The sequence below is a fragment of the Ylistrum balloti genome, unplaced genomic scaffold (assembly GCF_031769215.1).
Source record: "Ylistrum balloti isolate Yb309-2 unplaced genomic scaffold, AGI_CSIRO_Ybal_v1 Utg370738, whole genome shotgun sequence".
Taxonomy (NCBI): Eukaryota; Metazoa; Mollusca; class Bivalvia; order Pectinida; family Pectinidae; genus Ylistrum; species Ylistrum balloti.
Genome location: NW_026782435.1, coordinates 308,789 through 436,869, shown reverse-complemented (window position 1 = coordinate 436,869; position 128,081 = coordinate 308,789). Strand labels below are relative to the sequence as shown.

The following is a 128,081-nucleotide window of genomic DNA, read 5'->3' as shown; positions in this document are numbered from 1 at the left end:
TTGGTTTGGAGTGGAAGCACATGGTCTCACCACAGAAGAATATTGACATCGGGGATTGGCTGGATACCATTTTCCGCTAGAGAATTTCAAATACCTATTCGTAGATTTACAAATGCCGGACAAGTACAAAAATAATGATACGCGTCCTCATTATTATAATCACAATGGCATGTAGGCGATGGACATATACCCACACGGAATAAATCACTCTACAGACTGCTACACCTGTCTATAATTCGTGCTAACAATACTGATAGATACCGTTATCAATATTCATGTAATTTGGTAGGACGGGTGGTTTTTATACGAAATGCTGATGAAGAAATTATGTTTTTGCAGAATTATCAAATCTATTTCACAAGATAATTGTTGAGGGGATAAATGATTTTTAAATGCATTTAATCAACATCTTGGAAGTTGGTATTTTTCAGGGTTACGGGTATCACGATAAAGATCACCTCTATTACATTGAAACAAACAAGATTTCAGGGTACGTGTCTATTATGGATCTTATGGAAAGTAGAGAGCCTGAATTTCTCACGTCTAGATTTTAAGTATAGCCATCCAGTTTCAAGATATAATGCCTCACAGGAGACTACAGATGGTAGTCCAGGCACAAGGCTGGCGGCTTCTAATTGGTTTCTTTTCAAGGCATTGGACAGTTCATCAGAACAACCATCTCAGACGCAGGAGGCATATTCAAGAGTCTAATAAAAGACGTGTTTATTGTATCAATAGTCTCCTTACTAACTTTATATTTCAATGGTTTTAAAGCAGTTATCTTATATGGGTCTGTTGTGATAATATTTTGAACGTGGTCATGCCAATTACGATTACTACTGAGGAACACACCAAGATAGCAATGTGAGTCAGTGAAAGTAAGCCGTTCTTTATTACGGGTAAGATTTGGTTTTACGTCACAGGGTCTGGAAGAAAACAGCATAGGCTTGAATTAGCCACTGATTAGACCAATCTAATTAGACGTTGGATGTCGTGACTTAAGTTCTGTTCAATAACATTTAAGTCTGCTAAAGACTCTTGAAGAGACGAGTCATATGCAGGGAGTCTAATAACAGTTTTCATAGGGTCAACAAGGTCATTAATATATAATAAAAAACAAAAGGGGACCGAGAATTGATTCTTGAGACACAACCACAGTATTCCAGAAGTAACAGGTTGTTGACTGTTAGTGAGATAACTAGATTACCAGAATGGTAAGTTTACCTCAATAACAAACTGATACCATATTTACGGAATTTGAATACTAATCCTTTATGCCAAACTTTATCAAATGCCTTGGAATGGTCACAAAACAACACACGAATACTATTTCCTGTCAAAATCCAGAAACAGTGTTATGGAAATGCTCGATCAGCTGGAACAGTGTCGAACGACCTCGAAGAAATCCAGATTGATATTTATAAAAATCATCATTGTCACTTACATAATTTTATATATGTTTAAAAAAACACATTTCCATTATTTTGGAAACACAATTTAATAATGATATTGGTAATTAATTTAACAGAAGATGAGGACCACCTTTCTTAAATTAAGGTAAAACGCGAGCTTCCTTCAATGCAGCATGAAAAGAACATGCATGGAATGAACGATTGACTAGCAGTGATAAAGGTCAAGATTGTGTTCTTGCTGTAGTATTTGGCATCCAACGAGTAGTTTTATCTGGTCGATCTGTTTCCCAATATCAAAAACTGACAAAAACATCACTGTCGTTAATAACAATATGGCAGATTTCATAAAAGCAATAGGTAAATGCTAGAAATTGTAGAAAAATGTACTTCAGCTTTTTCGTGGTCACTATAAGCTACTTTCGGAACATAACTGGATAGGACAATTGGAAACGCCATCCTTAAACGTGTTGCAGGTGTTTGATGTAGGTTGGGACATGTACGGTAACATTAATTGCTTGAATATCTTCTGCCATTTGTAGGATTAGGAAATCCACAGTGAAGCAAACCTCCCTCGATTTACAAATGTTGATTTCATAAATCATCCCGGGACTATCATCTAAAGCGTACCACAAAGGAGGATGAAGGGTACACTTCAAGCTTGGAGCTGATCTAGATTATTATGTAGTTTATCCGTTTGTTATGTGTGTCAATGAGTAAGGTTTTGTTTGTTTATGGCAATGTCCAATGTCACTATTCACGTGACCGCTCATTACATAATAAACTGACAAGTGAATGATCCAATATACATGTATACACCCACGCAGCGTGTTGGTTTTAAAACACAAACAACAAGACAACTTTATGCGTACTTGCTCTTAAGTGTCCTTTTCACTATACTTACGTTACACCAATAATACTGCAGCACGAATATTCTAGTGCTTTCGCTCTCCACAACCTTTGACATTTAACTTTCCACAGCCCAACATTTGTTATATAAGAGTTCTAAGGACAACAGTAGGACACAAATCCGAAGAGAGAATCCCTCTCTCTATCAACTCCTGAATCAATCATCCCTGGCCCCCTCTATCATACCTTTCTCCCTTTCGTTATCAGCCCATGACTTCCCCTCTATATCACCTCCAGACTCTACAGCCTCCCGAATCTACCATCCCTGGCCCCCTTTATCACACCTTTCTCCATCTCGTTATCAGCCCCTGACCTCTCCTTCTCTACCACCTCCTGACTACTGTTATCCCTGGCCCCCTCTATCACACCTATCTCCCTCTCGTTATCAGTCCCTGACCCCCCCCCCTCCCCTCTCTACCACCTCTTGACTCTATCACCTCCTGACTACTATTATCCCTGGCCCCCTCTATCACACCATTCTCCTTCTCGTTATCAGCCCCTGACTTTCACTTTCTATCACCTCCTGACTCTATTATTCTCGGCCCCCTCTATCACACCTTTCTGCCTCTCGTCATCAGCCCCTGACTTTCACTTTCTATCACCTCCTGACTCTATTATTCTCGGCCCCCTCTATCACACCTTTCTGCCTCTCGTTATCAGCCCCTGACTCCCCCTCTCTACCACCTCCTGCCTCTATTATTCTCGGCCCCCTCTATCACACCTTTCTCCCTCTCGTTCTCAGCCCCTGACTTCCCCTCTCTATCACCTCCTGACTCTATCATCCCCGGCCCCCTCTATCACACCTTTCTGCCTCTCGTTATCAGCCCCTGACTTTCACTTTCTATCACCTCCTGACTCTATTATTCTCGGCCCCCTCTATCACACCTTTCTGCCTCTCGTTATCAGCCCCTGACTCCCCCTCTCTACCACCTCCTGCCTCTATTATTCTCGGCCCCCTTACTATCACACCTTTCTGCCTCTCGTTATCAGCCCCTGACTCCCCCTCTCTACCACCTCCTGCCTCTATTATTCTCGGCCCCCTCTATCACACCTTTCTCCCTCTCGTTATCAGCCCCTGACTCACCCTCTCTATCATTTCCAGACTCTATAATTTCTAGCTCATTCTATCAAGCCATTCTCCCTCTCTATCTCCCCTGCCCTCCCTCTGTGTATTACCCACTGACTTCCTCTATCATTTAGTTTACAGTTATAATATTAAGTATAATTTGTATGCCAATGATTACATGAAGAACGATCCATATGAATACATCGCTACTTATCGTCGCAGTAGTTTATGAGTACTGATGTTTCGTCTTCCCTGATGTAAAATGCAATATTGGTATAGGCACTGTTTACCAGTAGTTACAATCAGATCACCCAACATACTTTCAAATCCGAAAACATAAACCTGTAATCATGGAACTTCCTTATAATGCCCAGCCAATTACATTTCAAGTCATGCATAATTTATAACACAACTCATGGCCAGTCAGATACCTGTCTACAGTCCACGACCACGTCTCTTTAAACATATACTGATACAAGCTGTAAACAGTTACATATCTGTCAATAGTCCACGACCACGTCTCTTTAACATATACTGATACAAGCTGTAAACAGTTACATATCTGTCAACAGTCCACGACCGCGTCTCTTTAACATATACTGATACAAGCTGTAAACAGTTACATATCTGTCAACAGTCCACGACCACGTCTCTTTAACATATACTGATACAAGCTGTAATCAGTCAGATATCTGTCAACAGTCCACGACCACGTCTCTTTAACATATACTGATACAAGCTGTAATCAGTCAGATATCTGTCAACAGTCCACGACCACGTCTCCTTAAACAACTGATATAAGCTGTAATCAGTCAGATATCTGTCAATAGTCCACGACCGCGTCTCTTTAACATATACTGATACAAGCTGTAATCAGTCAGATATTTGTCAACAGTCCACGACCACGTCTCTTTAACATATACTGATACAAGCTGTAACCAGTCAGATATCTGTCAACAGTCCACGACCACGTCTCTTTAACATATACTGATACAAGCTGTAACCAGTCAGATATCTGTCAACAGTCCACGACCGCGTCTCTTTAACATATACTGATACAAGCTGTAATCAGTCAGATATCTGTCAACAGTCCACGACCGCGTCTCCTTAAACAACTGATATAAGCTGTAATCAGTCAGATATCTGTCAACAGTCCACGACCACGTCTCTTTAAACAACTGATATAAGCTGTAATCAGTCAGATATTTGTCAACAGTCCACGACCACGTCTCTTTAACATATACTGATACAAGCTGTAACCAGTCAGATATCTGTCAACAGTCCACGACCACGTCTCTTTAACATATACTGATACAAGCTGTAATCAGTCAGATATCTGTCAACAGTCCACGACCACGTCTCTTTAAATATACTGATATAAGCTGTAATCAGTGATCTGTCAGATATCTGTCAACAGTCCACGACCACGTCTCTTTAACATATACTGATACAAGCTGTAATCAGTCAGATATCTGTCAACAGTCCACGACCACGTCTCTTTAACATATACTGATACAAGCTGTAATCAGTCAGATATCTGTCAATAGTCCACGACCACGTCTCCTTAAACAACTGATATAAGCTGTAATCAGTCAGATATCTGTCAACAGTCCACGACCACGTCTCCTTAAACAACTGATATAAGCTGTAATCAGTCAGATATTTGTCAACAGTCCACGACCACGTCTCTTTAACATATACTGATACAAGCTGTAATCAGTCAGATATCTGTCAACAGTCCACGACCACGTCTCTTTAACATATACTGATACAAGCTGTAACCAGTCAGATATCTGTCAACAGTCCACGACCGCGTCTCTTTAACATATACTGATACAAGCTGTAACCAGTCAGATATCTGTCAATAGTCCACGACCACGTCTCTTTAACATATACTGATACAAGCTGTAACCAGTCAGATATCTGTCAACAGTCCACGACCACGTCTCCTTAAACAACTGATATAAGCTGTAACCAGTCAGATATCTGTCAATAGTCCACGACCGCGTCTCCTTAAACAACTGATACAAGCTGTAACCAGTCAGATATCTGTCAACAGTCCACGACCACGTCTCTTTAACATATACTGATACAAGCTGTAACCAGTCAGATATCTGTCAACAGTCCACGACCGCGTCTCTTTAACATATACTGATACAAGCTGTAATCAGTCAGATATCTGTCAACAGTCCACGACCGCGTCTCTTTAACATATACTGATACAAGCTGTAACCAGTCAGATATCTGTCAACAGTCCACGACCACGTCTCTTTAACATATACTGATACAAGCTGTAAACAGTCAGATATCTGTCAACAGTCCACGACCACGTCTCTTTAACATATACTGATACAAGCTGTAACCAGTCAGATATCTGTCAACAGTCCACGACCACGTCTCTTTAACATTTACTGATACAAGCTGTAATCAGTCAGATATTTGTCAACAATCCACGACCACGTCTCTTTAACATTTACTGATACAAGCTGTAACCAGTCAGATATCTGTCAATAGTCCACGACCACGTCTCTTTAACATATACTGATACAAGCTGTAACCAGTCAGATATCTGTCAACAGTCCACGACCACGTCTCTTTAAACAACTGATGTAAGCTGTAACCAGTCAGATATCTGTCAACAGTCCACGACCACGTCTCTTTAAACAACTGATATAAGCTGTAACCAGTCAGATATCTGTCAACAGTCCACGACCACGTCTCTTTAAACATATACTGATACAAGCTGTAAACAGTTACATATCTGTCAACAGTCCACGACCACGTCTCTTTAACATATACTGATACAAGCTGTAATCAGTCAGATATCTGTCAATAGTCCACGACCACGTCTCTTTAACATATACTGATACAAGCTGTAAACAGTTACATATCTGTCAACAGTCCACGACCACGTCTCTTTAACATATACTGATACAAGCTGTAAACAGTTACATATCTGTCAACAGTCCACGACCACGTCTCCTTAAACAACTGATATAAGCTGTAATCAGTCAGATATCTGTCAACAGTCCACGACCACGTCTCTTTAACATATACTGATACAAGCTGTAAACAGTTACATATCTGTCAACAGTCCACGACCACGTCTCCTTAAACAACTGATATAAGCTGTAATCAGTATGTGAAAAAAAGCTTCATGTGACAATCTATAAGACTTTGAAGATACATTGTCAATATTTATATAAATAAATGGTCAAAATCAAATAACTCGTTGATATCCCATCATGTGGCCAAATTCATTTCTTAAATCATCAAGAAAGTGCTTGTGAATCACATTTTCGAAAACAAATACGCCTAACTATTTTCAAATGACTGTTTTTGCTTACATCTGTGGTGTTTCTAGCTGCTAACTCCAGACAGTATTTTACTTTTTCGGGAATTTCCGTGCAAGCATTTCATTTGTTCATATTTTCCATCTTTTTATCCAATTTGAGTTTGGATTATGATTCTGTTTACATGTCAATATTTCCGGTAGTGTTTTTGCGATGTGTAATGTGCCTTTCTATCAGTATGGTCCCTTTGGGACAGGGATAAAAACATTTCGTGCAGGACGAAGTTTCCTGATGTGAATCCCTTGAGGGGTCCTTGTAGTGACTGCCAATGCTATTGAATGTAGTGTCATAAACAAACATGCATATTTTATCGATATGACTGGCATACATGTGGTAGTGTGGACGGTTGATTCGCTTGGAAAGATAGAGACGTTACAACATATTGTATCTGTTGTCTAAAGATGGATCTGGTCTCGTTGAACCTCAGAGGAACACCTTTTGTATTCGATAGAACCTGTCTTAACGATAGGCTCGCTGAGAACTCGCCACTGTTACACCTCAGTGAGACGTCCGAATATTTCATTCCTTCACGAAACGAGTTCTACTTCAACAGAAATGCTGATGTTTTTAACTGTGTGCTGGAGTATTTGTCCAGAGGAATGGTCCATGTGCCAAAAAATGTGTGCACGGTCTTAATCAAGGCTGATCTGTCATTCTGGGGTGTCCCCGAGGGAAGGATAGATCTTTGTTGTTGGAAAGCATTCTACCAAACAGACGAAGATGTTGCTGGTATCAAGGCCTTATTAAACCACATACCTTGTGATATAACCCAGGACGACATACAGGATAGACTCATAGAAAAGGAAGAGATCAACAGCCAGGCAGGTTTTCCAAAGAAAATGTCGATCAGTACATTGTACAACCGAACTACATGTCCAGGAAAGGTATGATAATTTTGAGGTAGCTATGATCACAGTCCAAAGTTAGCACTGAATATCATTCTACAAAGGCAAACACGCAACAGTGCCAAAGATTAGAGAGCATACTCGCAAAAACTGACTATACCATGGGTATCACTATCTCTAAAGTATTAAAAGGTGCTAATCACTTTTGTACAATCTTCGAGATAGCAGTTGGTAGCCACGGCAGGGAAGATCCTCGAGAATTACCGTAACCTGCATGCCACGTTTTAATTCATTTGAACTGTGGCACGGTTCAGAATATACACATGTACTTGACGCTGTCCTAAAATTATCTGAAAAATGAAAATTACGGAATTCATTTAATTATGAGGCGAGTAAGTCTCCTCTTCGTTTTATGACAAGAGTAAAACTTCTGTATGCACTTGTAACCAATATCTGACTGAGAATTGTAGCAAGACTTCTGTACACGAGTGTAACCGATATCTGACTGAGAATTGTAGCAAGACTTCTGTACACGAGTGTAACCAATATCTGACTGAGAATTGTAGCAAGACTTCTGTACACAAGTGTAACCAATATCTGACTGAGAATTATAGCAAGACTTCTGTACACAAGTGTAACAAATATCTGGCTGAGAATTGTAGCAAGACTTCTGTACACAAGTGTAACCAATATCTGACTGAGAATTATAGCAAGACTTCTGTACACAAGTGTAACCAATATCTGACTGAGAATTATAACAAGACTTCTGTAAACTAGTGTAACCGATATCTGACTGAGAATTGTAGCGAGACTTCTGTACACGAGTGTAACCAATATCTGAGTGAGAATTATAGCAAGACTTCTGTACACGAGTGTAACCAATATCTGACTGAGGATTATAGCAAGACTTCTGTACACGAGTGTAACTAATATCTGAGTGAGAATTATAGCAAGACTTCTGTACACCAGTGTAACCGATATCTGACTGAGAATTGTAGCAAGACTTCTGTACACGATTCTGTCCGATATTTGAAATTATATGAAATTTGAATGCTAGTAAGAAAAAGAACAAGGAAAACAGTGCGACTGTAACCAGAACATCAGCCGGTAATCTGAAAGTGGTAGTACCCAAATGTAAAATATTATATTTGTACTGTGTGATTTTTATACTGTATAATCGACTATTTCCAGGTGTTTAAGTTTCTTGGTTTTCAGAACCGATAAAAAAAAAAAAATTGCATTTGGTTTACAATATTTACCAGGACTAGTATAATCGTGTAACTAACTAGTTAGTCATAGTTTTGTGGACTTATCAACCCGCAAACGTAAAAGTCCAGTGATATGATTTTTATGATTTAACCATAATTTGGATGTTTTGAAATATTGTCTCTTCTGCGTATACAGTATATTCGCTCGTTGGCACATTATTGATATTGTCTTACATTAGTGTATAACGTACCCACGCTATTGTCTTACATTAGTGTATAACATACCCACGATATTGTCTTACATCAGTGTATAATGTACCCACGATATTGTCTTACATTAGTGTATAACATACCCACGATATTGTCTTACATAAGTGTATAACATACCCACGATATTGTCTTACATAAGTGTATAACATACCCACGATATTGTCTTACATAAGTGTATAACATACCCACGATATTGTCTTACATTAGTGTATAACGTACCCAGGATATTGTCTTACATAAGTGTATAACATACCCACGATATTGTCTTACATAAGTGTATAACATACCCACGATATTGTCTTACATTAGTGTATAACATACCCACGATATTGTCTTACATTAGTGTATAACATACCCACGATATTGTCTTACATAAGTGTATAACGTACCCACGATATTGTCTTATATTAGTGTATAACATACCCACGATATTGTCTTACATTAGTGTATAACATACCCACGATATTGTCTTACATTAGTGTATAACATACCCACGATATTGTCTTACATTAGTGTATAACATACCCACGATATTGTCTTACATTAGTGTATAACATACCCACGATATTGTCTTACATAAGTGTATAACATACCCACGATATTGTCTTACATTAGTGTATAACATACCCACGATATTGTCTTACATTAGTGTATAACATACCCACGATATTGTCTTACATCAGTGTATAACATACCCACGATATTGTCTTACATTAGTGTATAACATACCCACGATATTGTCTTACATAAGTGTATAACATACCCACGATATTGTCTTACATAAGTGTATAACATACCCACGATATTGTCTTACATCAGTGTATAACATACCCACGATATTGTCTTACATAAGTGTATAACATACCCACGATATTGTCTTACATTAGTATATAACGTACCCACGATATTCTCCTTTACAGATGTGGTATGCTGTAAGATCCATTGCTATCCTGCTGTCTACAGCGTACTCTGTAGTGGTTTCCCTGCCCGCGTTCAGAATTCCTGTATCTAACCCTGGCCCATACCCCTACTCCGTCACCTCCACCAAGATGAGGACATTCTGGTTTACACGACTACACCCTGCCGTTGTTGTCATCGACGCGACGTGTAATTTTTTTCTCATGCTTGACTGGATTTTCCGATTTTGGTTAGCAACCAATAAAAAGGGGTTCATGAAATCTTTTTTGAACTGCTTGGAGCTATGCGCATGGACAACAAGTTGGTTTACCGCTTACACCGAACTGGACAGGTCAGCGATACATATACCGGTGACGGGTGAGGGAGCAATTGGACATTTCATAACATTTTGTTGGTTTATATTCGGAAGTGTCTTATCTCTAAGGTTACTTAGAATTTTCCGCCTAATTGTTGATAACTGCGGTGTAAAAATTCTTCTTCTGTCATTGAGGTCGAGCGCAAGAGAACTGATGTTGTTAGCTACATCGTTCTCGTGTGTGGTCGTCGTATTCGCCCTAATGTTGTACATAGCCGAAATGACCAGTTCATCCAGTGCCTCATGCCCAAACGTTTTAGTGGGTATTTGGTGGGCTATCGTTACCATGACGACAGTGGGGTATGGCGACTTTTACCCGACAACACCTCAGGGCTATATAATTGGGATTATGTGTTCTGTTTGTGGGATACTGCTTCTTGCTCTTCCGATCGCTGTGACGTCATCAAATTTCAGTGATATTTACAGTTTTAATAAATACAGAGAACGATATCTCAAGGCGAAGTCCTGTAGTTTTACTGATAAGGACGACATCACATCACCCGGCAAAGCTTAGAGAGATCAGGAAATTGGCACCTATTGTTACTCCCTAAGCCCATTGCGTTAAAATATTGGACATTTCAGCTAAACATCTCTATTAATTTTTCATGCCATTCCTTTACGCTGTGTCTCTCTCCTGCGCTTAATTACATTTGTCCTTAAAAAAAACGCTTGCTTAACATATTGCATTTGTATTGAAAAGTCATTTCAACAAAAGGCCAATTAGCAATATTCGCGAATATTGACGTTATGTGAACGCATATAGACATCGCAATTATACTGCAAAGTACTAAGATAATACAATAAACTTATTTACGATGAATTACTTTGAAGTACCGTGCCAGGTCTTGAGCTTTATACTTCCTTGTTTTACTGTCCAATTCTTGCATTGTGTGCCGTTGTGTAGGAATACGAATTTTACAATGATTGTAACAATGTTAGTTCGGGGTATTACTTACGTCATTCAAGACGTTATACTAGTCAAGCAGTAACTACCTCATCATTACTATGATGCTTTGTATTGTACAGGTACTCTTGTGTGATGTATTTTTTACACTATTAAATACTACGCGTCTGTTCTTGTGAATAGAAAGTTACCTCCTCTTGTACTTTTATTTGCCGGTCTGGAGGCTGGCCTGATGTCATGTGACGCTGCAACACAGACTTTTTCCCCACAGATAAATTTTCTTAATATTTGTGATATGAAATAATAGTCAAATATTATCGTTAATAGAATAAAATATCAAATCTCCCTCTGATCAGCCATCCCCTCCTCTCCCTCTCATCCCAGTCCTAAATGCATTCTAGACAATGACAATAACCGGATATTTGGCATCCCTTCCCCCCCCCCCACCCCCCACCACCACCAACCCATCACCAACATACCCCACCACCCCCCAACCACCGGAAGTGATATTTACATGGCTTCTGGGTAGGATACTTGCTAATTTCTAGCAGAGTAACTGAATGCTAGCTCTGTTCATCACAATACAAATCTGTCATATAATTATAAGAACACATTGTGTTCGTTAACTGTATGTCATTGTTTTCTAACATCATCGCTATGTTTTATATATGTAGTAGTCTACAGATGGGAGAGCTCTAGCTGGCATATCACTTGTTATATCAGAATCATACAAGTACTAATTGTCTTTGACCAGTCAAATCAAATTAAGCTCTCGAAATTTGATAGAAAACCATACTTTTTTTTTTATAAATACACAAAACTTACATTCACAAATATCTCAAATTGAAGTCGATACAAGAAGGAAAATGAACGATTTCCTATCATGTCATGTTATTGAAATCCCTAAATGTTAAATAATTTATAACTCTGTGTATGGAGCTGTGCTGCTGAGTCGTTACCAATATAACAATGACGTTATGGACATATGATATTTCTAAAACTACTGAGGATGAGTAATACAATAAGTGTAAAACAGTTATGACCAACATGGGTGCTTGTTTTATTGAATCAATATTTATATAGAATGGAGATATTTAGCTTATTATAAACAGCGCCATGGGAGTCGGCAATGGTTTGTAATAATGTCACCAACGACCCTTCCTATCGAAAAACACATCTAAACACAAGGACAGGAACAGTGTCAAGTATTGTTAGCAAAACCAGTAAACCAAAAACTTTTTACATCATGACCTGGGGCTATAATAAGACCTCTAGCTTCGTTACTGAAATGCCATTGCAAGATTAAGATAGCATTATAATTGTTGTAAAACGAATCTCGCGGTCATGTCTCATGTTTCATTGGCACAATGTGTTGATGTAATATGATGTCAAGGATATCTGTTTATAGATCACCACGTGACAACTCAATGGACAGACAGCCAATAGTTCTTTCTGGATACATATATATCATGTAACTTAACCGTGTTCTCACTGTATTGTGTAAGGAGTAGGGAACACATAACCAGGCTGTATTTATGCCATATATTTGCCTGTTGTATATTGTAAATATATTTTCTGCTTATAAAGGTATCTTCAACCAAGCAACATCATATGTTTGTCATTTGTTTCTATCTTATTTTCGAGACACATACACATATAACAGAACAGCTACATTTTACACCCGTACTTAAAAAATACAAAGTACCAAATGCCCTTATTTGGTATGAAGTTAATGCTAATATGCTGCAAAATGGCAATCAGGGAAAATTTTTGAAGAAAGCTGTTGATGCTGGTGAGTAATTGGACGATTCGTTAAATATCCTCAGTCTTTGTAAGGTCTGACCTACTGTTGACTTGCATCGCCTATATTCTGGGTCAGGAATATGGTTGGGGTTATCTCCCTTCCACCATAACTCAGTGTGAGAATCCCAACACTACCATGTAGCAGATTACCTGGGGATATATAATTATAGGTTACTGGATTACATGCGGTTTATGAAGGATATCTAATTATCAGTTATTTTATGTTCTCTGGATTTAAGACCTCACTGGAGATACGTTGCTTACAATAAACATAGTATTGTATTTTCTATAGTTGGCAATTGTGAGCTCTTCGCCTTATGATAAGTGTAAAACATGGCGTCACATCTGTTCATCAACATACGATGAAGGTTTCAATGTATGCATTTTATGATAAGCTTATGTCGTGTATCAAACATACTTTTTAAAAAGAATTTGCAGCTTGAAATCTAAAATGAAAGCAAAACAGTGGTCAATGTTCCCCAATCCTGGTGTTAAATCCAAACTTTAAGATTTACATGACAGACATGTTATTGTGCCAGCATTTAAGGCATCTAATTACTTGATCCTTGTCTGGAGACATTATTACATTTCCTCTATAAACAAAAACAACAAGGGCTTGTTCGGTAACGAAGGAAATCCCACCTATACATTATGCAATCTTTCTAAAGACGAAATACTGACTAATCATGCTTCGGTATTACAATCATTTAGATTGCTTGTTGATGATAATGATACGGACCTCCCCCGTTTATGCTGGATTCCTAAACTCTATAAGGATCCATATCAACAACGTCCTATTGTTGACTCTTCTAGCTGTTCAACCAAGCCTTTTGTCAAATCTTCTAACCACCATCCTGAGTACTATCAAATCTGAGTTACAGTCTAATTGTGATACTGTTTAATCAAGAAATGTAATTTATATCAAGTGAATTTAAAAAAAAAATCCAAATCGCCTTCAACCAATCTTCAACAACCTCTTCTAGAAATCATTTTTACAATAAGAACATTTCATGTTCATTCTAAACTGAACGATCGCATTCGTTCCCTTGTTATGAGAAATGTCTTTTCCAAGACAGGTGACCGACAGTATAATATGTGGTTGTGAACTATACTCAAACATATTTTGTAAACATAATTCAAATCAAAGAATGAACAAACAGAGGAGGAAATCATAAAAAAAAATTATTGAGTTTCGGGTTGACCACATCTTCATCCAAGTTTTGTGGCAAGATCTTCCAACAGACTATTGGCATAACTTTGCGATCTAACTGCACCCTATGTTGGTTGACTTGTCTTTGCTATCATACGAGGCTGAATTTATCGAAGAGCAAATCAAGTCGTTTGATTTCACTTTCAGTATTAAATTCAAAGTATCAAATTTGTATAACGGGGTTTCAAAAGATGCAGGTTGTTGAAAATTATGGAGAAGTTTTACGATCATGATGATCTCGTTGAGAAAATTTCTATGTCTTTTGCGATATAAAACTGGAGGTATTTGATAGTCGGAACTCTGCCTGTTGATTCCATTGTTGTATGCCTTGTTCTCATTTGTGAACGTGACATCACTTACTTGGAATGATCAATGTTTACATAGCAGGTATTGTCTATGAAGCAGAAAACGCGTACTCTTCTGGAACATCTGGTCTTATTCTCCATGTGCCTTTTTTAAGAGTCTCCATGGATTATGATTATGTTGACGTGTTGGTATTTTCTTGTTGTTTTACTCCATATTTGTCAACTTTAGAAAAAATATATCATCATGCTCTATGCATTTTGCTATGGTAGTCCAGTTGCCGCTGTTTCAACAACACGGACAAATTTGATGATAGACGTTAATTCAGTTTACTTCTCTACATATCTTCAGTATCGTTTTAGAAATAATTCCATGGTATACCTTTTCGCAATTCTGAATTTCCCCTCACTGATCTAATTGGCAGTAGGTTGTTGCGTCTATGCTGTCTGGGGTACAATCATTCACATAAAACAGAAGGCGTTATTGTATCCTATTTATGTTACTTATATTTCATTGGAATTGCAATACATACAAGATCATGTTGATTTACAATCAAGGATATAAACAAGTGTAAATGTATTGAAATGTGGGTAAATATACTTTCCTTTGTACCAACACATACAAAGATTTTAGTCTTTCTCAATCGTTACGTTGTCAGTTTTCGGGATATATGTTCTAAGATACAAAGCTGAATATTTCTGTGTTGTTCTTACACTCTTTGATATACGTTTTATACATATTACATTGTTTAACCACAAACAATAAATAAAATAGGATTGGGTCAGTACTATATTATGATATACGATACATATTTATATAAATATACGCCAGCAAGTAAAAAATCAGATAAAATAAACGAACTAGGATATGTACAAATTATGTTTTATATAATGTATTGGTTTTTTCTTACTTCGGATATTGATGTTTACAATAATAGCATAAAATAGTTACTTTGGAATATACAAACGTTCTAAGAAATTTGACAATGTGCTAGTTATAATTGTGTACACTGGGTCATGGTCATGTGACATGGTGCTAGTTATTAGTGTATACACTGGGTCATGGTCATGTGACATGGTGCTAGTTATTAGTGTATACACTGGGTCATGGTCATGTGACATGGTGCTAGTTATTAGTGTATACACTTGGTCATGGTCATGTGACATGGTGCTAGTTATAAGTGTATACACTTGGTCATGGTCATGTGACATGGTGCTAGTTATTAGTGTATACACTGGGTCATGGTCATGTGACATGGTGCTAGTTATTAGTGTATACACTGGGTCATGGTCATGTGACATGGTGCTAGTTATTAGTGTATACACTGGGTCATGGTCATGTGACATGGTGCTAGTTATTAGTGTATACACTGGGTCATGGTCATGTGACATGGTGCTAGTTATTAGTGTATACACTGGGTCATGGTCATGTGACATGGTGCTAGTTATAAGTGTATACACTTGGTCATGGTCATGAATTGAATTGAATTGAATTGAATTTCTTTATTTCCTCCAACGCATGAAGATCAATTCAAAACATAAACGATAATATAAATATACATGGACATAATTTAATATGTTGTGATCTGGTCCAGAAGGGAAGTATATCTTCCTCTGACATTTAACTGTTCATTGTTTTAGTCTATGAGGTTAGAAATTTTGCAATTTTGTTAAATATTACTGAATTACACTACAGGCGGTGTAGCCAATGCACTAGCGCTGGTTTCATTTTATAGAAAGTCCGCGCGGATTCCACCATTAGCATCTTCCAGTGTTCGGGACTAACTTCCAACATATCATCATCTCCCCCAAGAAGGAAGTTTATAAGCCTATCATCATCATTCAATATCCAGACACTCTGTACAACCGGAAGTAAATTTACAATACTTGTTTGTAGTCTATCTCTTTCATCAAAATATATACGACAGTCGATTACTAGATGTTTCACAATATCATCCACATTTTGCTTGCACGAGTCACAGATACATTTTGTGATAGGTAGTGCTCCAAGTTTCACAAGAAATCCAAATTCTCTGCACATATCATCTAATTCAAAACACAGCAACCAGAGTTTGTGCGGGGCGATTCTTGGATGTATGGTTTGGAAGCGAGTAAGATCTGTTCGCCTTAACATACGCTGTTTCCATTCAAGTTCAGACGTCTCAGATACTGTTTTGTTCACAATATATTTCCAAGCAATTTTAGTAGGAAAGCAGCCGTATTTGATAAAACTATTCAGATATTCTTCAAGTCCGTATCTATAAACCGTAGTAATCAGTGTTCGAAAGATATCCGTGCATTCGAATAATCCAAAAATAAGCAATATTCCAATGTTAAAATTAAACAACTGTTTGTGTATTTTGGTGAAATCTGTCAAACACAGTCTTCCAAAAAACAATAATCGGTACTTATCTATGTAATGTTTTAGCCTACAAATACCAAGGGTTTCAATGGTACTTTCTGACGGGGAACTTTTGTCAAATCCTTGAAGGATTCGACAGCACTTCCGCTGGGTTACCTCAAGTTTGTCCAAACTTCACTCTCGTACTTCTCCCCAAGTCTCACACGCATACATGCCAGCGGGTAAGATGACACGTTTCCAGACAAGAGAAGACGCTATCGGATTAATTTCTCCAAACCGAAGACCCATATCTCGAAGAGAATGAAATGATCTTTGTAGTTTGTGACAAACCCTGTCCAGGCATTTATTTACAGGATTAGTATTAGATATGACAGTTCCTGCGTATATCACACTCTCCTTTGTTTCTATTGTATTTCCTCCCATAGAAAAGTCATATTTTGCAGACTGGTTTCGGTTATTGAATACGATGATAGCACTCTTGGACGCGTTATATTTCAATTGCCATTTAAAGGCATACATTCTTGAAATTTCGATTAAGTTTTGTAAGCCGTTCTTACTAGAGGATATCAGACAGGTGTCATCAGCAAGTAAGATACCAGGTATATGTCTATCCACAATGTTTATGCCACAGTTTGTTCCACATATAGCCTTCATCAATCCGTCAATATACAGTTTAAACATAAAAGCGCTGAGAACTTTTCCCTGACCGACACCGCGCGTCACGTGTACGAAGTCGCTTAGTTCTCCCTTTAGTCTAACACATACTTTTGTTTGCATGTAAGAGCTGAAGATAATTTTCCACATCCGGCCGCGTATACCAAGTTCATATATTTTCAAAAAGAGACCATTCAGCCATACCCTGTCAAACGCCTTCTCGTTATCTAAAAAAGCGATGTAGAGCGATGATTTCCTTTCGGTATAAAAGGATACTATTTCTTTTAACGTGAAGATTGCTGGGATCGCCCCCATGTTTTTTCTAAATCCAAACTGTAGAGAATGTGGAAAATCAACTTTGTTGTGTATAATCCATTTCTCTATCCTTTCCAGAAGTACTTTTTCAAAATAACTTACCGATGGAAGATTCAGAGTTATTCCGCGGTAACTTGTTGGGTCTGACGGATTTTTATTCCCACCTTTGAAAATTGGTATTACTATTCCCTCCTTAAACCTTTGTGGAACACATTCCATTGACAATACAATATTGAATATAACGCACAGTGATTTGACAAGGGTTCTTCCGCCATATTTAATATGTTCATTGCAGATTCCATCGAGCCCTGGAGACTTACCAGTTTTCAGTTTTCTTATTTGAAATTGTAGTTCATCTTCTGATATTTCCCCTTCAAGCACATTATCTACACAAAACAAGAATTGGAACGTAAAAGCTCTTGAATGGTGTCATCAACCTCAGCTTTAAATTGTACATCAAACAACTCCTCTGTATCCACTGACAATAAATACCGTAATACTGAGCCCAAAGGTTACACTTTGTCCGATATCCGTCGCCACCGTGTCTTTGTAGACGAGAGGTTTATCAATAGGCGTCTTGCCACGTTGTTTCCTAACAGTTTTATAAAACTCCTGAATATCTATTTCAGCCGAATTTATTAGTTCGTGTGTTTTTTCTTGTTCCATTTCTTTGTCGCATAGCGTTTTTGTTTTCCAAATTCTCGTTTTCTGTCCTTATATATTTGGTACATCACATTTATATAAATATACGTCCTTGGTTTTCCTTCCGCTATCCATAAACGTCTAGGATATGTACAAATTATAATGGTGATTATTAAGTTGATATTTTTTACGGTTTTAAACACGTCCTAAATGTCCCATTGAATGTTCTCTTCAGATGCTGATTCAAATGTTTATTATATTTTCAAGACGGTTTTCTAAATGACATATGTTTAATTGTGTACACTGATGGTCATCCATGGTGCTAGTTATTAGTGTATAGCAACTCATTCCACTTGGGTTATTACATATCAAGGTCAGCAGTGACATGGTCTAATCCACTTCGGGAATCCATTTGCCTTTTGTTTTTCTGTTCTGACATGGTGCTAGTTATTAGTGTATACACTGGGTCATGGTCATGTGACATGGTGCTAGTTATTAGTGTATACACTGGGTCATGGTCATGTGACATGGTGCTAGTTATAAGTGTATACACTTGGTCATGGTCATGTGACACGGTGCTAGTTATAAGTGTATACACTTGGTCATGGTCATGTGACATGGTGCTAATTATTAGTGTATACACTTGGTCATGGTCATGTGACATGTTGCTAGTTATAAGTGTATACACTTGGTCATGGTCATGTGACATGGTGCTAATTATTAGTGTATACACTAGGTCATGGTCATGTGACATGATGCTAGTTATTAGTGTATACAGTAGGTCAAGGTCAAAATCAACGAATTCATTTTTGAGACGTCATGATTTTAAAAGTTCTATAAGAGGAGGGCACTGAAATATCCAGCATTTAAACATGACAGTTGTTTTCTAAATATAAAATAAACAACCCTTAATGCCACAAGAATGAAAAAAACTATAATTAATGAGGTTAACAACATATACAAAATACCAGCTATACAAAGAATGAGAAAAAATGACCCGAAATTGTACCAAATCTTTGGTATTGTCTGATGAAAAACTGGCACTCCTCTCTCGAACATAATTCCAACGTTATGCCAAACTATTCTACAAAAATCCGCTAAAAGAGTTCAAATGATATCATAGTTTAAAAAATCAATATGGTTTCAATGTGCAAAATAATATTTTGTAGAATTAAAACAATTTGTTCTTAAAACTCATTACGCCATGTTTACATTTATGAAGGCATGTGTACATATATTAAGAACTCGAATTGTACACCAAGCATCAGGAGAGCGGTAACTATTTCAGCAATGATTCATACAATTTGTCAAGCACGCATTTGTATTCCATCTATTCTTATGGTGACACTTCAGAACTGGTTTAAACGAATAATCATATAAACAAAACATTCCAATCACCTCAGCAATAAAACTAGGGCTATCATGTTCACTCCTCTCAACCACACGATTCCATGTAACATACACTACAGTCTACATAATCATATATTGTGATCGTGGATCCCACTTCAATTCTAAGGACAGTAAAAAATAAAAGACAAAATTCTACATAAACATCCGTAACTATATCTACTTAAACCGCTTACGTAATCTTGCGTAATATTTGTCGATGCTGGAACATGCCACCCTTGTTAACACTCGCGTCCGTTGGCCACCAACTTCCGGAGCAAACGTGGAGCGAATCATATGAAAACTTCATATGAAATAATACAGTTTCTATCAAAAGTACATTTAAGGTAAAGCTGAACATATTGTCTATTGTTTAACTCTCTTTTTTTTAATTTCTTAAAGAAATATTTGATCAGTAGTCTTTCGGAGAGAGATCGGATTTTTATAGCCATATTGAATTTACAATATAAATGATCGTGGGCTAATATTGTCATTAATAAAATTGAATACAGAAATATATCAAATGAACCAGAATGGTTAAGTAAAGATAGAATTGAAAAAAAAAAATGAAAACATTATGATTCTTAATTCAAAATATCAATAGTATTTCTGGTTAGTGTTTAGAAAAGTGATATGATGCCATAATAAAATGCTTGATTATTTCAGACGAGGGAAATGTAATGAAGCAGTATTTATTGAAATATTAAGCAAAATTTTGAATTCTTAATTTTTTTTTCATTTGTGGATTATCCGGCGCTGACTTTTATGATTGGTGTTAAATGATTAATTTTGTATGTAACCCTATCCAAGGTCCACTGTACAGGCAAGTCAGTGCCTAGAACATACCAAACAAGGATAGTAATGTTTATATAGGAAGAAAAATTTGAAAAAGGATGAAAAAAAACCCCGAAAAAGTGATGGTTTTATAAACACATGAAGTCAATAACATATAAATAAAGTAATATATATTAAATTGTATAAAGATGCTCTTCTCTTCTTTGTATGATTTATGTTCAGAAATGCAACAGCTAAATCCGGACTGCACCTACAGATAGTACAGACATTATACTACATCAGCTGTAACTAAATGTACTACATCAGCTGTACATCAGCTGTAACTAAATGTACTACATCAGCTGTACATCAGCTGTACCTAAAGGTACTACATCAGCTGTACATCAGCTGTACCTAAAGGCACTACATCAGCTGTACCTAAAGGTACTACATCAGCTGTACATCAGCTGTACCTAAAGGTACTACATTAGCTGTACCTTAAGATACACATCAGCTGTACCTAAAGGTACTTCATCAGCTTACATCAGCTGTACCTAAATGTACTACATCAGCTGTACATCAACTGTACCTAAAGGTACTACATCAGCTGTACCTAAATGTACTACATCAGCTGTACATCAAATGTACCTAAAGGCACTACATCAGCTGTACCTAAATGTACTACATCAGCTGTACATCAGCTGTACCTAAATGTACTACATCAGCTTTACATCAGCTGTACCTAAAGGTACTACATTAGCTGTACCTAAAGATACACATCAGCTGTACCCAAAGGTACTTCATCAGCTTACATCAGCTGTACCTAAATGTACTACATCAGCTGTATATCAACTGTACCTAAAGGTACTACATCAGCTCTACATCAGCTGTACCTAAAGGTACTACATCAGCTCTACATCAGCTGTACCTAAAGGTACTACATCAGCTGTACCTAAAGATACACATCAGCTGTACCTAAAGATACACATCAGCTGTACCTAAAGGTACTTCATCAGCTTACATCAGCTGTACCTAAATGTACTAGTACAGCTGTATATCAGCTGTACCTAAAGGCACTACATCAGCTCTACATCAGCTGTACCTAAAGATACACATCAGCTGTACATCAGCTGTACCTAGTATTGAAATTGTACTACATCAGCTGTATGTTATTTGAATGGGCCTGGGTTTAGCAATGACAGTGCTTTCAGTATCGCTGAAATCGTAATGTGAGATAAAGTGCTCTCAAATGTGTTCTACGACTGCGAGAAAATTAGAAGTGAAACATCATTATTGTTTACATACTAGTTGAAGTACATATTGTGCAAGCACTGCAAACGATGTTTGATGTTTATTTCTTTTTTACAATTTATGCAGCGCTATATTGTCCAAAACACCCACCACTAAACACACGATCATCCTATTAATCTGACCCTCTTCCTAATTCCATCACATGACTCGCGTTTTATCGCCCAAAACTTTATGCTTTCTATAAGCCAGTAACGATTTAGTCACCAAACGCTTGAAGTCTTATTTACTATGAGGTATTACCGCCTTCTACATTCCTTAAGATACCAAAATACCTCATTTTTTTTTAAAAAAAGAAAGGTGTTATTAAGCTAATCAGATGACGCGTCTCTCTCACATGAGTCATATTAACCAATCAGACGACGCGTCTCTCTCACATGCGTCAAATCAGCGAATAAGAGGACGTGCCTTTCTCACATGAGTCCTATCAACAAATCAGATGAAATCTCTCTCATACCTCTAGGAAACAATCAACAAATACCCGTTCCTAGTACTTGATTGAGCGTAACAATTATACATATTGACACCGCGACAAGCAGGCTACATATGTTTGTTGACTTCGTAGCACCATTAATCGGATCAACTGGACATGGAATGTCGTAGCCCTGAACATCTTCGCAGACATCTTCCTCGTTACTTCCGTTCAGGACGTGTGTGTAGCGTACATATTCGTCGTTCTCGGCACGTATCCAGTTGGCGCCATATGGAGTGTTTGGTGAAGCACTCTCGAGCACAAACAATGCTAGGTTATAAAGACACCTGAAATATCACAAATATAAATGTTGTCAATGGGAAATATAACCGAGCATTGACTATACTGTTCGTTGAAGCTAAACAAATCCTATTACACAATGCCATCTTCTTAGACTTGATATCGCTTCCCTTTAAGACTCGCAATTATCTAATAATGATTGCTATTTAAGGATAGCAGAAGTTACAAAATTGCGTTAATGAATGGCAATATACAGAAAACAGATGAATGGACTACTTAATGTAACGATCACATCTGACTTTATATTGTAAAGTGTGGCTCTTCTCCTCCAATCAGGCTGGGCCTGTGTATTTGTTTGACACGTGTAAACAACGAACATTTTGTCCCCTTTGTTTCACTTGTGTTTCACCAGTTCTTTTTAGTTAAAACGCTTTGCAGACATAAGATATATAATAGCTACTATCAGCATTAACAAATCTAATTAAAGAACTGACTAACGGTTATCTCACTGTACACGTGTTTTTTCTCTTCCTTTTTTATGTGTTCTGATGTTTTAAACATTGAGCATTAACATTTAAATTCATAATGCTTGGATACGGTAAAGTTACAAAAGTAAATTTGTAATTTTTTTCTTTAAGCTGTTATATACCAAACCTTAGATACCGAAAGTAACCAATACTACAAACGTAGAAACGTTCCTAATATTGAACAACAATCTAATGCCATTTGAACAGAGCATGCGTGAAATGTTCACGTACCTTCCGGCTACAGACTCTGGACAATCTGATCCAACATATCTGTCCATATCAGCGACATTAAGACGTTTGTTCTGTTGATAGAGGAGGAAGAAGTAAGTATGAGTGGTGTTGTCAGGAGGAGCAGGACCCCTATAGGTCTGGACCGTATCTCCAAGCTCCACTGTCCCATTGGGAATGTTGATGACTTTCCAGTGTAGCAATGGTTCAGTGTCGGTCCCTACCAGAGGATTCGACACGTCCAGGTCTATCATGATTAGCGTGTATAGAGTGCCTGTAAAGATTAGTCATTACATCGACGTCAAATGGTAAACATATTAGAGGGAGTGAAGTTGCGCAAGACATATTTAAGACAGATCACTTCAATGTGTTATTTCCTTTCATTCTGACTTGTGGTGTCAATTACAAACTGATTGTTACAGAATTTGTTTTCTAAAAAATTGAAAAATGCAAGCCTATAAAAAATAAAAAAAGGATATCGTTGTCATTTCCAGGAGGTCAAAGTCCGACTAAGTAATTCCAAGAAAGTTAAGAAAAAGCGGAAGATATGTATCAAAATGCCATAAGAAGAACGTAGGTGTTGTGACACCGATAAAAAGAATTTCTCGTGCGAGTAATAAAAAAGAAGAAGGTTGTGTACTGTTGGAGAGACATAAAACCTTGTAGACTGATTGATGAAGGAAGGCTATATGTCTTTTTACAGGAAGTGTCTGCTTTCGGTTGGTTTCTTAACTTCAGTGGATCTACTTTAATTAGCATAGATTAAACCTTTCTTCAGAATTAACACACCGACAATAACAAGTACTGACTGGGCAGAATTACTCTTTAAATCTTAAAAGAAACAAATCGGTCGTGATAGAGCTTGTGTAGGAAGTGATGGAGGTATAGAATTTATACTCCTTGATCCTAGTGTCTGACCAAGACGGAAACCAGTGAAGCAAAGTTTGATTTAAAAATGAATAATCTGTTCAGAAGAAGTTAATAAATTATTTACTGGCAAAGAAGTGATGACAGCTGATGTAACAAACCAGCACCGCGCTACCAATTATTTCAAAATGTCTTGTTCCGGTGCATGTACTATTGCTCGTTATCATACATAAAGGCAGAGTCACAAAAAAGAGCATTTTGATTGGTTAAACAATATTTCTTAACAATGTATGGACGATTTTAGATACATGTACATAAATGTATTTCAATATTCTGTCAGTATCGTATATGTGCTACACTTGTAAAATTAATTCATCCCTTACAACGTAGCTTACGTTTCCGAAACAACTTTTTCCATGTCCTGTGCACAAGTATTTGTAAGTAGTGGCCAGTATCAATCTCCAAACTACTAATGTAAGTGAGCGTTTAGGCGAATGTGGAAGAAACAATGCACTCAAAAATGATATTATTCAAGTATTATCGCATTAACTTCATGAAATTTGAGACAGATCCATTCAGTACTTCTTAAGAAATAGGGATAACAATCTTTACTATGCGAAATCCAAGATGGCTGCATGTCGGCCATATTGTTTTTCTGATCAGTCCCAAACTCAAACAGGCACAACTAGAGATAAAGAAGGGCCTTTACATGGAATTTTAGAAATATATAGATAGAATTGTTAAAGAAACAATAACAAACTTTCAAAATCAAAATCCAAGATGGCCGCCCGTTGGCCATTCTTTCTTATCCGTTCAAAAATCAAACAGCCACAACTACGGATCAAGGGAAACACACACATGGAATTTGAAAAAAAAATAGTCTTGTCTGTTCTCAAGGAATAGCGGTAACAAAAATAGTTTACAGGTGGATCACAGACAACGGGCACAAGGGCAATTTGAATACGATGGTAAGCTAAAAAGGAAAGCATCCTAAAGAAAATAGGCCAAACGGGAAATAAAATGAGGCTTAACCTCTTTATCTACCAAAAATGAAATGAGAACCCTATATAAGTGTGACTGTAATTCTCAGAAACAGATGAGGCTTCTGTTTCCAGACGATGATTTGATAAAACCGACTTAGGACTGATAGCATAATAAAATTTATCTTACCGTCAAATGAGTAGGCATTCCTCAAATATGTTCTCTTGATGATTTCTACAGAGGGCACCACTGATGTTCTGACGTCACCACATTTCTGTAGAGTATCCTTAAGTGGATTCGGCTGGATGGTTTTAGCGCTGTAAAACATATTGACAGACGACTTTCAAAACATTGCTCGTTTCTGGACAGCCTTTAAAAGGTACACGATAAAGAGTCACTGAGGTTTAGAAACGAGTTGTAGACAGAAGAAATATTAATTTTGATAGTTAATGACACTAAAATTAGGAGATTATATAGCTAGATATGTTTAATTACACTAAGAGATGTGATGTCCAACATAATTGCTATCTGTAATGACGTGATATGTGACAAAATCAAGTGTTGTGAACATCAAAATGATATCAAAGATTTACTCAAAACGTCCTCATTTGTGAACCCTAGTAGAAATACATTGTCGGTCATGATATCAAATTGCTTTCCATTTCACAGTTATCATAACGAGGGCCATAACTTACGGAAACTCTTTCAGAAATCGTACAATAGTAATAATTTTAAATAACATTTGGAGTGTTCATAGCGACAAATCAAACCAGACGATATGGCAATTGTTGCTCCAAGAACTAACTGGGATTTAGATAACGTTTGAAAAATTACTGACTCGGTCCTGGCGTCCTTATCTAATTATACGGCCATCACATTCACATCGATCCTGTTAGTATTTTTTAAGACGCAAGGGTGACGTCATGGCGGAGCTATAACAAAATGTCAAATCACGAAGTGTTATAACGAGTATGGACGCCATTGTCACTTAACGTCAGTGGTCACCACGGGAAGACTTTCTTGTCAGAGTCGTTTTGCTCACATGTACATTTTTGACGTCAAGATAGGGAGACATTAGACACCAAGTCCATTGTAATGTCATTAATCTTTAGATACGTTCTTGTACATGTGTCTCGCAATGGCTGTTAAATCAAGCTCCTTGTTGTCTACAATTATAATGATTAAAATTGAATCAAACCATTTTTATGTGCCGATATGTATTTTTCAGCAAACGTATTCGAAGAGAAAGTAGCCAATCGGGATTTCAAGTACTTGGAACACGTGTACTTTACACGAAATTCTTGCACAATGAGTGGTGAAGTCTAAAATATGTCTACACATTCCTGTAGGCATAGACTGTACACGTGGAAGTCCTGAGAAAATATATAGTTACCTGTAGATATATTATGTACGTCCGGAAGTAAAGTCTAGAAAAGGCGTAGATTTACCTGAAGTAAAGTCTGTCCATACGGAGGAAAAGTCAAGAGAAGACGTCGATATTCTGTACGTCTGGAGGTAAAATCTAGAGAAGACATAGACTTAGTTGTAGGTATAGTCTGTACGTCTGGAGGTAAAATCTAGAGAAGACATAGACTTAGTTGTAGGTATATTCTGTACGTCTGGAGGTAAAGTCTAGAGAAGACATAGACTTAGTTGTAGGTATATTCTGTACGTCTGGAGGTAAAGTCTAGAGAAGACGTCGACTTACTTGAAGGTATATTCTGTACGTCTGGAGGTAAAATCTAGAGAAGACGTCGACTTACTTGAAGGTATATTCTGTACGTCTGGAGGTAAAATCTAGAGAAGACATAGACTTAGTTGTAGGTATAGTCTGTACGTCTGGAGGTAAAGTCTAGAGAAGACGTCGACTTACTTGAAGGTATAGTCTGCACGTCTGGAGGTAAAATCTAGAGAAGACATAGACTTACTTGTAGGTATAGTCTGTACGTCTGGAGGTAAAGTTTAGAGAAGACGTCGACTTACTTGAAGGTATAGTCTGTACATCTGGAGGTAAAATCTAGAGAAGACGTCGACTTAGTTGTAGGTATAGTCTGTACGTCTGGAGGTAAAGTCTAGAGAAGACGTCGACTTACTTGAAGGTATAGTCTACGTCTGTAGGTAAAGTCTAGAGAAGACGTCGACTTACTTGAAGGTATAGTCTACGTCTGTAGGTAAAGTCTAGAGAAGATGCAGACTTAGATATAGGCATTGTCGGTACAACAAAAGGTAAAGTCTAGAGAAGATATAGACTTACCTGTATATATGGTATGTAGACTAGGAATTAAAAATACTATAGAAGGTGTAAAATTACCTGAAGGTGTCTATATATCCGGAGCTAAAGTCTACAGAAGATGTTGACTTACCTGTAGGTGTAGGACGTACAACAAGAGATAAAGGACAGTTCCGGGGTGTTGTAAGTTATATCTAATGTCGCCTGTAGATGTATGAGATCCCTTTTGGCGAAGAAACGTTCCTCCTGCCACAAAGCTGTATAAAAAAACACGTAATATGACAAAAAGAAAGAAGACACACAATTATCGTTATGTCTATATTAGGAAACCTTCACATGAAAATAGTTCAATGCATACATGTATTTTTTCATTATTTTTCTTGTTATAAGGGAAGGAAACCCAATCCGTTTACATTATAGCATAATTCCTGCACGGCTGGCAGTTCATTGAATGCTAATACCAACTGACGTAGGAATGTTATACGATGATAAATATATCAGTTAAATATTTCTTAAGATTACCCTGTGTGTAGAGTAATGGGCAGTTGTTCAAGATTCTTTGATCCAGAAAAGATTGTAGGCTGTATCCGTCTGCGGAGGACAAAAACCAATTTAGTCCCACGGGTCCTGAAAAAAACGAAGATATTGTCACTTTAAAGGTTTTCTATAGATTTACAATTCCACACTAACGGAACTTTTAGTTGTAAGAAAACATCGTGTTTTCTTCTGTTATGACTTGTATGTGTTTCTTAAAGAAGAGGAAACCACTCAACGATGAGCTGTGACATTAATGTTGTGAAAAAGCTTGCAACCGACATCACATTTCGTTAAACGTGGTATACAATATAATGTATGTGATAGGGTATAAACATCGAACTGTAAAAATATATATTCTGATGATATTAAAGCGAAATAGGGCAAATATTTGTTCTTAAATGTTTGTCAAATGCAAACGGAAATAAAAAGACACGAATCGGATAAAATTCCACTGTAGTGCTAGCCAAATATACGATCAATTAAGAGACATTATGTAATTGTCTTTGTCAGTATAATATTGTCCCATATTTGGTGGTTAACTCTATTATGAGAGAAAGATTATACTATCAGGGACACAACATTTAAGGCAAATTAAATTCAAAGTGATATATTTGAATTGTAACAATTTACCATTGTATCATTTAAACTAAGCTTGTCCAACAGGGAACTTTCTGTTGTCACAGATTAGACAGTCTTTATAGAGATAAATATCATGTAAACTTCGTCTGTACAACAGATGACTATCTGTAGTCTGTACAACAGGGAACTATCTGTAGTATGTACAACAGGGAACTATCTGTAGTCTGTACAACAGGGAAGTATCTGTAGTCTGTACAACAGGGAACTATCTGTAGTCTGTACAACAGGGAACTATCTGTAGTCTGTACAACAGGGAACTATCTGTAGTCTGTACAACAGGGAACTATCTGTAGTCTATACAACAGGGAACTATCTGTAGTATGTACAACAGGGAACTATCTGTAGTCTATACAACAGGGAACTATCTGTAGTCTGTACAACAGGGAACTATCTGTAGTCTGTACAACAGGGAACTATCTGTAGTCTGTACAACAGGGAACTATCTGTAGTCTGTACAACAAGGAACTATCTGTAGTCTGTACAACAGGGAACTATCTGTAGTCTGTATGGGAACTATCTGTAGTCTGTACAACAGGGAACTATCTGTAGTCTGTACAACAGGGAACTATCTGTAGTCTGTACAACAGGGAACTATCTGTAGTCTGTACAACAGGGAACTATCTGTAGTCTGTACAACAGGGAACTATCTGTAGTCTATACAACAGGGAACTATCTGTAGTCTGTACAACAGGGAACTATCTGTAGTCTGTACAACAGGGAAGTATCTGTAGTCTGTACAACAGGGAACTATCTGTAGTCTATACAACAGGGAACTATCTGTAGTATGTACAACAGGGAACTATCTGTAGTCTATACAACAGGGAACTATCTGTAGTCTATACAACAGGGAACTATCTGTAGTCTATACAACAGGGAACTATCTGTAGTCTGTACAACAGGGAACTATCTGTAGTCTATACAACAGGGAACTATCTGTAGTCTATACAACAGGGAACTATCTGTAGTCTATACAACAGGGAACTATCTGTAGTCTATACAACAGGGAACTATCTGTAGTCTGTACAACAGGGAACTATCTGTAGTCTGTACAACAGGGAACTATCTGTAGTCTGTACAACAGGGAACTATCTGTAGTCTATACAACAGGGAACTATCTGTAGTCTGTACAACAGGGAACTATCTGTAGTCTGTACAACAGGGAACTATCTGTAGTCTGTACAACAGGGAACTATCTGTAGTCTGTACAACAGGGAACTATCTGTACAACAGGGAACTATCTGTAGTCTATACAACAGGGAACTATCTGTAGTCTGTACAACAGGGAACTATCTGTAGTCTGTACAACAGGGAACTATCTGTAGTCTATACAACAGGGAACTATCTGTAGTCTATACAACAGGGAACTATCTGTAGTCTGTACAACAGGGAACTATCTGTAGTCTATACAACAGGGAACTATCTGTAGTCTGTACAACAGGGAACTATCTGTAGTATGTACAACAGGGAACTATCTGTAGTCTGTACAACAGGGAACTATCTGTAGTCTGTACAACAGGGAAGTATCTGTAGTATGTACAACAGGGAACTATCTGTAGTCTGTACAACAGGGAACTATCTGTAGTCTATACAACAGGGAACTATCTGTAGTCTGTACAACAGGGAACTATCTGTAGTCTGTACAACAGGGAACTATCTGTAGTCTGTACAACAGGGAACTATCTGTAGTCTGTACAACAGGGAACTATCTGTAGTCTGTACAACAGGGAAGTATCTGTAGATGTACAACAGGGAACTATCTGTAGTATGTACAACAGGGAAGTATCTGTAGTCTGTACAACAGGGAACTATCTGTAGTCTGTACAACAGGGAACTATCTGTAGTCTGTACAACAGGGAACTATCTGTAGTCTGTACAACAGGGAACTATCTGTAGTATGTACAACAGGGAACTATCTGTAGTCTGTACAACAGGGAACTATCTGTAGTCTGTACAACAGGGAAGTATCTGTAGTCTGTACAACAGGGAAGTATCTGTAGTCTATACAACAGGGAACTATCTGTAGTATGTACAACAGGGAACTATCTGTAGTCTGTACAACAGGGAACTATCTGTAGTATGTACAACAGGGAACTATCTGTAGTATGTACAACAGGGAACTATCTGTAGTCTATACAACAGGGAACTATCTGTAGTATGTACAACAGGGAACTATCTGTAGTCTGTACAACAGGGAACTATCTGTAGTCTGTACAACAGGGAACTATCTGTAGTCTGTGTACAACAGGGAACTATCTGTAGTCTGTACAACAGGGAACTATCTGTAGTCTGTACAACAGGGAACTATCTGTAGTCTTTACAACAGGGAACTATCTGTAGTCTGTACAACAGGGAACTATCTGTAGTCTGTACAACAGGGAACTATCTGTAGTCTGTACAACAGGGAACTATCTGTAGTCTGTACAACAAGGAACTATCTGTAGTCTGTACAACAGGGAACTATCTGTAGTATGTACAACAGGGAACTATCTGTAGTCTGTACAACAGGGAACTATCTGTAGTATGTACAACAGGGAACTATCTGTAGTCTGTACAACAGGGAACTATCTGTAGTCTGTACAACAGGGAACTATCTGTAGTCTGTACAACAGGGAACTATCTGTAGTCTGTACAACAGGGAACTATCTGTAGTCTATACAACAGGGAACTATCTGTAGTCTGAACAACAGGGAACTATCTGTAGTCTGTACAACAGGGAACTATCTGTAGTCTGAACAACAGGGAACTATCTGTAGTCTGTACAACAGGGAACTATCTGTAGTCTGAACAACAGGGAACTATCTGTAGTCTGTACAACAGGGAACTATCTGTAGTCTGTAAAACAGGGAACTATCTGTAGTCTGAACAACAGGGAACTGTCTGTAGTCTGTACAACAGGGAACTATCTGTAGTCTGTACAACAGGGAACTATCTGTAGTCTGAACAACAGGGAACTATCTGTAGTCTGTACAACAGGGAACTATCTGTAGTCTGTAAAACAGGGAACTATGTAAGTCTATACAACAGTCAACAGGGAACTATCTGTAGTCTATACAACAGGGAACTATACAAACAGGGAACTATCTGTAGTCTGTACAACAGGGAACTATCTGTAGTCTATGTAGTCTACAACAGGGAACTATCTGTAGTCTGTACAACAGGGAACTATCTGTAGTCTGTACAACAGGGAACTATCTGTAGTCTGTACAACAGGGAACTGTCTGTAGTCTATACAACAGGGAACTATCTGTAGTCTGTACAACAGGGAAGTATCTGTAAGTCTGTACAACAGGGAACTATCTGTAGATGTACAACAGGGAACTATCTGTAGTCTATACAACAGGGAACTATCTGTAGTCTATACAACAGGGAACTATCTGTAGTCTGTACAACAGGGAACTATCTGTAGTCTGTACAACAGGGAACTATCTGTAGTCTGTACAACAGGGAACTATCTGTAGTCTGTAAAACAGGGAACTATCTGTAAGTCTGTACAACAGGGAACTATCTGTAGTCTATACAACAGGGAACTATCTGTAGTCTGTACAACAGGAACAGTCTTTAGTCTGTACAACAGGGAACTATCTGTCACCCCAGAGATTAGTCGATTTGATGATAAGGATTAAATAAAGATGTTCTATATGCTACGGCACCAGAAAGTACTTCCCGTTTTATTTAGCATAAACTCCTGTTTACTTATGGCTTAATACCAAAACTAATTAATTTGGTTTTACCCGTTGTTAGCTTCGCTTTGCTATAGTTATTCACAGATAATCAATGGAAGTAGGATTGTTTGCCCAGGTCAAACGATCCTCCATACTCCATAAAAATGTATAAAACCAAAGAATGAGAAGTATATCAAACATGTCGTGTACATCGTGTTAGTGCATTTTAAAGTTCATGTGGCGACGGAGATCCTGAAACGTCTTATACACTTATAAGATTTATAACTGTTTACGTGTGCAGGTTTCTGTCATTCCTCGTGCTGCTAAATTGATCAAGGGTTTTTTATCATCGATCTTCTTATCGGCATTTGTTTTCTTTTTTCTTAAAATTTGACTCGAAATGTACGACAACAGGCTATCGCCAAATTACTTAAAATAGCAAATAGAAATTTATTCACCCGCTTTGGGAAATTTGTGTATGTACACTGGTTTGGTTATCAGAATATACTTAGACTAAACAATCTATTTTTCGTATTGTTCCAGCTACTACAGTCTCCTGTATCTAATTAAAAACAGTGCCAAGAATATAATATTTTGATGATTTTTTTATGTTAAATAATGTAAAACGGACTTACTATAGAGTACACAACTTGAGATGTTACGCTGATAAGATAGTTTTATTACAAATAACGTTGTTTACATATGAATAGATTTAGAATATTTTCATTGGCTAGTGGTTAATTCTTTCCCATTTATTTATTGATTTCGTAACTTTTCCTTCTTTCGAAACCAGCGGGGAAAAAAAAAAAAAAAAACAATTTCCTGTCATGTCATGGAATTTGAACATTAATATCTTTTTGAAAGAGTAGAATTTTGAAAACACCAATTTCCAATTTGCTTATAGAAAAAACAAATAGATATGTACGAAATGTTAGAGGTGATGATGACATGTTTGGGACAAGTTGTTTTCTCTATCAGAACCACATATCACGACTGAAAAAGCATCTGTCAATCTCATCTGGTCATGATCTGTCGTCAGGTCGTATTTATTGTTGATATGAATGAAGAACTTAACTCAGTTTATATGTAAACAAAATTGTATTTATATTGACAATAAATACAATGTGACAACTGTTCAATAGTTACATTCACATTTAAGATATTATCGTGTTTATTTGTTAAGGCATCCATCTACCTGTTTGTTTACTGTATATCATAATCATCTAATGATTTACGGGACTGAATTTCTTAGACGGCCTGCAGCGTAACGGAAGTCAACAAGATAAAACAATGGCGTCATATTATCGTTATATCATCAGAGATTTATGTATACTCCTGTTAATAGATTGCAGATCAGTAATGAGTAAATTAATGATAGCCATTGACGTAACATAACTATAAACCTCACCAGTGAGCTGGAAGTCTCGTATGACGTCAGTTAGGTTAAAGAACGACATCGGAGCGGTCAACTTGGCGAGCCACTCATCGCTCACGTTAACACGACCTTCTTGCTCGAACAGCCAAAACGTGTAGACGTTTGGTTTGCCCCCGACAGTCAGAGGACCTCTGTACGCCTTGATAGTCTGTAAAACAATACAGTGTTACAAGCAAGATGGTATAATTCATACATCATACAATTCGATTTTGAAATTAATTTTTCGTTACTTAAAACCATTTGAACTTTGAGATCAATTTAATTTTAGTACTGTACTGTTTTATCAACAGCAATATTATAAAAAAAAACATTTCTCCACCAATGAATTGTTTAGAACGTTGCACGTGCTCCTACCTCGGCAACAGAGAGGTCCCCTCCCTCTATGTTGATAAACACACCGTGTACGATATGACTACCAACGTCGTAGATGAACAACGTGTACATTTTCCCCGCATCTGCTTCCCACGTGATGGATGGCTGCATGCGGGCCTCCCAAGGATAATACACCTCATCCGAGAGAGCATCGACAGTAAATTCTTTCTGTTCTGTTGTCCACGTGTTACCACAACCGGAATAGCTACCTGTGGGATATTTTAAATGGTTTGTTGAGTTGAATGAACAACAAAAGAGCAGAAGAAATGAATATATAAACATCATGTTGGTACTAACGATTACAATAAATAAATAAAGTGAGGGTAACGAGTAAATCCTCAACCAAAATAATGGCACGTGTTCAAAATGAGAATTAGGGTAGTAACATCGACATCATCAGGTATGCTAACGGGTAACGAGCACACTGAACTGAATGTTGAACAGAGAATAAAAAGGACATAAATTATTAGTCAACAGGTGGATTTTTTTTTAGTATCAATTCATTTTCCTTTTATAACACAAACCTGCAAGTAGAAAACGAAAGAAAAAGGAAGAAACCATTAGATGAATCGAGATTAGAAAATAGCATGGGATTTCCGTAATATCTTATACGCAATGCATGTAACTGCTTACATATAACTTGACGAAATGCTGTTTCACATTTTGTAAATGGTTTTCCCTAATGTTCTGTAATATGATGTGTACTTAATGCTAATATTGTGATATCATTTCAAAGAGAACGTACCAAGTAAGTTAATGGTTAATCAATGTCTTTCTGACAACATATTGTGATACTATTCTTATCGGAACTCCTGAGCCCAATAGCCTAAGGTTTTACGTGACAGGGATAACGTGAATCATACAAACTGGACTATACCCTTTTGTGGTTAATTGATTTATCCCGAAAAACTAAATCAATGTGAAATATTTTTGTTAGAGATTTATGATATCATAGAGTCACACAATGAATATAAATGGATCATACAGTTGTTTAATCTCTCTGGAACTGGTCAGTGGGCCTTATCGCGAAACCTAGGAAGTCAAAATTGGTTCGATATTGCATAATGAAAATGAAAACACAATACTAAGCGCCCCTCCCCATTTTTCGATTCCTTTTGGGTTTTTTCTATCAACCACCTCTTCGGTTTTTAATTCTGGCACTTAGTGACGAGTCTTAGAATGATAAACCAGCCGTATGATGAAGCTTAATTCATTATTTGGTTCTACTGTATCTTATACTAGAATTGTATTGAAAAGTGCTATTCACTAGTGGGTCTTTTGTACAATCTTTAATTGTTGAAGATGTCTTTCTGTAGGAAAAACATTAAGCATTTTCTACAAAACGTTATCAATCGATCATAAGGTAAGGAAGGCGAACATACAAACACTCATCCCAAATGCTGGAAATTGCCGTTTTATCGACCCGATTTTCAATGACTCCGTAAAACGTAAGTATTTAGATGTAATTGTATTGAAGAATGGTCCCATCTCGACAGCTAAGGCTGCACGAGATAAAGCAAATACCGAAATTGCAATAGTTTTGACATGTACCTAAAAGAAGTCTTTTTGTATTTTATCATTGTTACTTCAAGCTCAGTGCCTTTTTAATGACTCTAACTGTGGGCGAAAATACCCAATCCTTGGTTTACTGCTAAAGATGGAAAGGTTTAAATTGCAGAAAAAAATCCTGGCGACTTCTACTTGGTATGATAATGGTTTTTCTCTGTTATTTTGTCCTTTCTTAATTTCCTCTTGTCTATTTTTCAGAAAAAAATATACAAGAAATAACATAGTTTTTCTTCGTTTGAAATTGCAACTTAAAACGTATGATAAAGCAAGCTGCCATTTCGTAAACACGTAATCAACAGTAAGCGACATGTAATTGAGTTTCTCGGGGTCGGGTAATCCTCTGAGTAATACACAGATTTAAACCAACATCTAAAAGGTGTGGTTGTAATCGTTTCTTCTGCGTTACCTGACACATCTGCAGACTGTGTTTATTACTTCAGGCGCAATATTCCGCCACTGTCAATAGTACAAACGATTGTTGTTAATATCATATATCAAAACACGCACAAAATGCCTGCATATACCACGGTAATCTGTAGTTCCCCAGTTGACCATTTTAAAGGTAATATAGCGCTTGGGCTGATACGTCGTCCTCGTGCTGCGTATGATAAATGATAGTAACTGGGCATACATATTTGTAAAGCTATAGTAGACATGCCTAGAGACTTTACCGCAAGTATCCGTGTATTTACGATCTATTCATTTCCCGTTGTAGTACTTTTAAAAACATATTCGTGACATAACCTATACTTCATCCGCAGATATTACCACGTGACATTAATGTCACTTTCAATGATTCGTTATGCTGCATGGCTGTGCCTTCACGCATCTGTTTGTTACGTGACAACTCGGGGTACCCATACACCGTCATAAAAGATGAAACATGGAATAAAGTCAGTAAAAAACCAAACAAAACTATTGTGAAGGTGACTGTATTCCATTTAAGCTTTAAACGAGTTTTTCTTTCATAACTCTAGGAAACTGGATAATGGATAGATATTGATAATTGTGTCTTTTTGGCGTGCGAATGTTATTACTATTATCACTTGACGGGATAAGGAAACGGTTTAAAATAATACGACATCAAATAAAAGACAAAAAAAAAAAAAAAAAAACTCCGAAAACTCAAACAAAAATAAACCAAAAAACAAACAATCAATACCCCATGCAATAAGCCATACCTTGGTAAATTAACCATTCGTGTTATGTTATTGAAATTATCTCTGATTGGAAGTGAGTTAATTGAGTTTAATACACTGTATTTTACTGTAAATGAAACATGACCTACTGAACTCTGTCTGGTCTTCGATTTTCAATATGTATGGATCTGTAAATATAATTAAGTATGACCCTTTCGAACACGGTCTTGGACGACCTCGTCAAACAACTGATGTTTATATATCTTAATGTAAATAGTTTTAGCTTCCAGAATTTCAGGTTTAATGCAGACTTGATCACGTCGTCCATATCAAACTTAATTGATTATATATTTACACCTGGCCACGAAATCGTGAAACAGACTGCCTTTTTCATGATCCTGTGAGTTTCACTTCATAATCCTGTGACAACTGCATACAGCAAAAAATAAAATTTTTAGTAAAGGAAAATATTTGACTGGTGAAGTGTCATTACAAAATGTTTTCAAGCACGAGTGATCAACAGGCATCATATATACATCACATATACAGTGAAACATGAACCCAAAGGATGGATATGACATTTAAACTAGTACAATGTTCATGCTGAGTTGCTGTGAAAAAAGGACAACACTTTACGAATCACATTGCTTTTGTTAATACATGTTGAATTTAATGATAAAATTCAAAACAAATATCACCCATAGTTGGTATTTCGTTCAATGAAGGGAACATTATCAATGGTCTCCTCGCGCTCAACACATTTTATCGTAGCTTCATGAGCTCAGAAAATCGATGATTTTTACAAATTTGAACATCACTCTGTTCCTGCTATTTGAGACATCATCTTGTTTTGTATGAACGTCACCAAAAAGCATAAGTCATACATGTAATGTTTGGAAAGGCGGACACGTTAATATATAACGAGATATTTGTGTTCCGCGCGATATATTTTACAACTGGTGTTTGAATATTTTTAAACAAGCATTATTGATGTCAGCTTGTTTTTTTTGCTGAGAATGTTAACGACTTTGTAATATTTACGGGACGCGCTAGCGAGCTTTGTCAGACTTATCTATATGTTTTACACAGAGAAGTTATAATATGATATATTCTAATACTACAGCATAAAATGTATTCACTTTCTGTAAGAGTTAAGGAAGTTATGATCTGTCTGGAAATATGAAAAAAATGACAGATGTATGTAGAGTAAATATTACGACTTACTGGGAATAGAGGCGCTCGCGTTACCGTTTTATGCCTCTCCGAGATAGACATGTTTCGAACGCTAAAACGACAGTATAAGTACTGTGGAGTACTTACATTATTACAGGACTTTATATATATATGTATGGATTAAGTGCCTGGGTCGTGTGCATTATTACACAAGGTGGTACTTAAATGGTTGATAATTTGTCTCATTTCATCCTTTATAACCCAAAAGCCATCAGTGCTCTTTTAACAGTGTCTATGTTTTCCCCCATTTTCAGACTTTTAGTCACTTTTTTGAAATCTCAAAATAGTCATAACAATTTCGACTTAGCCAGCGCCTCAAATCGAATGATATGCGGCATCCCAAGACACAGTTTAAGGATGTATGATGCCAAAACTTTTAAATATATCTTTTGTTCTGGCGATAAAATTTGAAAAGTAAGACGGCATAGGGTAACTAAAAAGATGTCGCCTCCGTTCTTTTACCACTTAAGGTGTCAGAATACGTGTTATAGGAAATATGCATTTTCGCTTATTTTTTCAGTTTTTCGAGATTACCAAAAAGTTTTTTTTCATTAAAAAGCAATAAAATGATATTGGATAATAAGCTATCTCAAAATGCTAATTTTCAATTTGATTTGCAGCCGCGAATTTCCATAGCAACCGAAAAATGTAAATTTCGAATAATTACTTAAATGCTTTATTTTCCAAAACTGACATGTAACCTTTTTCAAGACTTCATACTTTGATAGAAAAATGATGTATGAAAATATTTTTTATGATAAAAAGAAAGGGTCACTGTGCTTAGAATATTAATTTTTTTTCTTGCATCATTAAACAGGCAGAAATATTTCTATTACATTTACACAACGGCTTATTAAGCGCTCCACTTCTGGCAAAAAGAGAACAACTTTTGATAACAAAGAAAACAACGACGAACGACGTAACGCAAACGTTAATAGAAAAGTGAAATGATATCAAATTGGAATTTGTTTTATATCGATTTATGTCCGATCAAAGATGATATTAAGATATCCTTAAGTGAACCCGTATCACTCCTTATACGTCTGTGTAACATTGAATACTGACGATAATCGCAGGTTTAGTTTAGATTCGTTGATAGGGTTGGATTATTCGTTGGCTTTCATTTTAATCCAACATACAAAGTACTTATTCAGTATTCAAAGTAGGCAGAAATAATTAAAACTTGTTTAAATTCAAAACACATTTAGTGTCTTTGGATTAGTGTAGAAACCAGCATTAAAATGCTGGGAGCTCATTTCAAAAGGGATAAGGGATGTGTTTGCAGCATGTGAAAGTATGGGCGATACTCTCGAAAGGTCATAAGAAAACGTAAAGTTCAGGAAAGCTAAAAGAAGCAAAGAATGATATTCTTTCGTCTCGAAAATGAAACAAAAAATCTGATATAACATGTTTTCGTTACCGAGGACATTCAACTGGCAGGTTAAGATATCAACTAACAAATAATGATAAGGAAAACAACGGAAAGTTGAGGCAAACAGACCGAAGTCGTGTGTTTTTTGTTCACTTTCCAATAGGTAGCTGCTTTAGTTTCAATTTCAGTGTGAGTAGTATAATCTAACCGTATATGGATCTAAGGTAAATAAAAGTTTCCAGTCAAATGTGTGCCAAGTGACTTCTAATACATTACAAAAGATTATAAAGTTTCTCTTAGGTTCGAAACCAGTACTTCCGTAAATATTGGTCTGGTATTAACGTCGTTTGGTGCCTTTTTTCATTTCGGTTCTAGGAATCTAATTGATCTAGAAAAGGTCTTTACATCCTCCGCCCCAACTAAAAAAAATCAAAACAAAACAAAACAAGATACTTGTCAACTGCTCTACTTACCGGCAGGAGAAGTGAAGTTGATGTTGATGTATTTTTTAACGAGATTGGCGTCTATGCCGACTGAGAAAAAGATTCGGGATACGATGCTATCCTCTACCCCCGGGGAGGAATTCGCACAGCCAAGTGGTAGTATTTCAGGAGCTGGGCAAAAAGTTCGGTAGAGACTTCCAAACCAGAACAGATCCTTGTTCACAGCCCTGGATAAAATTTGCACTAGACAGCCCTGGAGGTCTGTTGTCCTGTTGGCTCGGGAACACGCTGTATCGCCGCTCACTGTGAATAAATTTAGACATTTTCAGACACGTATAATGATACTGGAATAAGAATCAGTTTGTCTCAATTTTATCATAAAAGTGCGAACTCAACTAATGTGATTGTTGAAAATATCAACACAATGGAATGATATCCTTACAGAAAAACCAATGGAACCAAAACAGAAAGTTTAGAGCGAAATAATTCAATAATCACAATCATCACAACTCGTTGTTAAATGGCTCTAAAATGTTTCATGTCGTCCATCATGAAGACGAATACTGCAGACAAGGACAGTGTCAGACATACTGGGTTTGTGTTTCTAACTTTAACTGAAGTCGTGTTTATGATGTATATTGACGCTAAAATTGTTGAACAAAGTTTTGGTATCGATTTAGCTCTTTCAAAGTCCTGAAACGCAAAACATCAATGTGGGGCATGTGTCCATGGAAACAGGGACTGCAAAAATGACCTTCACAGTAGTAGTTCGAAGACTTCATCAGAAATAGACGTTCTATGTCCCTATTTGCATGACACAGAAGAAAATCCATGAATCTGCAGTGACAGGAATCGGAGTGCGCCATTGAGTTAATTTACGTAAACTTGTGTGTCATGAATTGAAACGCATCTAAACTTCTTACACCAAAACTTACGTTGTATGAGTAAAAAAACAATGATGATGTATCAGATTGCGCCACATATAAGAAAACGTAATATGTTTTACAAGCTGAAGAGTGCTATAGAGCGCAAGTCCCAAATGAAAAAGCGTCTCCTAAATTGTAAACATTTATGTCAGCAAATTGAGAGCGTTGTTGAGTGCCCTTCTCGGACTGTTAACTAGATTACTAGTTTTATATCAACATCTGCAATGAATTTGAAAAAAAAAAAAATTAGTGAGATGTCAGACAGAAACATTTCACATCCATCATGTTCTTTTGGGACTAACTTAACCAACTTAGCACTGTGATCACAGAAGGTCTGTTTTTGCCAGACATGTTTCAAAGTTCAATATCTTCAAATTCAATTACCCTTTCTTGATTATGGAGGTACGTTGAGGACTGGGAGTCAGACTTGTGCGGGGTAAAGATAGTTGTGACTTAGTGAGTTGCCCTCTAATACAATTTCCATATTTACGATTGTGACACGTTTGGAGAAGACCCTTGTCATTCCAGACAGTTTTTTTTACTGTAATGCAATCTATAACGGGTTTGGATGTCTACAAAATACATGTAACCGCTTCTTGCTTCACCACAGAGGTCGAATTATTTCCTCTCAATCATCAATAACCATTTTCTTTTCCTTATTTTTTTTAATATCCCGCTATATGAATCAAAGACCCAAAGTGACGTCAAGATCACGTATATAAGGATCATCAATTGGAAAATACCACAATAACAGAAAACAACACATATGATACGATTTTAGACCAGGTGTCAGTCATTGTATCCATGCATCAGGTGCCGTAGCCGTTTCATTACACTAAATCACTTATCGCGTTACATGTAAGTGAAACATTGAAATTACCTGTGTTTTCCAAACAATTTACTTTTCCAAACTTTAGATATTCTTAGCAGTCTAAATATGATGATATGCAAACGATCATGTTTTGAAACAGTATTAGGTAAATTCGATTTGAAAGTGTTGATATTTTTCAGACGATGCTCGTCGGTGTTTTCAATAAGAAGATAATTCTGTTATACATGACTGTATAAACCAGTCAACCCCCGGGTCGGGAAACCTCTCTACAGACATGCTCTGAACCAACACTCACTAACTAAATAATAAACGAATCAGTTATCGGACTCTTTCTCCGGACAATCAAAGACTCCGATAAATTGACGAAATATTAGATAAAATAACGGGACGGTGCCCTGGTGATATAATTAACCATTAGACAAGTTATAAATACATATTACGTTTGGTACGTTTGTGTAACTATGCTCAGAGTGGTAGGAGATAATTCCAGGAGGCGGGTACCAGTCAGAAAGGGTTTTATGTGGTAATTGTATAGAACTATCCTTTGCGGTGTCTGGTCGAATCGACAAGGCCGTTGTTGAACCCATGGTCAGCTTCAATGGTGTTTAAAATATACATTCACTGGATTTTGTTTTCTACGTTCTTTTTCTGTTTATTCTTTCCTCAAATGTCAATATTGTGCTAACTATTTTTGTCATTATTGCAGATGTTAGACACTGCTGGTGAACTTAGGTCTGCTGTTATGTTACGTCCTACTCTATTTTCATAGTGACACAGATATGAATATACTTTTGAAACAGTTTGAAATGACCTTATCCTGCGGTAAATGCACCTGGATTTCGATATTTCTCTGACCAATGTTGATATTCCTTAGTGACCTACTTAGTTTTACGATTTAGGTCCCTGGCATCACTGACGAGTTCTATAAGGATGAAACAGCTGTATACTTTTCTACTTTGCTACACTGTAGTTAATTCTAAATTTGCATTGAAATGTGATAATTACTTGTGTGCCTTTTGTACAATTTAATAGAATGCATCTGAATCCCCTCCCTTAAATATACGTTCTGGCATGTAAACTACTTGACAGCGGTATATAAATGTAAAATTATTGAATAATACAAAGTTTGACATGCCATACTAATATGATAATAAAGCTTGTATATAGTGTGTATATATTTTTATGTCTGGTATCTTTCCATATCTTTTAAACACGCCCGTTCTATCTAGTGTAGAACCTAACTACGGCCCACCCTTGCGAGACTTAATGTGCGCGTTTGATTTTCCACATATTCCGATATGTTCTCCGCCAGACATGTACCGAAAATTTACTGTAAATACAGGGCTTCCTAAAAGTGCTAGTCCATCGTTTTCGTACATGTTGTCAATCTATGTAGTAGATATATCGCACGAGCTCGTCACGTTCTGTATCATTATACCATGAACTATGTTTTCCTTGTATGGGTTCGAAATCGGCTTCCATTTGGGTATCAAAATCTCGTTTTTCTCTAGAAGCTGTACATCCCACGAAGCCAAAGGAAACAGAGAGAATGCTCGGAGGAATTACACGGAGAGTGTTAGCCAGTTGATATTCCATGTCATATTGGCTTCACATCTCTGCTAACTGGATTGGATAAATACATATATACATAATACTTGCTTAAACGATTTTGAATCCATATCTAGACGCATTAATGCTCTACTCCAACATGTTCCTATCTTGTTCATGTCACACAGAAAGCAGACGGGTAAATGAAGGACGATACTCAGCCTATTGTATAACACTATTTGTATAAACCCTAGAGAATCGACAGAAGTAGTTGACATCGATTTTTTACTCAAATGTATAAAACGACTTTTTGACAGCGATAAAGTGGCCTCCCTACAGTACAATGTATTTGGTGTTACATCTGACATTCCATCTTTTTCCGTTTTGTCGCTGACGAGAACACATATCCGACACAGAAATATAATGACATAACGAAAAGTCACAAAGCAACAAACTTCTTTTTTTTCCTGCTGCGTCCAACAAAGAAACCGAACTGAAATTCTGAAAGTAAAACTGAAATTCTGGAGGTCAAACTGAAATTCTAAAAGGTCAAAGTGAAAACTGTTATAAATCAAGATGAATAAACTGAGGGAATGACAGACAGTATATACGTAGACCACTGAAGAGAACAAGGAGACAATGAATTTGTTTCTACTTTGTAAGGAGATTTTAAAAAGAACGAAACAATGGATGTCGCTACGATTTTACGTCATTTTTTTCTTTATTGTAATGTATTTGACGTATACAGTAACTTACTATAGTCTGGAGGTTATTATAGAATATATACGACAGTCGATGTTACAAAAACGATTATGTGGAAAGACATCAGTCGTTATGGCGACAGTTCATAACACAGTAGTGACGCAATTAGAACCTTGAATACCTAAGGACAACTACCAGGCATCATAGTCCATGTGACTCTTCGCTTTGAGAGTTAATGGTGAAATAAATGACATCATCATACATATCCTATTTGTTTGAATTTCTTATACTACAAACTAGACACCACTAAAGAGATTAAAGACACTTTAGACCGTTATATAACGTTACAATAGATAATATAACATTCCGACTATAATAAGTTAGGACACAAATCAACAGATAATTAAATATATCCATTGTTCTACAACAGGTGCGTCAACATCTCCATTTTCTATCGCACAATATTCCTTGTAGACCGAATTTATCTGTCTCTAAAATGTTAATGTCAATTTCCATATGTATGAAGCTGTTCATTTAACAGACAGAACGGAGATGTTTATATAGGTGACTAAACACATCCACATGGGTGTGTTGAATTAAACAATTATTTGCTCAATTTACCCTGAAATCATGAATTCATTTCAAAACAAAAAGTTTATTTGCCTCACTAACTGTTTCAGACCTTACAGTTTGCTATTTTAAGCCATTCCAGTCTGCTCTTTCTGTCTGTCTGTCTGTCTGTCTGTCTGTCTGTCTCCATTTTGACTTAGAAATTGAATTGCCTCGCCATTACCAGTTATTCGGTAAACAAAATTTTGGTCATATGGGGAACCACTTCTAATTTCATATACATATATACTGGTCGTTATTGGATTATCCTTATTCGTGACCTCCTGTTTTGGACCAGGTTTTCATGATGTACAGGGGCTAGATCCTGGCAAGAATGAAAAGAGGTCAGTCCCTGGCGTAGAAGATGAGTCTAGCATTGCGAAACAATTGTCCCTTGTCACGCAAAAAATAGTGTTTCCATTAAAGCTAGCGACAAGTAGGGCGCCCTCGTGTCTCCTGTACTAACTACTAGTAATTGTATATATCTTAGCTGGATCGAGTCCTCATAGTAACTGTTCACAGTCTACAAATCGGTCATAATCTAGAATGTACCCGCACCATCTAAATAGCAGCATTACCACGCCATTACAAAAAGTATCTGTGTTTCCGCTTTCTCGACCGACCTTTCTTTTAATATCGACCCTAACATTTTTTCAACATTTTTGCAAAAAAAAAAAAAAAAAAAATACAAAAAGAACCCCTCTAAATTCTCCAAGTTGATTTTGATCGCGTTTTGTTTTGCACTCTCCAGAAATACTAGTATACTGAGGCAAAGTATGTCATACATTCTCTCGACACTGTTCTGGGAAAATTTACCCAACATTTACAGTAGATACAATACAGAATATTCTTTAAGAGATGTCTCTTTCAACCTATCAAAAAGTTAAATCTCGCGAGATTGACGGAAACGGTAAGTTTACAATGACAAGTATCCGTATGGTGGTGACCATTGTAAATATGTTGTAGAGTAAAGTTGTTTGGGGAAATTGATGGAGATACTGAGTTTACAGCATTTATTTGCTTTGTCACACAGGTCGCATGTTAATTTTATATAGACAGGAATTCTGACTATCAGTTGCGACTAAGACAAAATAAAAATAACGGATAGATAGTCAGAACCTCGGACTGGATAAATATCTCACAATACACACATACAACATTACTACATATCGTACACATAGGCATAAACAAACAAACAAATCCAGACCTACGGATCCTACCCAAAACCCCCCACCCCCACCCCCACCCCCCTTCGAAACCGGAAACATCATAACCCAATAAAGCATAAGGATAATGGCTTCGACAGGGCTTTCAATACAAAACTGGTCAAATACATTTTAAGAATATCTATTTGCACACAATGATAGCCTGGAAATATTGGTTGATAAATTTTAATAAACTCCATGTTTTCATCAATACTGACATTGCCGCCTAGGTTAACAATACGTTATGCATGTAAATTAAATATAAAGTCATATTCTGACTCCAACATTTATCACAATCACGTCTGGGTATCATATTCCCGTGGGTGTTTGGAGCTGCAGGTCGGTTTTGAGAGCAAAAACATTGCATGAATCGTATTGTGTATTATGTGATGTAAATTTCTGGCTTCATGTCGCCGTTAATAGATTCAAGATAATTTTTGGATGTTATTAAACCCGTTAAATTTGAAAATGTCTGGCAGAGAAAATTTGATAATAAACCACTAGGAATTTAGAACCAATATTTTCAATAAACAATTTGATTCAAGTTTGTGTTGATTTATACCTACATCGGAATTCAATTTCAATTTCCAAATGACACGTAATGTACTTAATGCATTATGAACTTTCCCGGGGGAACTTTCCTCTCTGAAAACGGCTATAACAGAATTATCTTTCTTTAACCTTAAAGTGATATTGAAAGTTTTGAAAAGGTCGTAGAGAAGTTTTATTATTTTATTAACTCTGCCAGGGGAAACGAGACATATCGATTCTAATAGATTTTATATTTTCTAATGTTTTAAAAGCAACAGTTGGTCAATTTCAATGTGAAGACAAAACTACAAACTACGTTTATATGTCGTTTCGGGGTCGTAAAGCCACAATAAACTAAAGAAAACAATCGCCTACATCTCCATCTCTGACTCTTGTTTTAATCAAATTATAAACACTGGTAAATATGCCTATAAAAAGTCCGGTAACCACAACACGAATAATACAGACCCGGCTAGTTATAACCATCAACCGTCCGGTAACCACAATACAAATAATACAGACCCGGGTAGTTATAACCATCAAACGTCCGGTACCAACAACACAAGTAATATAGACCCGGGCAGCTATAACAAACGTCCGGTACCAACAACACAAGTAATATAGACCCGGGTAGTTATAACCATCAAACGTCCGGTACCAACAACACAAGTAATATAGACCCGGGTAGTTATAACAAACGTCCAGTAACCACAACATAAATAATATAGACCCGGGTAGTTATAACAAACGTCCGGTAACCACAACATAAATAATATAGACCCGGGTAGTTATAACCATCAAACGTCCGGTACCAACAACACAAGTAATACAGACCCGGGTAGTTATAACAAACGTCCGGTAACCACAACATAAAAAATATAGACCCGAGTAGTTATAACAAACGTCCGGTAACCACAACATAAATAATATAGACCCGGGTAGTTATAACAAACGTCTGGTAGCCAAAACACAAATAATACAGACCCAGGTAGTTATAACCATCAAACGTCCGGTAACCACAATACAAATAATACAGACCCGGGTAGTTATAACCATCAAACGTCCGGTACCAACAACACAAGTAATATAGACCCGGGTAGTTATAACAAACGTCCGGTAACCACAACATAAATAATATAGACCCGGGTAGTTATAACAAACGTCCGGTAACCACAACATAAATAATATAGACCCGGGTAGTTATAGCCATCAAACGTCCGGTACCAACAACACAAGTAATATAGACCCGGGTAGTTATAACAAACGTCCGGTAACCACAACACAAATAATACAGACTCAGGTAGTTATAACCATCAAACGTCCGGTAACCACAACACAAATAATACAGACCCGGGTAGTTATAACCATCAAACGTCCGGTAACCACAACACAAATAATATAGACATAGGTAGTTATAACAAACGTCCGGTACCCACAACACAAATAATATAGACATAGGTAGTTAAAACCATCAAACGTCCGGTAACCACAACACAAATAATATAGACATAGGTAGTTAAAACCATCAAACGTCCGGTAACCACAACACAAATAATATAGACATAGGTAGTTAAAACCATCAAACGTCCGGTAACCACAACACAAATAATATAGACATAGGTAGTTAAAACCATCAAACGTCTGGTAACCACAACACAAATAATACAGACCCGGGTAGTTATAACAAACGTCCGGTACCCACAACACAAATGATACAGACCCGGGTAGTTATAACAAACGTCCGGTACCCACAACACAAATAATATAGACCCGGGTAGTTATAACCATCTAACGTCCGGTAACCACAACACAAATAATATAGACCCGGGTAGTTATAGCTTTCAAACGTCCGGTACCCACAACACAGTCAATAATTTATATTTATTTCGTTAAATTAGTAATAACCATCATATATCTGTGATTACAACTAAGCATGATTAAACATAAGAAACAGGACAGAGGCACCTGTCAGGTTAAAATAAAACCCGTCGTATGATTTAAACCCGTTTGATTACCGTTACAGGGCTAGATGTACACATTTTCAGTACTAGCTCTTATTGATGGCGTAGTGATGTGTTGCGTCCCGTCTCGTCCCGGGCTAATCATTGTTACGTGTTAAGAATCTCTGTACAAAGTCAGATCATTTTTACCATACAACATCACTACATTAAAGGTATATACCTAATCATTTAAGATGGTCAATAGTCACGGTTAAAGGGTCAAAGGTCATATTTGACAGCTATCAATTAGTAACAATAATGTAACAGGTGTCTGAATGGACATATTCATGTTTCATTCATCAGTTCTTACAGACACCATGATAACTATCAATAACTGAGTCCCTTGTGAGAAATCAGGTGTTTTCAAATCTACTAAACTTACGCGCCAGAAATGGACACAATGTGTAATGCTTTCTGAATAAAGTCGTAAGTTATGAGAAGGAAAAATGTTTAACATATAATTTCACTTTCGCCGTTATTTTAATTTTTAACATCTTGCTATTGACAGAGTGCGCGGTATTTGTGTACCGACCGTGTCCTCTTTGTGCACGTTGACGACACCAGTGTACTCCAATCAAAAAATTAAAAAGAGGCTATAATGAAACACTTGAAAGCTCCTCTACGGCACGACAAGAAATTTTAACGCTATCCAATGGAGGTTTTATTGGAAATGGAGTGATCACGTCATATTGAATAGCAGAACCAATTGTTTCGTGACATTTCAAGTACATGTTCCATGCACTTAAATTTACAGTAAAAAAGCTGGCTGATATTTCGAGCTGTTTACAATCCCCAGATGACATGTATAATAGCAATTATCATTTTTGTGTTGAACCATTAAACAAATGCAGAAATCGAAACTTTATTACTACAAACACAGGTCACGGACAGCTAGTGTGAATCACATAGGGAAATTTAACCTTCGTTCTTGGCTATACAAACTGTTTACCCTTCTGTACAATAAAAAGAACGCCTTCTTTAAACAAACACGACACCAGAGGTTTGTATCAGAAAATTTGACATAGAATTAAAGACATCATCAAAACTTTACGAGTATATGAGCTTGTATATAGGAATGTTCTCTATATCATGAGCTTGTATATAGGGACGTTCTCAATATCATGAGCTTGTATATAGGGACGTTCTCAATATCATGAGCTTGTATATAGGGACGTTCTCAATATCATGAGCTTGTATATAGGGACGTTCTCAATATCATGAGCTTGTATATAGGGACGTTCTCAATATCATGAGCTTGTATATAGGGACGTTCTCAATATCATGAGCTTGTATATAGGAACGTTCTCAATAGCTTGTATATAGGAACGTTCTCAATAGCTTGTATATAGGAATGTTCTCAATATCATGAGCTTGTATATAGGGACGTTCTCAATATCATGAGCTTGTATATAGGGACGTTCTCAATATCATGAGCTTGTATATAGGAATGTTCTCAATATCATGAGCTTGAATATAGGAACGTTCTCAATACCATGAGCTTGTATATAGGGACGTTCTCAATATCATGAGCTTGTATATAGGAACGTTCTCAATAGCTTGTATATAGAGACGTTCTCAATATCATGAGCTTGTATATAGGAACGTTCTCAATATCATGAGCTTGTATATAGGGACGTTCTCAATAGCTTGTATATAGGAATGTTCTCAATATCATGAGCTTGTATATAGGAACGTTCTCAATAGCTTGTATATAGGGACGTTCTCAATACCATGAGCTTGTATATAGGGACGTTCTCAATATCATGAGCTTGTATATAGGGACGTTCTCTATATCATGAGCTTGTATATAGGGACGTTCTCAATACCATGAGCTTGTATATAGGAACGTTCTCAATATCATGAGCTTGTATATAGGGACGTTCTCAATAGCTTGTATATAGGGACGTTCTCAATAGCTTGTATATAGGGACGTTCTCAATACCATGAACTTGTATATAGGGACGTTCTCAATAGCTTGTATATAGGGACGTTCTCAATACCATGAACTTGTATATAGGGACGTTCTCAATAGCTTGTATATAGAGACGTTCTCAATATCATGAGCTTGTATATAGGGACGTTCTCAATATCATGAGCTTGTATATAGGAATGTTCTCAATATCATGAGCTTGTATATAGGAACGTTCTCAATATCATGAGCTTGTATATAGGGACGTTCTCAATAGCTTGTATATAGGGACGTTCTCAATATCATGAGCTTGTATATAGGGACGTTCTCAATAGCTTGTATATAGGGACGTTCTCAATATCATGAGCTTGTATATAGGAACGTTCTCAATATCATGAGCTTGTATATAGGGACGTTCTCAATAGTTTGTATATAGGGACGTTCTCAATATCATGAGTTTGTATATAGGGACGTTCTCAATAGCTTGTATATAGGGACGTTCTCAATATCATGAGCTTGTATATAGGAACGTTCTCAATATCATGAGCTTGTATATAGGAACGTTCTCAATATCATGAGCTTGTATATAGGGACGTTCTCAATAGCTTGTATATAGGGACGTTCTCAATATGATGAGTTTGTATATAGGGACGTTCTCAATACCATGAGCTTGTATATAGGGACGTTCTCAATATCATGAGCTTGTATATAGGGACGTTCTCAATATCATGAGCTTGTATATAGGGACGTTCTCAATATCATGAGCTTGTATATAGGGACGTTCTCAATAGCTTGTATATAGGGACGTTCTCAATATCATGAGCTTGTATATAGGGACGTTCTCAATATCATAAGCTTGTATATAGGGACGTTCTCAATAGCTTGTATATAGGGACGTTCTCAATATCATAAGCTTGTATATAGGGACGTTCTCAATAGCTTGTATATAGGGACGTTCTCAATATCATGAGCTTGTATATAGGGACGTTCTCAATATCATAAGCTTGTATATAGGGACGTTCTCAATAGCTTGTATATAGGGACGTTCTCAATATCATGAGCTTGTATATAGGGACGTTCTCAATATCATGAGCTTGTATATAGGGACGTTCTCAATATCATAAGCTTGTATATAGGGACGTTCTCAATATCATGAGCTTGTATATAGGGACGTTCTCAATATCATAAGCTTGTATATAGGGACGTTCTCAATATCATGAGCTTGTATATAGGGACGTTCTCAATATCATGAGCTTGTATATAGGGACGTTCTCAATATCATGAGCTTGTATATAGGAACGTTCTCAATATCATGAGCTTGTATATAGGGACGTTCTCAATAGCTTGTATATAGGGACGTTCTCAATATCATGAGCTTGTATATAGGGACGTTCTCAATATCATAAGCTTGTATATAGGGACGTTCTCAATACCATGAGCTTGTATATAGGGACGTTCTCAATATCATGAGCTTGTATATAGGGACGTTCTCAATATCATGAGCTTGTATATAGGGACGTTCTCAATATCATGAGCTTGTATATAGGGACGTTCTCAATATCATGAGCTTGTATATAGGGACGTTCTCAATAGCTTGTATATAGGGACGTTCTCAATACCATGAGCTTGTATATAGGGACGTTCTCAATATCATGAGCTTGTATATAGGGACGTTCTCAATATCATGAGCTTGTGTATAGGGACGTTCTCAATACCACGAAATTATGAGTTTGTATTAGTAGTGGTACTAGTTAGTTTAGAGTTTCCCTTCGAATAAAAAAAAATGAATCTGAAATTAGGAACATTCTGAAATATGTGTGCGCATTGATGCTATTTTAAGTTTTATTAAAATGCGGAGTACCAATGTTAGAGGGCTTTTAGGTTCTAACAGTACCCGTTATATGATTACAGACCGATTATTTTTCAAACTCTCATATAAACAACGTTTTTTGCAGATATGAAAGCATAAAAAAGAGCCTGGAATTATTATAGACATTGTGGATTGTCATAAATACGTCAGACTACATTGTAATAAAGAAAGAAAACATTCCGTATATATCATTGGCTCCTTCAGGGGTGGATTTGTTTGAAATTAATTGTGTCAGCAACAGTAAAAAGTCACTGACAGATGATATAAGGTGTTCTTTAAATCAAATCTATCTCTCGTGATGTAATATCATTCCTGGGGCGAGGCTTGCGCCACAGTGCTGCGGTGATGAATTGACGCTGTAACGTCATCTGAAGCGGGAAATAAAGCTAGAACAGTTGTCAGAATTCAAATGTATGTATCTGTAGGAAACCTCGCGTTAAAATCGATGTTTTTTTTTTCTTTTTTAATTTCATTCTCTGAATTGCTATTACCACCACTGTCTTGAAAAAGAGTTGAAATAACAATAAATCAAAACTGCGGTTGAATTGTAGACATGTCAAAATGGTACAGAATCCCGGGGCTTACAAAGACTGTATGAAAATAGCATTCTACTATTGATCGTTGTGTTTGTTAACTAAGGAAATATCTTAATATTGACAAAATTTGTAGAAATATGCATGACCATTCGTATGTAAATGAGACGATGGCAACCAAACAATGTTAATTGTTTTATACAAGTTACTGTTCGTCAAGTGGTCGGGTCACACTGTTACCAAAGTACGATGTAGATTGAACATTCATACACAATGTTCTACAGCTGATGTAGTTTATATGAACAACATCGTAGACAAATCAATCATTTGTCGGCAATCTTATTCAAAGTTATGCAATCTTCACGCCAAATGTAATGTAGGTTAAACTTATATTTCTACTTCTCATTTATTTTACAAATCGATTTCAACTAAAATTCCCGATCAAATGTTCAGAATTGAATAGAAAATTTAACAAAGGGGCGTGGTTAATATCAGTAATAAAGAGAGGAGGAGATCACGTTATATGAATCATGTGCTGGCATTTCCTATATTTGTGAAGTAGAATTGCACTATTGCCGCATAAATGTCTCGCTGTGTCAACATCAATAACCTGCAAGCGTTGTATTAAGTTAAAAAGGAAACTTCTGTACATAGCATCATACAGCTGAGTGGTCGGGTGGCGTAGTGGTAATACGCTCGTCTTTCACCAAGCCATGTAGGGTTCGATTTCCAGAACGCGCGTGAAAAGGTGCAGTGTTTCGTTTTTTCCTCGAGTGTGTTTCTCTTTCTACCTAATGTGAGACCCCTCGCGCGCTTTCGAAAAAAAAGTTGAAATAACTTGTTTCCCAATTTATGTTAATTAGATAAAGATTAAACATTATCTAATTTATACAAAAGCGCATAGTGTGGAAATGTGTTCATATATTTGGCAATTGTTCCAGTAAATTTTGCATATGTCTGTACATTTATGTAGTATTAGGGCATTTAAAGTATATATTTCTTTTGTGCTATCTTAACACAGCAAATACAGAGTAAATAAAGCGAAATTAAATCCTCGCGAATATTTCCAACTCAACAGTAACGATATTGCTATACGTTTGTATTCAGTTCTAACTTCGACATAGGGATGTATTTATCATAAATATATTACTTTGTTGTCTCAAATTTAACAGGAAACAACGTCGATTTTAGAAAATGACGCGTAATTTCAGGTATTGGAGCGTGCACGGCTAGATCGAGAGCTTTTACTGTGACGGTGGTAATGAATGACACCAGAGTATTGCAATTAGGTTTTAGGCATGTTCAGTGACAGTGTCTCTAATCCAGACAAGAGCTGTTGGTAATGGTTTGTTATAGATAGATAGTTATGTAGGTGATTGAAAATGGGGAAAGATCACTATAGATAAGATTATATAGATACAACGTAATGTTAGGTACAAATACATTTACCTATTAGTAAGTAGTCATTGTAAGACAGGGTCCTTTTGACGATACGTGGTGTATGTTGTCCACACCATGGTGGTTTTTACATACGACACGTGGTGTAAGTTGTCCGCAACATGGTGGTTTTTACATACGACACGTGGTGTAAGTTGTCCACAACATGGTGGTTTTTACATACGACACGTGGTGTAAGTTGTCCATATCGTGGTGGTTTTTTTTACATGTGACGCATGGTGTAAGTTGTCCAAAACATGGTGTTTTTTTTTTACATACGACGCATGGTGTATGTTGTCCACAACATGGTGGTTTTTTTTTTTACATACGATGCATGGTGTAAGTTGTCCACACCATGGTGGTTTTTACGTACGATACGTGGTGTAAGTTGTCCACAACATGGTGGTTTCTTACATACGACATGTGGCGTAAGTTGTCCACAACATGATGTTTTTTTTACATACGACGCATGGTGTAAGCTGTCCACAACATGGAGGTTTTTACGTACGACACGTGGCGTATGTCGTCCACAACATGGTGTTTTTTTTACATACGACGCATGGTGTAAGTTGTCCACACCATGGTGTTTTTTACGTACGACACGTGGTGTAAGTTGTCCACAACATGGTGTTTTTTACAAACGACACGTGGTGTAAGTTGTCCACAACATGATGTTTTTTTCACATACGACGCATGGTGTACGTTGTTCACAACATGGTTGTTTCTTACATACGACACGTTTCGTAAGTTGTCCACAACATGGTGTTTTTTTACATACCACGCATGGTGTAAGTTGTCCACAAGATGGAGGTTTTTACATACGACACGTGGCGTAAGTTGTCCACAACATGGTGGTTTTTACATACTACACGTGGCGTAAGTTGTCCACAACATGGTGGTTTTTTTTTTACATACGACGCATGGTGTATGTTGTCCACAACATGGAGGTTTCTTACATACGACACGTGGCGTATGTTGTCCACAACATGGTGTTTATTACGTACGACACGTGGTGTAAGCTGTCCACAACATGGTGTTTTTTTTTTACATACGATATGTGGTGTAATTTGTTCACACCATAGTGATTTCTACATCAGTCTGATGCTACCTCAAATATAGCAGCCATCTGCCTGTTGATACAGATAACACAGACATAAACATTGTTTATGATGGGAACTTGCCAAAACGTTTCCTACAATTGGTAGGTGGAGAGAACGACAACATCCATCCTAGTGTCATTTCAGCAAATACTGTTATCATACAGATATCGAATTATATCGTTACTGTTACAGTTCCCGGCTTTGTAACTCGAAATAAACATCAAAAAGCATTTGAAACATGAAATAACATTTTCACAGCCAAGCTAGAACGGACTTTTTTTATGTACCATTTCTTCACAACACCAATGAATTGTGTTTAGCTTTACACATTTTGTATAGAACCTTGAACGTGAACCCGTATTCAGCTATCGTAGAATATGTTGGGTGTGAACCCGTATATCCTGCCACACAACCAGTGTCACTTATTGGGTTAACGAATAAAACATCTTTCTGACATGCGTGACCACACTAAACACTCGCCAAAGTCCTAAGAAAATGGATGGAGGTGGGTTCGCATGACTGAAAATATTTAAATTTTAAAAGATAATTTTTTCAACATTTTTATAATAATAATTATTATTACTTAATGACCTGCAGTAGAAGGGGATCTTCCCATAATCTCTACGCTTTAGTTAACACGGAGTAATAACTACGTATAAAAGGCTTTCCGGATACAATCAAGGGAGAAAACTCATACTGTCTGACGATACACGTAGGCTGATAAACTTAAAAGAAAAAAAAATAAAATAACAAAATAAACACAACCATATATTTGTCGCCAACAAGCAAAATGATAAATAGCTCTATGATGAAGTTGACTAAATAAAACCTTTGAAATACCCAAGATTTTGCAATTACTATCCTATCAAATGAGGATTTAGACAAATCGAAAGGACTTTATACCTACTTCTCTATTTTAAATGTATTGCAAAGTAATAGTCCTTACTTATTATAATTATGCTTTTAGTTGAGGAAAGTAGATAAGGTGTACACAGCATTTCAGATAGATAAAAGTGTAAATAATTAAATGTATTTACATGCCTATCTTCCTAGAAGTATCATGGTTAGATTTTTCTTCCAGTAATTATATCTATAAAGACATAGTTCTATGGGATTAAACTAGACTTCCATATACAAAATTTACAATATTTTCACTATAGCTACTACTATTTCTGATCTCCAATGCATTAGATAATGTCACAATGACACGCAAAATGAATAAATATGTTATGGAAATATTTCGTTCTAGTTAATTGATAATTATAAACATGATTATTTTGTTTTTTATACGCGCTTTGTTTGAAGGAATATTTTCATTTCAAGGAACTTTGATACACATTAACAAACCTAGAGAAATCAGCACAATCAACCTTCATCAAATAAAACTAAAAGACAAAAAATATGTTATAACAAAGTCAACATCATGATCAGTACGGTAATATATTATTCATAAATCATGAGCACCAACTGTACCTTGCCTACGAAGCGCAAACTTTTTATCTACAAAAACTTGAAAAAGTGTCATGGCGGTGGGTGTAAAAAACCTGAAAAAGTGTCATATCGGCGGGTATGCGCGTGGGACGAACAGTCCAATTTTGTAACGTCTAATGAGGTAAAGTAATGTTATATATCAAGACTATCTTGCCACAACGACAAGGATTAAAGCAAAATTGATGTTCTGTTTGTAAGTTTTGTTTGTTTATAAGTGCTGTTAATTAATAATTCAAACCAAGCCCCCAGACTAGCTTCTTATCATGGCGCCAACTCGCACGTACAGTGTTCTGTACGCTTACGTCATGTCGAGAAGGACTCATAAGCCGTCATACAGTAAATACACTGTAAATCAAATCATGCAGTTACAATAAACTTTGAAGATACAAGACACCATTTCTTTGCTTACTTACGGCAGAGACGTATCTCTGCTTACGGTTAATATGGTTGTTTTCTAGGAATATTCACAGCAGGCGAGAAGAATCACGTCAGCTCTATCTTCTTCAACAGCACAGGTCGGGGATGTCCGTGAGCAAATTCCGTAAAATATATTGTTCAAAATTTATCAATAGTTCAACCACACTGTGCTTCTTTTTTGAAATGTATAGTAATCGTATTGTTATTAAAAACATAAACTTATTGTGGATGCTTTTAAAATAGCGATTTGAAAGATCGCGGCATTATTTACGCAGAACATTGCCGCTAGAGGGCTCTAACTCTTTCCGATATTTCAGCCAATGAGAAGGCCAGGATCGGTAAATTTTGTCTGAAAGGCCGTCGCAATAGGCTGTACGTACTGAGTACGTTTAGCCTAAAAAAAGGAATAATCTAATTACATGTAGTAATGACTAAGCTAAATGTTTGCATTTGTTTCCTAACGCATCAACAATAACAGTTATACCATGCAGCCAATAAGAAATTAAAAAATCAATTTTCGTCAAAAGAGTCGACTGTTCTCTTGAACCTTTACAATACGCTCCCTACCTAAAGCAGAATACCAAATTTCGGATTTTTAAAAAAAAGTTTGATGAACGCTTGGAAATATCAACCCAATGGCATAGCTATAAAGAAAAAATAATTGACAGTATATGAGAAAAAAATATTGATGTGCTGAGGTTGTATCTGGGATTCACAAGGAGATGGCAGATCCAAATACTCTACAACTGACCAATACAAAAGAATATTACAGGATTTAAAGCAATCTAACATGATGATGGAAAACGTTAACACGTGGGAAACACAGGCACTCGAGGCCAGGATATTATTTTTTAAACATTGATTTTTGTTTTAGCACTCATAACTGACGTTATTTAAACGAAATATCAGCAGAATTCAAGTTTATGTGCCGGTTGACAAATCCGAGGTCCACGGTCATTAAAAATACACAAGGCAAGCAACTCCAGATTTTAAAAAATCGACCCCTCGCTTGGAAACTGGCTCAAAAATGTAGTTATGATAAGTTCCTTGTAAAACAATATGTATCCGTAGGTAGTGTGTATATTTACCTTTTATTTGGTGCATAACATTACAGGCAACGAGAAATTCACAATACGTACATGAGAGATTAACATCTCAATAACCGGAGATTTTATCGTCCATGTAATTATCTTTGACGGAAGTAACATGCCATTTCAAGGGCGGTCACTCCGAGTTTTTGGGAGAGGAGTTCCGGATAGCACTATACCAGTGAACAGGTAAGAAAGATTCCGATGTCATTACGCGCGTAACTTCAAAATAGATATTTTTATTTCTACAAATACATTTGCGGGGATGGAAAAATAATGGCTGGGCAAAAAAGTCCACATTTGCCAACTCGGATACAATATCATGGTAAGGGATTATACAGAATGCATCAACTTTCAATCAAGCTGGCGGTAATGAGAATTTTTTTTCAAAAAAAAAATAGAAAAAAATCATGCAGATAATGAAAAAAAGGCGCAATTTATGAAAAATATCGAAATATATTAACTTAGAAATTGGAAATTAAATGATTTTTTCCATAGTGATTTTTGTCAAGTTATTGAGAATATTTGAAAAGAAATACATATTACTTATTAACCAAGAGGCCCAAAGGGCTTGTATTGCTACAGGTACTGTATCTTTTGGCAAACATCCATACAATGGACTTCCTGACCAAATATCATGACCCAATGCCTTTTTGGTTATCAGAAGATGTTATTTAAGGGTTTATCCATGACCTTGAATATAATGTCAAAGTAATATTTCATTATCTGCATGATTTTTTTCTTATTTTTTTTTTTTTTGAAAAAAAAATTCTCATTACCGCCAGCTTGATTGAAAGTTGATGCATTCTGTATAATCCCTTACCATGATATTGTATCCGAGTTGGCAAATGTGGACTTTTTTGCCCAGCCATTATTTTTCCATCCCCGCAAATGTATTTGTAGAAATAAAAATATCTATTTTGAAGTTACGCGCGTAATGACATCGGAATCTTTCTTACCTGTTCACTGGTATAGTGCTATCCGGAACTCCTCTCCCAAAAAGTCGGAGTGACCGCCCTTGAAATGGCATGTTACTTCCGTCAAAGATAATTACATGGACGATAAAATCTCCGGTTATTGAGATGTTAATCTCATGTACGTATTGTGAATTTCTCGTTGCCTGTAATGTTATGCACCAAATAAAAGGTAAATATACACACTACCTACGGATACATATTGTTTTACAAGGAACTTATCATAACTACATTTTTGAGCCAGTTTCCAAGCGAGGGGTCGATTTTTTAAAATCTGGAGTTGCTTGCCTTGTGTATTTTTAATGACCGTGGACCTCGGATTTGTCAACCGGCATATAAACTTGAATTCTGCTGGTATTTCGTTTAAATAACGTCAGTCATGAGTGCTAAAACAAAAATCAATGTTTAAAAAATAATATCCTGGCCTCGAGTGCCTGTGGTGGGAAAGGCTCACAAGGAGAGAGCTACCGGGACAAGGGACGAGACAGTGGGACAAAGGGAAGAAAAACCGGGGCACATTGATGATGGTCAGTGATTCCCTGACAATCGGAAGTGTTAATGGTAAACGTCGACGCGGGTTACTGGGACGTATTTCAGGGACATAGGGAGGGACAACATGAGTAAAGGGGACCGGAAATGAACATCACTAAGATATCAGGATGGGGAGTGGGGGGTGGGGGATTTGGTTGGGGGGTGTGTTGAAATAGAGATGACAGGAAGGGAAAAGCGAGATATCATATGTGATTAGTAGGGATTGGAGGAGGACAATATTGGATAGAAAGAAGGATAAGAAGAGACACAGGAGGTCATATCAATATTTAAGAACTATGGGTTCATAATGATAAGGAATGATAAAAAAATCAAGGAGGGAGATAAAGAAATCAAGAGGGATATCACGTCGTGGGAGATACGGAAGGTTAGGAAGATACAGAATAGTATTTGTCTTTTTCTAATCAGGGGTTGTAATCTTCTATAATATCAGAGCTGTCGTGATTCATGGAATCTTCGCGTGTTCAATTATAATTATCGAATAGGATTTATTTTTTAAAAATTTACGATCAAGTCGTAATTATTTTGTGAAATTTCCAAATAGGATCATGCAACAGCGCTGTGCAAGATTACGATATGATGTGACATGTATAAGGATAGCCCTCTCACAATCGGGCTGATTGATGCAGCTTCTCTCGCGAAAAATAATTGACAATGAACTAGAATAATCGTTTTTAATCTGAAATCTCTTTCTTAACAAGGTTTGTTTTACACAGAAGCCTTAGGCCTTCCTGATGTAGTTCTGTATCACAACATCGACGATACCTCACAAAGTACACTCAGGACCTCGACATGTGACCTTTATAAGTAAAGCGGTGTAACCTAATAACAAATCTGGTGGGTTTTCTTCTCTGTGGTAATTTAATTTTTAGACCTTGGTGTCACCAGTCTTTATTACAATGGTAAAATCAATATCTGTTTGAAAAAGTCCGACTTTGAGTTTGAAAGAAACCATTTCTTTTTTCGAGATTAGAAAAAAATTTTTTTTTTTAATTTACTAATCGTCACCTTTACACGAACACCTGCCATATAAGTCTAATTATTTTATAAAACGGATCATTAGTTTTTCTACAATTAATTGATATTAATATTACGACAGGGAAGATACAGAAATGCGTTCGTTGAAAGTTTTCTAAAAAAGGAATATTTCGTTGAAATTGGTATAGATATTCAATTATTGTCTTTTGTCCATTTAGTACAAGACTTAGAAAATACATTCACATCACTTCCTTACTTCTTCCGCTTCATATTGATATCATTCACTGTTATGTTGGATGGATTTTACATATGTTTAAGGTAAATCGTATTTAACCGATGTTAGTGACCGTATTGTATGTATTTTTTTTTGTTTAATTTCGATAGAAAATAAATGACTGCTGTCGTATACGTGTCAGCAAATTTGGCTGACAACTTGTGAGAATGCGTTCAAAGAGATGTGTCACAGAGTTCAGCGTGTCATACGCATGTTTCACCAAAGAAAGTAAGATAATTATCTTAATAAAATACTAAATATGCCGCACACCAGGTCATCATAGCGTTTTCTGTCTAGACGATTGCCTCGCCCTACTCGTTTTAGACAGGCACAGATATTCAATTTCCAATGGTTTACAACTATATGTAGATAGCTGACTATACAGAATCCAAGGAACGCTTGGTTTTATTCTCTCTGGCAGACGCTTGGATGAATCTTAATGTCTTGATTGCGGCTATGCTTTACATGTTCGGGCTGAAATTTTACTTGTTTCTGGACGCCTTTGTTGATACATCGATTTATTCCGATTATCAAGGATTGTACAATGTTTTGACTTCAGCTCACCACAAATAAACATGTTCATAGTTCATCATACCATCGGGAACTGTCCTGGAAACATCTACACGCGAAATATATTTATATCGTTTCCCCCATTTTCATTCAACGAGTTCATTGCAGAAACGTCATTTCTCCGCCTCTTTAAGGTTAATGCGTGCAACGATGGATTATTCTATGTAAAGTTTTATCTTAATAAATGAAAAATTTAATGTTAAATGTATGTGTATCTACAGTTATTTATAGACTGTGACCTTGAACTAGCGACATCCCTCAATGTGATAGAATTCGTGGTATTTGTATTTCACCTCCTCGGTATTCGCTTACCTCGGTACCTTTAATTGCTATCGACGTAATTAAAATAACACATTTGGTATGTTGCTTTGTTCACTTTTGATAAAAATATAATTAAAACTGAGGAGAGTGTACTTGATTTGCATTTGAAAAAGGTGGATCTGACTATATAAACAACATTGAATACCCCCCCCCCCCCCCTCTTTTGTATTGGTACAGCCAATTTGTGTTATTTTCAAACATTTGGAAATGAGAAATTGTAGTGGAAAAATATCCGTTATGAGTCGAATAGAGCAATTGATGCCCGCGACACATTTGTGTAGGTACTACCAGACATCGATATGTAACAGAACCTGGACGTGTTGTCGTTTGAGGTGTATATCACTCTTTATCTGTCTTTACACACATGTCTGCACATTACATATTCATCACATGACAATTGAGGTCGTTCGACGTGTTAGGTATCAGAGGTGACCTTCAACATTTCACTTCAGCTTATGTACCTATTGTTGTGTGTCTGCCTACACAAAGTTAATAGCGAGAGATGTCAGAATCATGAGTACGTTTTAGTTCTGGGGAGTCTTGCTATGAGACAAAGCTGTGGTCAATCCGAAGGCAAAGCGCACATGTCAGGATCATGATTACGTTTTAGTCCAAGGGAATCTAGCCATGAGACAATGCTATGGTCAATCCGAAGGCAAAGCGCATCTTAAACTCCTTGTTGAATGATTTCCTTAAGTACACGTGATAAACACTACAACCCGCAAGTAACAGACGTCATTATTTCTCGACGCCTAAGGATGTATCTAATACCTATAGTTTACTGGTGTGGTACTCTAATGAATAATCTATAATTAGTGTTTATCACAGAAACCATTACACAATGAAACCCGTAGTCATGGCCTTCACTGTTCCAACAAACACAGATTCTCATACAAACATCGGAAGGTTTCCTGACACTGACACGCTCTCTAGTGATCCACACAGAACAGTCCCAGCACCAGAAAGTCAATATCAGGCGAGCTGTTCCCACTACTCCTGTCTCAGTCGAACACCTACCTATTGATATACCGCCAGTTAATTCCGGCCTCATTCCCGTCAGTATTGTCAGTCATCCGTCCAATTATACAAAAATAACTCCATTCACATTACCTTTACCACTTTCACAGTAAGTTTAAATCAATATAACATAGTACATGTACTTATAGAATGTGTTTGGTGGGGTTCCTATATATACCATTGTACATGCACGTTTTGCAATACCGTCTTATCCGACTTTGTTCTATATTTTGTTGGAGTACCTCCATATCAAACTTTCTACAGTATTTTGTTCTAGTACCTCCATATCAAACTTTGTACAGTATTTTGTTCTAGTACCTCCATATCAAACTTTGTACAGTATTTTGTTGAAGTACCTCCATATCAAACTTTGTACTGTATTTTGTTGAAGTACCTCCATATCAAACTTTGTACAGTATTTTGTTGAAGTACCTCCATATCAAACTTTGTACAGTATTTTGTTGAAGTACCTCCATATCAAACTTTGTACTGTATTTTGTTGAAGTACCTCCATATCAAACTTTGTACAGTATTTTGTTGAAGTACCTCCATATCAAACTTTGTACTGTATTTTGTTGAAGTACCTCCATATCAAACTTTGTACTGTATTTTGTTGAAGTACCTCCATATCAAACTTTGTACTGTATTTTGTTGAAGTACCTCCATATCAAACTTTGTACTGTATTTTGATGGAGTACCTCCATATCAAACTTTGTACATTATTTTGTTCTAGTACCTCCACATCAAACTTTGTACAGTATTTTGTTGAAGTATCTCCATATCAAACTTTGTACAGTATTTTGATGGAGTACCTCCATATCAAACTTTCTACTGTATTTTGATGGAGTACCTCCATATCAAACTTTGTACTGTATTTTGTTCTAGTACCTCCATATCAAACTTTGTACAGTATTTTGTTGAAGTACCTCCATATCAAACTTTGTACAGTATTTTGTTCTAGTACCTCCATATCAAACTTTGTACAGTATTTTGTTGAAGTACCTCCATATCAAACTTTGTACAGTATTTTGTTCTAGTACATCCATATCAAACTTTGTACTGTATTTTGTTCTAGTACCTCCATATCAAACTTTGTACTGTATTTTGTACCTCCATATCAAACTTTGTACAATTTTGTTGAAGTACCTCCATATCAAACTTTGTACTGTATATTGTTCTAGTACCTCCATATCAAACTTTGTACAGTATTTTGTTCTAGTACATCCATATCAAACTTTGTACTGTATTTTGTTGAAGTACCTCCACATCAAACTTTGTACTGTATTTTGTTGAAGTACATCCATATCAAACTTTGAACAGTATTTTGTTGAAGTACATCCATATCAAACTTTGTACTGTATTTTGTTGAAGTACCTCCATATCAAACTTTGTACTGTATTTTGTTGAAGTACCTCCATATCAAACTTTGTACAGTATTTTGTTCTAGTACCTCCATATCAAACTTTGTACTGTATTTTATTGAAGTACCTCCACATCAAACTTTGTACTGTATTTTGTTGAAGTACATCTATATCAAACTTTGTACAGTATTTTGTTGAAGTACCTCCATATCAAACTTTGTACAGTATTTTGTTCTAGTACCTCCATATCAAACTTTGTACTGTATTTTGTTGAAGTACCTCCATATCAAACTTTGTACTGTATATTGTTCTAGTACCTCCATATCAAACTTTGTACTGTATTTTGTTGAAGTACCTCCATATCAAACTTTGTACTGTATTTTGTTGGAGTACCTCCACCTCCATATCAAACTTTGTACTGTATTTTATTGAAGTACATCCATATCAAACTTTGTACTGTATTTTGTTGAAGTACCTCCATATCAAACTTTGTACTGTATTTTGTTGAAGTACATCCATATCAAACTTTGTACAGTATTTTGTTGAAGTACATCCATATCAAACTTTGTACAGTATTTTGTTGAAGTACATCCATATCAAACTTTGAACAGTATTTTGTTGAAGTACATCCATATCAAACTTTGTACTGTATTTTGATGGAGTACCTCCATATCAAACTTTGTACTGTATTTTGTTGAAGTACCTCCATATCAAACTTTGTACTGTATTTTGTTGAAGTACCTCCATATCAAACTTTGTACTGTATATTGTTCTAGTACCTCCACATCAAACTTTGTACAGTATTTTGTTCTAGTACATCCATATCAAACTTTGTACTGTATTTTGTTGAAGTACCTCCACATCAAACTTTGTACTGTATTTTGTTGAAGTACCTCCATATCAAACTTTGTACTGTATATTGTTCTAGTACCTCCACATCAAACTTTGTACTGTATTTTGTTGAAGTACCTCCACATCAAACTTTGTACTGTATTTTGTTGAAGTACCTCCACATCAAACTTTGTACAGTATTTTGTTGAAGTACCTCCATATCAAACTTTGTACTGTATATTGTTCTAGTATCTCCACATCAAACTTTGTACAGTATTTTGTTCTAGTACATCCATATCAAACTTTGTACTGTATTTTGTTGAAGTACCTCCATATCAAACTTTGTACTGTATTTTGTTGAAGTACCTCCATATCAAACTTTGTACTGTATATTGTTCTAGTACCTCCATATCAAACTTTGTACAGTATTTTGTTGAAGTACCTCCATATCAAACTTTGTACAGTATTTTGTTGAAGTAACCCCACATCAAACTTTGTACCTTTCTCTAAGTACATTTTACATAAAAAGTTGTCGGTGTATGCGGTGATGTGCTTTGAGATATATAACATTGTAGTATTGTTTGATGACGTATCTGTTTACGTGTACTTATCCCTGCTCTGATTTTTGGTGATACCAACCACATTGTCCTTTTGTGTCTATTAATCACCATGTATACTATACCAGCGGGTAGTATGGCACTAGTATCCTGGCCAATTAACGCCCGACCAGATTTAGATCTTCGTGGATTAGAGTGTAATTGACTGAGGATGACCCAGTGACTGTTCAGGAACAGGAAACAGACGATGAATGTCGGCGATAACTTGGTGCACAACTGACCCGGGTAACCGTTAAATACTTGTTTTTGTTACAGTGACGTCACCACGCTTTGTCCTCTATTATACACAGATAGACAAATTTGAAAAGTACAGCCTTCCATCCGTGGGGGTGAAATTTGGGTGTTCTTATACAGAGGAAAGAGATCAGTATGTTGGCAAACTCGAGACTTGTCAAGTGATGTCCACATGATAGTCTTTCTCCGATGGTTAAAACCCCCTATATCACCCTTAATGGAGTAAACGTTCACTTCCTTCTCGTACCCTTCAGGGTTTCTACACATGAAGTGTTATTGCGTTGTTGACGAGACGTTTATGAACCATTAAACTGCTTTCATTATTATTATTATTTCACTTTTTTTTTATTATTTCTAATAATCAAATTTTGTATGGACTGACAACCTTTATATTGCGCACAATATTCCTACATCGTTTGCAGTGAATCGGCTGGTACATATACATTGTGATACACATATGACTCTCGTAAGTTTACATCCTAGCATACAATGTTAACGTGACGTCATTGAATTATTGCTTTGATGTCATACCAGGACAAGGAATCCTCCGTCTCCCCCTACAGTATGACACGGTATTCAAACCCCAATAAGATTCGTGGATACCGAAGTTACATATTTTTTCTAAAATAGAAATGTTTTAGTAATTGCGGGTAACTTGATTACAAGACTGCGCCGTTTTGTTTGGCGTGCGCAATGCATGTTTAACCGCTGCATGGGGGTAGACTTTAGTATAGTAACACCCGCCTCTTTAACCGCTTTTATACATTGTATGTATACACAGAGCTAAGCCCTAGCATAAGACGATTTTGTCTAATACCAGTAACAATTACTTATAATATTGTTATCTTATTTAAATTTAAATTAAACCAGCGGTTGTAATAAAACCAATGACTTGGTTCTCTGACAATTAAGCTAAATTTTTACCTAATACAGAATTTCTTGTTTCCTTCTATGTAGATGTTCCGTTATTATCTATTTTTATACCCATGTTTGTGGACGATATGGATGATACGCTATAAAGTCGGTGACACTTGTAATTAAGATAGTGAAGTTATAATGATATACACAGAGTAAACCACCGAAATGCAGGTTATACTCCAATCAACTATTCTTTCCCTCATTCATCAGTGGAACATACGGGCTTTTCATCGTTCTGAAGAGAGTCCTTGTTCTAGAGCGTCCCGGGTGTGATGACATATCTTTGATTGGTTTTAAGCATCAATTTATTTTGTACTTAAGCATGCATTGAAGACATTAAAGGGTGGATGGGAGGAAACATGGTAATCATTATACCGTTTCTGTTTTCTGTGACAAGTGTTGGTGTATGGTAACGTGTTACAAGTGATGTCTGATATGTCGGTTTTATCTCGGCAAATCTCAATATTGAAAACAAAACCGCCTTACTTTGGATAGAGAAATGGTCCTAAAATTTGTCAACCGTCCACATGAGAGATATATACAGTGTTATAAAGTCCGTTTCCGACAGTCACAACTTCTTATTTCCTAAAGAAACTATCGATCAGTCATGCAGGATATATAGTATGGTGTGCGCGATATCGCTGCCAGTAACACACAGCAATAATACCGGTCCACAGTAACACACAGCAATAATATTGGTGCACAGTAACACATATCAACGATATCGGGGCACAGTAACTCATAGCAATGATATCGGTGTACAGTAACACCTAGCAACGATATCGGTGCACAGTAACACATAGCAATGATATCGGTGCACAGTAACACATAGCAATGATATCGGGGCACAGTAACACATAGCAATGATATCGGTACACAGTAACACATAGCAACGATATCGGTACACAGTAACACATAGCAACGATATCGGTACACAGTAACACATAGCAACGATATCGGTACACAGTAACAAATAGCAATAATATAGCTGCACAGTAATACATACCAATAATATAGCTGCACAGTAACACATAGCAATAATATATCTGCAAAGTAACACATAGCAATAATATATCTGCACAGTAACACATAGCAATAATATAGCTGCACAGTAACACATAGCAATGATATCGGTGCACAGTAACACATAGCAATAATATCGGTGACGTCATATCTAGTATTACAATTACAGACCATTTTAAATGTCTCATGACGCAAACGAACAAAAATATAATCGGAAAAAGTTATAAGAACATTGATATATGGTGAAGTTTTATTGCTGATATCATGACCTCATTTCACAATATTTTATTTCTTTGTACGATATAAAGTTAGGTATGCTCGTTGGAAAACATCGTGATTTATAAAAAAAAAAAAATGAGAACGTGACATTACTTGTTTAAACACATATATAGCTTTACATAACCGGCACCATCAAATAAGCAGAAATTTTGTATTTGAAGATTTTTCCTCACCAGTCTAAAGTTTTCTGCTGCCGATATAGTAGTGGCTTCTGTCTGATATCTAAGTCAGGTACCCAACCCATGAACTATAACCATAGTGTTTCTATAATATTACTCTTCAATATTTTCTATCTTTAAACATTTACAACCACTCAAACACATACATGTTTACGTGATTTCACTACAAAAAGAAGCTGTAGAATTATATGATGTAAAATCCGAAGGATGAGGAAACTGAAGACAACAAAAGTAAAGGATGTGTATGACACTTAATGTAATGAATTTAGCTTATATGTTTTGAATGAGGATACGAAAACTTTATATACACCTGTCACTACCTCATCAACAAATCCTTTATCCACGGAACCTCACATAACATATATCTGTATTCCTTACAAGCTGCAACAAAGGGAACAATTCCACCGATTTTATAGTACAGAATATTGTTTTCGATGGTTCGACGTTTCTGTGAGTTGACTTACAGCTGTGTTACAATAGGAAGCATTGTAAAAATAACAGAACGGACTACATTTTCTTCATACATATTTTCAAGACATTCAATTTTCGCATTTTGTCGAAAAACAAAAACAATTGGAGAGAGTACAAAAGCCACACAAGTAAATAATACCTTCAGATAAAAATTTAGAAATAGATACAGTTGAGTCAGGAAAATTAACTGCATCATACAGCTCTTCTTGTAGGACTCATTAATGATGACATGAGCCCGACTTTTGTAACCTAGGTGACGACTAAGGAAAACCAATATTGTTAGTAAGGAACGTCAGAATCTAGATAAACAGGTACACTTATCCTAGATGAACAGGTGCACTTATCCTAGATGAACAGGTGCACTTATCCTAGATGAACAGGTACACTATTCCTAGATGAACAGGTGCACTAATCCTAGATGAACAGGTGCACTTATCCTAGATGAACAGGTGCACTTATCCTAGATGAACAGGTGCACTTATCCTAGATGAACAGGTGCACTTATCCTAAATGAACAGGTGCACTTATCCTAGATGAACAGGTACACTATTCCTAGATGAACAGGTGCACTAATCCTAGATGAACAGGTGCACTTATCCTAGATGAACAGGTGCACTTATCCTAGATGAACAGGTGCACTTATCCTAAATGAACAGGTGCACTTATCCTAGATGAACAGGTGAACTTATCCTAGATGAACAGGTGCACTAATCCTAGATGACCAGGTTCACCAAACCTAAATGAACAGGTGCACTTATCCTAGATGAACAGGTGCACTTATCCTAGATGAACAGGTGCACTAATCCTAGATGACCAGGTTCACCAAACCTAAATGAACAGGTGCACTAATCCTAGATGACCAGGTTCACCAAACCTAAATGAACAGGTGCACTAATCCTAGATGAGCAGGTTCATCAAACCTAAATGAACAGGTGAACTAATCCTAGATGAACAGGTTCATCAAACCTAAATGAACAGGTGCACTTATCCTAGATGACCAGGTTCATCAAACCTAAATGAACAGGTGAACTAATCCTAGATGAACAGGTTCATCAAACCTAAATGAACAGGTGCACTAATCCTAGATGACCAGGTTCATCAAACCTAAATGAACAGGTGCACTAATCCTAGATGAACAGGTTCACCAAACCTAAATGAACAGGTGCACTAATCCTAGATGACCAGGTTCATCAAACCTAAATGAACAGGTGCACTAATCCTAGATGAAAAGGTTCACCAAACCTAAATGAACAGGTGCACTAATCCTAGATGACCAGGTTCATCAAACCTAAATGAACAGGTGCACTAATCCTAGATGACCAGGTTCATCAAACCTAAATGAACAGGTGCACTTATCCTAGATGAACAGGTTCATCAAACCTAAATGAACAGGTGCACTTATCCTAGATGACCAGGTTCATCAAACCTAAATGAACAGGTGCACTAATCCTAGATGACCAGGTTCATCAAACCTAAATGAACAGGTGCACTTATCCTAGATGAACAGGTTCATCAAACCTAAATGAACAGGTGCACTTATCCTAGATGAACAGGTGCACTTATCCTAGATGAACAGGTGCACTTATCCTAGATGACCAGGTTCACCAAACCTAAATGAACAGGTGCACTAATCCTAGATGACCAGGTTCATCAAACCTAAATGAACAGGTGCACTAATCCTAGATGAGCAGGTTCATCAAACCTAAATGAACAGGTGCACTAATCCTAGATGACCAGGTTCATCAAACCTAAATGAACAGGTGCACTAATCCTAGACGACCAGGTTCATCAAACCTAAATGACCAGGTGCACTTATCCTAGATGAACAGGTGCACTTATCCTAGATGAACAGGTGCACTAATCCTAGATGAACAGGTACACTAATCCTAGATGAACAGGTGCACTAATCCTAGATGACCAGGTTCATCAAACCTAAATGAACAGGTGCACTAATCCTAGATGACCAGGTTCACCAAACCTAAATGAACAGGTGCACTAATCCTAGATGACCAGGTTCATCAAACCTAAATGAACAGGTGCACTAATCCTAGATGACCAGGTTCACCAAACCTAAATGAACAGGTGCACTTATCCTAGATGAACAGGTGCACTTATCCTAGATGAACAGGTGCACTTATCCTAGATGAACAGGTGCACTTATCCTAGATGAACAGGTGCACTTATCCTAGATGAACAGGTACACTAATCCTAGATGAACAGGTGCACCAAACCTAAATGAACAGGTGCACTAATCCTAGATGACCAGGTTCATCAAACCTAAATGAACAGGTGCACTAATCCTAGATGACCAGGTTCATCAAACCTAAATGAACAGGTGCACTTATCCTAGATGAACAGGTTCATCAAACCTAAATGAACAGGTGCACTTATCCTAGATGACCAGGTTCATCAAACCTAAATGAACAGGTGCACTAATCCTAGATGACCAGGTTCATCAAACCTAAATGAACAGGTGCACTAATCCTAGATGACCAGGTTCACCAAACCTAAATGAACAGGTGCACTTATCCTAGATGAACAGGTGCACTTATCCTAGATGAACAGGTGCACTTATCCTAGATGAACAGGTGCACTTATCCTAGATGAACAGGTGCACTTATCCTAGATGAACAGGTACACTAATCCTAGATGAACAGGTGCACCAAACCTAAATGAACAGGTGCACTAATCCTAGATGACCAGGTTCATCAAACCTAAATGAACAGGTGCACTAATCCTAGATGACCAGGTTCATCAAACCTAAATGAACAGGTGCACTTATCCTAGATGAACAGGTTCATCAAACCTAAATGAACAGGTGCACTTATCCTAGATGACCAGGTTCATCAAACCTAAATGAACAGGTGCACTAATCCTAGATGACCAGGTTCATCAAACCTAAATGAACAGGTGCACTTATCCTAGATGAACAGGTTCATCAAACCTAAATGAACAGGTGCACTTATCCTAGATGAACAGGTGCACTTATCCTAGATGAACAGGTGCACTTATCCTAGATGACCAGGTTCACCAAACCTAAATGAACAGGTGCACTAATCCTAGATGACCAGGTTCATCAAACCTAAATGAACAGGTGCACTAATCCTAGATGAGCAGGTTCATCAAACCTAAATGAACAGGTGCACTAATCCTAGATGACCAGGTTCATCAAACCTAAATGAACAGGTGCACTAATCCTAGACGACCAGGTTCATCAAACCTAAATGAACAGGTGCACTTATCCTAGATGAACAGGTGCACTTATCCTAGATGAACAGGTGCACTAATCCTAGATGAACAGGTACACTAATCCTAGATGAACAGGTGCACTAATCCTAGATGACCAGGTTCATCAAACCTAAATGAACAGGTGCACTAATCCTAGATGACCAGGTTCACCAAACCTAAATGAACAGGTGCACTAATCCTAGATGACCAGGTTCATCAAACCTAAATGAACAGGTGCACTAATCCTAGATGACCAGGTTCACCAAACCTAAATGAACAGGTGCACTTATCCTAGATGAACAGGTGCACTTATCCTAGATGAACAGGTGCACTTATCCTAGATGAACAGGTGCACTTATCCTAGATGAACAGGTGCACTTATCCTAGATGAACAGGTGCACTTATCCTAGATGAACAGGTACACTAATCCTAGATGAACAGGTGCACTAAACCTAGACGAACAGGTGCACTAAACCTAGACGAACAGGTACATAACTAAACAAAATTCGTAATTTTAATATATAAATGTAACAGTGGATTAATATCTAAAATTTAACATGGCATGCTAATTTATCACATAAGCAAGAGGCCCCGATCGTGTAGATACAACATGTTACCTTAACATGAAACATATATTTAAAATTATCATTCCATCCTTTCAACCTTGTGAACCATATCCCACCTGTAAATGCATAATTGATATACAACTAACTGCGATTTTACATACATACTTGCACCTATCGATTTAACATTTCCATATATGCAAACCCTCGCGCGAAGTATTATTCCCTAGTTGATGTAATTCATTAAATGAAGGTCATAGACTGTTTTTCCCCAACACATTTCAATCGCATTTGTACTGGAACTTGTGAACTGTATATATCGCGCCATTAAATCTGGCCAGTAAACAATGTGTGTCGAAATTGATGACGTGACATGGTTACGCCACATAAAGTGGTGACACGACTTTTGCGTGTGTGAGGTGTCTTATCTACGTCTTTTATGGGTGAGTGTAGGACAAAAAATAAATCACTGCCAATGTTTATTTTGTAACAACCGACTTGAGTGATCTCTTCTGAATACACCAAAACCTCTCAAGATATTAAATTCGTGATTTCAATATCTAGGTTCCAGTAGTAGGAAAACAATACTTGTTAACCCACATTCACATAACGAATGCTTAAAAAACATCCGACAAAATGGCCATTAGTGCCTGGAAGATATTACAATTACTCATCTAACCACAGAGTTTTAAAAAGATGAACTTAAGTTGTTTAAGAAAAATAAATGCTTTACACTTACTTTGCTTTCATATTGTCAGGCCATTTGGAATCCCAGTCCATGCTTCATGAAGTTACAAGTTACAAGTATAGGAAATAAACTGTTAGATATATAATCAGGGGGATTTTCGACAGTTTTGACTAGGACCATTGACAAAAACTGTAGCAATGAGTCAAATCGACTTTCAATTTATAGCCAGCTGGCACTTAGGTAAACATATGCCAACTGTGTATCCAAATCTTCTACTTATCATTTAAAAAAACAACAGGAAGATATAAACATGTCAACATCATCATAATCCAAACTAAAATTAACTAAAACTTGGACAAAATATGAATAAAAGAAAGATTTACAGAGATAACCTGAAAAAGTACGAGGAGATTAAGACCAGGTGTTCCGTAAGAGTTAGCGTCTTCTGCTTCATCGACGATGTAAACCTTGGTCAGGCAAAGTAAGTAATGTCACGTTCTCAAATGAGAACAAAGTATACAACATTATCTCTACACTTCTTCATGGTGTAATGGGAATTATGTAATATAAGGTATTATGCTATATCTATAAAATATCTCAATCACCGGACTTTAATGACTTTTTCTAATGCAAACATGATATTGTCAACAAAGACAATATAACTAAGCGATAGGAGGTTTAAACTGATGTATAGTTAATATTAATTTAAGATACAAGTAAATGATAGTAATCCCTCCAATATGATGTATATCTAATATCAGGTTCGCAGTGATACCGAATTCGTCTTCAGAGTCAGGTATATTCACTACAGAAGGTACGTGCTACTAAAGGGTTTCTTTAATCGACGCAACACATCGTCAGTGTGTTGTTGTTTACAAACAATGCAGTTGATCTCTATTCCGATTACCTCTATGCTGTCTGTATCGGTTGATGAGAAAAAGCATGTCTGATTGGATGAGCGTTCCTTTATTATTTTTCTGAGACGCCACAAGGAGTTTTGGAATATGATTTATATTGGAAGGAGAAGTCGTCGTTCCGTCCATGATGGTAATAAACGGAGCTATTTCTTTATGGAATGGCTACATTCCGAGGCGGCAGCAAACTTCATATTAATGAATTATCGACCGAGTCTATCGGTACATTTGACCTTCAACCAAGGGCACGGAATCAATTGTTGTGTATATTAATAGCCATAAACCCGAATCTATCATGTTTTTCAGGTTCTTTTGTACATGGCAGTTTGTCTGAAAGTCAGAATACAGCTATTGGAAACCTCTAGATAGCACCGCGGATTAATGGACCCGTGTTTCATCTCTGAGAATGTAACGATAAATAGCGAGACATTGATCCAATCAGTAGTCAGTTTAGGAGTGGTATAGGACATTATGGTCTCATTTCAAGAGTCTACTACACCAAATCTAACACATTCAACTGCCAACACGTGTTCCTCATTCAATTAACCGTTCTGTGAACATGGCCCCAACAAAATTTCTTTCTTAACCGTATTTCAACGAATAACTGCTGTTGTACCGATTTTTTAATCATTATTTTTGGCCGCTCCTTATTTCCTGCCTGTTCACTTCATTGCCAGTCACCAATGCTTGTTTCCATTTGTATCCTTTTTTTCTTATTTCGAAATATTTTGTTTAGGTTAGTCAGTCAAAAACCAGTAGAAGATTTGAGTGTGACGTTTCGATGACTACACGGTAACCTTCCTCAGACGAATGAATAGTGTGGAGCGTCCTAGAACTGACACAGGTAGTGTGCGAGATGGTCAGGAATCGACCAACTTTTTTGGCTGTATAGTAATCCTATGTACACTTAGTTCGAACATAATCAGACGAAATTGTAAATAGATTATAGAGAAAAACACAAGATGGTTACGAATTACCATAATTGATTTGCCTTGGGTATCACGCATTCGGTTACGTTGATGCTCTCTATTTCTGTAGCATACGATTATTATTTTCGTGGATGAAATTTGATTTGTTACGTTTTTGTTTTGTATTTTATCATTATCTTATTTCTTTTGTTGTTTGTTATAGCTGCTGTCTTTTTTTCAATTATCTCATTCCCAGCGCTTGTCTCTGTTGATATTTGTTTGTTGTGCCCAAATATGCTTGTTGTGTTTTGTTATTGTTTATTTCTCTGTGAACACAGGCGGTAAATACTTAACACATTAATTACGGTGTTTACAAGGATTGGTATGATATTCAGTTTGGGAACAATACCAACTAGAACACAAGAGATTTAATCTGTGGACATCAATCTACATTGATCAATTTGTTCACACGTCACATGGCAATCTCTTCAGTTACATCGAGGTACCATGTTTGAGATTTATATGGTCTGCTGTGTGTGTGATATTGCTTTCTCTCAGTGGCACTTTTTCCGATTCCGATAACTGCGCCCATGTTTAGCACAATCGATGCTTACTGATAATTACAGCCTGTAAAACAAAGCCTTGAGCTGGTAAAGGGACACTAATTAAGCTTCTCGAATTTGATTTCATGCATACTTTCCCCTGATCAGGCATACAAAACATTGATTGCACATGATAGGAACCTACAGCTAGATAATTCTGACACAGTCAATAAGCGAACCGACACTTCGTCTTGGTCTTGATATTTAAAACCATGTGGAGCCAAACAGTAGGTGGCCATCACGATGAGAAAATTCTTCTCACAATGCCTTCCCAGCCCAGTACATCGTAGGAATTAATCTTGTTATGGAATCCATCTTCATTTGGCGGAACAATGCGAAGCTAAGAGATTGATATAGGGCCTGTTTGTCTATGTTTCATCTTTAGAACAGGTAAACTCTTCTTTCGAGTGTATTTGCCACTTTATAAGTTCCTATTTGCCAATTTATACTTAGTCCATGGACACGTGACCTGAGCTAATATCGAACATAAATCAATAGCGATTTTGAAGTACTAAATTCAATACTATATATCGGGCACTGTAGAAAAAACATATCGCAAATTGTCTTTGGGACGTTCCCAAGCTGTGCAAACTTCTCGATCAAAAGGTCGTTTCCTAGAATTTTCATTGAAGATGTGTCTGTCAAGTAACAACTGAATTTTTTTTCAGAATTGTTCGATTTCAATTTTAAACATATCCATCAATGTAACTTGATATGTTGCATAACTGTCGAAACTTTTATATCACGGAAGACATACTTATGTAGTCATAGCATTATTTGTATAATTTAGAACCATTCAGATACTTTAAGTTATAAATAAATACCTTTCTTCACATTCGGACAGTGTAAAAGTAGTCTTTCATGCAGTATTAGGCATCTTAAATGACAGAGAGTCAACTACAAGTGTATGAAGTCACGGAGAAACAAGACCTAATCGGTTCTCCATGTCTGTCTTAAGGTTTAATGTAGGAAAATGTATCAGTTTTCTGGTAATTACCTAGAGGATCACAAAGGAAATCAGACAATTTAGAGATTGCGGAGAGCCTCTTATGATCTAGTCGATATTGCCTAACGTTTTACCTAGAAATTCATCATCTTGTTCACAACATCCAAAGTTAATAAACCTTTATCAAAAATTGCGTTCTTCAGGTCATCACTATCATAGACTTATTGCTTGGTTTATTTTTTATCTTCATTCATGACACCGTGAATTTAGATGAGCTTCCCCCTGTTTGTATAGTTTCTCATCGACTTGAAATTAACACAAGCAAATTGTATATAGAATTTTTCATTGCCCACCAACTGGAAGGTTTACAATACATTATGTGATACAAAGAAGGGCTAAAAATCATTGTGATTCTCTTATATTAATTAAATTAATTAATTATTAATTAGTAGTAGTATATATACGGCTCGAAGAAATCTAAGAATTCGTTCCATTGACCCATTCTCGTAATATATCGAGTAGAACGGTATTACACGATTTACTCCTATCTTTAACAGAAAATGGAACATGATCAGAGGGGCGTACAGACCGCCCGCTTTCACTGTCGTACAAAGCATGTGTTCAGCACCTTAGCATTTCTCCTGTCACATGTATTGGTTACAGTACTTAATCCAGCGCTAACATTTAATTACGTAATTCCGACGCTCATGAAATCGGCCGTTCATATTTTCATCGCTCTACGTCTTCATACAGGTCGTTAAGTTTCGTAGAAAAAATATTGTCATAAAGGGAAAAAGATGAAAATTTTTCTTGGTTCGTTGTTCTAGGGAGATAGTGAAGAATGATTTATCGCAGTTTGAGTATAAAGAACACAGAAAGGATACAAAAATAATGTACATTTCATCGGAAGTAGCAAGTCTTTTTGAACATAAGACGAAGCGTCTAGAGTCGTTTTACTAGAAAAACAGAAACTACGAGGAGCGAAAGGTCAAAAGTACATGTCGGGAAGCAATGTGCCACACAGAGCCTATAAAATATACATGTTTCTCGACGGGTTCAGGAGGGTTGAACAACTGCTTACTTGCAATTACTTTTTTGCTGAAGGACATATTACAGAAAGTATGGTCGTTATAGTTTTTAAATGAATATTTCAGCACAATTAAACCCTGCTGACGATAATTTCACATTCTGTACATACATGCAAGTCCTTCATTCTGTTGTGATTAAATATCAAAGATTTCTTCGTCATCATCAATTTCAAACCGAGAGAGTGATAGACAATGAAAATAAACAAAAACGTTCAGCTGTTTGAGTTTGGGATATTTTCGAGTGTAAGTGGGCCAGCTGTTAAACCAATACTTGTAGGGAAACATCGGAAGCAGCGCGCTTGTTTCTACCCCAGTGTTATTTGACATTAACAAGTGCTGAAGGTATTTATGAAAACAAACTTCCATTGCCTCATGGCTTATAAATCAATCTAATGTTTGCATTGAAAAACTTACTCGTTTTTACAGCTACATTACTTAACTTTCAGACCATCACTGCAATCATCACATGGAGTCAATTCGGGTGACGAACAACTATGTAATAGGGTACTTCGGATCTCTCACAATAGACAAACTATATTTTAAAATCTTGGTGATGATAAATAATCACGAACAAGGTACAGTATAGGTAATAGGTCTTACATGGATATTCTTGCTGCAGTACAACAAATGTTCTAAGCGAGTTATTCTAGTGTATTAAAAAACGGAAAATGCAAGAAAATAAGTATTCAACTTCTTTAGACGGCGTTCATATGCAGTATGAATGCCGTATGTGTGCACATTCATAACAGGTGTAATCGTTTGACATTCAATATGGCAATAACATATGTTTATTGCACTGATATATTTAATTTAATATACCGTTTATTGTACACACGTCCCTCATCAATGGTAACCTATAAAATAACTTATATGATAAAGGATGTGGACCTACACAGACAATTGATATTTTTCTCTTCAGCTACATAGACACAGAAGACACCAAAATGTCTTCTCTGCAAAACTTATATAAAATATTAAGTTGGATTTCTGTTTTAACATCCATTTGTTTTTATGACGTGAAGACCGTCTTATTTTTGAAGCTGTTAACCCTAATCAAAAGATCATTGTAGGATGAGAATACATATATATCATAGTATATGACAAAAAACACTTGTACATTATTAAACATATTGTTTTCATTTATATGTGTTTCGGAATTGTTCTATCATTCTGCAATAATGACGGTATATAGATATCACCACGTGACAACTTTATAATAAATTTTGATTGTTGTATAGAGTTATGAGATGCATGGGCAGTTGTAAAAATCTTTATAGCCAGCCAACGCAGTGAAGGTCATCATACAATTGTAAACGCTCCGGGATATCAACTGACATTTAACTTTGATATCATATGAGAACAGAATACTTCAGTGTTGCGAAACAACACCCGAGGGATATTCAAGAGAATGAAAAAAAACACCCTCCAGAAAAATCGATGTTCAGAAAGCGCCAGTGGTAGTAAAAAGGATCAGAGTGGTATTTCTATAACTACGTATATCTTGTGAATATATTGAATCATCCAATACGGTATGAACATTACCCTTACATTTTATTGGTATCATTCCAAGAACATAGCATCAAGTTAAAGAGCACGGTGTTGTCTCGGAGAGGACCCGGAAATACTATAGACGTGATGAATCAAACGGCACACCAACACACTACCATTAAAATTCCAAGAGCCACTTAAACACAAATGGCTCTCTCTCTCTCTCTCTCTCTCTCTCTCTCTCTCTCTCTCTCTCTCTCTCTCTCTCTCTCTCTCTCTCTCTCTCTCTCTCTCTCTCTCTCTCTCTCTCTCTCTCTGCCTCCCTCCCTTCCCCTCTCTCTCTCCCTCCCACCCTCCCTCCCCCCTCTCTCTCTCGTCTTTTGACCCTTCTATATACCGACCTGTTATGAACCCGTCTTGATACAAACGGCTTATTTTCTCTCTGTATACCGACCCGTCATGAACCCTTCTTGATACCGACCTTTCATGACACCACTCTATACCGACCTGTTATTAACCCCTCTATATACCGACCTGTTATGAACCTGTCTTGATACAAACGGCTTATTTTTCCTCTGTATACCGACCCGTCATGAACCCTTCTTGATACCGACCTTTTATGACCCCACTATATACCGACCCGCTTTGATTTCCATCTGTAATTATTTATTTTGCTATATATACATTCTTATGTAAGAACTTGATTTTTATGAAAATGTTTGGGTTGTCTCCTATGTGCTGTTGTTTTGGTTTCCCTCTTAATAGATTACACCGAGATATTGTATTTTTAATGGTAAAATTGGGACTGTATATGACCAGATGCCATTAAAGCTTCCTTCTCTATACTGTAACTATCTCCTTATTCATACACCCCGATGAGCTTTTCGCTCACTATACCGACATGTTGGAACCTCTTTACACCTACGTATACAGATCTCGTTCCGATAACATACTGAACCCCCGCAGTACAACGACATGATGAAATATCGCTCTTTAGACTGGTATGTAAGGTCATCTTGTAAACCGATATCTTCAGGGCCCATTTTTATACTGACTAGTTAGTGACACATAAGGACCTTTATCTCGAACATAATGGATACTTCCACTGTTTACATATATATATATCTCGATATATCACACTACCCTCTTTATATCGACATTTAGTTGTACACGAGAATACTGACAGTGCGCATGTATGGATGTAAGGATGAGAGCATTAACATACTTTACTTAGTATACAATTGATCTCCAACAAGAAACAGTATTCGTTAAATATACTCTTAGTTTACTAAATGAAGAACAAGCAGTTCTATGGAAACTACGTGTGTGTATCAGAATTTCTAACACAGAGTGAGTTGATGATAAAGCGTTTCTAAGTAGGTGTCCGTGTACAAAGTACATATATGATCTTATTGATATTGCCAAATCCCAAAGTGTAGACCATGGCGATAGCTATAACGCTTGCTATATATATCTATTAGATAAAGAAAAACCCTCCTCTAAGACAATTTTGCCTAATCGTATATGCTAATTGAATATGCATAAGTTCTGGCTGTTCGGCAGGAAAGTATTGGCGATCTCACTTGTTTTTCCGGGGTGTTATGCTTATTGACGTTTAGTGAACTTTAGACTGTCCAATGTTAGAGAATCGACTGTCCAGTGTTGAATTATTCATTCGCTCTAACATCCCTGCTAATTGGTTTATCGATAAAAGATTTCCCGGCCAATATGTTACATCTGTTTTGTAAAGACATTCCAGTCTCGTCAATTGCTTCCTACTGGGATTTACCAGTATTATCAGTTGTTATCAATGGGAATGATTTTTCTTGTTCCGAGGAGGAATACCTTCAGCGACCAGTTAACAGTAAACGTGACGACACGTTCTGGTACAACGTACGTACTTGATACACTCCGTTATTTGTATGATAAACAAAGGCGATGAAATGAGGATAGCCTCCCTTGAAATACAAAAAATGTTTTGATCAAATTTTCATATATATATATACATATATACATATATTCCTGATAGAGAGCTATATTTTCTTGAAAGTTGTTTTCCCACTAGCTCATGCTGTCCTATTTGTAAAAGTACAAAGTTTTGACCTCTACATTCCTATATCACTGATATGTTAAAGACAAAGCACTGTGATTTCCTGAAAGATTTTCCCATATTTTCCTCGTATGATGAGTTCAATTAAAATCTTTTTGTATGAAGTCAAACAATGTTTTTCTACTGAACATTAAACAGAGGCCAAATAGATGATGACCCAAAAAAGTGAACAAGGAAGCTGTGCTGTCAAGTGTCTCAAGACTTAGTTAGTCTCGCTTTAGCTGAGTACAATGTACTTATTAAGGACAGAAAAAAATGTTTAAACAAACTATAACATGCTGTCGTTGGATAAAGTTAGGATCTATAGCATGGTTGGTCACTTGAATCAACAGGGCAGTTTTGATCATTGGCTATACAAAGTCTACACATTACGAGAGATTTTAACCCCGAGGAAAAAGGTATCTTCGTTCCAAAGGAGAACTATGCTTTCAGGATGTTATAAACAAATCCAATAATGATAAAACATTAAGCGTGGTATTATACAGGCCACGCGAGAGGGGAACTGTCACTTCCATACGATAAGAAGCACAGACCTGACATACAATAAAGTAACTAATTTCAAGTGTTTTCTAAATGTTTTGCTCAAATGAAAATATCCTTTAAGTATGAAGTCAAGGTCAATTCTCAGCACAGGCGTCTAGCTTGAGCTTTCTTTGGCTGGTAGATCATCAGACTTCGAGTCATTATACTTAAACGCGTATGAGACTGGTTAACAATGTTACACAAAGGTGAAGGACGAATGACCACAGCGAAACCGCCAGCATGTCAAAGTCCATAATAAAATGAAAACTAACGCCTGAGATATGTAAAGAATCACGATCTTAAGACCGACAAACATTTGTTTTCCCCGGACAATTGCACAATTTCCAAATGGAGAATGTTAGCTGTCATCTCCTTGAATCGTTTTGTAGATAATTGACAAATTACCAGAGCTACTTCCAAATAACTCGGTGATAAATGGGATGAATTTAATATGAGGCAAACGGTGATCAGATCATGTTTGGAGAAGTAGTCGGTTTATAATTTTCTCTATAATACCGAGCGAACGAATGACAGAAGAAGCGTTACGTAGTTAACACATACGTAGGGAAATAACCAAAGAACACAACAATGTAGAGAGCAGGACCATGAGGTTTTGAGGGAATGATTAAAATTCAAAATCATAACGAGAAAAGCATCATTACCATATATAGCGAACAGGAAGAAACTGTCAGCAGACAATTCAATTTCATATCGTATGGTCTTGAAAGTAATTTAAGTGGGCATTGAACAGTTGGGGTGTATTTTCTAGAAATCCAGTTAGGTCATCAATATACAGAAATGCTCTTATGTAGGAACGATCAGATTTCATTTGTAAAGCTATCCATCTCAAGCTAGAAAATAGACAGCTGAAGGATTCCTGATATAACGATCTCAATGTTAAACAACGAAACAGAATTTGGTGATATAATGACTTATGGTGACACTAGGATCTCGTGAAGAGATTTGAATTGTTAGATGTGTTTGACGTAAGTTATTGGTATGCTTATTGGGAACATGTCATTAGTTGAGGAAACATATGTTGATATGTTGGGCAATTTCGATGATCCATAAGAAGGTTTCCTTTCTGGAACAACTAGTCATAACCTCTCAATACTATTTTGAAGGATTTCCGTATAATTCGTTCAGTTGCACATTTATATATATCGGTTTTCCAAATCCCTTACGCGAGGTAACATGCTTTCGTCACTGATAGCGCACGAATAAAACACTTACGGTAACGCTGTCATCACTTTCTCTGAAGAATGTTGAAATAATCGAATCACGTATTCTTCCACTAACGCAGATTAATAGCAACTTTAAAATTCGCTTCCAAACATAAAAAAGGTTTATTGAACTGACGTTCAATAGGGACATTAAAATGAATCATTGCCGCTTTTAAATCTAATTTGATTTTACCTTATATACATAATTGTACTAAAATCAAACTCTCATACAATAAAAGACAATAAACGATTTCCCTCATGTCGTTACTATCGACCTGCTTTCCCAAGAGTTGATACAAAGTATGAATGATATCCATTTCTGCATTGGTTGGAACAGTTTTACGGCATTCTGGGGAGCCGCTGTAACAAGGTAGTGTTAAGTTCCTGTATTTATCACCGGTAATCGTAAGATGAACGATTCTTAAACCGATTATATGATCACTCGTAATATCCATCCCATCGATAATCGTGTTAAAACAAAGAGCACACCGACATGTCAACACAAAATCTTAATTCCAAATCAAATTCGATGAAACGAGGAAAAAAAAAAACGATTGTAATCCAAATGAATGATTTTAAAAGCTATGTGTGTTTAAGCTTAATTAAAACGCACTTATCGCAGTCAGTTTTAAGGTACATCTGTGCCTTTGTGAAAATTTAATAATTTCATGAAAGTTATAACTAACATATTGACATTCTGTGTCGAACATCATACTACGAATAAGACATTATTTCAATTAACTAGTGTGTCTTGTATATAATCTTTAATATATATTGGAAAGTATATGACTTTATGCAGATAGTTGTTGCCGGAAAAGACACACACGTATGATGCAAGAATATTTAAAATATTTACAGCCTAAATCTAATGACGATATACAAAGCTCAGTCATACGTTGTTGTTTTCGTAACATAGGAGACATGTTCACCAATGTTTACGAATGGGAAATTTCATAATAACATTCAACATTCTACAATTTGTATGTTTCTAAATTCCAAATGATGAGATAAAATATATTAATATCCATTGCATCTGTATGTATTGTTTGTTCTATACTTGTATTATATATTGCAGAGAGAGAACCGCAGATAGCAAACCTTTATTAATTTTATTCGGATGGTATTTGCTAATTATAAATAAAAAGTCAGGATTATGAAAAAACGATTTAAAATTGACAATGCTTGAATACAATTTTACAAAACGCAACGATTTTGAGATTATTTTTACGTTAAGTGACATGAATGTGGTTGTCGTCTGCAGCATAGCTGTTAAAGTCGTGACTGGCTCCATCATTATTGAATGATTCCTGTTAAAGACGATTAAGATCTAAATATCAGTTGAATTTCTCATTAATTCGACGTTCAAAACTCAGCAACATAGCATCAACGATTGTCTCCGTGAACATCAGGCTGGAGGTTGTTATGAATCGTAAAAGGATCGTGCAACTGTCGTCCTGCATACTTCAGTGAAAATGTGTAAGAGACTTTTATATCAATTGAAAATAAATAGTATGTGTCATTATATTCTTATCTCAATGATTATGTAGCGACGGATTTCAAAAGTTCTAAATGGTAAAATAATTTTAACATTCATTTATCGATTATATAACAATGTATACAATTGTTTTTTCTCGCATTCATTAGAATATGAACGTATATGGATAAGAAACCTAATTCATAAATCAAACAAAAATAGATTCAATCTTTAAGTAAGCATTAATATAATGACGTTAAATCTATGTAAAGTTAAAACGTACATGTGTAATGTCTATATATCAGTAACAGAACCGCCTAATCCTATACAGATCACCAGCTATCGTGACATCCCGAACTATAGTGATGATGTATAACACAGGAACACAGAAACTCTAAATATTCTTATTTGAAAGGATGTTTGATAAGGTAAACATCGATTGATAAAGAGTGAAAACATAAACATATTTTTAAATGAATTATTTCCAAATTATTAAATGTAACGCTAAACAATATAAACAGTCTTCCTGGAATGGATGCTATACAGAGTAAACAGACTGTCAGTTTCCAGCTGTTAATCATATGATATCAGTGCTAAGTATGTCTCCAGTGGTCAAAAATGTGATACTCGCTGTGGATTTCTTAATTGTTGAATTTCAATCATAAAAGACAATAGTTCACACCGTTAATCTAATGATACAAAAGAAAATTTAAAGCATCTTCACAACGTAATTTGATTATTTTACCACAATATTGATAGTTCTAATATTTGGTAACTGGTTTGAAATAAGTTTAATGCTAACAAGGGTTGATTTAAGAAAGAAACAACCTAACTGTCCAATGACATATGATTTCTTTCAGCCTCGTTTATACTTCGTAACAGCCATAGTGACGGTAAATGTAGGGACCAGGCTGAATGGTTTTATGTATACAACAGGTATGGGTATGCTTGTATTATTTCAGTGGATGATTATGCTAAAAATAAATCTTTCAGATAAAACTTTGCACGCGAACAGTAATTCTACTCCTATTTTTGTCGTAACCAGTCAACCAAAGACACTGTGTTTTCTATATTAACTACCACATGTATTATGGTACACTGACAATATAAGGTTCAACTTTATACCTATACAAATATAGTTATGTTTAGTTGAAAAGTTCAACATTATTCCGGCGAACTTGTCGAGGTAACAAACACCGGCCGGTATCAAATGACGCAACGTAGCACTTGTCATACGAATATTACTATGAGAAGTGACGTCTTTTCTACAATTCAGATATAGAGAACTGGGATCCCTTCCTGTCATGATATAACCCCTGTCGATACATTCACACACGGTACACTTAAATCGTTCTACATTCCGACCCAGTTAATGCATACATAACTGTCCCAAATACCTAACTTGATCTAAAACACGTGACAGAGTGGAACCATCGAAGGGTTTATATGATGACAAGGAAATGTAAACAAATTTAATGGAAACTTTTCAGAACACGTTTCATACAGACAAACGAGATCACGTGTTCATACTTACACTGGTTTAGTAGTTCTAACAATGTACCCCACCTTTTAATACATATCGGCCTTTTAAACAAGCAATTGTATTTCAAACAATAATTATATTCCTGTACCACTTCTGGTTTTGTTACTGAACTTGATCCGTTTGTGAAGTCGTTCCAGTGACCATTTAAACTAAATGTACTGAGCTCAAACATTTATATGACACTTCACATCGTTAGAAATCCATGGGTATCGGTCTTTCTAGGTCAGATTTGGCGTTTTAACTCAACTCCCCAAGTATGTGGTCAGTGCCAGCGAAAACAAGGATTAAAAATCAGACCACGACCTCTGCTATATGTAAATGCGGCGACCTTGCATGCCTTAAATATGTCTCCCCAATTGTTCCCTCTAAATGACACACGCCTTCAGTTATCTGAACCACCAGCGGCCAAACGCTGACCTAGATGCGGGGCAGATGTAAATCAGATCGGGGATCAAAAGACATCCCCCTCACCGAGCTCCAACAAATATTGATTTTTTTTTTTTGCGCGTGTTGAATGGTCGGTGCATAATTAGTGCCGGACAAAGCATCCCTATGACTCTTCATGCATGCGCCTATTTACAGGGTATCACCCAGGTCTTCTCGGGGTGTGTCATCTTTAAGTGAAGTTACTTGTTAGAAAAGTCCATAAACTACCTTACATGTGTTTTTCATTATGAAAACCAAAGAGACTGTTTTAAACATTGACTTTTTAGTTTTCATTCTAAATGTTACCAAGGAAATCAATCCGGATTTTAACGATCAACAATAAAAATATATTTTTATTGAGAATGATATTCTATTCATAGCCGAAATTATAACAATTGCCCACAAAAAATTTAAACAAGCGTAACTTAATGTTTCTTTCTTTGTAAATCTTGTATATGTTGACACGAAAACTGGTGTTTGAGCTTGATATAGTCTTAGATTGCATACAAATATATACAAACAAATGCATTCTAGTGTTGCACATTTCTCTGTATGTTCCCATCCGTGACAATGTAAGAGTAAGCGTATAATATTTTGATAAATATTTCACTTTTTGTATAGTCTTTAAATGCTATACAGTAGCATACTTAACTTGTAGTGATTTAAATAGACTGACAGACTTGTTCAAGTGACCTTTTCTGTCAACACACAGCGAACTGATGAGTCAAACACAAAATTTATCAAAAAGTTACTTACCCCCATAAAAACAGCAGACGATCACTAGAGCACACAGAATGTAATGTTTCTCCATGTCTGTTACAGAATTTGGAGGGTGTCCCGATGTAAGAATCACACGACTATGATAGACACCGCGGAACACACTGGCTTACTCTCGCGCAAGACAGGTCTGATAAGCGCTCTGTACACCACAAAGCTAGGTCTGCCTGTCCTACAGTGGCCACCGACATTCTTATTCAATACATCACAAACAAGTAACTGTTGGGTATTCGGAAGTCAATTATTATAGTTGGACTGAGATATAATAATTTGTTGTGTTTTAAAATATATATGTCTATATAGATAAACTTATATAACATTACACATATTTACATAAAATCTACATATGAAAATGTGAAACTGCGTTTTTAATAGAAATGACGTTGTTTTGCTTGTGAGGCAGAAGTGAGGTTTTTGTTCCCTCAATGACATAACTATATAACCAATAAGAACGAAGTACCTCAATATGATTTCATAACTTCCACGCAAAATTGGAAATAAATCCAAACAGTCCTTACTACCACTGGTCAATTGCTGTTACGTCGAATATATCAATGTGCCAACCTTTTTGTCCTCAATAATAAATCACATTGACGATTACCGCGCTATTTTATAAAAATTCATATTTCAGAATGTTGACCTATCGCTGTCACGATTAATAGCTACGCATATTGTGGCGTTTTGCTTACAGCTGAATACCTTTCAAATGGCGTTTATGAGTATTGAAGTAAAAAGTATGTTTGTGTTTGTTTTAGCAGTCCTTTTGTTAATGATAGAGCCCGCCAGCTGGTCCAGCTCTGTCTCTCAACACTCTCACGTGGTCTGCGTCTCCCGTGAGTCCCTACATACAATTTGTAAGATACGGCTCATTAACAGTCTGAGAAATAGTATTGAAAGTTCCACATCGTATCGGAAACATTTCACGTTCTCTATGATAATGAGTAATATTTTAAATCAATCAGGAATTCGCTCCATAGTCAGCAGCCATAACACCAAGACCCCATGTAGAAACTACAACGAGGGTGTGGCGCCATCTGTAGCTATACAGTTTGCGGTAATCGTCAACGGCAGTTATAGCTTTATACTTTGGATATTGTTGGGTTGGTACAAATAGCATATCGTGTATGACCCAGTTCTGGATCTAATTCTATAAATGGGAATATTTCTTTCTTCATCAGGCGCTTGAACGAGCAACGAATAATTTAGGGATACGCTGCGTGTAACTTGTTTACAATTTCTTCTAATATTTCGCTCAACAATTCAATAATTGGAAACGAACTTATGCAAACCATTTGTCTTCAACAATTTATTGCGGAAGAAAGAGCAGTTGTACATGCTCAGAAGATTGGTACCTGGATAGCGTTATAGGAACCCTACAATTGTACAGAAAATCCAATTGTTCTTTTAGTGTCATGGCTGGTAAGTGCAGCTCCTCACTTCGGTTACATATTCCTACGAGCATGCACACTTATTAGGTTATCAGAATTTTTTTATTTGAGATGTTGAAACTGTAAGTGGTGTATTTGTCGAGTTCGCCATACATTGGAGACCATAAGTCACGCTGTATAATGGAGGCCATCAGTCGCACCGTACACCGGAGGCCATAAGTCAGCCGACTCAGGCAAGACCGTTCCCGTATCGCCCAAAACACTGACAAACCGACTTGTAACGAATGATGAGGTTTTTTTGACGCATGATTCACTGAGCAAATCCATCTTGGATCCGAAATAAGAATGACAGAATATATTTGATCACATGTTACACAATGTGTTTGATCATTCACACCTTTGTTGACACTCCCAGACGTCTATTGAGGAGACCTGTCTTGACTCGAGAATTTTTCCTTATTACATTGTCAAGTAAAAGATTTTTCAGGAACTATTTATCGACCAATACATGACAACATTAACAGAAACTATTTATCAACCAAAACATGACCTTATTACAACAATAACAAAACTATTTATCAACCAATACATGACCTTATTACAACAATAACAAAACTATTTATCAACCAATACATGACCTTATTACAACAATAACAAAACTATTTATCAACCAATACATGACCTTATTACAACAATAACAAAACTATTCATCAACCAATACATGACCTTATTACAACAATAACAAAACTATTTATCAACCAATACATGACCTTATTACAACAATAACAAAACTATTTATCAACCAATACATGACCTTATTACAACAATAACAAAACTATTTATCAACCAATACATGACCTTATTACAACAATAACAAACCTATTTATCAACCAATACATGACCTTATTACAGCAATAACAAAACTATTTATCAACCAAAACATGACCTTATTACAACAATAACAAAACTATTTATCAACCAATACATGACCTTATACAACAATAACAAAACTATTTATCAACCAATACATGACCTTATTACAACAATAACAAAACTATTTATCAACCAATACATGACCTTATTACAACAATAACAAAACTATTTATCAACCAATACATGACCTTATTACAACAATAACAAAACTATTTATCAACCAATACATGACCTTATTACAACAATAACAAACCTATTTATCAACCAATACATGACCTTATTACAGCAATAACAAAACTATTTATCAACCAAAACATGACCTTATTACAACAATAACAAAACTATTTATCAACCAATACATGACCTTATTACAACAATAACAAAACTATTTATCAACCAATACATGACCTTATTACAACAATAACAAAACTATTTATCAACCAATACATGACCTTATTACAACAATAACAAAACTATTTATCAACCAATACATGACCTTATTACAACAATAACAAAACTATTTATCAACCAATACATGACCTTATTACAACAATAACAAAACTATTTATCAACCAATACATGACCTTATTACAACAATAACAAAACTATTTATCAACCAATACATGACCTTATTACAACAATAACAAAACTATTTATCAACCAATACATGACCTTATTACAACAATAACAAAACTATTTATCAACAAATACATGACCTTATTACAACAATAACAAAACTATTTATCAACCAATACATGACCTTATTACAGCAATAACAAAACTATTTATCAACCAAAACATGACCTTATTACAACAATAACAAAACTATTTATCAACCAATACATGACCTTATTACAACAATAACAAAACTATTTATCAACCAATACATGACCTTATTACAACAATAACAAAACTATTTATCAACCAATACATGACCTTATTACAACAATAACAAAACTATTTATCAACCAATACATGACCTTATTACAACAATAACAAACCTATTTATCAACCAATACATGACCTTATTACAGCAATAACAAAACTATTTATCAACCAAAACATGACCTTATTACAACAATAACAAAACTATTTATCAACCAATACATGACCTTATTACAACAATAACAAAACTATTTATCAACCAATACATGACCTTATTACAACAATAACAAAACTATTTATCAACCAATACATGACCTTATTACAACAATAACAAAACTATTTATCAACCAATACATGACCTTATTACAACAATAACAAAACTATTTATCAACCAATACATGACCTTATTACAACAATAACAAACCTATTTATCAACCAATACATGACCTTATTACAGCAATAACAAAACTATTTATCAACCAAAACATGACCTTATTACAACAATAACAAAACTATTTATCAACCAATACATGACCTTATTACAACAATAACAAAACTATTTATCAACCAATACATGACCTTATTACAACAATAACAAAACTATTTATCAACCAATACATGACCTTATTACAACAATAACAGAAACTTTTTATCAACCAATACATGCCAGTTTTAAACTATATCAATCATCGGAAGTATTTATCTATTAACCAGGTCTTATCTGCTCAAAAGTTAGCCCAGTGTTGAGTGAAAAATTTAGATTGCTACCAGTGAACAAATAAGACTGCTAAATGCAGATTAGCACTTAAAATATATCAATTTGACCTGTCTTGACAGTCTATAGCTGTGAAATAATCAATATTTTATTCAGTTTGGTTTTTATTCGTGTTTGAAAATTTTAACCAACAGCTGATTATCTATAACCAACCGGGACCAGTACATGATGCTATGAAAATGATATCGGAACTCTCGGCATTATAATAACAACAACAGTGTTTTACCATCCAATACATGACGGTAATTAAAACGGTATTATCGACTATTTATCTACAAACAAATGTTGATGTCGATGGCGATCAAAAAGGGCTATCATACGAGGGCGGAGAGCCTCATATTTAAGATTTTGACTTCTGACGTACATCATTTATTTATGTATTTTTGCAAGATATTATATAAGAATGGAATGTACTCTTTCCTGTGAAATCCCAACAGGCTAAATAGCTTTCTTTAACTCGCTTGCCACCTACAACACTATCATGGACTTGACCATTTTTTGAGGTTACAACTGTGACAGAGCTTCCAGGACGGGTGTCATCCCCCACGGCTCTTGCTGCCATACTTTAAATCTGCCACCAACATTTTCACTGTAGCATATGAAGGAACATCATTCCCTAGTGTTGCTACTATATCAGTATGGATATCCTTAGGTGCTAGACCTTTCTTATGCAAATATTGAATCACTGCTTTCAGCGTTTTTGTTCATTTTCCAAAAGTGACTTGCCTTCGACATAAACTGACCAAATAATAACAGTCTTCGTGTACACAACCTTAGATAGTCAGGACATAGTAGAGCTAAAAAGGACATCCCTGCTTAACTTCTTCAATACAACCACATAATTTATCAATCAGTCCTCGTGTATTCACTGGTAAATGACGATGTAACGATACAGAATTTTGCATTTGGATGATTACGTGAAATATATGTTGGTTTCGACAATGACCATTTGATCTAAATAGCAAAAATGATTGAAATACATCTTGAGCTAAAACATTTTTCTGTAAAAGTTACATATTTAATGTTACTAGAAACGAGGGTATGACGATATGTCTAGAAAGCATCCCAGAAGAACACTTGTACCTTGTTATTTGTTATACATTGCAGTAAGACGTATTTTTGAAACGTCTTGCTTTCGGTAAACATATAGATAGTTTTGTTTTTGTTTTTACTTTTTTGTTTTTTGTTTTCATCATTTGGAATAAAACAATATATAAGTTAAAGTACATCATTATTTTCCGTAATCACCTGTAAGAATATTCGCTCTGGTTTCATATTTCCTATTGTCTTTATACGACTCTCCGTTATTTTCTTCAGTGTGTTTTTATTAGTTGATAGATGTGTAAGGATGAAACCCTGTTACAACGGTTGTATACAATTAGCCCACAGACTATCTGTACTATTCTGGGTAATGAGCACCTCCAGCTAAAGCGATATATCATGTGTATATCCATCGCGCTATTGCTTTTTCCTTCACCCGATCGTCAGTTACTGATTGATTTTCAGCACATTGTAGCTAAAACAATACTATTTTCATTATTTTAACAGAGTTGTATTATACAAAACCGCATACGAAAGTGATTCTGTTATCTAAGTCTGCATACCCAATAATCATTTGTTTTATCAAAGGTTGATCTGGAATACGTTTGTCATTAAATACTTGCATGACCATTGTTAATGATAGGACGTAAGTAATGTAAAGACGAAGTCAAGACAAATTCCAAGAATGCTGAGAAGATGGGTCTATAAAAAACCTTGAAAGAAGAACAAATTTCTTGAATTCCGAACATGCTGGTTTAAAAGCAGAGCTAAAATTTAGTCAACAAGCAATGCTAGTCATTCGATGATTTTACAAATGATATATAAAAAAAAAAAAAGCAAAATAGTTCACATATTTCGAGTTATAAGATTTTATATAGACTTCCAATGTTTAAATTATTGCTATTTGAATGCTTTTGTCGCTTATTCATTTTCATGAGTTTGTGTTTTGATATTATTTGACAATAATGTAACTCTTTTTGACGTCCTGTTGTTACCTTGTCACTATCCCAGCTCTAGTTATTGACACAAAGACATAACTCGAATAAAGAAGAAAAAAAAAAAAGAATACAAGTGAATGTCGTTGATGAACATTGTTAAATATATAATACTCTCAACCATCAGGATGATGGACATGAAAGTGTCGAATAATGCACCTCTATTTTTAAATAATTTCAATTGTATACTTACGAATTGAGGTAGGAAACTCGTTCAGATTTAAAAAAAAAACCAAAGGTTTTCTCGGCAATACCTTCAGAGAGTTGTCGGGTACATATAGGTAAGTATTGTCTCATTATTTGTTCTCTGAGCCTTTTTTACCATGTACTTCTTGTTACATTTAGTGGCTAGAGGGTTTGGTCAAATTTAATTACCCTTTATATCATAAGTTTTTAGTTTGAATTTGTGTATTTTTTGTCATATGCCGTGTTTCTTTTCTCTTACCCTGGACAGCTTTTTTCCGAAGTGAGATTTCTTTGACTCACCCTAAGGTTGAGAAAAGCTACACGCGCTCTTTGCACGTTCTGAAAACAATTTAAGTGATATCACTGACATGGCCCGGAAGTATACAACTGAAATCTCGTGTTGTCCTAAAAATTGAAAAACCTCGTCGCTATTTATACGCCATACGTCTTGCATTCGGACAAGGAAAATAGAGTAATAAAAAAGTCGTTCACTCCCTTTAGGGTTAGATGGGGAGATATCAACCCTCGATGGAAGATTATTAAGCTGTCAAATATTTGGCAAGCGTCATGTTTAACAACTTACTAATTTTCCCCTGGGATTGACATCCCCCTATCCTATCCTAAAGGGAGCGAATGATTATATCAATCTGGAACTTTGTCTTAACATTATTTTAAATCGAATACTGTTATACTCCGAATTAATTCTGTTTTCATACTTTGTTTGAGGTAATCACAGATCACAAGATGGAAATGTTCTTTCGCATGCGACATCAAATAAATTATTTCGTATCTTGTTCTATCTTTCTGAGTACGACTGACAATCCATCCAAACAACAGGTTAATTTTAGCACTTGTGGTTGTAACATTATATCCCTTATTCCAACTTCTTCTACAAGTATCATACTTCCCATTAATTATGACACAAAATAGAGTTGGATTAAAATGATGACGACATTGACAAATGAAAAAATATCTTATAGTCATCCTTAAATTGTTTTTTTTTTCTATAAGATCATCTGGTATGAAAATGAAAAACATCAAAGTAAAACAAAAATATGGTCGTGATCTACTGTTGGGATTATTTTGATTACAAATGACATATACTAAGATACACTCATGACTGATTAAATTGTGGTGACTACTATCTATGCTGACTTTGGAAACAAAGATTCAAGCAAACAGTTCGAGAAAAGTTTTCTGTAAGGCTGAGTTAATCGAGAAAATTATTAGGAGGATATGATCACTTTTGGACAAATTGACAACGTGTTGTCTTTAACTGACACGAAAAGCATTGGTCATTTAAATCTAAAGTTCCCTCCCTCGAAACATAATCATCAGATTTGGAAATGATTTTGCTGTATGATAGACAATAGTATACCATTGTATTATGGTAATATTACCACTTACTAAATTTACGTTGTTTACATGATGTGTGTTTACAACCTTGTTCTTTAAATCATGATTCCAAAGAAAGAAATGTGGCAATGTTTGTCAGATGGTCTTGAGCCCAATCATTCAAGGCTAATATTAAGTACTGATAATGCCTTCATTTACCCTATGATATTGTAAAATTCGAATTTTGTTGAGCTTATCAGTGTTTATTTAAGTTTATTTATCAGTATGATGTTACTTACACTGATTATGAGTCATAACCTAAACATCTATTGCTAGATTTTCCATTTTGGTCCCAGTTTCATCCACTGTAAAAGTTTGTATAAACACTTTTATTTCTTTGTTATTTCTTTATGCCATTTGATCTTACCTGGATAGCACGTTGTATGGCTGAGACATAAACAAATTTCATCGTCCATTAATTGTAATTTTTAAAAAAAAGTTTCATATTTTGTAATTGTATTGTTCAAGACAACGTTCGCCGTTATCGTCAATTTTATTTACTAAGATCTTAGGGATATCAGGTGTCACAATACAATGTGGATATTCGTATCAGAGACATTGTAAGGCCCGAGGAATTTTGGTGACGAAGTTACATCAGCTGTCAAACTGTGCAGCTATTTGTGCGTAGTAGATATTATATATAGATAACGTTGTTAAGAGACATGTCGTTTCGGGGATGACGTTTCATAGAAAATGCAATTATCGATATATCATACGATAGATAAGTATAACAGTATATACGCTATTCCGAGAGTGTCATCACCATCCGTGCGCAGGTGTTTGTTCCAAGTACGATTTCAAGTGGTAAGACGGATTATGTTTATATTCGGTCCTTTGTGAATTGCAATATAAGTTTAGACTAAGAAACGTCGACAGCCTTCATTAACCATTATGTACGTAATGTCTCGATGATAAATGATTTATACTGTATTGATAGATTAGTGAATAATTGATAACTTGTTGATTGCCGTTTTCCTGACTCCGACCACTGTTCCTATTGAGGATTTTTTGTACAGAGATTAAACACATACACAGGTGATATGTATCAACATTTTAAAAAAAAGTTTTAACATGTATCCTTCCAAAAACAAAACGTTTACTTTTACTAGGATTTACGTTTTTCTATCTTTTTCTGTCGATCCATATTTTAGATTGTTTGTGTGTCAATGTAAAATGATTCCAGAATGCCTACTAACCAACGATTCCTAATCGGACAGAATTTCAATGCTATATTTCCACCGACGTGTTGTATTTTCCGACTGCTTTCCTGCTGACCCTATCATGACCTTGTTCTAACAAATCGGATTGGCCTTGTCACTCATAATTTAACAACAAAAGTCGATAGTCCACCGTTTGCTGTCCTGTTCTTCATAGCATTCCAAACACCGTCGTACAGAAAGTGTTGGTCTCCCGATATTTAAACGATATTGAACCTACGGTTTAGCGCGTCGGTCTGAAGAAAAACAGAATAGATCGCCAAATGATAGCCGCGCACGGCTAATATCAAATAAAAAAACCACCGCTTTGTGGAATTGAACTCTGGAAATAGTTGAGAAGTATCATCATTCACTTATACTGTAACGGTGTAATTCCACCATCTAAAAGCATTTCTCCTCGCCGATCAATGTTCTGGAGGTCGTGCAAAATGAGTGATGGAGATCAGGGTAATCTGAAACAATTAAGTTGTGTATGTAAGAATGACACCCTTGAGATGTTAAGCCATGGACACAATTTTCGCTCATTCACGACATTCACATTGTTGGCAGCTAGCATCCGCTTAGAACTGCCAGTATCGGCTTGTAGTCGCTACCATCCATAATCATGTTGATTATTCCAGTATTGAGTTTTCTATGACAATCAAATTGACTCTTGAACGTATAACATACTTTCAGGTGTGATACGTGTATATGTGTGAGATCGAAAAACTTTAAAATCACTTTGACAGTACAACTGGTCGGGAACGTGAAATTGCCGTTGAATGTTAATTCCATTGACATGTGTATCCGTATATATAGGAATTCAGTGAACCCTCAAAACCATGAACATTTATAACCGGAGAGCTCATTTTAAGATCACCATACTCCTGGATGTACATAACCCCACTTTAAACAAATCGATTTGTTACTTTGAAAAGAAAGAAAAGTAATTAAGAATAATTGTAAAGGGTAGATTCAAAGGAAACGATAGTTTTACTAAGTGCCACAATGGAAACAATTTTTTCGCTCATGATTAATTGTTTAACAAAATTGAGACTACATTCGATACACAAGTTATTTCAGCCTTAATGAAACAATCATCAAATTATGTCCTGAGAGTAGCATTATTCAGTACTGATAACACCGTTCTTACTGGGGTTTTTAAGGCCACAACCGTCACAAGACTTTGATAATAGTATTTCATAGGGTCAATCACTAGCCTACTACACATGAACAGAGATAACACACAGAATCTATCACGACAGAAGATCAGTGACGTCACTATTTCACCGAGTCTTTCACAAGCTTGATATACTAGACCAATGTTAAGGAATTGTGATGTCAATATTTCACGGAAACCAGCGATGAGTGATTGGTGTCGTCACTAATTCGCTGAGCCTTTTGGAAGCTTGATACAGTAGACTAGCGATGGGTTATTGACGGCGTCACTATTTCGCTGAGTCTTTTGGAAGCTTGATACAGTAGACTAGCGATGGGTGATTGACGGCGTCACTATTTCGCTGAGTCTTTTGGAAGCTTGATACAGTAGACTAGCGATGAGTGATTGACGGCGTCACTATTTCGCTGAGTCTTTTGGAAACTTGATACAGTAGACTAGCGATGAGTGATTGACGGCGTCACTATTTCGCTGAGTCTTTTGGAAGCTTGATACAATAGACTAGCGATGGGTGATTGACGGCGTCACTATTTCGCTGAGTCTTTTGTAAGCTTGATACAATAGACTAGCGATGAGTGATTGACGGCGTCACTATTTCGCTGAGTCTTTTGGAAGCTTGATACAATAGACTAGCGATGGGTTATTGACGGCGTCACTATTTCGCTGAGTCTTTCGGAAGCTTGATACGCTAGACTATTGTACAATACAACATCAAAGTGTTTTCTAAATGTCTACAAGATATAGTATACTTTTAGATTAATTTGGTACAAATGCGCCATGGACATTCTCTGTATTCTTTGAAAGAGATTCAAATTAAATTCTGCAATTAAAAGTATTTATCAGCTGTTTGTTCATATCTGATAATCGATGTGGCTCAGTAATTTTTCAGATCTATTTCAATTATCAGTCTCAGACAACAAAGCTATAAGTTAGTATATTTGAAGCTAGGAAAAAATGAATAAAGATGAATTTTAAATGACAAAAAATAACAAGGAATAAACTGCTTATATACGTTACGTTTCTGTATATATTTTGTAGATGTTTTAACATAATGTTATCCTCCGAGTGTTTTCCCGTTTGAAAGAAATTCTTGCGACCCAAAGAAAGTATGCTTGATTGTCACAAGTAATACTTCCATACCAAAGTTCTAAGTACAAATAGGTATATATTGTTTATATAATTTTAATTGCTTCCTTTCAGAGACGTTTCGCTTGATAGTTTGTCATTAAGTGCTTAGTTTCTTCCAATATATGTATATGTCAAAAGTCATTCTCAAATAACAATCACTGAATTGTGCTGTCTATAGTCACATAAAGTTTTACATGGAACTGGTAAATAATTGATTTCGAGAATTACAAAATAAATAATCAAGACTCCGATATGTCTGTAAATAAATAAAACTTTTCCTTTCCCTTGTTAATGTTATTTAAAGGGCATCAACCCTATTGATATATATGATATATACGAGATCAACAATTTATATGATATAGAGATAATACCTTTCACTGTATACAGACAGTTATTTTCATTCCTATTGGAATGTGGCCAATGGCTTTGAATTTGAGACAAAAGTGCAACAAAATCTCAAATAAGGAAAAATGACAAAACACAAAGATATTCAAATTAAACCATAACAAAATGAAGATCATAATGTAGATTATAATTGCCCTGAATGCAAAAATATGTCATTTAAATAATTTCCCCATTTTAACATGTATGGTACTTTCTCATTCTGTACGGGTGCTGTGAGGAAGATGTCTACAAGACCAGGAGGAATTCACCCTTAATTGGAAAATTAAGTGGCTTCTGACAAACTGACCACATGTCTCACATTGACATGCATTTGCATAAAAGTTACATGCGCTTGAATTTATTGATTATCATCACCTGGTCCAGTTGAAATGTAAGCATGCTAATGAGTAAATAACATGATGTGAATGTAAAATAATATGCATTGTTTCTACAAAGTATCCTCTCAGATAACTCATATATATGACAAACATTATTAAAAAAAATCATCTGACACAAATATATATAGTTGCTGCTGAAAATGATGAATATAAAACGAACAGCTCCTGTGAATAGGTCAGATCATTATACTAACTAAAACATTCAGTTTAATTATGTATACATTTTATGATACTCAGTGTGTTTAAGATAATTAAGATACATGTTTTAGACATGGATAAAGGGGTAAAGAATCTGCCTCCATATATTGCCCCTATGTATCTTCTTACCTTGTACATGTAGCGGGGACGATAAGAAAGGAGATAATCAATTTGAGTCCAAATCTAGTATAGGCATAGTCTCTAATGTTAAACAATGTCTGACTTTTACATTCTTTTCCTTTTACCAGTCACTAGTATCATTATGATGTAAAGAAGAAAGTTAGTGATTACACAGTCTCACCAAAACACTGCATTATTTCGTTTAGATTCAGGAAGGAAAGTGTTTCATTGGACATGCAGACTCACACTCTAACACAAGTTTGCGATCTCCTCATTGTCAATAATGGATGACGTTTTAAAACATTCTGGAATAATTTATGGAATGGCTGGTTTCCACCAATGGTTAGGATTCTTGCCGTCATGAGAATTACCTCTTATTTTGGTCACCTTGACAACAATGATCTTTCCTGACTACGGAAGATGTAACTAAATATGGAGCTCATTCCCAGTATTGTTACTCTTGGGCATGGTTGACTTTCAACAGACATTTTTACAATCATCTGATTCTTGATCATTTCATCATTGTTGACAGCTTTTATTGTGTTTGTCATTTTCAGCATTGATTAATGCTAACTGCATTTTGGATTGAGATGTAGCACATGTACTTGAATACAATTAAACACTTTATGTATGTTTTCTATATCTGATTCAGATAAAATGTTATGTTCATTTTTACTGTTCTTTTACAGGTAATAGTCCAAGGGCATATAAGGACTTATCGCACTTTATTTAGGCCATAAATGTTATGTTAAATATATCTCTTAAATATTATCCCTTAAAAGAAGATGTATATGTAGACAAGTGAACATCCATTTCAAAAATTCAAAATACCAGTTAAGACTGCATAAAAATAAAGATTCAAAATAATGAAAATTAATTTATTTTCATTCGAAATCAAGCTGTAATTTTATCATTAGCTGAATTATTTGAGAGCGCATGCGTTTTGTTATAGTCAATAACTGCAGGGAAATGTTTTGTTCTAATATAGCAGCGCTTCGAGGCTAATGAGTTATGACCTTTATAAAACAATAAAAGATGAAATATCTTGTCCCATTCAAACATCATCAACACAACTGCAAATTAAGAACTTTTTATCACATTATCTTTATTGAGATCAGACCTACAAATGTATCTAGATCTAGGTTCCTACATTTAAACAAATGGATTTTACGTCATATGCACACACTTAGATATCCAATAAGTCATTTTTTATACTCAGTCTGGTATATAATGACGTTTTAGTAGAGGAAATAATACCTTTCAAATTCAGGCCACAGTCTGGGTTTTAGCTTGTATTGTTTACGTTTCAGATACAGGTTTTGTTTTTTTAATTGGTGTTAATGTCAGTACTAATAAAGCGAGAGATCAACATTTCTTAATTGATTCATATATATTGACAAGCGATGATTTAGTGGCGTAGTAGATGTGCTCTCATACCATGAAGAGCAAATCAGGATTTTCTTAATGGCACGTCAAAATGTTCAGGTTTACACTTGAACAACATGAACTGCCCTGATTTGTGATAAAACATGTAACCTTCGTGTGTCACGGACGCAGCCATTACCAGCTGATTACAGTTACAACATTTATTTAAAGTTTTATGGCACGCTTAAGTATAAAGATCAACTTCTTAATTTAACACGGAATTGGATATCTTACAACTTAGAGTGTGGGATAACGTTGGTGTGAGTGACCATCTTGAAAGTAGTTGCAACTATAGTCATACATCCGACGTTAGATGACCTGTAATAGGCCGAGATGTTCCGATTGGCGCAAGCGTTAGGATGTATAACGTCACTATTTCACTGAGACATCCATGAGCTTGATGCACAGGACCAGCAATAGGGGTCTGATGACGTCACTATATTACTTATGTATGTTTACATTAAATGTAAACCAATCATGATGTATCATTGTATTATGGTTTATTGTTTACCACTTATTCCTACGGTCAGGAAATAGCTTTTGGTTCTAATTGCATCATGAAAAACTGGTTTTTACAAAGTTAAACAAGGGTGGTATATTAAATGTGCGCCACGAGGACCGTTAGATACCAATCTATTGCACTGAAATGAACATGGAAACAAACACAATGACTAGCTTATAACATACAGAAATGTATATAAATAGTACGTATTACTTTCAAACCTGAAAAGGTGATCAGTTACTACCTATGAATTAAGTAAACCTGAACGATGTATTTACTTCCGAATGTTTAATTATCATGACTTCACTAAGAAAATGAATTGGGCAACAGGCATAGCCTATAAAACCCCCTCCTTGTTACTATAACAAATATACACATCAATCAACTAACGAACGAATACAGTGATATATATTAAATACTAAACTTCTGATGGTAATGATATCGATCAATGATCGGGACAAGGTTCGGTCCGATTGTCAACTTCCATGGAATGCAGCAATAGAAAATTGTTCGTATATATTCACCCTCCTTTGCTGAATTAATGCAGTTCGTATAAGTTAGTAACAAAATGTCGTAATTAACATAGAGTTATATTAACTTGTCTCCATTAACTTTCAACTAAAAACGAATTGTACTGGTGTTCGGCATCTGCAACGGGCCGAAATAAGACTCTTTTTATTGCATTAATGAACGAAATTGTGGGAAAAGAAATTGAAATGAATCACAATCATGAGACCAGCACATATTGTTAGAAGTCTTGAAATATGAAATATTTTGATAAAGGTGACAATGTTTTACACGTGGAAGTAAACCAGTTTCTCTGTATAAGACATGATGACTTGTTCCCCGTCTCAAACTGGTAATAAAGCAAGTAAGATTTTCATAAATATGATTTACATGATTTGACCAGTTAGCGTGGCTGTTAAAAAAAATAGACCAAGATGATTATGACTACGAACATGATAGTTTTATCAATAAAGGAGGACTTTGGTCAAGAAGCCGGGGTATCACTAAGTTTTGCCTTAAAATGTTGACGATTTCTTTGTCTTCTTTTCAGTCTAATTTCATTTATCATCCAAATTTCATCATTAGATCCAATTGTTAAGGATTTATTAGGGACAAAGTGATCGACAGCGGTTAATATTATGATAGTAAGAATGAAATTGATATTGCCAATATCACCTTGTAAATGAATATTACTGTCAAATGAACTAAGAAACTCGTTCACCGCTACAGGAAGATCCATCCCACTGAGGGAGATACAAGGCGCATCCTTACGTTGCCAGAGAAAATTAAAAACAAACAAAGACTAAAACAAATTGACATAAAATTTATAAAATTTCATTTCTGGCTATTTGTAATGTAGACATATTGATATGTTATTTTCGCATAAGAAACAAATCGGGTTATCGTTGGAGAGGTATATAGAATAGTGGTAAAAACAAATGTATGACGGTATGTAGTATATATAGGTAAGTACCTGGGCATCACAATACATTTTGAAAAAGAGAATTGCAATACTGTTCAAAGCGAGATATTTTACTATAATGATCATTATTAAATTTCATCTTACATTCAGATAGCTTGAAGAGTACCAAGTAGGGAATATTTATAAACATAAAAATCAGTCTGGCACACAGAATAATATATAAGGAAGAAAATCAAAGGAGACTCTAATTGTAAGGGCTGTAATTGCATTGGGTATGTCCGATATTACAACACAACGTTAGACCTCACACAATAAGATCAGTCTTACTGGGATAACAACTTATAAGGTACATTATTGACTTAGACTGAATAGAAATTAGTTTATATGTGTCTAGTATACAGACGTTTTATTGACTACTAGAATGTAGGGTTATTTCTGGTAAACATAGGATATGAAATAAGTTTAAATCTTAGATGATACATGGCACTATAGGTCAAAAACCTAAATGGATATATACATGTAACTAAGGCAGACAATAAAAAACACAATGAACACATGAAATAACTATGATATTGTGGTGTGAAATAAATTCTTTTTTAAAGTTATATATTTTATTTTTATCAAATACGGAAAGTAATGAAGATGACAAGGTAAGAATAATTACTTGGCCCGTGATGGGTGTTATTTAATCATCATGTTCCTTATTGATAAAGCTGTACATCTGGAACATACATGTATATCAAAAACAATATAAATGTAAATATATATATATATGGTTTAGACTATATGTATGAAGGAAAGATATAGTTTAGATATACTGTAGGCATTTGAAGCAAATGTGGATACATATAAATAATTGGTCAATTAAAGAATGCATCTACTGGGAAAAACAATCACTAATCAGTCACTTATCTCTACAGAAGTATCAACAATACATCACACAAAACAATATGTGTTTAGAGGAATCAATTTAATAATATACACACCGTGCAACAAAACCAATAATCTAATCTTGTATAATTGAATTGCCATTCATATTAATGAAGATTGTAACCATAGGAACAATATCACATTTCATATATCTACATTTAAAGAATATTTCTGAAATAGATCAGATTGATAAGGATAAGAAAAATGGATGGTATACATAATTAAAGAAATATCATACTTGTTCAAAACAAGAGAAAGAATTTTCATTGTAGGAAATGACATTATGTTACTAAATTGGATTGAATGGCAATGTTTGTATGACAAGTATATACATATTTTCCAGGTTAAAAATAAAGGCAACACCAGGTATTACATATTTAAAAACTGGAATCATGGGTTAAGATTATTCACTGTAAAGCATGTACTGATATAATCATACAACTAGAATACATATAAACAGTTGGTCAATACAGAAGTGTACATCTTTTATATGTATATACAAAGTTAATAATATCCAATTTATAATCTATGTATATAAGCATAATTAAGCATGTATACTAATACTACAGTCAATGTATCTCTGATAACTCTGTTTATTTTTCACGGATAATCAGCCATATACTTGAATAATTAATCAATTTCAGTAGTTATAGGCAGACATATAAATTATATACATATTCAGTTTATATTGGATGTTTATCTTTATAGGTATAATTCAACGACTAATTTAATGGAATACTTTACATATTTTCATCGGCATCTTGACGAAATATACCACACTTGATCATGTACATATAGAATGCAAACATTTAAGTCACTGTCCAGTAGTTCTATACTGCGTGGCTTCGGGTCCGCAAGGTAGGTGAAAAAGAGGCTCGAGATGGGGTTCCATGCAGTGTGGGACGAGGTGATTTTTGTGGCGATCTCAGGTTTCTGATTACTATAAACTTTATTTTATTCCGTAACAACATGCGAATAATACATAGCAAAGTATACAGAGAAATTAGAATTGGAAACAATTTAAACAACTTATATAAATCCTTTTCTGATTGGATGACATAGATGGGAATGGGGCAGATGTCAAGTTCACACAATCTCGTAATGGACGGTTTACCATCGGTTCTGATACGCAATATAATTTTACCATCTTGGGTCCATGTGATTGAAAAAAGTTCCAATTGGCCGAAGGTTGCATTCTGTTTTGTCAGAGCTTCATTGCGGTAGAAGGGGGCCTTGCTTCGTGTTACGTCAGCAAATAAGGCTTTTTGAGGAGTTGATGTTTCAGAGATAATGTAAATCTTCCGTCGTACACTATTGGAGTATTATTCCCTCGGCTGGGTAGGGGATTCGGGGCCGACACGATGAGAGTATATGAAGGTGTTATCGTTATCCCCAGATGGTTATTGCAGACATTAACAATAAATGAAGAAGTATTTTCACCTTCATGTTCAGGGATATCCCGGAATTTCAAACCGTTTTTACGAGAGTACCACTTTCCCTCTTCAACACGTTGTTCAAGTGCCGCTATCATGACCTCTTAACGTTTAACACGGAGTTTGGCTATTAACGTGTTTTAAAACAACGAATTGTTCATCAGTTGGCATACAACTTCATTGGTCGTATTCTGGTCAGTGTTATCAGCAATATGTTTTACGCTTTTCCACACCTTTTCTGGTAGTGATCCATTAAGGACACGATTTGATATAGCTACTGTATCTGTATATCACCGGTAATTAAAATGACTCGTAAAGTTCTTATAGTTAGGATATCAGGATAAATAAAAGCCGAAAGTGGATGATTATATACTGGTATTAAAAGTCATTGTCCGGCTTATATTAGCTTCATGCTGGTGAGAATAAACGAGATGGGCCCGTTAAGGCGGTCATGAGATCAAAACATTCCATTCCTTCGGCCCCCGAACTGTTTTGTGCTTTCAGACATCACTGTTTATTTCGTCTCGTGAGTCAGTCATGATATTTTTTCTAGTAATACTTAGTGATCGTAAACAGTGTCAATTATTCTACGACTTCTTTGACAATTAACATGTAGCAATATTTGCCATATTGTAGCAATCTATGGCACTGACGTCTTAGGCTTTATACATGTTTATGAGTATGTAAACGAATTTCATTCAGATAGGATTTGTCTAAATAGAAATTACTGTCGCTTTATTCTCTTGTACCTGTCTATAAGCCACTGTGGGAGAGACAGGAATTCCTTCTACTGACACATTCAACCACCTATTGATGAATGTGCCGTTTGTAAACTCAAATATAATGCCCAAAACGTCGGTGGAATGTGTGGAAATTGGTTTTGAAAAGCACCAATACTCTCAACACGTCACGTTTGATTGAATTAAGCAGTGTATTGGTAGTTCCAATACAGACGTGCAAACAGAGGTTATAAATGATCTATGGGTAGCAAACTATATATTTTCGTATTGAGAACACAAGCATGTGCCTACAACATTTGAAATCTGAAGGCAAGGGAAAGAGCGAAAGTGATATTTCTCTTCTTTGAATATCTTTCGCCGGAGTTAAAAGGAGTTAAAAGAAGACATCTTTAGTCGATCCGCCGTACAATTTCTGATCAAATGACATAGTGTAATAGCGGAATATATAATTTTGAAAAATCTACTGACAGTCATATAATAAAGAGTGTGCCTGAACACAATGAGAAGAATGAGTTATAACAACAGATTCCATAGTGATCTAACAGTAACAATTGTTCGGATTTTGGTCACTTTTTGTTCACCAAGAATCCTCAGCTTAAATCATCATTTATGAAGGAATTCTTGCCAAAATGGCCAAAACATATCAAGAAGATATGATGATATCTAGATCATTTTAACAGCATACTATTAGTAAGATAATTGAGCCCATGCGTGCATGTTTATAGACCTACCCCTGACGACATATTCAAGAGTTCCTAGTCACAGCAAATACAATTCATTCCAGATTTTGTTTTTCTTAGTAACATTGCTGGAAAACGACATAACGCCATGCAGTTTTGACCAACCCATTAAAATTCGCGATTGTTAGTACACACAGCTCGTTTGTCATGTGTAACGAATTTAAGCGAACATCCTTTTCCTTTGACAACAAAGAGATCGACAATATTTACATTCTTGTCAGTGAGTAATTTTCTGAAGTATTTACACGAACTTGCTCTTATGAAATCAGTTTTAAATAATTGATTCATTTTTGCACGCTGAGGAAAATCATATCGTTGGAAGATGACAGAGGGAAGTGAATATGGATAAAATACCATTAAAAGAAAGGAACGTTTGTTATGTGACTTACTAGCTATGTGGTTAATTTTTGTTGCAAAAGTGAGCGCGATGTGGTCAATAAATGTCTTGTGATTTAGAGTGGCACTTGGTCAATCCATTTGAATTTATTATTGACAAAGTCGGTAAATATAAAATTTAAAAACCTATTTCAATACATCGAAACTCCAAGTATGAAAAATGCAGCAGAAAGGAGTATGGGTTTATTCATGCAAAAGAAAACGAGTTGTCAGTTGGGAACAAATTCTATAAATTTGCTCGACAAAATAACGCTTATATCAGCCAAGAAGGAAACCTTAAAGTGTGCGGTTTTGAAAAAGTGATGTTTTGGTGTAACACGCGGTTAAAACCAAAGGTAATAGATTGGCCTTGGGACAGTAACAGCACATACTAGGAAATTTCTAAACATGGAGAGTTGCAATACAAAGAATGTACTTTCATGGATGCACGTGATGGTACATATATCTACTTGGGTCGATATAACGTTCACAGGACAGGAAATAGAAAAGGCAAACGCCGACATCGAACTGATCAACAATAATAAAGAAATAGACAAAAGCAGATTGAGTAAGAAATCGAAAATCGAGACCTATTACCAAAGCAGAAAAGAGAAGTACGTATCCTTTTAAAAATAGAAAAGACACGCTGGGGTAGTCTTAATATATAAAATAAATGTTCCAAAAATGGAAACACAGCATCTAAGGACGGCCTAGGAGCGACACAGCACATTTTTTTCTACATAAACACTTTGCGGAAAGTTACGCAAGGAACATAAATATATCAATACATTTTCAGTTGTTCTTTTCACACCTTTAAGATAACTGTAATACGTGCTGTAGTTGTGTTCAAGCCATTTTGTTTTACCCAATTTACCATTTACCCAATGCCATGCCTCTACATTCCTGACCGTCACCTTATCCATTCGGAATACACGTGCTTTTGTATTCCTCTATGCTTTGCAGAACTTCTTTATATGATCCACTCGAAACACTTGCTATTACCTGCCTTGGCATTCAGCTATTTAATTCATTCCGAATATATTTCAGTTGTTCATATCTCAGCACTTTTGCAAAACATCTTCACCTAATCCATGCGGTAAAACCCTTTGTTATTGCATGCTGTACCGGTTCCATTTTAAAACGTCATATGCGGCAAAACAGTCATTTTCTCTTTCTTTGACATACACATATATACACATTATCTGTTAAAGCTTGTAAAGAATGATGGACGATGCCATTTCTGCTTCGGTTATAATGCAGTATTACTGTTTTTAGGGGGACACTACACACCTTTCTTCAATATGTGTCAACAAAGTATACTTTGGTAACTTTCATAGCTGTCTGGAACTGTTTATGTATCATGTAACAGCTCTCTCGTTGGAAAATCATCTTCATAGATGTGTGTGTAATAAGAGACGTGACCAAACATCCATGCTAAACAAGTGCTTGCATACATTGCTACACCTGACCCAGTGGTTGTATGATTTTCCCACATGTCCAACCTTACATCTAAACATCACCTTTCTTCATCGTCCACGATCCCACCATTTGAAAATGAAAAGAAAAAACACCAGCTAAATCAAACGTCCCTCAAGGACAATCCGTTCAGTCACAGCCTGCCAGCAACAGCCTTCCCAGCTTATTACCCACTACCCTAATTCTAGTGCTATGTCGATATCCGATTCTGATGTGGGCAAGATAGTCAAAAGATACCACTTCTTGTTGATTGAGTGTCCATGCTCCACAGCGTATAACATTATGATGGCAGACCCCTGATCCGTTTCTCCAGATTCCAAGAGTCCAGGGATGAGTCAACAATGAACCGATCCCCCAGGCAGCAAGACAATCATCGGTAGATCTCAGACAAGAAAAATTTAGAAAGATCTCACTGTGTTGGACGTCCAGCTGTAGGAAAGCCTCGCCAAATTATCGCCAGACTACGATCGACAGATGCGAAATCCAAACTCTTAAAATGAAGTTTGGTTTTCTTCCAACAGCAACTTTTCATATATTTCAGTAAACGAAGATTTACACAGTATCGTGGTAAACTATCTTATTATGATAGACGACTTGTTAAGGACAGGAAAGTCTTAAAGTCTGGTACTACAAATGGAAAATGTTTGGTTCTAGATAAAAGTTCTAAAGTGTTCAGCATTCGGCGCGAGAGCAATCAAAGCAATTAATGCATGTAAACATTTTGCATATATGCTGAAGTGCGCTTCACCTCCCACGTTCTAGGCGAACGTTTAATCATTAGGGACTCTGTTTGTCTTTAAGTAGTAATGTCGTATTAATCGTATAGACAGGTTATCATCGACACCTCAGGTAAAGTAGAATCCTACTGGAAATGACATCCAGTTAACTATGTGTATATAAGCCTCTTTCTCTCGTTATACGATCCTTTCACTTCATAGGTTTAATTTGTCCACATTTTGCTTTGTTGATTTAGAAATTTTATCATTCACCTCACGAGTCTATTTTGTGCGTAATTTGCACTTTTCCCAGTGAATATCTTTATTCATCTCATGGGTCCATGTTGTACATACATGTATTTCGCACTATAGACTGTGTTTTTCCTTCACTCACAAGTCTATTCTGTTCTGTGCGTAGTTTTGACTGTAAATCTTTCCATTACCCTTGCAAGTCTATTTTGCACGCATTTCGCACTATTGACTGTGAATCTTTTCATTACCCTCACGTGTCTATTTTGTAAGTATTTCGCACTATCGACTGTGAATCTTTTCATTACCCTCACGTGTCTATTTTGTAAGTATTTCGCACTATCGACTGTGAATCTTTTCATTACCCTCACGTGTCTATTTTGTAAGTATTTCGCACTATCGACTGTGAATCTTTTCATTACCCTCACGTGTCTATTTTGTAAGTATTTCGCACTATTGACTGTGAATCTTTTCATTACCCTCACGTGTCTATTTTGTAAGTATTTCGCACTATCGACTGTGAATCTTTTCATTACCCTCACGTGTCTATTTTGTAAGTATTTCGCACTATCGACTGTGAATCTTTTCATTACCCTCACGTGTCTATTTTGTAAGTATTTCGCACTATCGACTGTGAATCATTTGGATAAAAGACTCCATGGACTGTTGATCAATTCATCTCGATCTTTTCCCTTTTTTACAAGTCTCTCATCTGTGGGTCCATCGCACTATTGTCTGTGTCTGTTTTTCATTCACCTTACAACTATTTTGTGCGAATTTTAAAGTATCTGTGACAGTAACGGACAGTGGCATTACTCAAACCAAAATATTATACATTTAATGCTATTTTCTATATTTGTACCTTAATCGATATTTGCTCTCTATGGTAACACTATGCATTTATTCATATCAATCCTGTTTCTACTTGCTCTCTAAGTATCCCCTTCTGTAATTATAGATGTTCTTTTGTCCATCTTAATGTCAACACTATCAAGTATAAACCACATATTCAATACGTAAGACCTTAAATCTTTTACTCTCCTATCAGGTCCACTAACTGAAAGTTAGCCTGACCTGTACGTTGTGCGATAAACTAATAGAATTCATTTATATTTGGTGATATAGAGCTAACGCCTGGGCCCGTATTCATGAAACCGTTCTCATGCTCAAGTATAGATTTTATATAACTCGCTTAATTCATATAAAATAATACAAATGTCAAATATAAACATTGATTATAACTTTGACTTGAAGTCCTTTCATTTTTTTTTTTTTAAATCTTTGGCAAAATCAGCTTTATTTATTAATTTTTTAACTTAAACAAGACATACGGCTCGAGCACAAAATTCCTGCTTGAGCATGATAACGGTTTCATAAATACGGGCCCTGGCCTCCATGTCTTCTACCTCGTCTCCTTCATCTCTACTTTCGAATACTAGTGGCCAGTTTGATGTAGATTTTATATGTACATTTTGATATGCACAGTCTGGAACAGAAACTCGATATCCTGTACACCAGGTTAAGTTATATAACAATTTCATCCTTGATTACTTTTCAATGATATCTTACCTGACCTAAATCTGTCTGGGTATTCCAGCCACTGCTGCTATTGTAGACAGAGGTGATTTATTGGTTTATGTAAAATACTATATTTCTGCGAAGAGAAATCAGATATGGAGATAGCTACCATTCAATGTGTTGGGTTAGAGATTGTACTCGGTTACAAAACATGTTTTTGGTACTTTTTTATCGTCCTCCCAACTCCCCTGCAATCGCATGGGCTCATATTCCGCATGCTATAGAACAAGCGTATAATACAGGTATTTCTCATATTGTAATAACAGGCGACTCTAATGCAAATATCCTAGACCTCATCCCATTTATGTCATGTACTTGTTTCTTTTAACATATGATAGCTTGTTAAATCACCAACTTTTCAAACAGAAACATCTGAGTTATTGTTATATATAGTCTTCACTTGCAGTGATAACCTTATTGATATTTTCACTATATCGGGAATAAATCCACCTTGACAAGACTCGTGTTTATGATACATAAATAAACGGTCAAGAAATATTTCACAATTCATCCTAGAGTTTTTAATATATATATATATATATATAATCCACCCGATTAAGGAGTTAGCCATGTCTGTTCAAGTTCTAGTGCTGAAACCTTGTATCGATTTTACAATAAAATGCTGAGTGCTTTCTAATATAATAAACTCTGATTTTATTGTTTGCCATATTTCACATCCATATTAAACAGAAGGATATACTTTAGACTTGACAATTTTTGCCACAGTTAACGGATTGAGAGTTCTGGGATGAGCGCCAGATTCCACAAGAGCCATTGTGCCACATTTTACTTTTTGCAAGCGATATCAGTCCTGTCATATGAGCAAAACTTTAAATTAAGTAAAACTCCAACATGAGTCATGTTTTCAACAGCGTGCAATGCTTTGTCATATAAAAACACATTTTCCGGCAAAGACTATTCCCTACTATTGGTAAATACAACAATTTTACTTTTATGAACAGAAAATGAAAATCTCCATTTATAACCGTAATTTTCACAAACTTAAACTATATCTTGTAATTCCGTACATGCGTTACTAACTAAGCATATTTCATCAGCCTGCGTGGGATGTTAACTTTAGAATTAACCACCATTGCACCTTGATCTAAGTTAAGTAAGCCATTGATAAAGACCAAATACATTTTAGCAGATAATGATCCACCTTGTAAGATTCCCCGTTTTGTATGTTCAGGAGATGGCTGATGACCTTTAAAAGTAACATGGCTAACGAAACCAGGGCACATGTTCTTTAATTATGAAACATTATTTGAGAAGCAACCCGTTCTGCCAAACGGTATCAAAGGCTTTTTTGCTGTCCAGAAAAGCAACATAGGAATTAGAATAGCACTCTAAATTATATCTGACACGTTCTTGAAGATTAAAAGAGGTACACAAACTACACATGTTCTTCTGGTAGGCAGATTGTTGTCTATTAGGAAATGTATTAGAGTGTAACAAGGAATCCATTCTTTGAGCCAGAACTGACTCGAAAATTTTGAAGAAAACTGGTATCAAAGTTATACCTCTATAACTGTTGGGGGTATTTCTGAGTTTCCCCTGCCGTTAAAGTAAAAATTATACCCGTTTTCCAAGCTTTTGGTATTTGTTCATACTTAATAATTAAATTGAATAATTTAGTTATGTAAGTGAGCAAGCTATCTCCTCCATATTTGATATGTTCATAAACCAAATCATCACAACCACCAGCTTTGTTGCTTTCCATACTAACACGTCGTGTTTCATCAACACTAAAATATGTGATAAAAACGTATCTTTTTCTATGTGAATATCATTTTGGATTTCACTAATCTAATCTTGAGTAATACATTTTGAGCAAAATTGTCGTCAAGTTACTCAAAAGAGTTATCATTATCAAAACGTTTACTGAAATATTAACCCCAGGCTTCCATAATTTGCTCTGGTTCACGTATAGTAATATCATTATACGTCATCTCTGTTTGGCAACACCCAGCGTTTCGAGAAAGATTCTAAAAACAAAAGAGTTCTTGGTCGGCATCACCGGATTTATCGGGTACAACGAATTGTTCCTTCAAATACACGTCAAATGCGAGACGAAGTAGTCGTCTAAATTTGGTTTTAATAGACTTGTAATTTTCAAACAAATTACTTTCGCCTCTTGGTCGACCCGATGCGATCCGAGTTGACCTTTTGGAAACCATCTCACTATGGAGAGGTGATAATTCTTTGTTCCAGTATGGTTTCAAATAATCCTTAAAGGAATTTGTTTTAATCGACCTCTCTGCAACCTCAAGTAAACAAGAATGTATGTGACCTTAAAAAACATCTACGTGATCTGCTTCTGTATCATCTTGAAGTACACTTATGTTATCAAGGAGTTCATTAAAAGTGTTCGTGTAAAGGTGAATCGGTCCATTTATTACTGCATCTCTCTATTTAAATCTCATTAACGCAGGACTTAACATTTTACTATGTTTTTATTTAGGAATATTTATTTTACAAATTACCGGTATATGATATCAGATACATTCAGTTCATGGTCATCTAAAACATTACAAGTGACGACCAAATCTAAACAAGAAGACTCGATAGTAATGTGATCAATAGTAGTAGTGTGGCCTGTTGCAGGAAAATACGTGTACTTAGGACCTTTACACATCTTTGATACGGTTACTGAGGTCATATTTGAATGATCTATCGTTCTCAACAAAGTGACACCGACTACCATGAATTTGGACATTCATATCTCCCAGTATAATGACTTTTTATTTTACGGAATATAAAGAAACTAAAGATCCCAGCATATCAATATGTTCCACAAAAACATATATCGACCTGGAGGCTGCAGGCATGTAAACCGAAAAGATAAAAATATATTCGCTACCTGGCAATTGAATTTCGAGTCCTAATATTCAATAAAAAATTCTTGTATTCTCAAGTGATCTCTAACCAATACACACACTCCACCTCTGGTTACATTGAGTTACAATGAGTTGAACCGATGCAGTACGTTTCCAAGTCCGCGAGAAATACCATACATAAGTATATTTGATAGAGATCTCGGACGGACAATCGCGAAGTACCTCAGCTGATGACTTCAACTTGTCTATGCCATGCATGTAGTATCATCGGACTCGTCTCCTTTCTGTTGGTGTGAATGCGACAAAACGATCTTCTGTTTTGTTCTCCAGCTACGTTAGGAGTCATATGTCAAATGTTTCATTTTCCTCTTGATGTCGTTTACTTGTTTCTGCAATGTCACCATTTTCTGTTTATTACGTTCGCTGTTTTGTGTTGTCAATTCAAGACTTTTGTCGACTCCCATGACATCCTCTACACAGTTCTTAGTTGTTTGAAGGACGTATTTCATTTTAGTTTTTAAAGTTTCGATTCCGCTTGAGTGATCATCATTGAATCTCTGAGCAATTATCTCACAATCATTTATTTTTGTCCATGTCTCATCAATTCGCTCTTTAGAAGTGCGCACTACTTTCAGAGTTTCTGACACACGCTTTTCCAGTTTTTTGTTGTTTTCGTTGAAATCGTTGAATTCTCGTGTTTATAAATCAACTGATAGTTCACTTTTTTCTTTGTCATGTTTGTTGATTTTGATTTGCATTATTTCAATTTCCTCTGTATACTTTCTTGCCCTTTCTTTAGCATTTCCTTTTTCCTTGCACAGGGTTTTCAGTTCTGTATTCATACATTCAACATCTGTACATAGAGATTTATTGTCGATTTTTAAGTTATGAACATCAGACTGTAAAGATACGACGGCTTCTCTTAAAGCTTTTATACTGTTAACTTCTACGTCTACAGTGGTTACCTTTTGGGAAGGTTCGTGATTTTTTCGTTTTGAAACAACCTCACTTAACTCCTCGATATACTCTCCGACCAAAGCTCTAAGGATCATGAAACAATTTCTAACAAGTTTGAATTGAATGGGTTGTTCACCCGGTCTGCGAGCTCTGAGTCTCTTACGGAGAAGACCTTCTTTAATAGGAAAATCTTCCTTTTCAGAGGCTAGGTTAAAGAGTTCATACCGTAACTGTTCGAGATCTGGTTCATGTCATCGGTAATGGACCGTATCTGTTCAACTAGCAATGCTCTAGGTTTGTCAATAATTGACCTCAGTTCATTGAGGTACCTGGGTATATCATTTGAGTTGGCATTACTAGGTTCAAACAATGGAACCTGTGAAAGGTCGTTTTCATTGGGTGTATAGATAAAGGATTCGTCGTAGTTATTTTGTCTGTTTTGCCATGAACTAAATGGACTCGATAGGAGCAAGCTCCGTGTAAATAGGACGTTCCGGGTGTGGCAATACGTCGCTCATTGTGCAATGCCATCATAATCAAGTAATAACTATCGGAATGTGTACAAAAATAACAGTTCTAGAAACTTCACACGTAACTCGATGATGGTAACTCTACCGATAGGTTCTGCATATTTTTCCACTGACTAAAATGTGTAAACACGTAAACACCGAACTGATTTATATCGACGGATATTTCGTTATAACGATCAGTTATACCTGTACACCGATAGCAAAAACACATATCACGTGCGCTGGTTCACCTGTTTGGTCAGCGTTAACGCTTCATTGGTCACTATATGAATATGGTAAACAATCGAAGCACAAAGTTTTATTTTTAAATACACAAATTTAAAGTAGAAGGTCAGCGTATGATTCATCATTAAGTCAGAATGTCATATGCAAAACTGGACCGATGTGAGGCATCACAAAATCGCGTAAGTACAGATTACCTGCGGTCAGTGATTCGACCGTGTCCGATTACCTGAACGACTTTCTTTCTTCTATATATATTAACATATAATTATCTGGTTTATTTAACGAACTCCGCAGACAACACAATATCAGTGCTAAACAATGGTAGAAAACTGTCTAACAACTATTGCCCAGCTCTGGTAAGTTTTGTATACCACCATTGCTTCATAATAATAGCTTTGTCTCCCTTGACTTCGAGAAAGCTTGTTTATTGAATGATTTGATTAGTGTCCAGTCTACAATTGATGACACTAATGTAAATCTCCCTAACATTGAGAACGAATGTAATCACTCCTTATCCAATATCAATACCACGGCTGATGACGTCAGAATTGCTATTTTTACTACGGATTGTTCTCAGGCGAATGGTCCAGACCCAGTAAATCCTCGTATGTTAAAAGAATCAATAAATATCGTTTGTGTCCCCTGAAGACTACAGACCTATATCACTGCTTTTGGCCGTTGGAAAATTAATGGAAAAATAAGTCTTTAAACATGTCTACAATTTCTTGCATACTTGCTCCCTCTTATCTCCGTTTCAACCTGGATTTAGACATGGCGATTCACCAACCAATCATCTACTTGCTATCATTTATGATATATATTTAGCTTTTCATAATGGTAAGGAAATAGGAATGGCCTTTTGTGATATCAGTAAAGCTTTCGGTCGTTAATCCGGCTTCGGAATTTTGAAATTCGTTCTTAGTTTGATATGAAAATTATCTTTTCAAATCGTACACAGAGATATGTCATCAATGGTAAAAAATGAAATTGGTTAAATGTTAAAGCTGGTGTTCCACAGGGCTCAATTCTTGGATCGCTTTTATTTTTGGTATATATAACATTGGTAAAGAAATACAGGCAACAATTAAGTTATTCGTTGATAACACCGCTGTTTATGTCACTGTTCATATTCCTGGGGTAAGTGCAGAACTTCTTAACAGTGGCCTAAATAGAATCCATAACTGGTCGCAAAGGTGGTTAGTAAATCTTAATTCTTCTAAAACAGGAACCCTGCTCAGTAGTAGAAAAAACTGAAAACCTTTCCATCTTCCCATAATATGAACAATACCGACATTTCTGAAGTTACTTCGCACAAACATTTACTTCTCTCTCTAGAAATGGTCAGTGGAATGAGCACATCAATTATTTAATATCTGAGATTTCGCCTACAACAAATACATAAAGGAAATTTAAATTATCTATGGACCGGTATAGTTTGCAAACCAAGTAATTTACTCTCATTCGACCAGTACTCGACTACGACGACATCGTTTGGGACTGCCTCACTATAGCTAAGTCTCGGTTATTGGAAAGTCTTTCTCAATATTCAGCGAAACTGATAATATCACAACCATGATACCAACACGAGTAGTTATTTCCGTCCGCCAGTGTGTCACACGAGTCAATAATAAATTTAGTTTGCCATTTGTTAAACTTTGTTTAGATAATAGCATTCAATTCATAAACTGAAAAACTATCTACGCACGCCCACTCATAATTTTCAATATTTTACTTCATTGGCACAAGACTTGGACAGATCCATCATGCTAGATTAAGCATTGAAAGTAGTTCCCTTAAATTTTATAGATCCCAAAGAAATATTATTGCTAGTCCTCAGTGTTCCTGTATGTAAGTAAATGAAATCAACGAACATTATATATTAAGTTGTTGTTTTTCCCTAACTACGACATCAACTGCCCACTTCCAATCGATTTAGTGTTGTTCCGAAATTAAGAGCTTACAGATGATGAAAATGCATTTATTTTATTCAATTGTACAAAAGTCCATCATTGAATAAGTTTTTTTGTCATTGAACAGTGTTCCTTTGTTTCGTATCACATATTTCTTCTCCTTCTGTTCTCATTGGCTCTTCCCTATCCAACTATACCCCCAACCCCCACCCACCCTTCTGTCTTTTTCCTATCTGTTTCCCCTCCAAACCCAACCGCCTAACACTAACCCCATACCCTAACCCTAACCCTAACCCTAATCCCTACCCCCAACACCCCTAACCCTTTACCTCAACACCCCTAACCTTAATCCCTACCCCAACGCCCCTAACCATCAATCCCCAACACACCCCTAACCCTAATCCCTACCCCCAACACCCCTAACCCCTAACCCAACACCCCTAACCCTAACCCCCTACCCCAACACCTCTAACCCTAACCCTAACCCCAACACCCCTAACCCTAATCCCTACCCCAACACCCCTAACCCTCACCCCCAACACACCCCTAACCCTAACCCTTATCCCTACCCCAACAACCCTAACCTTAACCCTCACCCCACCACACCCCCACCACACCCCCACCACACACTTCTTACCTTTTACTCATATTTCCATACAACTACTCAAATTAAGCTAACATGTAAATCACTATAATAACTGTGTTTATAGAATTCAGTAATCAAGCCATCATACCGTAACTTTAATAAGATAATGTCAGGAATCCTAGTCTTTTGTACTGTGTTATGTGATGTTATGAACTTAATGTTGAATGAAATAAGATTTATATCAAAGAGATGGACCAGTAGTCTCGTAACCATATCGCCATAACTACAAACGCACGAGTGAATAACACCTTTCTGTGCAAATAGAATTAGAGCCAAACAATGAATTAAACTGCATCTTCCAGCTGTTTTTGCCATGGTCCAGACGGTTTGCAAACTATTCCTTGTCTGGTCGACGCTTTCTCCCAGTGTTATGCCAGATATCGTTAATTCTGTAGACATGGAAACTGACATGTTTGCGTGCTTACACTCACGAACAACATTGGGTTTTGAAAAAGAGCACATAAATCAGAGCTATTGATAGGAAACTGTAATCGATCAGGTTTACAAACACGACACATTTTTACCCCTCGCATGACTACTCGTGACAATGTTTATATTGTTTACGGATCCTAATACTGTCGTCGGTCTTGACTCGTCGTTATAAAAAAATCACTGAACATGGTATTAATTCAGTTAAACATGAAACGATTTCACAAGGTCGAGACTGATGACAAACTCAGGTTTAGGAGGAGATGTACAGTCCACTTTGGCGATTGAAAAAATACCCAAACATTGAACCACCATTATGTTTACGCGCCCCATGATGAATGATATCAGTAGATTAATTGTGAACATATTCATATGGGCACATGAAAAAAGAAGTTCAATCCCCAAACTACAGCATACAGCGCCGCATGTACAAGATAATATACTGATACCGGGTTCGCACATAGACAGAAACCTAAGCGATCTATTATTCGGGAAAGTTTTTATTTTTTATTTTCTAGATATCTCAATAAGGAATTTTCAATAACCCACATAGAAGGTATATCTCGGAAAGAACAAAATGTATCAATACACTGAAGACTTAATCTATTTTCAGATGTGAATATATGGCGGTTTGAGGCAGCGATTGGGATGGATGACTTATCGTGGAAAAATGTTATGTCATAAGAGTATTTTCCCACGCGACTCATGTCCTGAAAAGTGACAAAACGCTATTGAAGCATCTCATAGCTTCTCTATTTTTTATTTCTGTTTATAAATAAGATATGGTTTGAACGAAGAATCATTTTATCTCAGGTTCGATGTATTAATAAAATGTGAAAGTTGTGGTTACATCAATGCAGCATTTTCACTTGATAATGCATTGGGCACACCATCTCCCAAGGACATCTATAATCATACTTGGACAGAATGACTAAGATGCCAATCGCTTACTACGACATGTATACATTACAATATGTAAATATACTGAAGTTCTATCAGACATTCCGTCTCCCATTTGTTTTCTATCTGTGTTTTATAGGATGGATCTTGTGTTGGATTCAGATGTGCTATCGCTTACGCTGTCCTTACACTCTTGTCAGTGTAAGGCTGAAGTGTCCCATTGCGAGATACGGGCACACCTCCGTCTAGACTTATCAACGAGGAAAAGAATAACCTCCAACAAACGTAACTATCAATAAAAAAAAAACGGCAAATTGTAGACAATTTGAGAACACCTACAAGAAAATCGAATGATCACTTCTCAGTAAAGGAATTTCTTTATCATCAAACTATATCTAGCTCTCATCAAACAGAATAACTATATCTTACTCTCATCAAACAGAATAACTATATCTAACTCTCATCAAACAGAATAACTATATCTAACTCTCATCAAACAGAATAATTATATCTAGCTCTCAACAAATAGAATAACTATATCTAGCTCTCATCAAACAGAATAACTATATCTAACTCTCAACAAACAGAATAACTATATCTATCTCTCATCAAACAGAATAACTATATCTATCTCTCATCAAACAGAATAATTATATCTAGCTCTCAACAAATAGATTAACTATATCTAGCTCTCATCAAACAATATCTAACTCTCAACAAATAGAATAACTATATCTAACTATATCTAACTCTCATGAAACAGAATAACTATATCTAGCTCTCATCAAACAGAATAATTATATCTAACTCTCATCAAACAGAATAACTATATCTAACTCTCATCAAACTATATCTAGCTCTCAACAAATAGAATAACTATATCTAGCTCTCATCAAACAATATCTAACTCTCAACAAATAGAATAACTATATCTAACTCTCAACAAATAGAATAACTATATCTAACTCTCATCAAACAGAATAACTATATCTAGCTCTCATCAAACAGAATAACTATATCTAACTCTCAACAAACAGAATAACTATATCTAGCTCTCATCAAACTATATCTAGCTCTCAACAAATAGAATAACTATATCTAGCTCTCATCAAACAGAATAACTATATCTAACTCTCATCAAACAGAATAACTATATCTAGCTCTCATCAAACTATATCTAGCTCTCAACAAATAGAATAACTATATCTAGCTCTCAACAAATAGAATAACTATATCTAGCTCTCATCAAACTATATCTAGCTCTCATCAAACAGAATAACTATATCTAGCTCTCATCAAACTATATCTAGCTCTCAACAAATAGAATAACTATATCTAGCTCTCATCAAACAGAATAACTATATCTAGCTCTCAAACAGAATAAAAAACAGAATAACTATATCTAGCTCTCATCAAACAGAATAACTATATCTAGCTCTCATCAAACAGAATAACTATATCTAGCTCTCATCAAACAGAATAACTATATCTAGCTCTCATCTATATCTAACTCTCATCAAACAGAATAACTATATCTAACTCTCAACAAATAGAATAATTATATCTAACTCTCATCAAACAGAATAATTATATCTAGCTCTCAACAAATAGAATAATATCTATATCTAGCTCTCATCAAACTAGAATAACTATATCTAGCTCTCAACAAATAGAATAACTATATCTAACTCTCAACAAACAGAATAACTATATCTAGCTCTCATCAAACAGAATAACTATATCTAGCTCTCATCAAACAGAATAACTATATCTAGCTCTAGCTCTCATCAAACAGAATAACTATATCTAACTCTCATCAAACTATATATCTAGCTCTCAACAAACAGAATAACTATATCTAATCAAACAGAATAACTATATCTAGCTCTCATCAAACAGAATAACTCTCATCAAACTATATCTAGCTCTCAACAAACAGAATAATTATATCTAACTCTCATCAAACAGAATAACTATATCTAACTCTCATCAAACAGAATAACTATATCTAGCTCTCAACAAATAGAATAATTATATCTAACTCTCAACAAACAAAATAATTTTATCTAACTCTCATCAAACATATCTAATAAACTATATATCTAGCTCTCAACAAACAGAATAACTATATCTAACTCTCATAAACAGAATAATTATATCTAACTCTCATCAAACAGAATAACTATATCTAGCTCTCATCAAAATAACTATATCTATCTCATCAAACAGAATATATATCTAACTCTCATCAAACAGAATAACTATATCTATCTCATCTAATCTCTCATCAAACAGAATAACTATATCTAACTCTCATCAAACAGAATAATTATATCTAACTCTCAACAAACAGAATAACTATATCTAGCTCTCAACAAACAGAATAACTATATCTAGCTCTCAACAAACAGAATAACTATATCTATATCTAGCTCTCATCAAACAGAATAACTATATCTAGCTCTCAACAAACAGAATAACTATATCTAGCTCTCAACAAACAGAATAACTATATCTAATCTCTCATCAAACAGAATAACTATATCTAGCTCTCAACAAACAGAATAACTATATCTATCTCATCAAACTAATATATCTAGCTCTCAACAAACAGAATAACTATATCTAGCTCTCATCAAACAGAATAATTATATCAAACAGAATAACAAACTATAAACAAATAGAATAACTATATCTAGCTCTCAACAAACAGAATAACTATATCTAACTCTCATCAAACAGAATAACATCAAACAGAATAACTATATAAACTATATCTAGCTCTCATCAAACAGAATAACTATATCTAACTCTCATCAAACAGAATAACTATATCTAACTCTCAACAAACAGAATAACTATATCTAGCTCTCATCAAACAGAATAATAATCTATATCTAACTATATCTAGCTCTCATCAAACAGAATAACTATATCTAGCTCTCATCAAACAGAATAACTATATCTAGCTCTCATCAAACAGAATAACTATATCTAGCTCTCATCAAACAGAATAACTATATCTAGCTCTCATCAAACAGAATAACTATACTCTCATCAAACAGAATAACTATATCTAGCTCTCATCAAACAGAATAACTATATCTAGCTCTCATCAAACAGATATCTAGCTCTCAACAAACAGAATAACTATATCTAGCTCTCATCAAACAGAATAACTATATCTAGCTCTCATCAAAATAGAATAACTATATCTAGCTCTCATCACAAACAGAATAACTATATCTAATCTCTCTCTCATCAAACAGAATAACTATATCTAGCTCTCATCAAACAGAATAACTATATCTAGCTCTCATCAAACTATATCTAGCTCTCAACAAATAGAATAACTATATCTAGCTCTCATCAAACAGAATAACTATATCTAGCTCTCATCAAACAGAATAACTATATCTAGCTCTCATCAAACAGAATAACTATATCTAGCTCTCATCAAACTATATCTAGCTCTCAACAAATAGAATAACTATATCTAACTCTCATCAAACAGAATAACTATATCTAACTCTCATCAAACAGAATAACTATATCTAGCTCTCATCAAACAGAATAACTATATCTAGCTCTCATCAAACAGAATAACTATATCTTACTCTCATCAAATAGAATAACTATATCTAACTCTCATCAAACAGAATAACTATATCTAACTCTCATCAAACAGAATAACTATATCTAGCTCTCATCAAACAGAATAACTATATCTAGCTCTCATCAAACTATATCTAGCTCTCAACAAATAGAATAACTATATCTAGCTCTCATCAAACAGAATAACTATATCTAGCTCTCATCAAACAGAATAACTATATCTAGCTCTCATCAAACTATATCTAGCTCTCAACAAATAGAATAACTATATCTAACTCTCATCAAACAGAATAACTATATCTAACTCTCATCAAACAGAATAACTATATCTAGCTCTCATCAAACAGAATAATTATATCTAGCTCTCATCAAACAGAATAACTATATCTAACTCTCATCAAACAGAATAACTATATCTAGATCTCATCAAACAGAATAACTATATCTCAAAATAGAATAACTATATCATCAAACAGAATAATTATATCTAGCTCTCATCAAACAGAATAATATATCTATATCTCTCATCAAACAGAATAATTATATCTAACTCTCATGAAACAGAATAATTATATCTAGCTCTCATCAAACAGAATAATTATATCTAACTCTCATCAAACAGAATAATTATATCTAGCTCTCATCAAACAGAATAATTATATCTAACTCTCATCAAACAGAATAACTATATCTAGCTCTCAACAAACAGAATAATTATATCTAACTCTCATCAAACAGAATAATTATATCTAGCTCTCATCAAACAGAATAACTATATCTAGCTCTCAACAAATAGAATAATTATATCTAACTCTCAACAAACAGAATAATTATATCTAACTCTCATCAAACAGAATAACTATATCTAACTCTCATCAAACAGAATAATTATATCTAGCTCTCAACAAACAGAATAATTATATCTAGCTTTCAACAAACAGAATAATTATATCTAACTCTCATCAAACAGAATAACTATATCTAACTCTCATCAAACAGAATAACTATATCTAGCTCTCAACAAATAACATATCTAACTCTCAATAACTATATCTAGCTCTCAACAAACAGAATAATTATATCTAATATCTCTCAACAAACAGAATAATTATATCTAACTCTCAACAAACAGAATAATTATATCTAGCTTTCAACAAATATAATAATTATATCTAACTCTCAACAAACAGAATAACTATATCTAGCTCTCAACAAACAGAATAACTATATCTAGCTCTCAACAAACAGAATAATTATATCTAACTCTCATCAAACAGAATAATTATATCTAGCTCTCAAAAATAGAATAACTATATCTAACTCTCATCAAACAGAATAACTATATCTAGCTCTCATCAAACAGAATAATTATATCTAACTCTCATGAAACAGAATAACTATATCTAACTCTCAACAAACAGAATAATTATATCTAACTCTCAACAAACAGAATAACTATATCTAACTCTCAACAAACAGAATAATTATATCTAACTCTCAACAAACAGAATAATTATATCTAGCTTTCAACAAATAGAATAACTATATCTTACTCTCATCAAACATAATAATTATATCTAGCTCTCAACAAATAGGCCGGATTTGTGCATATCTCTAAGCAAAATAAAGGTGGCTACTAATTTCCGTCACACAGAACACAACTAAAACGACAAGCTCTCAGCAGATATAGAAGTCCCCGGAAAAACTAATGAGTGCTTTCTTTGTTAATTCTTGAGATAGGAGGCATCGCCATTGGTGCGCCATCTATAGTAGCAATATAAAGGCAGAGTGTGGGTTTACAACAGCACAGCTGTGTCCACTACTGGTGTTATGCACCTCTCGGGGCCCCATCAAGAAAAAAAATGGAAGTTGTCTCGACGTTACAGAATTAACATCCATTTTATTGATATCGAAAACACAGCGATCATACAGCTTTGATGTAAAACAAGGTCTGTTTACTAATAGAAAGCTCGGATGATAAGATTACATTGTTAATTAATTACAAATAACAATGGTGTGACGTCATGTTATTAAACGTGAAGTTTCACATGGAAGGTGTTATCATTGATACACATGGAAGGTGTTATTATTGATACACATGGAAGGTGTTATTATTGATACACATGGAAGGTGTTATCATTGATACACATGGAAGGTGTTATCATTGATACACATGGAAGGTGTTATTATTGATACACATGGAAGGTGTTATTATTGATACACATGGAAGGTGTTATCATTGATACACATGGAAGGTGTTATCATTGATACACATGGAAGGTGTTATCATTGATACACATGGAAGGTGTTATCATTGATACACATGGAAGGTGTTATTATTGATACACATGGAAGGTGTTATTATTGATACAATGTTTATTCCAATTCCATTATTTTGAGGAATTCTAAGCTTGTTATTATAGTTTCTACTTGGAATACGTTATATACAGGATCTTAAATGAAACTTTGTTCCATACATACACGAAATCTTATGAAACAAATTTTTATTGTTGTGAGTTTTTGACGAGCAATAATAACATACGTTGAGTTTCATAAAATCTTATCTGACATAAAAACAGACTAAAGCTACTTTTTATCACATAACACAGATAAGTAATACTTTGACAGGTTTGTTGAGACAAATATCGGATGGAGGCAGCCATTTGGTTGGGCCGTTTTTAATTCATGGCGTCATATCATTTTCCATATCATAATATCACAATCGATTTCTGACTGGCGCAGCCAATAAAAAACGCTCCATTACAGTAGCGACATATACGTTAAAATAATATATGGGCAAATTACACTGGATTATACTGGATTAAAAGATGAAATATCAGATAATGCCTTGTTGTGATATGCACTAATACAATACGTTCTCGTTTTTATTTATTTCTTAAACAGGATATGTTTACTAAAGTATGCTGTCGCATATCTGATACTATCGTACTTTGAGTTTTTTTGGTTTTTTTTTTAAGATTTGGCTGTAAATAACAAGCAAAACGACATAGTAAGTTATCAATGACATCAAATAATGGCAGTTCCATATTAAAGTACAGCTGTACTAAAACGCGTATCCTGTTTAATTGAACTGTGTCAATAACACATAATAGCTAAACATTGCTGCTATTCCAGTAATTGCAGGATTTCTCACATTAAAGTACGAAACTAAGTCGTCACTGTTCTTAAACGACATTTAATTGCTTTGTTCGTGTGTATTGAGCCTATCATTATCAATGCAAGTCACTTTAAAGTTCATCACGTTAAAGTCATAACTTATTTCTAATGAATGAGTACAGCCAAACCTCCAACACGACAGGTATTAGGACGATTTGGTGTGTTGTACAGCCAAATCTCCGACACGACAGGTATTACGACGATTTGGTGTGTTGTACAGCCAAACCTCCGACACGACAGGTATTACGGTGGTTTGGTGTGTTGTTATTACGACGATTTGGTGTGTTGTACAGGCAAACCTCCGACACGACAGGTATTACAGTGGTTTGGTGTGTTGTACAGACAAACCTCCGACACGACAAGTATTACGGTGGTTTGGTGTGTTGTACAGCCAAACCTCCGACACGACACGTATTACGGTGGTTTGGTGTGTTGTACAGCCAAGCCTCCAACACGACAAGTATTACGACGATTTGGTGTGTTGTACAGACAAATCTCCAACACGACAGGTATAACGGTGGTTTGGTGTGTTGTACAGCCAATCCCCGACACGACAGGTATAACGGTGGTTTGGTGCGTTGTACAGGCAAACCTCCAACACGACAGGTATTACAGTGGTTTGGTGTGTTGTACAGGCAAACCTCCAACACGACAGGTATAACAGTGGTTTGGTGTGTTGTACAGGCAGACCTCCGACACGACAGGTATTACGGTGGTTTGGTGTGTTGTACAGGCAAACCTCCGACACGACACGTATTACAGTGGTTTGGTGTGTTGTACAGACAAACCTCCGACACGACAGGTATTACAGTGGTTTGGTGTGTTGTACAGACAAACCTCCGACACGACAGGTATAACGGTGGTTTGGTGTGTTGTACAGCCAAACCTCCGACACGACAAGTATTACGGTGGTTTGGTGTGTTGTACAGACAAACCTCCGACACGACAGGTATTACGGTGGTTTGGTGTGTTGTACAGCCAAACCTCCGACACGACAAGTATTACGGTGGTTTGGTGTGTTGTACAGCCAATCCCCAACACGACAGGTATAACAGTGGTTTGGTGTGTTGTACAGGCAAACCTCCGACACGACAAGTATTACGGTGGTTTGGTGTGTTGTACAGCCAAACCTCCGACACGACACGTATTACGGTGGTTTGTGTGTTGTACAGCCAAGCCTCCAACACGACAAGTATTACGACGATTTGGTGTGTTGTACAGCCAAATCTCCAACACGACAGGTATAACGGTGGTTTGGTGTGTTGTACAGCCAATCCCCGACACGACAGGTATAACGGTGGTTTGGTGCGTTGTACAGGCAAACCTCCGACACGACAGGTATTACGACGATTTGGTGTGTTGTACAGGCAAACCTCCAACACGACAGGTATTACAGTGGTTTGGTGTGTTGTACAGGCAAACCTCCGACACGACAGGTATTACGGTGGTTTGGTGTGTTGTACAGGCAAACCTCCGACACGACAGGTATTACGGTGGTTTGGTGTGTTGTACAGCCAAACCTCCGACACGACAGGTATTACAGTGGTTTGGTGTGTTGTACAGGCAAACCTCCGACACGACACGTATTACGGTGGTTTGGTGTGTTGTACAGGCAAACCTCCAACACGACAGGTATAACAGTGGTTTGGTGTGTTGTACAGGCAAACCTCCGACACGACACGTATTACGGTGGTTTGGTGTGTTGTACAGCCAAACCTCGGACACGACAAGTATTACGGTGGTTTGGTGTGTTGTACAGCCAATCCCCAACACGACAGGTATAACGGTGGTTTGGTGTGTTGTACAGGCAAACCTCCGACACGACAA

General features: G+C 35.9%; 1 protein-coding gene across 1 annotated transcript; it reads right to left on the bottom strand.

Annotated features, from left to right (window-relative positions):
• Nucleotides 1-21,455: 21,455 nt before the first annotated feature.
• Nucleotides 21,456-87,279, bottom strand: LOC132557906 (uncharacterized). Its single transcript, XM_060222430.1, has 9 exons — nt 87,213-87,279; nt 39,970-40,242; nt 34,166-34,392; nt 33,785-33,959; nt 28,061-28,165; nt 27,672-27,795; nt 25,498-25,625; nt 23,464-23,734; nt 21,456-22,752 (listed from the first exon to the last, which is right to left on the bottom strand). The coding sequence occupies exons 1-9, from the start codon at nt 87,265-87,267 to the stop codon at nt 22,464-22,466; spliced, it is 1,647 nt and encodes a 548-aa protein (XP_060078413.1). The 5' UTR covers nt 87,268-87,279; the 3' UTR covers nt 21,456-22,463.
• Nucleotides 87,280-128,081: the final 40,802 nt, after the last annotated feature.

What these genes read in the sequence shown, in the direction of transcription:
- LOC132557906 (XM_060222430.1), bottom strand. Translation starts at nt 87,267, where the DNA reads ATGGAGAAACATTACATTCTGTGTGCTCTAGTGATCGTCTGCTGTTTT. An exon ending in CAACTTCACTTCTCCTGCCG is followed by an intron (nt 34,393 to 39,969) that starts GTAAGTAGAGCA and finishes AATATCCCACAG; the next exon opens with GTAGCTATTCCGGTTGTGGT. An exon ending in TGTACGTCCTACACCTACAG is followed by an intron (nt 25,626 to 27,671) that starts GTAAGTCAACAT and finishes TATGTTTTACAG; the next exon opens with CGCTAAAACCATCCAGCCGA.